The sequence below is a fragment of the Staurois parvus genome, unplaced genomic scaffold (genome assembly GCF_062004578.1).
Source record: "Staurois parvus isolate SC_StPar_1 unplaced genomic scaffold, SC_StPar_1.0 ptg000043l, whole genome shotgun sequence".
NCBI classification, from domain to species: Eukaryota; Metazoa; Chordata; class Amphibia; order Anura; family Ranidae; genus Staurois; species Staurois parvus.
Genome location: NW_028317839.1, coordinates 2,187,830 through 2,332,008, shown reverse-complemented (window position 1 = coordinate 2,332,008; position 144,179 = coordinate 2,187,830). Strand labels below are relative to the sequence as shown.

At 40.9% G+C, this 144,179-nt stretch overlaps 1 protein-coding gene across 1 annotated transcript; it reads right to left on the bottom strand.

The window, feature by feature from the left end:
* Nucleotides 1–27,887: 27,887 nt before the first annotated feature.
* Nucleotides 27,888–99,819, bottom strand: LOC149470471 (Golgi-specific brefeldin A-resistance guanine nucleotide exchange factor 1-like). The gene is made up of 4 exons (XM_089663672.1): nt 99,532–99,819; nt 83,394–83,499; nt 80,784–80,850; nt 27,888–28,565 (listed from the first exon to the last, which is right to left on the bottom strand). The coding sequence occupies exons 2-4, from the start codon at nt 83,487–83,489 to the stop codon at nt 28,483–28,485; spliced, it is 246 nt and encodes an 81-aa protein (XP_089519798.1). The 5' UTR covers nt 83,490–83,499; nt 99,532–99,819; the 3' UTR covers nt 27,888–28,482.
* Nucleotides 99,820–144,179: the final 44,360 nt, after the last annotated feature.

Below are 144,179 nucleotides of genomic sequence, written 5' to 3'. Positions count from 1 at the left end.
GCGTTCCCCATGTATTCAAATGGCCCTAGCACACCAGCGCAGTCAGTTCCAGGTTTTGTGTTAAGAGAAAAAAAAATTGTACAACGTGCTGCATTATGCTCATGATTGGATCCATAGTGAATACAACCAGAAAAGACAGGTCATCTCAACACATACTGCTCTCTCTGCTTCTGCTCTATTTCTCTCAAAATGTCTGAAATTGTTAATTTTTTTACTGTTTTTCAGTGCATTTTGGAAGGTCTCCTGATGTTATCTATAACAAACGCTTCTAAATGCAAACGCGCATAAACGCGGTATGGAAACGCAGCTAAACAGATGTTTTTAACCTACATTTTCCAGCAGTTTCCATCGTTCAGAAGTGTTTTCCAAATTTCCCGTGTACATGAGCCCTTAGCAGCAATGTTGATTTGCAGTAATGTGCAAGGGCAATGTCAGACTGCTGGAAACCCAAATCCCTGTTAGCACTCCAGATCCCGTGTGCTTGTCAAACAGGGCAGCATTTAGTGTTCATTTACACCAAAGTCAGTTAATATGCAAAGAATTTTAGTTTAGTCCCCTTTCACACAGGGGGACCTATTGGACCATCCATTGCCCTATATGGAGTGGCAGATGTAAACAGACATGTGGGAGTCTACAAAAATGGCAGTTGGCTAGTGCAGAGCCGCCTGGAAAGTGGTTAATTAAATCCTACGCGGAGTAATGTATTACTACAAAAATAAAGGTGATATAGAGCAATTGGAGAGTTTTGTTGTGTATTTGAACTGTAATGATAGAAATATAAAATTAACATATACTGTTGATAGTAAAGTAATTTCATTTCTTGATCTCTCGATATCAATACCGGAGGATAAACTGACTACCAAGACGTTTAGAAAGGAATCAGCAGCAAATACACCTTTACATGCTGCTAGCCATCACCCTGAGAGCCTTAAACAGGGTATACCAATTAGCCAAATTTCAGAGAATAAAAAGAAACTGTTCAGATGAGGACCAATATAGAATTGAGTCGATCCAACTTTATCAAAGGTTTAGAGAAAGAGGGTATTCACATAGAACATTAAGAAGAGCTAAACGAAAAGCCTCCTATAAGAATAGAAATTAACTAATCAACAAAGTGAATCCTAATAAAATTGACAAAATCACAGAACCAACCAGTGAGGTTCATAACAAAATTCGGACAACAGTGGAAAGAGGTTAAAAAGATCCTAAATGCACACTGGCATTTATTAACATTGAACCCAGGAATAGCGCAAATTGTAGGCAAAAAAACCACTGATGGTAGCTAAAAGAGCCTCTAATCTGAATGATTTATTGGTTCAGTCAGAATTTAAGAAGGTCCCCAGAGATAATTGGTTAACAAGAATCAAAGCAGTAGGTATGTATCCATGTGGCCATTGTGAAGTTTGTCCCTTTGTACATAAAGCAGATAAACTTTTTCAATACCGACAAATCTCAAGTTTTCCAAATAAGAAACTTTATTAACTGTTCTAGTAGTAAAGTGATTTATATGATAGAATGCCCATGTAAAAAGATTTACAGAGGAAAAACCAAAAGACCATTGAGAATAAGAATTGGTGAACATCTGAGAGATATCAAGAATGATAATAAAAATAGAAAAGAAAAGGAGAGAGAGAACCCTTTAGCCCAGGATGTACATAAAAGGGAGAACGGAAGGTCTGAAAGTAAAAGGGAATTTTTTTGTTGAATATCTCCTCAAGGCAAGGTGATTTTGACAAAGTACTCCTACAGAAAGAAAAATATTTGATTTATACTTTGGGTACATTATTGCCACAGGGATTAAATACAGAACTCAATTTTAAAGTATTTTTGAATTAAGAAGAAAAAAGAATTTATTAGGTTTAATATGCCCACAGGGTTATCTGATAAATATGATTATATAAAAAATATAGTCTGAATACTATCTGAAGTAGATTTTGATTAAATTGGGCCATTTCCCTAAATGTTCTTTTGCAATCATGTTTTTCTATGGGATTTGTGATTTTAATGTAGTGATGACATTTCAACACAAGAGGGCGACGTATGCGGTTAAAAAGGCGGAATTAAGGCGCTATATAAGGCAATGGATGAGATGTCCCCTCCCAGTTCTGACGAAGTCTGCTATGAAACGCGTCAACGTAATGACATCATCACGCTCGGCGTCTTCATAGGCTGCGGTATCCACGAGAGGAAAGAAGCAAGCGTTGCAGCTCCATCTTGGATAAGCATGTGGCAATACAGAAAACAACAAGGCAACCACTTTGAGGAGCTTTTTTGGCCATTCAAGTGACTCTGTTTGCTTCCACCGGTGGCAAGTAATAGTGTGTTAAGCCGAGTCATTTTAGACTGCAATTTTTTATAAACGGGAGTTATACCCAATGCAGTAATAGAGTTGTTTGGGCCCTAGATTGAGGGGAACTTTTTGACTCAATAGGTATATAATATACTGTGTGTTATACAGTCAGTGCTATGGGACAATAGCCCCACGCATCTTAACAGGATCCGCACCAACTCTTCAAAAAGAGCAATTTTTGGAACCCCTAGACGGGCACTTATAACAGGAACCATTGATGTTTGAATGTCATCTGTTGGAATTTTCCACATTAACTACTCTGGACTATTACTCCTTTACCCATACACCTATGTTTTTCACATCTACAGTGAGAATTTTTTCTGGCCTTCCTCATGGTAAATTCACATTAGTCAATTACTTGGCACTATAGCACTATTGGAATGATATTTCCTCATTATCTGATATTTATTTCACCTTTAGAGTCACTTTTCTTTGTGGATTCATTCCCATCTATGCTGGCTATCCAGGAAGGTATATACCCATTATTCACATACTATGGCACAGTCACTGAGAAGGTAAACAGAGATATATTCAATAGTCAATTAATCTGAATATGTGCATCCTATTAGGTTGATGTCAAGATGATTTTCCCTTGTCTCCTTTGTATTCATCATTATCCACTATCTACAGGATATCAAAGTTTGTTTTTTGGATTTTTGGGGTTTTTTAGACCGTTCTGCACTTGTGGCAACTAATGTCCAAGGTTTTGAAATGGGATGGCCAGCAAGTTCATATAGGCATGATGGCTGTGGCTTTTGACAATGTAGTGTATATTCACTTAGGTCACTTTAAAAAGAGTTAATGGGGGAGATTTACTAAAGCTAGTGTACACAGTGAAGTGGTGCATAGTAACCAATCAGCTTCCAGGTTTTATTGCCAAAGCTTATTTGAACAAGCTGAAATTAGAAGCTGATCAGTACTAATGCACAGCTGCACCAAATTTTATGCGCTCCAATTTTAGTAAATCTCCCGTTTTCTGCCTAGGCAAATGAGAAACTGTATGTGCATGTTGGGTGAAAGGATCCTCCACAGATCTCATTACTGATATAGGCCCTTTGAGAATATCATTTTCTATGCAGCTATCAATACACTATATGTATTTACATGATATTTTCACAAACCTATTTACCAAAAATTGTTGAACACAAATCACAGGACTTATTTCTACCATCAACAGAATAGAAATGGTTAACTCACAGCTGGAGAAAAGTTCCCCTGGAAAATTACAACACATGCTTTGTCTTGGACTAAAATTTCACACCCGTACTCTTTAGCAGCATCCACCAAAGATATGCAATACAGAAATAAAATGATCGTTCCCTCTGCTTGTTTTTTCACCTGCTGTATTCCTTCAGACAGACAGCGACATGCTCTGGGGAATTGGAATATCTATTGCACATGTTCAAATAAAAGACTACTGATACCAAGGAGCAGAACAATGACACACAATGGACTTTGTATGACTTGGTGGGAAACATTGCTCATGCTGTGGAAATTCTTCCATTTATAAGACTTTTGGTCACTGCCTATAATAGGTCGGTTATGAGTTCTTTTATATTAACTCAAAGACAAAACTATTTAAAAAAAAAAAAAATGCTGGCAGTCATTTGAGATATAGAGTGTGTAGCACTGTAAGCCCTGGACATGCCGAGCCCCATTCTAAGCATGGTGCACAGAAAACTAGTAGATTTTTTTTTTTTGGAACTGTATATTTGTACGGTAAATGGAGTTTGTGTTTGGACACAGCTCCATGGCAGTACTGCTGGCTCTAACAGTTACACTAAACTAATAGCCACCTTCAACAAACAGTTCAACTGTTTTGTACGGATCCTGGTTTAGGGTTGCAAATGTGAGGAATATGAACAGAAGCGTCAGGCATTAAGGACAAAATAGCCATTATTATAGCAATATTAATGTACATGACATGAATGGATTTTGCTGAACTTGACTACAAAATAAACATGATGAAATATGTTCTCTGCTGGTATGCTTTCCATATTCAATGTGTTTGTTAACTGACAGAACGAAGTCAAACACAGAACAACTCTTTAATAATGAGAAGGCTAAGAATCAAATCTGAAAGCACTTGGAGCTTCTTGCTACAACTCTCTCTCTAATGAATGGTAGGTCAGAAAACAAACATTTTAAACCTGCCCTAATAAGAAAAACAAAAATGGAAAACAGAAACACTGCCCAAATAACACCCAAATAACACAATCTGCAAATGGATAGACTACAGTAAAATATCTTTAAAAATAGTGCTAAAATGAAGCTGTAACCCATTCTAATCTATATGCATATTAACTTTATTATCAAAAGAAATGTTTCTTTCGTTTTCTGGGACTTCATGGATAAACTCTATCAGAAAGTGCACATATTGGCCTTGAAGATGGACAGTATAATGGCAGTTGGCAAGGCTTGAAGTGGTTGTAATTCCTTCTATGTACCCTGTGAAGTAACAAGCTTCAGATGATACACAGAGGTGAAACAAATCCTCCCATGTACAGTATCTCACAGAGGTGAAACAAATCCTCCCATGTACAGTATCTCACAGAGGTGAAACAAATCCTCCCATGTACAGTATCTCACAGAAGTGAGTACACCCCTCACATTTTTGTAAAAAGTTTATTCTATCTTTTCATGTAACACTAAAGAAATGACACTGTTATACAAGCTGTACACTCACTACTTTACATTCTAGCAGTGTAAATTTGCTGTCCCCCTCAACACACAGCCATTAATGTCTAAACCGCTGGCAACTAAAGTAAGTACACCCCTAAGTGAAAATGTCCAAATTGGGCCCAAATAGCCATTTCCCTCCCCGATGTCATGTGACTCATTAGTGTTACCAGGTCTCAGGTGTGAATGGGGAGCAGGTGTGTTAAATTTGGTGTTATCACTCTCACTCTCTCATACTGGTCACTGGAAGGTCAACATGGCACCTCATGGCAAAGAGCTCTCTGAGGATCTGAAAAAAAGAATTGTTGCTCTACATAAAGATGGCCTAGGCTATAAGAAGATTGCCAAGACCCTGAAACTGAGCTGCAGCACGGTGGCCAAGACCATACAGCAGTTTAACAGGACAGGTTCAACTCAGAACAGGCCTCGCCATGGTTGATCAAAGAAGTTGAGTGCACGTGCTCAGCGTCATATCCAGAGGCTGTCTTTGGGAAATAGACGTATGAGTGCTGCCAGCATTGCTGCAGAAGTTGAAGGGGTGGGGGGTCAGCCTGTCAGTGCTCAGACCATATGCCACACACTGCATCAAATTGGTCTGCATGGCTGTCGTCCCAGAAGGAAACCTCTTCTAAGGATGGCACACAAGAAAGCCCACAAACAGTTTGCTGAAGACAAGCAGACTAAGGACTTGGATTACTGGAACCATGTCCTGTGGTTTGATGAGACCAAGATAAACGTATTTCGTTCAGATGGTGTCAAGCGTGTGTGGCAACCAGGTGAGAAGTACAAAGACAAGTGTGTCTTGCCTACAAACAAGCATGGTGGTGGGAGTGTCATGATCTGGGGCTGCATGAGTGCTGCCAGCACTGGAGAGCTACAGTTCATTGAGGGAACCGTGAATGCCAACATGTACTGTGACATACTGAAGCAGAGCATGATCCCCCCCCTTCAGAGATTGGGCCGTAGGGCAGTATTTCAACATAACGACCACAAACAGACCTCCAAGATGAAAACTGCCTTGCTACAAAAGCTGAGGGTAAAAGTGATGGACTGGCCAAGCATGTCTCCACACCTAAGCCCTATTGAGCATCTGTGAGGCATCCTCAAACAGAAGGTGGAGAAGCGCAAGGTCTAACATCCACCAGCTCCGTGATGTTGTCATGGAGGAGTGAAAGAGGACTCCAGTGGTAACCTGTGAAACTCTAGTGAACTCCATGCCCAAGAGGGTTAAGGCAGTACTGGAAAATAATGGTGGTCACACAAAATATTGACACTTTGGGCCCAATTTGGACATTTTCACTAATGGGTGTACTCACTTTTGTTGCCAGTGGTTTAGACATTAATCGCTGTGTGTTGAGTTATTTTGAGGGGACAGCAAATTTACACTGTTATACAAGCTGTACACTCACTACTTTACATTGTAGCAAAAGTGTCATTTCTTCAGTGTTGTCACATGAAAAGATAATAAAATATTTAAAAAAATGTGAGGGGTGTACTCACTTCTGGGAGATACTGTATGTTGTCCACTTATGTTGGAGCTTTATAACCACTTTTACAACAAAACCAAGCCTCAGTTTAAAAAAAGAAAAGTTAAAGTGCAACTAAAACCATCAATTTAACAGTTTCTCAAAACAGATACATTCAAGGCTTGTTGTGAATGCAGTCACAGATGCTTGTGCTCTGAACTGAACAGTCAAGCAATCAAATGACTGGTGTCATAACAGATTACATGTGCAACACCATGGCAATTTCAGATCAAACAGAGGCTAAGATGGCAGCTTCCTTGGATGTAAAATGACAACAGGGCTTAGTTAAATTTTCAATTAGCTAATGGTCACAGAAGACTATTTTTTTTACTATTTAAAAACTGTAATAAAAATAGGCATCCCTCCCCCCCAATGATTGCTCCAGGTCAGTAATCCAATGTTTGTCAACCAGCAATATGGCATCCAGAAATAAAGGTTGCACCATCAAAAATGATGATTTACAACTCGAGATAACTGGTTTTGTTTGCAACCAATATCACAAGTAAAAGCTGTTTGATTCATGCTGTTCATGTAGAAACCACATCACGCACTGCATTTCTTTCAGTTTTTCATTTCTCAAGGATTACATCAGTTTTTGTTTTATTTTGTTATTATTATTTTTTTGTACTACACGCTGACCTACTTTTCTTATAATCTGAGCATAAGTAACTCACCAGGAATTCAAATTAGAAAAAAAGAAAGTCAAAGTTGATCTGAACTCAGAAAGTGAAGATCTCATTGTAAACCTTATGGTATGACTTTGCAATTGTAACTTTGTATGCCCAGTTGGGCAATTGAAAATAACATCAAAGTGTTAACTGCGCTTCAGGCCCCCATCCACACCTGAGAGTTTTGTAGTTTGCAGCTCAAAAACGCTCAATAAGCAAAAACTCATTTGGGGTGATTTACTAAAACTGGAGCATGTAAAATTTGGTGCAGCCCTGCACAGAAACCAATCAGCTTCCAGGTTTTATTATGAAAGCTTATCTGAATAAACAGAAATTAGAAGCCGATTGGCTGCAATGCACAGCTGCACCAGATATTGCGTGCTTTAGTTGTAGTAAATCTACTCCATTGTATTCAATATCCCTTGTTCACATCAGAGCATTCTGTCGCTTGTAGCGGAACACCTGTTGTTCCAAAAAGTACATGAGCTACTTTTCAGGCAGAGCCCCACAGACTTCGATGGGAACACTGAAAACACTTGATATAACGGTTTTGTCAGACCTATAACAACTGATGTCCCCCCTAGTGAATTCCATTGACTACAAAAGAAAAAACCTGAAGCTTGAATACACATGCAAAAACACCCGTAATACACTTCTAAAAATGCCTGTAAAAAACTCGCAAAAAACACTTAAATGGGTCAAATAAACTCCTGAAAATTGCTCTGCTCAGGTGTGAATGCAGCCTAAAACTATATAGTCAAAACTTTTGTTTTCTTTTACTTTAGGAGAATATCAACTAGAACGTAGATAGATCATCGTAGAACATCAACACCAGTGAGTAGTGTTAATGTGACTTCCGCTTTAGTAACATAGAGCAAGTTTAATTATTTCCTTTTTGTGGACACAGCTTTCACAGTTCAGGTTCTCTTTAACATGTCAGTTTTAAAATATGCAACTTTCATGAAGAGAATACTTGCTGATCCTGCCCCAAGGTTTACGAAGGTTGTTTAGGCACTTCCTGAGACAAGTGTCAATCAACTGTGCTTCTGGGTTGACACACTGACATGTGCCATGGCATGCTGAAACACTGCAGGTATTGTCCACTGTTGTCACCATCATGCCCAGTTCAGATGCGCAGTTCCAGCCCGCGGTTTTTAAAGCGTGCATTACACAAGGAAAAGCATGTCATGCATAGAGCAACCTATTCATTTTGGGCCCCATTCACGCTATGCCAGGAGCGATTTTGCACTCGTGTTTTGCCACGATTCTCACGTTTTATTGCAAGACAATCATGACAAAAATCACACCACCTTTGCGGTGCCATTCAAGATGAATGGAGGCGATTCTGCCCATGATTCCAAATCGCCCATATGTGAATGGGGCCTCAATGGGTTGCCCTATGCATTTGCCACCCAAAATTAGTTCCTGCTCCTTTTTAGGCAACAAGCTTAACACAATTTTTAACCACCTGTTTTGCTGCACAATCCTGTCGCACTACAACTGCAGCAGAATCACACTGCGTTTGGGGAGCCATTAGGAATAATGGTACCCAATTGTGCATAGCGTGTTCTTCCGCAATTCAGAATCACAGGCAGAATTGCAGCAATTCTGATTGCAAATTCAAATCGCCTTATGTGAATGGAGTCTCAAATAGCCTGTCCTGACCAATTATGAGCAGCTGATGCTGGGTTGAGTGTACGTAGACAGACGAGGCTTAACAAGGATGAAGGACATCAGCTTCACTGATATACAAAAAAGATGAAGGGAAAGGGAAGAAAAAAAAAAAAAAAAGTTAACAGCATTTATGAAAAAAAAAACAAAAAAAAAAACCACAACACATTGTTTGGTACACAATTCTAGCAAACAGCCATTCAGTTAGACAGAGTTTAAACTTGTAGTGAAATATATTTTGAGCCTTGCTAAGACCTTTCTTAAAATTTTGTTCTGAGAAAAGGATTGTTCATGCAAGATTTGTTGTTGATAACAAGGTTTGGCTGCACTATTATTTGTTTAATGTGTCTCTTTAAGATATTAATCACATCTTAAAGCACAACGACTACAATCCAGGCAGCTTTACACTGCAGCACTGCCAACTAAATACTCATATATCCTCTGCACTTTGGTTCCCTAATTCCTATTCAGTTTAGCTTGTATCGTTGCAGTCTTAACAGTGCTCAAGTAACTGGTTGGAAGGCACACTGTTGACAAGACACTTATGTTTAGTGTGAGCTTAGTTAACAAATTCTCACTTTGTCGCCAGAAATACTCCCATATCACACAGAAAGTAATGCAAAATGCAAAGACAAGAGGGGCAGACTCTTCCTGGCTACTGTTCCAAATTCTTTTTAACTGGCATAGACCTCAGATTGCGCAGCTATCATCTGGCCACCAAAAGAGATTTAATACACACATAGGCCTTTATAGTCAACTTTGCATGCTTGTGTCTATGCAAGAGGATGGAGAGTAGGACATTCCAAGCGTAGACATCTCAAGGGGAAAACAATAGAACTGGCTTGGGAAAATTCCCGTAGAGAATGGACTGCCCTCACTCTTGTTTAATCGAGTATTTAAACCACTATATATATTTATTTCAGGTACTTATATAGCGCCGTTAATTTACAGAGCACTTTACATATATATATTGTACATTCACATCAGTCCCTAACCCTCAAGGGGTGTACAATCTAAGGTCCCTAACTCACATTCATATACAAGGGCCAATTTAGACAGGATCCAATTAACCTACCAGCATGTCTTTGGAGGGTGGGAGGAAACCGGAGTAACCCACGCAGACACAGGGAGAACATGCAAACTCCAGGCAGGAGGTGCCGTGGCTGGGATTCGAACCAACGACCCTAGTACGGCCAGGCGGAAGTGCTAACCATTTAGCCACTGTGCTGCCCTTAACCGCTATTCATCTTACATCTGTAGGAATCTTTGAAGAAAAAAAAAACAAACTATTGCCCCACATTAAAAAATATGTTCTGTAACATTTTAAAGTAGTTCTAAGCCAAACGTTTTTCAGCACCTTAATGCATTACCTGCATTAAGGTAAAAAACCCTCCACTGGCTGTCCCCCACTCCCCTTTCGAATATGAACCAGAGTCCAGTATTGATCAAGCACTGTGCCCGTCTGCAGCAGCGCTGATTTCTCTCACAGGCACAGAGGGAGCAGCAAGAGCCATTGGCACCTGCTGCTGTCAATCAAATCTTATGGGGAGGGAGTGGGGGTCAGGGCCAAGCCGCACTGTGTGCGTTTATGGATGCATATAGGTGCGTCTACAATTTTCTCTTAGTCCCCTGCTGCAAAGTCCAATATATACTTATTGACTCTGCCAGTGAAGGACACCTGATGCAGCTTCCTCTGATGGTGTGGCAACAGTGCTGCACTTGAATTCAGAGCAGCATTGCCACTCTCATGCAGGCTGTACCTGTTCTCTCTATAGTGGGATAAAAAAAAATGTTGCTAGGGGCAAGGCATCAGAGGAGGAAAATTTAACTACATAAAGAGATGGCAGCACAAGAGACACACTACACTAAAGTGATTAATGTTGCTTGTTCTAATTTTTTTTTTTTCAACGAAACTTAGGCTTTAAGGTTTCATTCACACAGATTATATTAAGACTTTTTTTTTTCCTTTTACACCTCACATAAACCTCGCAGCACTTTCCCATGCCTGGGGAGTCTCATGTGCCACATACAGCCTGCCATTAAATTGAATGGCTGTAAAAAGCTGTACTCTTGTAAACCCTGGCTTCTTTGCATTAGCATTTACCTGCATACGTGTGCCCAAAAACCATCAGATGTGCAGGTAAACACTGCAATGCAAAGAAGCATCTATGTTTACAAGAGTATGGCCATGTACAGCCATTAACCTGTCAAAATTCAAACTGGCAGGCTATGCACGGCACGTGCGGTTCCCCAAGTGCTACAAGGCATCAGAAGATTTAACCACTTGCCCTCCTGAGGATTTATCCCTGCCCGGCCATTTTATGCATTACGGCACTGTGTTACTTTGACTGACAATTGCGTGGTCATGCAACGATGCAGCCAAAAGAAATTTACGTCCCTTTTTCCCCCCTAAATTGAGATTTCTTTTGGTGGCATTTGATCGCCTGTGCATTTTTTATTTTTTGCGCTATAAAAAAAACAATTTTGGAGGAAAAAAAATATATTGTTTACTTTTTTGCTATTAAACATGTCCAGTAAAACAATTTTAAAATTCTAATTTTGTCATAAATTTAGGTAAAAATGTATTCTGCTACACATCTTTGCTAAAAAAAAAAGAAAACCAATACATGTAAATTAATTGGTTTATGTGAAAGTTATAGCATTTACAAATGGCGATATAGATACTGGAATTTTTTTTTTTTAATTTTTATTAGTAATGGCAGGGATCAGCGACTCATAGCTGGACTGCGGCGGGCACTCTGACACTGGGGGGAACTGACTGAGATCCCCAGTGACACCAATACAGTGATCAGTGCTTGGAAAAAAAAAAAAATTGTACTAAGGGCACTGGGCAGGAAGGGGTTAACATGAGGTGCGATCAAAGGGTTAACTGTGTGCTGTGTGCCGTTTTACTTGTGTCTATATCCATGTGCTTCTCTGTAATCACACTGCTTTGCATTGCTTTATGTAAACAATACAGCTTGCCTCCGTCAGATGCTCGGCAATCACCGGGCGCCAGCGAGTAATCACCAACTGGGACCCGGTGATTGACAGCCGCGGCTGCAAACGGCGGCGCAGGTAGGGTGCGAGCCCCCTACCCGGAAATGCGAAATCACGTATATATACTCATGATTTTGCGCACCTGTGCCACCCTGTAGCAGTACATCTGCTATAGGATAGTCAAGAAGCCACTCACTTCCTTCAAAAATGCATAAAAATGCCTAATATATTCAGTGTGCATGAAAGTTGCCAAAAGCTATCCTACACAGAAGACAGGTACTTTCATTGTACAACATTGACAACACACTAGCAAGTTTGAAATCAGACGAATGAGCGTTTTTAGGTTTTTTTCTTCTCAGACCAAAGAGCTTAAAATGAAAACTCAAAACACAGTATTCCTCCATGAGAAATTATTTTCTAAGAAGCTGCTTACAGCATAAATATTAGTAAGTTACTCAGTTGCACGTCTGTTTCAGAGCATGCAAGAGATTTTTTATAGTGTAGTCACTGCACTGTATGTACTATCCATAGGATTCAATGGAGAGTGTGCTGCAGACATAGGTTTTTGAAAAGCGACTTGCCTGCTTCATGAGCAATATCTTGCTAGACTGAGGACAGACTGAATATGAAGGCAGGGGACAGTACATTTCAAGTGTAGCTGCATCAAAACAATAAGTGCAGCTTTAGCTGCAGTCTTCATGTGTACAGAAGGCAGACTAAGCACGGGCAAACATCAAATTTAACACTCTACCTCACCTTTCATTTGCCCTTTCCACGCAGATCTGATGCAATGCCGATGTCCTTTGGCACTTTGTTTAATGTTACTAGAGGTGCGTGCTTGCGTCAGAGTGATTGGGCAGGGAGGTCACTGCGAGAAAATCCAAAACAGACATTGCCTTCCAATCACATTTTTTCTTTAAAAATAAAAAGTTTGAATTTGTCTGTGTATTATCAGAGTAGTGCCTCCATGCAGAGTGTAGCTAAAACTATTACGTGTATCTTTTAACTACAAACATATTCTATAAATCTTCATATGGTATGTTTTATCAATAAGGTAGAACTAAAAAGGCAAAATTTTTTGGATATAGTAAGGGAGGGTTATTACCTCTTTTTTTTTTTTACATCTGTTCCCCATTTGGGAAAGTTCTCTTCACTTCCTGTCTCATAGCTGAAACATGAAGACGGAGGATATCCCTCCAAAGTGAAGGAATCCCTGATTGTCACCAGTGAAGATTTCCCCTCTATTCCTGTTCTACTAACAACCCAAAATTTGAGATTCTTTCAATTGCAGTGAGAGCAGTAATTGGGTCAAAACAGAGAGTGAATATCCCTAATGAGGGCACAGATAGCAATAAAAACTAGCAGGGGTTTTAAACCTTCTCCACTCAATCTAAAACTTAAAAAAAAAAAAAAAAAAAAAAAGGAAGTTTTGCCCTTAGTTACACTTTGTTTATAATATAGGAAAAAAAACATTACAAGGTGGCAGAAAAACAACTTTTAAATCAATATAGTCAAGTGTTGATTTAAAAATAAATAAAACCACGAACATGGTAAAAAAAAAAAAAAAGTATCTGCATATTAGCATTCAATAAGAGTTGAAGGGATATATATGAAAAAAAAAGACCTCCAAGCAGTTACACAATTCTGTTATTGAAGGCTGCAACATGAATTCATGGCTCAGGGTCTCACATAATTTGAGAAAAATCAAGGAACTCTAAAATACAGTAAATGTTCAAGTTGTGGTATAAATTAGGATTTTTCATACCCCTTTATAAAAATCAATTTCTGAACTTTTTGTTTTCCAACACACCCTTTTCATTGTATTTTCAGCCAAAACTTCCACATATTCTTTCTGCCCATTGTGTCCCAATCTGCCAGCATTAGCAGAGACACAGAGTGGTATTTATTTGATGCCTGCTCTACCAAGCTGCATTCAGACTAAATCCTCCATGTGTATTTAATAAATCACACCAGTTAGGTGGGCAGGATTAGTTTCAAGTCACCTAATGACTATATCATGAGCAGCAGCATTAAAGGGATTAATATTAATCTTGGCGTTTTTTATGAAAGGCCAGTCACTGCTCCAACAGAACAACAGCAGAAGGCAGTGAGAAAAATGCTAAACAAGAATAAGGAGATTAAAGAGAGATCCAGCATCCTCAAATAAAGCCCTCATCTTTGCCCTGCAAAAAAAGAATTCCAGAGTATTTTCTGGAATTTTGAGGAACACAAGTGATTGCTAATATTTCCTACACCAAAATAATCAGATTCTTAACAAGCACACGCCTTAAAGAATTAGCCAATGCAATGGCTCATTAAAATATAGCTAAAAGAAAGAAAAAAAAAAAAGACTTTACGATTTTTATAGCGTAGGGAATGGTTGGAACTTAGGCCAGGTTTTCATTACTGTCTCGTTACAGTAGAGTAGATTCTCCGAGTCCACTGTCACCAAGACACAGTAAGAAATCCAACATTTTACAGTGGTCTTGAGAAAAGGAAACAATCTTAATCTGCCAAGGGGGACACTTCCAGTCCAAAAGAGGGATTTTCCTCACTTTAGATTAATTCTTTCTGTAGTAACATACTAATTTGCAGTGATTCTAATTTTAATTAGCTGGTTTCAAAGCTAGATACACACCAAAAATGACCAACTGAAAAAATCATAACAAATCAAAAAGGGTCAAATCCTCAAATAAAACAAAATTGTAATAAAAGTAATATATATTGCACAATTTTGTATGCAGGAAACAGAAGCTTCTGTCCAATAAAGATATTAGGAAAGCAAAAATCGGTCACTCACCTCCCTTAGGCTGATGCTGGTCCTTTAACTATGAAGCCAGCTCTCACGCAAACTTTCCTGCTGAGGCTGAGCCTGGTTAAAGTGGAAGTAAACGTTGTTTTCATGTTTTACCTACAGATAAGCATTTAATGAGGTTTATCTGTAGGTACTGTAAATATCTCCCAAATGTACACAGTTTAGAAGATATTTACTGTGGTGTCACCGGCACCTGCGCACTCAGCCAGCGTGCTGTCCGTTAATAGAGCCATGCTGCGGCCAAAACTCCCTTCCACATGCGGGGCAGTGACATCATCAGTGGCTCGACCAGTCACATGGCTGCTGCCCACAAAGCCGAAAGGAAGACCAGGTAAAGATGGAAGCCTAAGGGAGCCGTGACAGTGCTCTGCTGGAGGGCTTTGTTTTCATGTAAGTCTTTCATAATGTGCTAGTATGCAATGCAAACTAGCACAGACCTACCAGTGAGGACATAAAGAATTACTCGCCACCAGTTGCCCCACCCAACCCCTAGCCTGCCCCGCCCTCAATTCCAACCCTAAACATGCCCTCGTAAATTATGTCATGAAATGTCACTGTTAAATGTTTTATGCAGAATGAAAAATGGAGGGAGGGGTTGAATGAAGGGTGGGTGGGTGGAAGGAAGGAAGGAAGGGTGGGTGGGTGGAAGGAAGGAAGGAAGGAAGGAAGGAAGGAAGGAAGGAAGGGTGGGTGGAAGGAAGGAAGGAAGGGTGGGTGGAAGGAAGGAAGGAAGGGTGGGTGGAAGGAAGGAAGGGTGGGTGGAAGGAAGGAAGGGTGGGTGGAAGGAAGGAAGGGTGGGTGGAAGGAAGGAAGGGTGGGTGGAAGGAAGGAAGGAAGGGTGGGTGGAAGGAAGGAAGGAAGGGTGGGTGGAAGGAAGGAAGGAAGGAAGGGTGGGTGGAAGGAAGGAAGGAAGGAAGGGTGGGTGGAAGGAAGGAAGGAAGGAAGGAAGGGTGGGTGGAAGGAAGGGTGGGTGGAAGGAAGGAAGGGTGGGTGGAAGGAAGGAAGGAAGGGTGGGTGGAAGGAAGGAAGGGTGGGTGGAAGGAAGGAAGGAAGGGTGGGTGGAAGGAAGGAAGGGTGGGTGGAAGGAAGGAAGGGTGGGTGGAAGGAAGGAAGGGTGGGTGGAAGGAAGGAAGGGTGGGTGGAAGGAAGGAAGGGTGGAAGGAAGGGTGGGTGGGTGGAAGGAAGGAAGGGTGGGAGGAAGGAAGGAAGGGTGGGAGGAAGGAAGGAAGGGTGGGAGGAAGGAAGCGGGTGCCCTCATAGGAAGCCGCTTCCTGTGGGGAGCACTTTTGCAAGCCTAATCATGAGCCCTGCTGCCTTTGTCTCTATACACAGACAGCGGGACCTGGCCCAGCCCCCCATTCCCTCATCACTTGCTTTGATTGACAGCAGCAGGAGCCAATGGCTCCCACTGCCTCCCACTGCCTCAGCAAAGCCTGTGTGACCAGGAAGTGAGGAGAGAGGAACTGCAGAGGAGCATAGTGCTAGGTTGATGGAGGGCTCAGGTAAGTAAAGGTGGGAGCGAGGGGGGATGGAATCTGATTCCTAGACATTTTTTGCCTTGCAAGGAATGCATGGAGTAAAAAAAGTTTAGGCTTTATAACCACTTTAGGTGGCAAGGAGTGCCTTAAAGTGGTAGTAAACTGCAAAAAAAAAAAAAAAAAATTCTTAAAAAAAACTTCTCCCTGCAGGATAAGAGTATAATGTGCTAGTATAGCCCACGAAATTTCAACTCGCCCACTCGCATTGGGTGAGCGAAAAGTAAGGTGGGGACGAGCAGCGCCGGGACTAGGGCACTCGCTAGACAGAAGGAGCCAGGTGTGCTGGTGGGGAACCCAAGAAGAGGAGATTCAGGACCACTCTGTGCAATTCAATTGCACAGAGCAGGTAAGTATAAACCTGTTATGTTTAAAAAAATTAAAATTAGCATTTACCATCACTTTAATATGCTAAATAGGGGCCTGTTGTGAACTGCAGCATGTCTATATGATAATTAACATCATCATTATTTGGGAAGCAGAAACTTTTCATTAAAAAAAAAAAAAAGAAAAAACAAAACAAATCAAAAGGAAGCTCACAGAACACTTATGCCCTTTAGACTGATGCTAGTTCCATCACTATACAGCTAGCACTCATGCAGCTGTGCCTGCTCAGGCAGGACCAGGTTAAAGTGACACTAAAAACTCTAGTTTAAAAAGAAAATATTCTATAAGTATTCTTAACTTTAAAAAGTACCATCTATTGGTCTCAGCCTTCTCTAAATTCCTTTGTTTTTGCTTCTGTGATCTGACTTCCTGTTACAGTCATTCTTTATGTATTTAGAACACAACCAACCTCTCTTGCTTGCTCCTGAGATGAATTAGGGACTATGGAATGTGAAGTGTGGATAGAGAAGAGCCCATGACCACAATTAACATGCCCTGCTCATTTCAAACATATGGAAATGGAAAAAAAAGAAAAAAGAAAAAAGGGAGGGTTACAAAACAGATTACAGGTCCATTAAGCAGTGGATATGTATGGAATATTTTTGGGATCACTTTATTTAGTTTAGATTATTTAGTGTCACTTTAAGGTAACCCATGCAACCTGCGATCCTAGATAAGGAGCTGTAGTGCCCTGGACTGTGCGAATTACATCACCAGGGAGCAAGTACAAATTTCATTCAGTGAGCTGTCAAAAGGTATTATGATTATTATTATGTACTTGCATAGCACCATCAAATTCACACAGCGCTTTACATATATTGTACATTCACATCAGTCCCTAACCCTCAAGAGCATACAATCTAAGGTCCCTAACTCACATTCATACATACACACACATACTAGGGAAAATTTAGACAGGAACTAATTAACCTATCAGCATGTCTTTGGAGTGTGGGAGGAAGCCAGAGTACCCAAAGGAAACCCATGCAGGTACAGGAAAAAACATGCAAAACTACAGGTAGGGAGTGTCGTGGTTGGGATTTGAACAGATGACCCTAGTGCTGATAGGCAGAACTGCTAACCACTTAGCCACTGTGCTGCCCACGTTGCGGCTAGTCCTTGTAATCTTCAAAGCTTGATATGTGAAAACTTCCATTATTATAATCCTTGGCTCTGCAGTGGTTTCTGCTGCCCATTTGTCCTAAACTTGCCTGGAATTTCTGCTAAAACCTACCTGCCCTGACCGCTGCTCCTTTATGGACTATTTTGACCCTAAACAAGGTGTCCTGAACTAGAATGCCAGGCAGAGAAGTCAATACACCACTGCGTACGGACTCTCCCACAGTACTGGAAACTCCATGCCTTAGGGCAGGGGTTTCCAAACGTTTTATACAAAGTCAGTTAACTGTCCTTCAGACTTAAGGGGGCTGGACTCTGGCCATTGGGAGTAGAAAAGGTCCTGATGTCAGTGGGAATAAATAATACCCCATCATTGGTGTCAGTGGAAGGAATAGCTCCCCATTGTTCATGGCAGTGGAAAGAATTGCATCTTATTGATCTCATTTGGCCCCATCGTTGGTGACATTAGGAGACATTGTGCCCCCCCCCTTCAATGGTGGCAGTGGGGGGGTGGTATTTCCCATTGTTGACATCAATGGATGAAAAAAAGACTGCTCAAAAGGCCAGATAAGAGCAAGCAAAGGGCTGCATGTGGCCCCCAGGCCGCAGTTTGGAGACCACTGCCTTAAGGTAACAAAACACCTAACATCAGTCAAACAGCAGGTCACCCGGTCATATCTTCTTAGGTTAATTTTTTTGTATATCTATGTACTAGCTGTGGGCTTAAAACATGAAGCCAAAAACTAAAGTGTCTAAAAATTACTTAATAGCATGACATAATTCTGTCCTTTAAAAAAAAAAAAAAAACCTGAAGAAAATAGATTAGCATGGTGATGAGCAGTGTTTGGCCTCTCAGCACAGACCTCTAATAGCTATTGCTCCTCTCTGTTGAAACAACAATTTTAATCCCTTCAATGAGCAGCAGATTCCTTTATGTGCATTACATCCGCATTAATCAGAAATGTAGCAGTGCTGAAATCATGTATATACAAAACACTAGAGGCAGCTGGGAAGGTTTAGGCTACAGTTAAGTGTATTTATTTTTAACGCTGCCTTTCTTTGCGGCATTCTTACTTAACATACAGTGGAAGCGCTCCACAGAAATGTTGGAGCACCAGACAGGATAGCTTAAATATAGTCATATGGTAAGCTTTTGCATACGGCGGCAGAAAATCTCTCTCTGGGTAAAGTGTTCTATGGATGAAAACATTCAGCATGCTGCTGTGTCCACACTCCATTCTGCACACACAAGGTCAAGCCCATCCAATCTGACTGCATCAGTGTCATGGAATGCTGAAGTACACATATTTGCCATTCAACACGAAAACGGCTTTTCAAGTTCAATCAGCTATAAATGTTGCTTTGTTTTAATTTTCCACTGAACTTCCTGGAACCTATTATCAGGCTGTCAGGGATGTATATTTAGCAATGGCAACATGGCCTCTTTGCAGCTGCACCACTGCCCATGTCACCTCCAATAAACAGAAAAACAATCCCAGGGCTCTTGAAAGCAACAGATTGCCATTTGGGTTACAGGTGAAATACTAGGCAAAACTAACGGTACAAGTAAAAAAAAAAAATGGTAGTTCACATAGTTTGCAGTCTGAAGAACAACTTTACCTGTCAAAATAAGTAACTAAAACAGCATTCCTTAAAATCAAGTTGAATATATTATCTGCCAAACTACTACATTACTGCCTTACCTAACTGCCAATCCAAATGATATGTGAACAACGTCATATACTGTATGTACAATGCCTACTTCTTCATTGATTATTAGGACCGAACATGTATTCTTGTTCTTAAAATGCCAATTGCCTGTGTCTGGCTATAACCACTTACCCACTTACCCGTGAAGGAGAACAACAAAAGAGAAGCGCACCAACCTTGCGCATTACCTCAGTAACCAAAAATTTATTGAATAAAAGAATGGTACTCACAAACAGCGAATAAAAACAAGCATGTAAGTCCTCAAAGGGACTTTAGAGGCAAGATGCCAATGCGAATCCCATCATGGAGGAAGCCACTCAGTACAGCTGACGCGTTTCGAAGGACATGCCTTCTTCCTCAGAGCTGACTGGACTGAGAGTGTGTGTTCCTTCGAAACGCGTCAGCTGTACTAAGTGGCTTCCTCCATGATGGGATTCGCATTGGCATCTTGCCTCTAAAGTCCCTTTGAGGACTTACATGCTTGTTTTTATTCGCTGTTTGTGAGTACCATTCTTTTATTCAATAAATTTTTGGTTACTGAGGTAATGCGCAAGGTTGGTGCGCTTCTCTTTTGTTGTTCTCCTTCACAGTTTTGTTTGGGCTTCCCCAGCCTTGATGTGGAGCTGCACGACCTTGTTTATTCCGGTGGTTCCTTTCTTTTTGGAGTTTGATTCCATCTACTCACCACCGGCCTGGGTCCCGGAGCGCAGGAGATATTACATTTTGTATAACCACTTACCCTCCTGAGGATTCACCCCCTTCCTGATCAGGCCATTTTTTGCGCTACGGTGCTGCGTTACTTTAACGGACAATTGCGCGGTCATGCAACGCTGCACCCAAATGAAATTTATGTCTTTTTTTTTCCCCACAAATTGAGCTTTGGTGGTATTTGATAGCCTGTGCATTTTTTATGCTATAAAAAAAAAAAAAAAGACCAAACAATTGAGAAAAAAAAATATTTTGGACTTTTTGCTATTAAACATGTCCAGTAAACACATTTTAAAAATCAAATTTCGTAATAAACTTATGCCAAAATGTATTCTGCTTTGCTAAAAAAAAAAAAAAAAACAACCAATATGTGTAAATGAATTGGTTTACGAGAAAGTTATAGTGGTATAGATACTGGGATTTTTTTTTCCCCTACTAGCAATGGCGGCGATCAGCAACTTTTAGCGGGACTGCGGTAGACATTCTAATACTGGGGGGAACTGACTTGGTGTCACTGACATTCCCAGTGACACCAATACAGTGATCAGTTAAAAAAAAAAAAAAAAAAAAAAAAAAAAGCACTGACCCTGCACTAATGACACTGGGTAGGAAGGAGTTAATATGAGGGGCAATCAAAGGGTTAACTATGTGTAGGGAGGGTTTTACTAGTTGTACTGTAAGCACACTGCTCTGGATGGCTGCACTGTGCAAAGCCATCCAGAGCAGTGTGCTCAAGCTGACAGGGAGGAAGACTGTTAGTAAACAAAACAGTCTTCCTCCCAGTCAGGGATGCTCAGTAAACACCAGGCGGGGGTAATTACTGGCTGGGACCCGGCGATTGACAGCTGCAGCCGAAAACGGCAGCGTGGGTAGGGCACGTGCCCCATACCCGGAAATGCAAAATCATACATACATACATACATACATACATACATACACACACACACGATTTTGCACACCCCTGATGTCCTGTAGCAATATATCTGCTATAGGGCGGTGGGGAAGCGGTGTTACTAAACCCAGGACCCTGCGCATTTACCATATCTTGTCTCACAGTACACAGAACATGAAAATGCAATTATTTCACTAAGTAAAAACTGCTAAATATCTTCTCTCATCAACAGTTAGAGCAGTCTTGTGACTTCAGCAGAGCACTGGTTAAAGCTTGTAGGAGGAGTTTTCTTCCTGCTCTAGGAGGATGTGAAACCTCTGTCCCTGGGTACAGTCTGTATCGGGTGGTCATTTCAACAAAAGAAGGGACAGAGGGAAAAAAGGATCAAACAGCCTTTTTACACAATGCAGAAGATTAACCCCTTAGGTTCCACAGTGAGTATAACAAGCATGCTTTATTGCATATACAGACTGATTTTACTGTTGTGGGTTTAGTAACACTTTAAATGCCTAAATTATAGGCCCAGAATAAGCATGGCCCAGTGAACCAAGGGTGTGCTTCCAATAATTGTTATGCCCATGGATTTTTTTTTTTTGCAATGCAGAGCAGTCTAGCACACTAGAAAAAAAAAAAAACACAACACACACAACTCCTTTGATATAATTTTTTTTTTTTTTTTTTTTTTTTTTTTTTTAGAGGTGATAAATGTTTGCTCGTTTCCTGAGCCTGATCATGCAATAGCAACTTTTTCCCCCGCTAGGAGCAGTAATATACACTATATTGTTAAAAGTATTGGGACGTCTGCCTTTACACGCACATGAACTTTAATGGCATCCCAGTCTTAGTCCATAGGGTTCAATATTGAGTTGGCCACCCTTTGCAGCTATAACAGCTTCAACTCTTCTGGGAAGGCCGTCCACAAAGTTTAGGATTGTGTCTATGGGAATGTTTGACCATTCTTCAGAAACGCATTTGAGAGGCCAGGCACTGATGTCGGACGAGAAGGCCTGGCTCGCAGTCTCCGCTCTAATTCATCCCAAAGGTGTTCAATCAGGTTGAGGTTAGAACTCTGTGCAGGCCAGTCAAGTTCCTCCACCCCAAACTCGCTCATCCATGTCTTTATGCACCTTGCTTTGTGCACTGGTGGGCAGTCATGTTGGAACAGGAAGGGGCCATCCCCAAACTGTTCCCACAAAGTTGGCAGCATGAAATTGTCCAAAATGTCTTGGTATGCTGATGCCTTAAGAGTTCACTTCACTGTACCTAAGGGGCAAAGCCCAACCCCCTGAAAAAGAACTCCACACCATAATACCCCCTCCACCAAACTTTACACTTAATAGACAACCTCAAAATATTGTTTTGAGTGTTTTTTTTTTTTTAAAAATCAAAAATCGGTCTTTTTTTGTTTATAACGCAAATAGCATAAACCGCAGAGCTGATGACATCAACCAAAAGAAAGCTCTATTTGTGGGGAAAAGGGCATAAATTTAATTTGTGTGCAGCGTTGTATGACTGCACAATGGTCAGTTAAAGTAACGCAGTGCTGTATCGCAAATAATGGCCTGGTCAGGAAGGGGGATAAATCTTCCAGAGATAAAGTGGTTAAACAGACTAAAAAGGGAGGAAATAAGAGCAATTTGTTGTTAAGAGATCACATACACTTTTTAAGTGGTTGTAAACCTCTGACATGAATTATGAACAAAGCATATCCCTCTATAGTGTTTTCTTGTCTCAATCCAGAGCACCAAGTATCATTTCTGTCCGCTGCCTCATTCCTTTGTCATCTACATGAGTCACTTCTGACAAGTTTTCATAGCACCAAGAGATAGAAAGGTGACAGGGGAGGGAGCTCCAGCACGCAGCCCGAGACGGACAGTCTCCTTTTTGTGTGCTGTGTGAAAGGGGGGTCCCTTCGCACCATCAGCTCTCACTGCGTTCTGCAGATTGAAACTTCAGCTCTCTGCCCACAGCTTTCTGAAAGCTCAGACAAGCGGTATAAATTCTGCACTTTGAAAGGCTGTAGGACAGGTACAACCTACTGTATGTAGGAGGATTTACTCTTTATATCACCTGAGGCCAGTCAACTCACTGGGTATATGTAAGGGTTTACAATCACTTTAGGTAATATCACATGTGAAATCATTGCCATATTAGCACATTAAAGAGCAACTTTCTCTGACAAGAACATTTTTTTTATTTTGTGTGTGTGATAGCACAATCCTCCTCCATGCTTTTCTGCCTCTGTCAGAGCCCTCAGAAATACCCAGTATTTCCAGGTATGGGGGAGTAGGTGACCTTCTCCCCTTCATCCCAGGATGCATCCAAACACATGTGGGAAGAAAACAAAATAGTTACCTATGTAAGCTGTGAAAATGATGGACTGATGGACCAATAGTTTATACAATGATTACACCCCATTTAAATCACAGGTCTTTGTTTTAGCAATTCTTGCACCAAAAGAGTGAGAACAAGGTTTTCTTACTTTATGAAGGTAGCAATGTGTTGCTAGTGGCTGCTAAAGCAAGCTGGGAGTTACAGCCTAAAAGTAAGCCAAGACTACAGGAAAAGGTTTCTGATTTGAAATCAGTGGAGGGAGATTAGAGGCAATATCTAATAATCCAAAATTCTTCATTCAGAACACAGAAAGTGAATATAAAAACATTGCTTATGCTAGGAAGTGGTCTATAAACATTTTTGTTTGCAATGTAACTTGAAGGGGACTGGTGCCAGCATAATTTATTATTTGTATATAAACATTGGGTACAGATATGCTCACCCAAGAAAATTTCCATCCAATAGCCATTAAACAAAAATGTTTAAAGAAGAGAAAAAAAAAAAAAAAAAGTGTGTGTGTATATACAGTTAGGTCCAGTAGATATGGATGGATGGAGATAGATAGATGGAGATAGATAGATAGATGGAGATAGATAGATAGATGGAGATAGATAGATAGATAGATGGAGATAGATAGATAGATAGATGGAGATAGATAGATAGATAGATAGATGGAGATAGATAGATAGATAGATAGATGGAGATAGATAGATAGATAGATAGATGGAGATAGATAGATAGATAGATAGATAGATGGAGATAGATAGATAGATAGATAGATAGATAGATAGATAGATAGATAGATAGATAGATAGATAGTGGATATAAACAGTCTACACACCCCTGTTAAAATGTCAGATTTCTGTGATGTAATAAAAAGAGACAAAGATAAATCATTTCAGAACGGTTTCCACCTTTAATGTAACCTATAAACTGTACAACTCAGTTGAACAACAAACTGAAATCTTTTAGGTGGAGGGAAGTAAAAATAAAAAACTAAAATAATAATATGGTTGCATAAGTGTGCACACCCTTAAAACTAATACTTTATTGAAGCACCTTTTGATTTGATTCCAGTACTCAGTCTTTTTGGGTAGAAGTCTCTCAGCATGGCACATCTTGGCTTGGCAATATTTGCCCACTCTTCCTTGCAAAAACATTCCAAATCTGATTGCGAGGGCATCTCCTATACACAGCCCTCTTCAGATCACCCCACAGATTTTCGATTGGATTCAGGTCTGGGCTCTGGCTGGGACATTCCAAAAACTTTACTCTTCTGGTGAAGCCATTCCTTTGTTGATTTGGATGTATGCTTTGGGTCATTGTCATGCAGAAAGATGAAGTTCCTCTTCATGTTCAGCTTTCTAGCAGAAGCCTGAAGGTTGTGTGTTAATATTGACAGGTGTTTGGAACTGTTCATAATTCCCTCTACCTTGACTAAGGCCCCAGTTCCAGCTGAAGAAAAACAGCCCCAAAACATGATGCTGCCACCACCATGCTTCACTGTGGGTATGGTGATCTTTCTGTGATGTGCAGTGTTGTTTTTGCGCAAACAAATCTTTTTGGATTATGGCCAAAACGTTCAACTTTGGTTTCATCAGACCATAACACATTTTCCCACATGCTTTGGGAGACTTCAGATGTGTTTTTGCAAAATTTAGCCAGGCTTAGATGTTTTTTCTTCGTAAGAAAAGGCTTCCATCTTGCCACTCTACCCCATAGCCCAGATATATGCAGAATACGGGAGATTGTTGTCACATGTACCACACAGACAGTACTTGCCAGATATTCCTGCAGTTCTTTTAAATGTTGCTGTAGGTCTCTTGGCAGCCTCCCAGATCAGTTTTCTTCTCATCTTTTCATCAATTTTGGAGGGACGTCCAGTTCTTGGTAATGTCACTGTTGCGCCATATTTTCTCCACTTGATGATGACTGTCTTCAGTATGTTCCATGGTATATCTAATGCCGTGGAAATTCTTTTGTACCCTTCTCCTGACTGATACCTTTTAACAATGAGATCCCTCTGATGCTTTGTTAGCTCTCTGTGGACCATGGCTTTTGCTGTAGGATGCAACTAAGAAAATGTCAGGAAAAATCTACTAGAACAGCTGAACTTTATTTGCAGTTAATCAGAGGCAATTTAAAATGATGGCAGGTGTGTACTGACTCCTAGTTAACATGATTTTGAATGTGATTGCTTAATTATGAACACAGCTACATCCCCAGTTATAAGAGGGTGTGCAAACTTATGCAACCGCATTATTTTAGTTTTTTATGTATACACCCCCCTCCCCCTTAAAAGATTTCAGTTTGTTTTTTAATTGAGTTGTACAGTTTATAGGTCACATTAAAGATGGAAAAAGTTCTGAAATTATTTATCTTGGTCTCATTTTTTTTACATCACAGAAACCTGACATTTTAACGGGTGTGTAGACTTCTTTCTTTCTGCCTTTAGTTTTGCCTTCATGCTCAATTGGGTTGAGATCAGGTGAATGCCATTGCAGAACATTCCACTTCTTTTCCTTCAAAAGCTCCTGGGTTGATTTTGCAGTGTGTTTTGGATCATTGTCCATCTGTACTGTGAAGCGTCTTCCAATCAACTTTGCTGCATTTAGCTGGATTTTGAGCTATATCTCTAAAAACTGCAGAATTCATCTGGCTGCTTTTGTCACATCATCAATAAACCCCAATGACCCAGTGCCACTGGAAGCCATCACACTGCCTCCACCATGTTTTACAGATGACGTGTGCTTTGGATCATGAGCTGTTCCAAGCCTTCTCCACACTTTTTTCTTCCTGTCATTCTGGTACAGATTAATCTTAGTTTCATCCATCCAAAGTATGCTTTTCCAGAACTGGTCTGGCTTTTTTAGATGTATTTTGGCAAAGGCTTTTCTATTCTTCAGGCTTATGAATAGTTTGTACCTTGTGGTGAACCCTCTGTATTTGCTCTAATGAAGTCTTCTCTTGATTGTAGACTTTGACAATGATACGCCCACCTCCTGGAGAGTGTCCTTCACTTGTCTGGATGTTGTGAATGGGTTTTTCTTTAACATAGAGAGGATCCTGCAATCATCCACCACTGTTTTCCATGGATGTCCGTGCCTTTTTATGTTGCTGAGCTCCCCAGTGTGTTCTTCTTTCCTAAGAATGTTTCAAACTGTTAATTTGGCAACTCCTAATGTTTCTTCTATCTCTGATGGATTTATTTCATTTTTGAAGCCTTACAAAGGCCTGTTTCACTTGTATGGACAGCTCTTTTGAACGCAGAATGTAGGTTCACAGCAATAAAATTCCAAAAGCAAATACCACACTTAGAATCAACTCCAGACCCTTTACCTGCTTAATTGATGAAGAAATAATGGAGTAGCCCACAACTGGCCATAAAACAGTTTTTGATTCAATTGTCCAATTATTTTTGGTCCCTTGAAAAAGGGGGGATGGCTACTCTCAACAGTCCTCCAAACTGGATGTACACACTCTCAAATTAAACCTGCTCATATCCATTATATAACTATAGCTTGAATATGTTTATTTTCTGCAATACACTGCCATCCTCAACAGCTTAATTCCTCTAACACCTAAATTAATCCTGGTTGCTTTGGGGATATGAAGCTACACAATCAGTGAAGTACAATCAGGAACCATACTGCTAACTAGTGCGTTACATAATGTAAATTTGATCTTTTTTAAATCCTAGTGTAACAGAACATATTTATTGAGAATATACAAGACATCCTCTAGAACAGTGTTTCCCGACCTTCAGTCAAGGCACCCTTTAAAATTATGGGCAATTTCAAGGCACCCTCTAAAATTATGGACAGTTTTGAGGCACCCCATTCTAAAATGTAAAAACTATTCTAATAGATTTACACAACGCAGCAACATCCACACATGTAGGACTCCCAACGGTAGAGGTGGTTTATTCTTCCAAATCAAATCTTGCACACTGTTCCTGACTAGTATTACAGTGTTTCTCTCAGTTTTTCTCCATGTGAGCTAATGTGACCCAGCACTGAGAGAGGGACAGGGGAGAGTCAAACTAGGATGCTGTGCAGGCAACTGACATCTTCCATATCAACTGATGTCATTGGCTGTCAGGACGCTGGTGGCTAGAAGGTCATAGTGGCACACAATGAAAACCTGTAGCTTTGTGTAACAAAAAGTCAGGCTTCTTCCACCAGCTGGCTTCTACAGTTTTGGACAACTTTTAGATATTTTGCCAAGGCACCCCTGAGGAAGCCTCAAGGCACCCTGCTTGAGAAAGGCTGCTCTAGAAGACACAATTGAATCATGTAAAACATCTGGACGCAGACAAAGCATTAGAGGCTAAACTTCTAGATGTGCTAACTTTACCAATATTTAAAACAAAGTGATTCTTTTCTTCAATTTATAAATGAAAATCCAATAAAAAAAAAAGTAGTTTAAACAGTGTGAAGCCACACGCTGGAAGCGAAGGCAATGCTCAGCATTTTACTGATGGAAACGCTTCAATTTATTAAGCATCGTGTTTAATGTTCTTCTGAAAGTAGGTACTTTACAAGTGGATTGCTTGTGAAAAGTGAAACACATCCTTGATTACAGACAACTTTTAACGGCTTAAACTGGACAATAGTTAACAGAAGATCCTTGGATAGAGTTTAAAATTCATAAACATTTAAACTTCTCCGTTCAGAAAGTCAGATTGCACATTTAGTCAGAATTCTTTGAAGCACAAAAGGTAATTCATATACCACCCACTTTCTTCCAGCAATATGAGCATTGCCAGTGATAACTGGATAATGTATAAGATGGGCAGTGGACAACACATTGCTTGGTTTTTCACAGAGGCAGCCCTCTGCAACATTTCTCTAATCAGTCTTTTTTTTCTCTTTTGGAAAAGGAAAGTAAACACAAGGGGGGGGGGGGGAATTGAACCCCAGGTAATGAAAACCTTTACCTTTGCACACCTCAAGGGTTCACTACTCATTTTTCCTAGCGGATAAAGAGCAATTGCATTGTGCCACACTTTCCCTGGCAGGCAGCGCTGTCTGACATCCTGGGTTGTGGGTGGATACTCAGCATCCTTGCAAAAAATTCAGGACTGCGCTAGATTGGATGATGTCGGAGAGCTGTGACTGGTCTGCCAGAGAGGCAGCTGCAGGGGACTGGTCTTACAGCACAGAAGAAGTCTGCAGGAACGAGAAAAATGGCAAGTATATCTATATCTGTTTTCTTATTGAAACAAAGGAAAAAGAAAAAAAAAAAAAAAAAAGGGAAAAGAAAGAATATCCACAGAATAAATATTAAACGATCAGCAGTAGCGACGCTTTGTTTGCAGCATATATGTATAAATATACGCCAGTAATAGACAATAAGGAGGAATTAAAAAAAAAATGCAAATAGGTCATAGAATAATCACTATACTAATAGAGATGCATAGGGATTCCCCTTTAACATGACTTCAGGACTCTGTGTTCAATAATCAGGAAAAGCTGCCTCCTAACTGTACTTGAGGAAACATTTCCTGCTGAGAAGATTGGTCATCCCAGCTAGCCATCTATGCACTGGGTTTCCAGTCTCCTAAATGCTGCCCCACTAGCTCTGCCTAGGTTATGCAGGGTGTCCTACTATATCTCCATGAACTTGAGAAGAATGCTTGAAATCTGTCATCAAGAAAAGGCAAGGGCCGCTGATGAACTCCTGAAAATGCTAGTTGCAGGGCTGGTTTACTGGTCAACTGGCTTTGATTTGGATAATGACTCAAAGAAGCATGTAGATAACAGCATTACAGCTAGACAACAAGCATAGGATCAGAAGCAGCCCTTTTTATTTTTTAGAATATGGAGTTGGCCTTTTTCCATGAAAGAAAAATACATAATCACACTTAATAAAGTAGCTCAATCACTGAATACATAGAGCAAAAAGGATAGGGATTGCAGTCTTTCACAAGCAGGAAAGCATAGGTTTCCCACAAATAGATAACCTTTTAGTTAACAAAGTTTCCATACTCCCCACTAGTCTTCTGCAGAGGAACATTTTGATCTAATTTAATACAATCCATGACGTTACAAAGTAATATTCAAGAGTTGCTGTACTAGAACAATAGAAAAAGTGGAATCAGAATGGAGATGATCGTGGTTGTGTGTTCTAACATATAGTGCTCTGGTAGTCCCCAAATTTGAACAAATCATTATAATAAAGAAATTAAAGAACTACTTCCCGCCCCAAAATATTATATTTTGAAGCCAGAAAACTGGGCTGACAGTCATGCCTCTCTTTGAATTAACACTATCTAATACAATTACATTAAAAGAGATCCTAAACTTTAAAGCTTGGGATATTTTCTTTTATTTTATAACCTAACCCTGCTTTAAACTTCCACAACTTTATCCCTGACCGGTCTGGTGTGCTTCACAGAACAGCTGTATATATACTGAGACTAAATTACACACAGGTGGATTTTAGTTACGGGTATCAAAGTAAAGGGGGCTGAATACACTACACTTTTCAGATATTTGTAAAAAAATTTGAAAACCATTTTCCTTCCACTTCACAATTATGTGCTACTTTTGTGTTGGTCTATCACATAAAATCCCAATGAAATACATTTACGTTTTTTGGTTGTAACATAACAAAATGTGGAACATTTCAAAGGGTATGAATACTTTTTCAAGGCACTGTAATTAGCATAGTCATAAGTAAAAAAAGAAAAAATGTACAATAATAAAAATTACCCTATTCTTATGGAATCCCCCACTGCTTTTAGGTTCTAAAATGCAGATGAAGTAAAAGGAATCAGTTATGTTCAACACAAACTTTTATGGGCTCCTTTATACCGCTCCCCATGACGAACACGACTCAATTAAATGAATAGGGTACTGCTGCAATTGCCCCACAAGCAAGTGCAATGCAGGTGGTTGAAGCACAACAATGTAACATTTACAGGGTTAAAACAGGCAGTCTGCGCACAGCAGAGACCAATAACCACATGTGTAAACATAGCCTAAGGCCAACAATGCATGTTTCCCCCCTGGTCAGGTAAGGGTACAGCTACAATAATTCGAAAACCGCAAACAAAAATATTAGCTACATCACCAGGGAATCAGCAGTGAGAAACGAAAAATAAGCATCAAGAAGCACTTAAACGAATCACTGACCTAACTGCTGGTCAATTACTTTAAACTCCCAGCTCCCTTAAAACACAGCTTAAAAGCAGCCTGCAGAAACAAAGAAATGTAGAAGTGTGTACAGTACATAGGGTGTAGGTTAGAAGGAAAAAGAAAAAGGGGAAAGGGAAAGGAAAAAAGGAAGGAAAGGATAGTGGGGTGGAAGGGAGGGAAAAAAAGAGGGAAGAATAGGATGGAGTTAAGGAAGTAAAGGGAAAGCTGAAATAAAAAAATAAAAAAAATAAATAAGAAAAAAGAGGGGGGGGGGGGAGGGAAGGAGGGGACGTGATCCCCTATTCTTTACAGTAGGTCTCATTTCATTCAAAGTCACACGCAAAGTTTATTCCCTTGGGAATGTGGGCATCCAACTTATTGTAAATACCGCTCACAAACTAGGCAGACACAAGCAGTCACCTGCCTTAACATGACTCTCTACTCCCTCAATAATTTGGCCCCTTAAAAAGAGAATCTTCAAACCATATAGTTACAAAAAAGGGTCTTCCTATATTGGTATTTTTTTATATGTCTAAATAATAGAGAGGGGATCCCTCACACAGTCACATGCGGTCTGGTTTTTCTATCAACAAAGAGTTTTTACGTGTATTACATCTCATTTGGCAGTTCACCCATAGCTTTATCATAAACGACTTACAACTAAAGTAAGAGTTGATTCCCTAATTATGGAACAGTGGGATGAACCACAACTGAACATACCTCACTGTACTGAGCCTTGTACTCGCATGTTTCTTTGACTGAAATAAACTGGGGGATAAGATGTTACTCCTTGTTGGTGCCCATTTTGCCACAAAATGTGCCTCTTGAGAAAGAACCTCCTTTAGGCCCAAATCTTGTAAAATAGGTAAATATCCTTGCATCTCTGTGATGGGGATTATGATCTCGAAATATACGGTGCTCCCATTGGTACGAATTTCAATCCTATGTATACTAACCTATATCTGGGTTGGTGGGAGGAGCGCATTTGAGCGCACACTAGATTGGATGGTACTTATTGAGAGGGGTGTATATACTGGGATCTTGATGCTTTTTTTGTATATGCACACAGGGACCATGGAGAACCCAGTTACTGTGGAGTAGGTAGAAAAGTTCCAGGTATATAAAATCTTATGTGTCATGACTTAAGGACTTCTTCCCCTAACACCCTCATGTCTATGATTAAGCTGGTAAGGATGAAATGTATCGGAGTGGGTCGGTCTCTACGCGGGAATCTGCCGCAATTGTCATATGCTAAATATAGCTGGTCATTAAGAGTAATGCCATCAGTGTTGGCTCTATACCGAACCTAGATGAGCTCCCAGTCCAGCACTTGGCTTACCCACAGTGGATGGTATGTGACTGGAGCAGTGAGGATCTCTTGACCCTGCTCTATTGTATAACTGTATACACCAACAATTAAAAAAAAAAAAATGTAGAGTTACATGGCATACAAGTGCACACTGTAGTGTTACTACAATGCAAATGGAGTCTGTTGTGTACAAATATTATTTATACAGTATTTATATAGCGCCAAAAGGTTTGCTCAGCGCTGTACATTATAGTGGGGGACAGTACATGAGACAATACAGTAACAAAACAATACACAAGGGGGTCAAGGGCCCTGCTCTTTCAAGCTTACAAATCAGGAAATAAAAAAGGAAATGTAGAGTAAGACCAAGACAATGTGTTTATCTTGTGTACTAATATAAAATGTGCATGAATGCCTTAACATACATATTGTAAAGCTTCTCCCTGACAGCACAAGTGGACAGCAACAGGAACCTCTTTTCAAGTCATTCGTAGCTTAATGTCAGCTAAATTTAGTGGCAGATTCCATTGGTCCACTGAAAGTACATTCTTGGTCCCTGCCAGAAGTGCATTGCAAGCATTGTTGTCAATCTCCAAAATGTGGCTGACCCAATCAAAATGTCACCACTTACCTGTTGCCCTGTGCTCTCAGCACATGGCCTGTCAAAAGGGCCCGTGACGGATAAGGTGCAGAAATGAGACTCGACACAGACCTCATGCCCGGACAGGATTTGAGACCTGCATGTGAGACGCACATCAGGATCAGCCAAAGAAAACCTGGCTGTTGTGATTCCACTAACGTTGAGAGCACCATCTAAAAAAATTGCATCAGCAAAGTGAACTTCACTGTATAGCAACAGTTGCGAGAAACCTAAACAAAGGGAGGACAGTTTGGGCCTAAACTGATGAGAGCGGCGACCTTAGACATAACTACACAGTGAAGAGGTCCGGCTCTCTCTCCAATCAAACTACTTTATCTTTGGGAAATTGCGAGTAATAAAAACACAGTGGATACAGACGTCTATATTTAGTCACAAATATAAGCATTCTGCTCCATTTAAACAGCGCCTCAGAACTTTTTAGCACTAATGTAGTATGTGGAAAGCAATATTTCTTTTAGACATCTTTGCAAAAAAAAAAAAAAAACCCACACACTATTCTTGGGTCTCTCTTCTGTCTAACCAAGAAGTATTCTATACAAAGAATAATGGTAAATAAATGGTAAAGCTCCATTAAAAAAAAAAAATAAAATAGAATGACTTGATGGCTCAACTTCATGTTAAAAGGACATTCAAAATTTACATTATCTCGAACAAAAAAAAATACATATGAAAATAAATCTATTTTTTTAATTATATCTTAAGTATATGGTTTATCATCATGCCTCACATATAGTTTTATTATTAGGCAAATCACTTTAGAGAATATTTTCCAAAGTTTCTAACCAGGAGATACTGCTGACAGCAGCGCTTACTGTTTCAGGCTGACAACATCAAACTACTGCCTTGCAATTAGTCAGAATGTTGTCAGCTTGATATATACACTCCTTCGGTTGGCTGTTGAGCTTCCTGTCTGGTTTGCAGCTGTTAAAAGGAGTTTGCTCGGCAAGCTGACAATGCTGCTGTTAAAAAGTCAATGGCTTCGTATTCTCAGACTGAAAAAGTGCGGTTACTGGCAGGATCTCAAACTAAGAAATTTCACAAAATATTAAAAAAACAAAACAAAAAACAGAACTACACTGCATCGGAGCGCCGCAAACCACAATGCTATTTAATTCATTTTTAATATTCAAAAGCACCCACCATCCATGTCTGCATGCTTTATTTTGTTGAGAAATCATTTTGAAAAACACACCCCTAGCATTTCTGGCTGTGGCCATCTTGAGTAAGGGCTGATGGTTCAAGTAGCATTTTCTTCTTGGAATCCATCTGCCCTTAGCTCAGACAGAAGGGTGTGCTTAGCAGAGAAAGCTTCTCCCCTCTTCCGAAGACTCTTGGAATGTACAACATAATTTGTCAAGAAAAAAAAGTTTAAACTAAGTAAATATAATATACCTTCCTATCTATTAACTGCTTGCCCTGCAGAGGATTTACCCCCCCCTTCCTGACCAGGCCATTTTTTGCAATACAGCACTGTATTACTTTAACTGACAATTGCGTGGTCATGCAACGCTGTACATAAATAAAAATGTATGTCTTTTTTTCCCACAAGTAGAGCTTTCTTCCTGTGGTACTTGATCCCCTCTGCAGTTTTTATCTTTTGCGGTATAAACAAAAAAAAGACCAACAATTTTGAAATAAAACACAATATTTGACTTTTTGCTATTAAATATGTCCAATAAAATTTTTTTAAAAAAAATCTAATTTCGTCATAAAATTTAGGCCAAAATGTATTCTGCTACATGTTGTTGCTAAAAAAAAAAAAAAAATCCCAATATGTGTAAATTAATTGGTTTACGTGAAAGTCATAGTGTCTATATGCCTGTGGGCATTGACACTGGGTAGGAACTACCTGCCACTGACATCCTACCCAGGATTGCAAATCACGTATATATGCACATGATTTTGCACAGCCCTGCCACCTTGTAGCAGTATTTCTGCTACAGTGCAGCAGACAAGCGATTAACTAATAGTAGTGGTATAAGGATTAAAAATTGTCAGTATTGATTGAGACAGTAAAGTTCTGCATTAATAAAAATGTTTTGCCTAAGAGAACCAAACAAAGAAACTGGAAAAAAGATCAAATTGAAAGACAGGATATTTGTACTCACCATAAAATCCATTACTTAGAGCTTATTGAGAAACACAGGATCAGTGGAATACAGGGAGGTTGGGCTATACTGCTGAATTAGGAGGCATTGGACTCTAGCAACAAAGAAGTCGTTAGCTAAGTATAGTACCTCCCACTCCCATGAGGCTCTAGCTTGTCAGAAAAGGACCTGTGTCCCTTCATAAACTCCAAAAAAGGAATTTAGGGAGAGTACAAAAATTATGTTTTCTTATTTGGTCTTCAAAGGACTCCAGATCAGAAGAATTCATAACACACATCCCAAAAGTAGTCCTACTGAAGAGAGTGCAACACTGACACAATGTCAACAATCCAAAGGGGGAAAAAAAAAAAAAAAACACCACACACACACACACCTACACACACCTTAAAGAGCTGCCTGGGGGCCCTTACAGCCAAAGCTTATACCTGCAGATGACTGAACGGAAGACCAGGTGTCAGCCTTGCAAGTGTTTGATGTCCAAAAGCCCAAGAATCACTCACAGATCTTGGAGAGTGCATTTTGACTGGAAAAGGTAGAATGTTATCCAAAGGCTGATAGACCGACATATATATTACTTGCCTGAGCCACCAAGAAATGGTGGAACACAAATCAGTCGCCCCTTACCTTCCAGAATGGCAAAGAGTGAATCAGTCAGAAAAGATGTAGCTGAGAGACAGACACAAACAGCTCAAATTACGTACAAGCAATGGAGGGCTATCTACTTCGGAGAAATCAGAGTAGGAGAGAGATGGATCATTATCATGGTAGATGTTAGAAACACATTAAACAAAAAAGAGACACTGGGCCTAAAAACAATATTGTCCTGTAAAGAATCAGAAAGGATTCTTTACAAAAGGTAAAGGCTGCTAACTCCGATAATTATGCAGCGGAGATGATGGCAATGAGGAAAGCCAATTTCTGTGACAAATAAAAAGGAATTTCTCTGCTGGATTCCAAAGTCAGTCTTTGAAGAGCTGAGAGAACCAAGCTGAGATTTGTCGAAATCAGTGAGGGCTGTACAGGTGGAAGTATGTAAGCTACTCCTTATGCAAAGGCCTTGACAAGGGAATGTGAAGCTATTAGTCCAAATTGCAAGAGCTGAAATTTGTCACTTGATGGCACTCAAAGGCAACTGTCAATCCAGTCCAGAGAAGAAAAGGGAAAAAGGGAGAAAGGGAGAAAGGGAGAAAGGGAGAAAAGGGAGAAAGGGAGAAAAGGGAGAAAAGGGAGAAAAGGGAGAAAGGGAGAAAGGGAGAAAGGGAGAAAGGGAGAAAAGGGAGAAAGGGAGAAAGGGAGAAAAGGGAGAAAGGGAGAAAGGGAGAAAGGGAGAAGGAAGGAAGGACAACACCTGTCCCTGAAATATTTCCAGGGATGAAAATTTTCTTGCCTCACATCAGGCAAAATATGCTTTCAATGTGCATTGGTAGACCTGATGTGATAATGACTTAGGGCCTAGCTTTCAGGAGCGTAGAAATGACCAAGTCAGAAAGACTCCTATTCCTCAGGACCTGGACATCAACAACCATAACTTCAAAAGACAGCCACCATGAAGCAAGGTGGTAAATTGGTCACTGTGATAGAAGATATGGATGACCTGGAGAGCACAATAAGGTCTGCCAGTTTGGAGCAATGAAAATGATCAGATTTCTTTTTATCTGGATCCCGTGCAGATGAAGCAAAAAAATCTACAAAAGAAGAGGAAAGGTGTAGGTTGTACTGATCCCATGGAGCTACTACTTCTGCTAATGGATCCCTGCATCTGTAGACAAACTGTCCAGTTTAATTTGTAACCTGGGAGGCTAGTAGGTTTACATCCATGTACCTCACCTGACATACCGGCTCTGGAACACCTCTAGGTGAAGAGACCATTTTCCTGAGTTTAAGTGTTGCCGGCTAAGGATATCTGTTCACAATTGGTCCACACCTTGTATGTGGGCAGCAGACAAGCTTTTTGCTCAAGACCAAATCTTTTCTCTCTTGCCACAGCAAAACTTCTGTTTTTTTTCTCTGATGGTTGATGTACAGTATGTCACTGCTGTGGCGTTTGACTAAATCTGGGGCGGAGCTGAGGAATCTAGTGTTGAGGAGACCGATAAATTGCTATCAGCTCCAGAAAGTAAATGAGGAGGTGAGCTTTTGTTCACAACTAGATTTCCTGTACTGTGAGGGTGTTCAGCATTGGTAGATCCAGTGGCTGTACTGTCTTGCCTCATGCAGCTACAATGTTGAGTTTCAGCAGTGTGGAGCAGAATTGGGGCAATGGGACTGCCTCAAAAGGCAACCATCAGACCTGCAAGCGCGCATGGACAGCTCCTTCCTCACACCCACTAGTATCATACTCCCCAAGGTAATCTGCAGGAATCAGGATCACATCAGAGGCTGTGTCATTGCACTCAACCTTTGCTCAATCATGCGAAACACTGCCAACTTCTCCAGGCCAAAGCTCATTTAAAATGATCTGTTACAAAGTGGAAAACTATTCTGTGGTCAGCTAAATTGAAATTTTACTTTTTTTTGGCAACCATGGGAGCTGCATCCTCCGGGCTAAAGAGGATAGGCTGTTATCAGCACTCCGTTCAAAAGACTGCATCTCCGATGGTATGGGGGGGGGGGTGCATTATTGTGTATGAAATGGGCAGCCTGCACATTTGGAAATGCATCATATCAATGCTGAAAGATATATCCAGGTTTTAGAGCAGCATATGCTCCCATCCAGAAGACGTCTTTCAGGGAAGGCTTCGCATATTTCAGTAGGACAATGCTAAACCACATACTGAATCTATGACAACAGCATGGCTTTGTAGTAGAAGAGTCCGGGTGCTCAATTGGCCTGCCTGCAGTCCAGACCTTTCTCCAACTGAAAATATTTGGCATATCTTGAAATAAAAAATACAGCAAAGACAACCCAGGACTGTTGAGCAGTTAGGATCCTATATAAAAAGGCAAGAATGGGACAACACTCCTCAACCAAAGCTCACTTGTCTCCTCAGTTCCCAGACATTTACAGAGTGTTAAGAAGAGGAGATGCAATACCGTGGTAAACATAGCCCTGTCCCAACTTTTTGAGATGTGTTGCTGCCATCAATTTCAAAATGGCCATATATTTTTCTTAAAATGGTACATTTTTTCAGTTTAAATATTTGATATGTTTTCTATTATGACTAAAATATGGGTTTATGAGATTTACAAAAACCATTACATTCTGTTTTTATGTAGACTTTACACAGCGTTCCAACTTTTTTTTGGACTTGGGGTTGTATAATGGTTACACAGAAAACTCCAATTTTGATGCTGGGGCACAAGAAAAAAAAAAAAAAAAAAAAAAAAAACACACAACAACAGCAGGGGCTTCTTTATCAGAGAAATGTCAGAATCAGAGGTATTTATAATGCCTTGCACTTCTGTTCCATATGAAAGATTCACATATAGCTCATATGTGAGCGAAAGGGAAATACACTCCAACTTTCATAATTCACGATAAAGTGGGATTTAAATTCATCTGAGCACCATAAACTGAAAAAACACTATTTAATTCATTTTTAATATTCAAAGCAAACGTACCCATCCATCCTTCCATGTCTCCATGCTTTATTTTGTTGAGAAACCACGTTGAAAACCACCACCTAGTATTTCTAGCTGCGGCCATCTTGAATAAGGGCAGATGATTAGTGTAGCTACTTCCTAGAATCCATCTGCCCTTAGCTCAGGCATGCAAACAAGAGGGCATGCTTATCTGAGAAGACCCCTCCCTCCAGATGAAATGTAAAAAGCAAAAAAAAAAAACAAACAAAAAAAAGGAGAGAAGCATGCCCATGAAGACACCTGGGATCTATGACATGTTGGCCTAGACCAGGAATAAGGAAGCAACTGCAGAAATGAAAAGAACCAAAAAAATTAACAAAAGTGAATAATACCTCAGCTTTTTCAGACCTTCTCCCGAGGCCATGAAAAGCAGAGTGGAGCTCTCAGCCAAGGATATGACCCACCCACCAACACCTTCAGCCAGATGAGATACTTGACTGACCGTTCCAATCCACTTTGCATGGACTGGCAGGAGGGCCTGAAAAGACTGAGGTGATGTTACAGGGCACTTGACCCACTCAAGCCGTGTCAGATGTGTGTAGACATGGCTTACTTACACTGAAGGAGGGGAGCATCCACAGTGTGGTGGCAATAGTGCAGAGGCTCTATGAGCCTGCAGATCGTTGCCACCACACTACTGGTAACTGCAGGCTGCACAAGTAACTTCTTCATACTGTAGATACAAATTTTATAGCTAAACAACGGGTGCAGAGTATTTAATTGGAAAGTTTTTTTTTTAGTTTACAGTCTTATGAAGATATGCTAAATGCGGTTAGGATTGTTAGACTAAAAAGTGATGAGTAACTGTAAAACAGAAGCACAGCTAGTCATACCCTAAACTTTCCTAAGGTTTCTTTTATTGCAAGCCAGATTCCAAGCACAGAGCACCCCTTGATTTGTAAAGTACACTGCAATTCCAATACACGCATGGCCTTTAATACTAAACTAAATGTAAATTAGATATACAGAATGCACCTATTAAGAAAGATCACGTACTCTCCAAACACAATTAAAATTATGCCTAAACATGCAGTACCGGATTTTAAACTATTTCAAATCCTGCCTCTGTAATATATCTAGTACTAGAGTAACCATGGATTAAAGTTAAAAACTCTTGATAGTAATTAGATCAGACAGTGTACACACAAAAAAGAAACACAGGGATGACATGGGCTGTAGCCATAGTAAACCAAGAGATTTAACGCATGACTGTTTAAAAAACAAACTCAATAAGTACTGAGTGACACTAAGCAGTAATCCTTTATAAAGTGCAATGCACCAACTATGAAAACTGCAATTCTCTTTGCTCCTCAGTGTCTGAATGGGTACATAGCAAAATACACAGACTGGATCTTCAAGTTTACATGCATGTTTTTTATGATAAGTAATGCTTTGTCTAGTATGCATGTAAGGTAGGAACAAATAAAAACGATCTTGGAAAGAAAAAACTAATTAGGATATGTTTATAGTCAAAGTACACAGACAATCTGCAGACTTTTGGCCAATATCAAAATCAGCCCCCTGAAAATACATCATAAGAAAGATACCAAACGTGTCTTCTAAAAACCTCCAAAAATATCAAGAATATAAAAAAACAAGATTGGCTTTAAGTTAGGGGTTGTTTAAGAGGGAACAGTCAAGGAGAAATACACTGCTCAAAAAAATTAAAGCAGCACTTTTTAGTCAGAGTATAGCATCAAGTCAATTAAACTCCTGGGATATTGACCTGGTCAGTAATGTAGCAGAGGGGGCTGTTATTCAGTTTCAGCTGATTTGGTGTTATTGAAATTAACAACAGGTGCATTAGATGTGCAACAATGAGACGACCCACAAAACAGGAATGGTTTTACAAGTGGAGGTCACTGACATTTCTTTCCCTACTCATCTTTTCTGACTGTTTTTCACTAGTTTTGCATTTGGCTAGGGTCAGTGTGACTACTGGTACTATGAGGCAATACCTGTTGCACAGGCAGTCCAACTCCTCCAGGGTGGCACATCAATACATGCCTTTACTAGAAGGTTTGCTGCGTCTCCCAGCACAGTGTCAAGAGCATGGAGGAGATTCCAGGAGACCTCCAGCAGGCCACTGATGTGAATGTCTCTGATCAAACAATCAGAAACAGACTTCATAAGGGTGGCCTGAGGACTTGACATCTTCTAGTGGGCCCTGTGCTCACTGCCCAGAATTGGCAGGTCCACCTCTGGTGCCCTGTGCTTTTCACAGATGAGAGCAGTTTCACCCTGAGCACATGTGACAAACAGGAAAGGGTCTGGAGAAGTCGTGGAGAACATTATGCTGCCTGTAACATCATTCAGCATTATCGTTTTGGTGGTAGGTCAGTGATGGTCTGGGGAGGCATATCCATGGAGGGACGCACAGACCTCTACAGGCTATACAATGGCAGCATGACTGCCATTAGGTATTGGAATGAAATCCTTGGACCCATTGTCAGACCCTATGCTGGTGCAATGGGTCCTAGGTTCCTCCTGTTGCACGACAATGCCCAGCTTCATCTGGTGTGAGTATGCAGGCAGTTCCAGGAGGATGAAAGAATTGATACCTTTGCATGGCCCTCTCGCTCGCCTGACCTAAATCCACTAGAACACCTCTGGGATATCATGTTTCAGTCAACCGCCAGGTTGCACCTCAGACAGTCCAGGAGCTCAGTAATGCCCTGGTCCAGACCTGGGAGGAAATACCCCAGAACACCATCCGTCTTCTTATTAGGAGCGTGCCCCGACGTTGTCAGGTATGCATACAAGCACGTGGGGGCCCATACATGCTACTGAGTACCATTTTGTGTTGCTTCAATGAATTTCAGCAAAATAAACTAGTCTGCTTCATCATTATTTCACGTTGATTTTCGGGGTGTCTTTGAATCCAGTCCTCTGTAGGTTGCTAATTTTCTTAATTTCCATCAAACAATGGGGCATCCTTACATTCCTACACATTACCCAGTCCATATCCGTATAGATATCCAGCATGATATTTGAGATCATGATATTGAGATCTGATGTGTTTTCAAAGTGTTCCTTTAATTATTTGGAGCAGTGTAGATATTCTTATGTGAATTTCCTAGACTAAAGCTCACCATAACGCTGATCAAAATTTGGTTGGTATAGCAGAGACCGGCCGAATTTTGATCAGTGTGTGCCAGTCCCCTCTTGATAGAAGCCAAACAGACAGGTTGGGAAACCCCCTCTCTTTCTCAGTCAGTAGTTACAGTGTATTCTGACAATCAGACTTCAGTTCCCCAGCAAGGGAGATTCCTAATTCATTACTGATATTTGTGGCCTTCAGAAGTCTAAAGTGGCCATACACTAGGAGATTTTTGTACGAGAAGTCATACAAAAACTTAGAACATTCAACGTCTTGATGAATGTCATTCAAAAAAGTATTTCAAAATTTAGTGTTTTTAACTTGATTTTAAAACTAATGGACTTTACTCAACAAAAACCATATGCACCGTTAGAAATTTGGTAATTTGAGAAAAATTTTCGATCCTGTCCCTTTGAATTTTCTCATCCCTAAAACAAAGTAAAAACACTCAGAAAATCAAACAAACATTCTTAAAATGAAAATGTTCTGACAAAATTCTACTAATGTGTGGCCAGATTAAAGTATAACTAAATACAAAACTTTTCTTTAGTTTTGGATAGAGTGGAGAGGGACTAGAACACCTGTTAATTTTTTCTTGCTATCTGTGCCCCCATTGGGGAAATTCATCATCTCCATTTGTCCTGTTAAGCATTAGCATTGAAAGTAATATAAAATCCCAAACTTCCTGCTGTCCCCAGAAAAAGTAGTACAGGGGAAATCTTCCAATGGGGACATTGGTTCTGGGGGACCCCACAGGATTCGCTTAATTTGCAGGGATTTCCTGTCACTTCCTGTTATGGCTATGGGACAGGAAGTGAAGTTAAATCTCCCCAATGGGGCACAGGGATTGTAACCCTCCTTTACGCTATCTAAAATTAAAAGTTTTGCCTATAGTTCTACTTTAACTCAGTGTAAACACTTCTGAAATATGTGAGGCAGGATGACTTCTGGGTAAAGGCATGGATTAATTTATCGTTAACCTGTAAATCATAGGCAAGGACATCTACAGCAAGCCACATTGTCCTCAACAAGGTCGACTTAACTGTATGACTATCAATGTATTGACAAGAAGGTAAAAAAAAAAAGGCAACTAAAATATGATCTTTCCATTATAATCAATAGCACATTCATTTAACATATTTGTATATAGTCAGCATACCTGTGTACTATAACAAAGCTGCCAATTACATCATTAGGAAAAAGATGCAAATCACAGAGTGACTGCTTAGGCTCTGCAAACAAATGAGTATTTTCTTTGTCTGGTGACCAATACTGCTCCTACAGGGGGTGGTGAACTATTGTTTGGTTTATTGTAGTGATGCAGTGGCTGTAGTTTAAAAGTTTGTTTTGTAAATGTCTTACACAATGTTTCTGTCATCACTTCAGAGACCCTGAGCTGATTAATTACACTCGTCTGGGACCCTCCAGCCACTCAGCACATTGAAATCTGCTGAAGCAGAACAACAGTTGTACCCTCTCCTCTGGAAACCAGGCCTAAGCCTGAGCTGTCAGTCCTTTTTAAAGTGCTGTTAACTGGCCAGATTTATAACTTTTGACCACCAACTAGCAAACAGTGCAGTACAAAGTCTTCAGATTATCTGAAATTAAACACTTTACAGTTTTTAAAGAGCATGATAAAATGCAAATCATCTTTGTCTTAAAAATGTGAAGCTCTGTGGCAATATTTGACAACCCAGCTGATCTTGTAAATAAACATACTGACAAAAAGCACTCGGCAATCTTTACAACTACATAAAACAAAAAGCAGTCAGCAGATATTACACAAGTAGTGCAAGCCTTAACTTTATACTGGTCTGCACAGGAGATATAAAAAGTTCTCTTCTTTATATTATAATTTGCAGTACACCTCATGCAATCCATGATATTAAAGTGGAGCTCCAGTCTTGTCATTTAAAAAAGAAAAAAAAAATCTTACCATTGTCACTAACTATGCTCTAAAATCAGCAAACTGTATATTTTATTTTTTTTTTTAAATAAAATCCAGCATGAACTTACAGCACCCCCTGGATCATGTAAGCAGCCAGAGTGTGGGAATCTGAAGCCCGCTAGGAGTTTCTTCCAGAATTAGGTACAGCTGGCTACCTAGCATGCACCTCCCGATCTTGCGCATGTGTAGTGAGAACTAATCATGGCACACTAGGTGTATTGCAGGTTGTCATAGCAATGGCGACGGAGAGAGTTACCACCCCGTTGTTATGGCAACCTGTCAGTCAATCAACTCCTGGAATTGAGGACACTGGTATCCCAGGATCCAAGGGGAGAAAGGAAAGGACATACCTTGCCGCGGCAAGGTAGGACTTACATGCTATGCAGCTTTGCCTGGGTAATCTTCCTGTAAATGTCGGATCCAAATCACATCGATATAGATAAGGATCAGCCTTGGAGGAAACTTCCATTAAAGTCTATGGGCACATGTCAGATAGAAGTCGCCTTCAGTAGTGCTAATTAAGACAGCTCTCATTGACAAACATGGGATTTCACATGCCATGTTACTTGGGGTCTCACAAGTCTTATTCCTAGTCATGGCAGTGTGAACTGAGTCTTATTGTAGCCGATCAGTATGAAACAGCATGTGTACATATAAAAAGGAGAAAACAAAGACTAAAAAGGAGAGATTAAAAGAAAGGTTTGTAGACACTACATGGTTCTATCATCTCTGACCCGCATCTCCTTTCCAAGATGCAGATGCTGATTCTGGATTATGACTGAACAAAGATGGCACTGGCTTTCTGGGGAGGAGGCACTATCCAGAAGGATTACTGTGATATCTTTGAGATGTAATAAACAGAGATAAAGATTACAAAAGTTTAAATTTACATGTAAACTATAACACTACATCCACTTCAAAATAAAACTTCACTTTCTCAGTCAACATTGCCCAATTGTAATCCTTAATGCTGCTAGATTACTAAAGAAATGGGAAAGTATATCATATTTGTTTAAAATGTTTTGAGTTTTTTTTTTTTTTTTCTACATTTCTTCAGATACTTTCTGGTTTCCAGGCCTAGGCAAATGATGTCATTTTATTGAGCAGTGTATATCTATACTGATATGGACTGGGATGGAAATTAAAAATGACTGACCTACAGAGGACTGAATTCAAAAACACCCCAAAATTAAAGTGGAAAAATGATGCAGCAAGCTAGTCCATTTGGCTGAAATTGCAGCAACTCAAAATGGTACTCAGTTTGTATGGCCCTCACGTGCTTGTACGCATGCCTGACAACGTCGGGGCATGCTCCTAATGAGATGACAGATGGTGTCCTGGGTTATTTCCTCCCAGATCTGGACCAGGGCATCACTGAGCTCCTGGACAGTCTGAGGTGAAACCTGGCAGCATCAGATTGACTGAAACATGATATCCCAGAGGTGTTCTATTGCATTTAGGCCAGGCGAGCGTGGGGGCCATTGCCAAAAGGTTTGCTGCATCTCCCACCAGTGTCTCAAGAGCATGTAGGAGATTCCAGGATACAGGCTGTTACTCTAGGAGAGCTTGACAGAGCCATAGAAGGTCTTTAACCCATCAGCAGTATCTGCTCCTTTGTGCAAGGAGGAACAGGATGAGCACTGCCAGAGCCCTGCAAAACGGCCTCCAGCAGGCCATTGGTGTGAATATCTCGGACCAAACAATTAGAAACAGACTTCATGAGGGTGGCCTGAGGGTCTCACGGCATCGTCGCTCTGTGCTTTTCACAGATGAGAGCAGGTTCAACATGAGCCCATGTGACAGCCGTGAAAGGGCCTGGAAAAGCCTTTGAGAATATTATGCTGCCTGTAACATCGTTCAGCATGATTATTTTGGTGGTGGGTTAGTGATGGTCTGTGGAGGCATATCCATGGGGGGACGCACAGACCTCTACAGGCTAGACAATGGCAGCCTGATTGCCATTAGGGATCAGGATGAAATCCTTGGACTCAATGTCAGACCCTACACTGGTGCACGACAAAGCCCAGCCTCATGTGGCGGGAGTATGCAGGCAGTTCCTGGAGGATGAAGGAATGGATACCACTGAATGGCCCCCAGGCTCACCTGACCTAAATCCAATATAACACCACTGCAATATCATGTTTCGGTCCATCCAACACTGCCAGGTTGCACCTAAGACTGTTCAGGAGCTCAGTGATGCCCTAGTCCTGATCTGGGAGGAAATGCCACAGAACACCATCCATCGTTTCATTGGGAGCATGCCCTTACATTGTCAGGCATGTTTACAAGTATATGGAAGCCATACAAACTACCGAGTACCATTTTGAGTTGCTGCAATGAAATTTCAGCAAAATGGACTAACTTGCTGCATAATTTTTTTCACTTCAACTTTTGGGGTGTCTTTGAATTCAGTCCTCAAAATGATGGGGCATCCTTATGTTCCTAACACATTACCCAGTCCATATCAGTATAGATATCCAGCATGATATTTTTTCCCATTGAGATCTGATGCGTTTTCAAAGTGTTCCTTTAATTTTTTTGAGCAGTGCGTGTGTGTATATATATATATATATATATATATATATATATATATATATATATACATACATATACATATACACACACACACACATACATACACACACACACACACACATACATACACACAGTATCCAGAAAGTATTCACAGCGCTTACTTTTTGTCACATTTTGTTATGTTACAGCCTTATTCCAAAATGGATTAAATTCATTTTTTTCCTCAACCACGAAACCAGGTACCTGGCGAATACCATCCCTACAGTGAAGCATGGTGGCGGCAGGATCATACTGTGGGGATGTTTTTCAGTGGCAGGAACTGGGAGACTAATCAGGATCGAAGGAAAGATGAATGCAGCAATGTACAGAGAAATCCTTGATGAAAACCTGGCCCAGAGCGCTCTGGACCTTAGACTGGGGTGACGGTTCATCTTTCAACAGGACAACAACCCTAAGCCCGCAGCCCACATAACAAAGGAGTGATATAAATATATTTATAGTGTATATACACTAGTAAGTGAGTCGGTGTAAGCGCCAGCGCACCTAGCACAAACTTATCAGTATTTATTACCCACTGAATGCCTCATTCATAATTAGCTCACAAGTGTTCACTATTTATAGCATAACAAAGGAGTGACTACGGGCCAACTCTGACTTGAGCATCTCTGGAGAGATCTGAAAATGGCTGTGCACTAATGCTCCCCATCCAGCCTGATGTAGCTTGGAGAGGTACTGCAAAGAAGAATGGGAGAAATTGCCCAAAAATAGGTGTGCCAAGCTTGTAGCATCATACTCAAAATGACTTGAGGCTGTAATTGGTGCTAAAGGTGCTTCAACAAAGTATTGAGCAAAGGCTGTGAATACTTGTGTACATGTGTTTTTTTTTGTTTTTTATTTTTAATAACTTCCAAAGATTTCAAAATGAACTTCTTTCATGTTGACATTATGGGGTATTGTTTGTAGAATGTTGAGGAAAAAAATGAATTTAATCTATTTTGGAATAAGGCCGTAACACAACAAAATGTGGCAAAAGTTAAGCGCGGTGAATACTTTCTGGATGCACGGTGTGTGTGATAGATATACACACACACACACACACACACACACACACACGAGATAAGACATGGTATATAAATCAAGCATCTCCACAGGTTTCTATGAAAAAGTTAAAGTAATAGCAGGATGTCCTCAGATACACCAAATAAACCAAAACCATTTGTTTTCCAGATACTTAGAGGGACGTGTGTGTAACATACTCATAACATCCGTCCAACTTAACCCCCCTTCCATAGCTCCTGTGACCAACAGCAATAAAGGGATTAGAGGAAGGACTGCTAAATCAGCACCCTGTCGAATACTTAAACAGGAATGCAACAAGATATCCAGACTATAGACCTTGGGGCTTCTCAATTGCTTCAATATCATCAGGGAGACATTATATTAATATAATAGTTAATATTGTAAGTAAAAGTTTGCAAACCCTTATGAGTTTTGAGTTGCAGACATTACCAAAACGTGATCTCATCTTCATCCAACACATTCAATAAAATTGTAGTCAAATAATTTCACATCGCTGTATCATGAAAACACAAATGTAAACAATCCGGCTTATAGGTGGAAAAATATGCAAACCTCTAGGATAAGGACACCTTCAGAGAGGGTAATGGAGCCAAGTTATGTATTCCAGTAAAGTCATGTATGGGTCCAAATTGCCCCACCATATAGAAAGATACTGGTATTATTAGTGATAGTAATAGTGGAAGTAATGGTAGCGCCAGTAGTATTTATTTTATTTTTTTTTTTAGAGCAGCGCCGTGTGCCATTATTCACCACAATGCTGTTGAGCTGCAATATGGCCTAACCACAAGAGTGGGACTCACACTTTTGCTCTGCAGTGACGACTGTCTTGCTGCAACAGGGAGTGACACACAGAACAGGCCATTTGGTGCCATTCATTTTGAATAAAACCCCACTGAAGTAAGCCAACACACCTGCGTTGTATTGTGACACAGTCTGTACCATGTGACTGCTTTGACCAATCACAGCCAACAACACAATTATACATAATGAATGGCATGAAAGGAAGCCCTCTATTGTATACAATTGTCATGTGATCAGCTGTGATTGGTCACAGAGGTCACATTACACTGGCAATGGGCCGATGCAGTGATCTGTTGTCATCCTGTGGACACAAAACACAAATGATGTATTACATGCAGTTCATACTCAGTTACTATGGGATTCATTTTCTGTATTCTGAAAAAAAGAAAAAAAAAAAAAAAAGAGCTTTTTCTCCCCATTATATCTGAGCAGCCCATGTGGCTATAAAGTCACAGATGTGGGCATCCTTGTCCCAATCCCCCCACCCCCCTTCCAACTCTACACTGAAGCATTGACAATATAAACTCCCTCCTGAGTGGTCAGGCATGATGATCCCAGTACAGGGCTTATACCTGTTTAATAGTGACAATTTGTACTCAGGTCCTGTCAATATTAATGCTGTCTTCTGGGTGCACTTAGGTTTTAAACCAAGTACAAACATGTATATCGGTACATAAAAGCATAATAAAAATGACTGCAACAGAAAGTAAGCTTTTCTGAGCTTGTCTACAAATAGAACAGTGTCATATGGATTTAGAGCACTGTATCGCCCATCCAAGATGATTCTTATCCAAGCTGAAAAGGAAGGTGATGAGTAACATTTTAGCCCAAGTGTTCACTGTAGTGATACACTATGTTTCCACCAATACTTCTGGGTGCAAGCTAACAGAACTACTAAATATAAGTTTACTGGTTCCACTTTGGGAATATCAGTTTGCTGACAGACAACCAGGATTCTGAGAAGATGAACCATCTCTATTAGTATTTGGGATGAATGAAACTTAAACCCCATTTAGCTGTCCATGGGTATTGGCTTCATTGGTATGAGACTGTGCTGCCTGTAATCTATCTCGGATTTCCATGGGATTATTCGGTACACCATGAACTTATCACGCAAGCTCTTGTACATGAATACACACAATGAGTTAGAGGTTCAAATCACAAATTCACAATTACAATCAAGGCAAAATACCGGGAAACAACCTTCAAAATAAAAAGGGATATGTAGATATTTAGTGATAAAGTAAACCAGTATGTTTACTAAAGTAACTCATGCAACGTAGTTATCAGAATAAGATGACTATGTAGCTCTTCTACCTGGTTCTATTCCCCCAGCACCACCAGGTACTTGCCTCACACTTCTGTGTAAAATGAAAAAAAGACTACACATGCCATCTCTCCCATTTGTCATGGAAATTTTGTATTTACAGGTTGAACTTTAAATGTGTCATATATCAGTGTTATTCATATGTCTCTCGTGTGGCTTAATTAAAGCTCTGAAGGCTGCAATTGGGCCATGCGCATGTACAATGTATGTATTACAGTACTCAGCTCGGTAATGGATGAGATGGCAGATCTGCGCTTATAGACCGGCGTGCATACCACCATGGCATTCGATGCGAATGTCGGCGGCGGTAGGCCACGGGCCTGTATCCACATATCAGCAGCATAGTACCACATGGACTTCATAACGCAAGGTGCCAAGCGGTGTGAACTCCGCGTGTAGGCTCATGTATATCTTACAACCCATTACCAACCTGAACTGTATCTGCATGGATGTGTTTTAATAAAGATCGTATCAGGCCCATCCAGGTACAGACTGATGTTTCTAGGGAATGCTTGTACAAAGAATTTACATACCAATGGGAGCTACTAGGACAGGAAGTATGCTCTCCATAGAGGGCTCATGGGGGGAAGGGGAGGAAGTATGCTCTCCACAGAGGGCTCATGGGTGGAAGGGGAGGAAGTCTGCTGACCTCAGAGGGCTCATGGGGGAGGACCAGTGATAGATAATAGGAAAGGCTATGCTCCAATCGGAATGTACATCCTGTGTATAGGCACTCCCCATTGCATTGTTCTGTGGGAGGGGATTAACCTTATTCATGTGGGGGGCGTGTGTGTGTTTGTAATAAAACCGGGGGCTGAGTCTGAAGCCAGCCTCTATGTGAATTCCAACATCATCCTGAGAGTGTCGTGTGATCATTCTGGGGTATAGGGAGCTCCATTCCCCACATTTCAACAGAACTAACCCAGTTGGATGGGCAGGAATCGTGTAGTTTAGCTGCAGTCGTGGTAAGCGAGATTCGCACAGCTTTATGGGGGATTTCTGCGCATCCAACTGCGAGTACTCACGGTAAGGAGAAATTCGTTAAAGCAAATTTCCAAGACATATTCCACTCTACTCTGAGCGATTTATTGGCAGACACAGGTTTGTCCATCTTAAGGTTGGTACACAGAGGCCAAATAATGGCCATTCAACAAAAACCAGCCAACATTTGGCCCGTGTGTACAGCAGCCTGTCTGACAAAAGGTGGTCTAATGACTGGCTTTTATCGGATGGGTATGCTGGAAAACCAGTATCCGATCAGCGCATTCAGCCAATGGCTGTGAGCACTTATCAGTGTGTTCTGGCGGGAAGGTGTTCCCTCTGTCAGAGCACAGTAGCTCAGGGGATGAGACTGCAGCACTCTCATCACTTAGTACAGAAACCTCTCAGCCTTCTGGGTTGAACAAAAATGACTGACTATGCAGCTTATTTTTTAAGTATTTGCCTACACTCTAGTTTAAGTTGGTGCTACGACCACTATCCAAGGTGGCTCCTTTGTCTTGCAGCATCCTATGGGTCTATAAGCAGGAACCAGAGTGGCGTCTCCCTACATTGTGTGCCTTAAAAGAAATACACAGCCCTGTAACCTAGAATGGCAAAAGATTTCCCCTGCTCCCTCACCCCAACCTAATTGGCTCCAGAATGCACTGTACACAGTTACTGCTTTCCTGTGAAGACTGGAAGTTCAGGGAAGCAGCAGTGAAAGAGCAGGAGCCAACTGCTTTGAATATTGTAAACAGCAACTGCTGGTGCAATAATTTTACCAACGGTTTACAGATTAATGTTTTTTTGTTGTGCTCAACAAGTTGAGCTAAAAACACTTTGATTGTTTAATAGTACTTTAAGGATTAAGTTAGCAGAGCAGCTGCTAATTATATTTTTTTTACACTGCAAAGTTTTAGCATTGTTGCAGTGGCTGCTCCTTTACCATGAACTTTAATGCTGGGTTCACATAGCTGAGCTGCAGTAACACAATGCATATGGCAAGGCAGAGCTATAACCCATTTGTGCACCGTGGTGTACTAGAAAAAAAAGGGGAAAGGTGCAGATGCCCAGTTAGGTCTATTGTGGTGAAGTAGCACAAAAAAACAAAAAAAAAACAAAAAAAAAAAAAACTACTGCTCGGCGATATCCTCATTATTGTGAACTAACACTTGTGGAGCTGTCCTCATACCCATAGGGCAGTCCATAAACAGCAATCTGTAAATGGATTCGGGGGGGGGGGGGGCAGAAAAAGGTGTCTTACCTTAACCCCAAGATTAACATTTCCAGGAGGCATGGGTGATGTCAACAGCTGGGCACTAGAAATACTGCAATGGGTTGGACTGAGCTCTCATGGGATTTGACGTTCCCAGCTCTGCAGGAAGGCACAGTGACATTACCCAAGCCTCCTGAAAGCACCCAAGGCCAGGGCCAAGTTTTTTTCCACTGGAGCTCCGTTTGTGTACAAAGGGCTTTTAAAGCTATTTGTGTTGGGGTAGGGGACTTGCAAAAAAGTTGACCTTCCCTTTAAAGCACATTTTCTATTGCAAATAGAACCAGTCAAAACCGAATTGAAGGAGCTACCATTACTCGGTTTTGAAGGTGCATACTGTGAAGTGGCCGTAGCATTAACAGTTATCTTCTTAAACATGATAAAGCTGAAATAAAAGATGCAGTTGCACAACGACAGCCACCAAGTCCCTTTGCAGGTCACTTTATTCCATCAGGTACGGAAACGGTTTCTGTCCAGTGATAAAGATCTTTTCAATTAAACATCCTTTGCTTCAGACTTTTAAAAATACTGTATGAAACGTCAGCTGAACAGCAAACACTTTCTTGTTCTCCTGAGTCCCATGGGCTCCATTCATACCAAGGAATACAAATGAAGGGATTTAGAAGATCCCTTTGCTCTTACAGACATACTGCGCATTCTACTATATATATACACACACACACACACAGATGCAACTATGTATAGAAGCATGCAAAATGGTCAGGTAAAAACAAAGAAAAAAAAATAAAAATAAAACAGCCTAAAAATCCTGAAAGACTTGCCTCACACATCTCAACAAAATATTTGAAAATTGCATTCAGTTGATCCCACCATATCTATTGCAGAGCTCTGGTGTGTACACAGTCAAATAAATCCCTCTGAATAATACAGCTGGGACTAGATTTTAGTCTAAAACGGATTACAATTCTCCAGCTCTAGAGGCCTTTTCCACTTTTTTTCCCTCTTACTTCCAGATAACTAAATTGCCTCAAGGAGAAATGGTTTAACCATTTAAGGAGCACCAAGACCACTTTATAGCAATCTTAGACACAGACACCTTCCGCCACGGTAGAAGTCAAGTTGGCTGTGAATGATGTACCACTTACAGTAGGCACTTTACTGCTGCTTTTTCTCCTAGGCCCCCCCTTTATCATCCATTCCACAGCATTGTGCAGGTAGGTGTGAGCTGGCCGCCATTATAGTGGTGATGTAAACTATCAGCAGGCAGTGCCTCCTGTTTCTAGACCCACAATCCTGATGATGCCATCAGTGTAAACTGTTAATCAAAATCAGGCATGGGTGGGGTATGCCCCTGATAAATGTCAAACTCCTGAATGGCTAGAAAAACAGGAGGATGCCAAAACACTATGTACAGATGTGTCCTGTTGTTTAATCAAGAATTGTATGCTAAAAAAAACACTTTTTTTTTTAAGTTCATTAACGGTTGCTTTACCATAATTTATTGTGCGTAGCAATCCATTTTAGCTACTCTTTAGGTTTTAAGTATAGATCCACTTACACAACTGCTACTAACTGTGACAATTTGTTTAACCTATTTACAGGTCATCTCTTATCTTATTTACATTTTATCCATATACAATCTCTTTTTCTAGTAAATAAGGAAATGTAGTGCCTTACATATACATTGTAGCTTCACATCAGTCCCTGCCTTCAAGGAGCTTACTATCGAAGGTCCCTAACTCACATTCATACATACACATACTAGCGCCAATTTAGACAGGAGCCAATTAACCTACCAACATGTCTTTGGAGTGTGGGAGTAAACCGGAGCACCCAAAGGAAACCCATGCAGGCACAGGGAGAACATGCAAACTCCAGGAAGGTAGTGCCGCAGCTGGGATTCAAACTGATGACCCTAGTGCTGCCAGGGAGAAGTGTTAACCACTTAGTCACTGTGCTGTCCAACATTACATCAGTTAAAGAAAAAAAAGGTCACATTTTATACGTATTTTTTTTTTTTAATAAAAACATACATAAAGTATACAGTATGTGTGTAAAATAACGTTTAGGACCAAACACACATTTTCCTTGTGACACTCTGGGAATCCCTCACTTTTGAGGGAGTCACTCTAACTTCCCATTTTGGCTATGGGACATGAAGTGAGGGGAAATCTCTATGGGACACAGATGACAAAAAAAAAAAAAAAAAACTGACAGGGGTTTTAACCCTCCCTTACTCAAACTAAATAATAAAAGTTTTGTTTTCAGTTAAACTTTAACACAAAAAACAAAAAAAAACAAACATATCAGGACACCAAAAAAAAAAAACCACAGCACATCTCTGCAATGCATACACATTACATTGTTTTGCCTCACTAAAGTGCTGCAAGTATAAAAAGTACCTTATCCTGCCTGAAATCCAGTAACTCCCAATTTCCTGTAGTGTGCCCAAAACACTGCACCTCTGCTGCATGGAATATCCAAGCCCTGCCCTTCTCTCCTCTAAAGAAGTCTCCCTCTCTGAACGTCAATACAACATTATCTTGCTTAAATTCTCAGAACTTCCTTCCCTATACCTAGAATTTGCAATAATGTAAACAAAGTGTGTGAGTGATGTCCAGCAGGGCTGAAAAGCTTCTTGGAATTACAGAGCAATAGATGCAGCACTGTCAAGAGACAACGCACGGGGAAATGTGCATGTACTGAAAAGATGTACTTTTTTTTCCTCCCTGAGCTGAACACAGAAAAAAAAATTAAATGTATCTATAAGTATATAAGAGCATATACTGCAGCATAAATTGAGACACTGGCAGCTAAAAGAATGAAAAGGCCTTAAAACCTGCAAACCAGCAAACACTAGTTTAGGGAACATGATATACAAATGTAAAGTTTTTAATCTCTATTAATAAAATATAGACCCTTTATTATACAGTACTATAACTATTCCAGATCTCAATTTTGTATGTTAAAAAAATTATGGAAAATGTTGCTAAGATTAAAATCTACAAATCTGATGTGGGTTCCTTGAAATATATCTAAAGCCAACATTTGTTTCTCATTTTGGACAGGATAGGAAAGGATTAAATTATTTTTGCATCTGTGTCTCAGAGAAATTTGTCTTTACTTCTGGTCCCGTAAACTCAACAGGAAATAAGAGGATATCTTTCCAATTAAAGCGATATCTCCTCTTAGACTGTTGTCATGGGAACAAGTGTCCCCATTTGAAGATTTCCCATCCAATCCTTTTCTGGGGACAACTCAATTCTAGGATTTGCCCTCGCTGGTAATCAGGACAATCACACAGTGACTCTCCCGAATGGTGAAAGAGACCGCAATAAAAATCTGACAGTGGATCTAACACCTCAACACTATCCAAATCTGATTTAAAAAAAAAACAAAAAAAAAAAAAAAAAAAAAAACTTTAAAATGCAGATAAACCCCATTTTAAAAAAAATAGTAATACTTTAAAAATGCAGATAAACCTCATTTGAAAGAACAGCCCATGCTTGCTTCCTTTGAACAATTCACAATCCTAACCATCACTGGGCTCCTGCTATATTTGCCCATCTCAATGATGGAACTCCAGCTGCAAAAGGCTTCTCCACATTTGTCGCTGTCAGTCATCTTCGCAAGACAGAAGAATTTCAACAAAGAGCAGCTTCTACAGAACACGTCTTCTGCAGCATGAGGCACACAGACATTGACATTAGAGGGTGGTTCTATAGCAAACCGGGTCACATCTATTTAGCTAGTGAATTGTTAATCATAGTTACCCACACACTATAAACGTATTGTACTTTAAAAACTACAGAGAAATGTATCATACTGCATAAACATCGGATATACAGACACCACACAATATGGGACATTTAAAGAAAACCCCAAATTATGCATTTTATTTCGCATGGGGAATGATTTTTGAGGGCTTTGTTGAAAAATACACTCTTTTGCAGCTCCAATATAAATTTTGAGCAATGTAAAGTTCCATCACTGATCCCCCTTATGCGGGTCTATCTGGAGCACCTTTCTGTATGTTAGGATCCTGCCGGTTACAATCCGTGTAAGTACCCCTGGCATGAAAGGCTTTGAGGTAGGAGTATGCCAGGGGCCTCCTGACGCGTACTGGGAGTTATAATTTTCTAACACAAAATCTAAAAGTGCATGAAGTATTGTTCAGGGCTGAATCAGAGAAAATCAAAGAAATCGATTTCCCCATCCACACTAACAGCATGGATGGAAGATTCTCCACTGAAGACTATGTTGCCCACATGTGAGTGAACACAGTGGTGTTGCTGAATGGTGACTACAACTGATAGGATGAAGTCACTTTTCAGCTGGTAATTTTCTACCTGCTCAGTCAATTTTTAAACCTAATTTTGGTTGAGTCAGATGAAATTTGAACCATCTATAGGGGTCCATTCCCAAGTAATGTTGTATTTGTGGAAAAATCATTGCCTGTATATAATACAGCTCTTCCCTATAAACAAAACTATGTTAGTTTGTCTTTCAGGCTAGTCATACATGGCTCGAATTTCAGCCAACTTGAGTTGTGGGTATTCCTGTCTGACAACTGAAAAATCAAAAAAGGGCCAAATGGAAACAGTCACTGTATCCAAACACAGGCATGTTCAGTTACTCAGACAGCTGCTGGTGCTGTGGCTGCCTGAATACACTGTTTAGCAGGGATGGAAGAATCAGCCGATTCCGTTTGTACAGCCCCCTGTATGGCTACTATTAGTAATGGTGGATTATAAATCTGATTAAAGGTGGAAAAACTATTATGCAACAACCTCTGTAAAGAGCTGTGTAAGTGTAATGTAATTAAAATAACTACATACAGTTTTATATATATATATATATATATATATATATATATATATATATTACATCTCAACCCAAGAACAAGAATGTAATGTAATAAACTGTGGTGGTAGCATTCATTTTCTCTGTTCAGACTTTACTGTAAGTGTACCCAAATACCTGTTAATCCTATCATTATTCCTATCAGAAAAATCTAGTATCCTTCCTATGCACTGAACTAAAAGTTCTAAAAACAATGTTAACAATCTTCACAAATATCCTCTGTGAACTACAATACTCTTCCATCTAGGTTATGGCGAGAAGGAAATGGTTAGGTAGCCACAACACACTTCCTGTTCTAGGCTGACAACACTCAGCAGGGTTGTCACTCTAGGACAATAAGTGTGTTACTATCAGAATCATCAGGTGAGATTAAAAAGACAAAATGTGAAAAGGGGAAACTAATGCAGCCACTATATCAAAAAGGGCAATATATCAAATGTTTGCTGATTTGCAGCTTGTGCAGTACTGTACATATAATAAAGTGTTGCAATGTGGGACACATTCATTCTGTGTTATGCTCATATAATGCATGTCTACTGGTGGGTGGTGGGATGTGTTGTTGCAAAGCATCACACAATTTACACTTGTTCCTTTTTTAAACCTTTTAGCAGTCAACAAAAATGTCACATGTGCACCTGGGAAGGCCCAAGAAACTGGGATCACCTTGTACATGGGCATTGGACCTGAGCTTAATGTTTTCACTCTGACAAGGCCTGAAATTTAAAATGTACAATACCTGTGCCAAGACAGCAAAAGATGGGCATTCCAGATCTAGTAGTCACAAGAATTTGGGCCTGTTTGCGGGCCATCTCTTTTCACAACCTCCTGGATACACTGAGTGCTTTGCAGCTTCTCCTCTACCATTTACTTTCAATTTGTAAGCACAATTTTGTCTAGACTTTGCCAAGGTTCTAAGGCTCCCATGGTACATTACTACTAGGTAGTAGTAGAAGGTCTGTATGAACACCTTTTAGGCCTCATGCACAATGGGCGTCAAAAATGCCCCTTTTAAAAAGGCATTTTACTTTTTTTTTCTGCCTCCTAATGCCCTTCTATGTTATCCTATGTGTCCCTGCACACATAGGCATTTACAGGCAGGATTGTTTAGAGCACGTGTCAAACACAAAGCACGGGGGTTGGATTCAACCCGCGGGCCTCACATTTAACACGTGCTCTAAACCCATTTTGTGTGGTCCTTGCACCTCTCCTGCAGCTGTGGCACTCCCTTCATCTCTGCCCCCACATGGTTTCAGCAGCAGAGAGGAAGACAAGACTTTTCCTACAGATCCAGTGGCTCCGGCAGCTAACTTATGCCCTCCTCTGCCCCTCCTCCAGACCCTACACTTTCTGCTTCCCAGCTACCCCCCACAGCTTCTTCCCGGCAGCACAAGATAAGGGAGGTGCACTGTAATGTAATGGAGGACTCTTGACTTCTGATTGGGGGGGTAGCTCTTCGCATCTTATGTAAGAGGGGGGTGGGATGCTCTGGACATCTAGTCTTACCATACAACCAGCCCTTTGAGGGGAAGCATAATCCTGATGAAAAAGAATTTACCACACCTTTATTTAGAGGTAAAAGGGAAAAAAAAAAACAAAACACAGTCAGCATGTTCAGGAGAGGAGTGGTTTGTCGGAAAAAAAAAAAATCCAATGGGTCTAAACTTGCTTAAATGAAACTATTATTCTGGCCAATAAAATGAATGAACTCCCAAACACTTGGCACCCATAAATAGGTTTGTGAAACGTGCCAAAGGCATCCAGGGGAGGAAAAAAAAAGCAACTTGCGTGCATGAGGCCTTAGTGTTTGTTTAGGGGATATATTAGTTTGTACTCTTTGGTGCTGTGCCACATTTACTTTACTGTATAAACCTACAATGAATGAATAAATGAGCTACAAGTAGGGAAAATTACAAAAGGTTAAAATTCTGTTAACTAGTCTTTCATTCATTCTATCCCACAAATATTGCTAAATTCCAAGAACCAGGCTGAGAAGGGCAACTAACAGAAAATGTGTTGCTTGTACACAAAGAGCTCATCCACGGTCTAATCACTGTGAGCTTGACACAGTGCTCTGCTTTTGAGACCCCTAAGCTAATATTGATCACAGAGAATGCTGTATCAATAAAAGCTAATGAAAGACTACAAGGTAAATATCACGTTTATGAACCAGCTGAATTCTACAGTTCAGCCTTACGCAAGAAGCAAATCTGTAATTGATACAACCAGCAAATGGTATAATGTTGCAGAGCTCATTTTGCTGCAATCAAAATCTTAAACTAGAAACCTGCGGTTCAGGTAAAAAAAATAAATAAAACCAAACAGCCCAAGGCAGAAGGCATAGGTGTATAAAAAGAGAAACATACAATAAATACATACAATAAATAAATCAGAAAACTCCTAAGCATTAGGGCCCAATCACACTAACCTGCAGCCCAAATGCTACTACCCACAGTAGTTGCAGAGCCATGCGGCATGGGGTGGTGATACAGGTTTTATTGTATCACACGGCTCTCTTTTGTACAAAGTGATGCTTCATTCATGTCACTGCATAGCAGCGTGGTGCGTCATGAGGAAAAAAGATATAGCTAAATGCGCACAGTGCGAATGGGTTGCTGCCTTTTAAAAAACAGACAGACACTTAGCACTCCAGGGATCCAGCGCCGTCCTCCCCTGAACGGATTTCTTTATCGATCTTCGGGTCCCGGTGCTGGCATGTGAACTCTGGCCAGCCGGATGCGACTCCTTGCAGCTTTACAGCCAGCTGCCCACTGCGCATGCTTGAGCTGCGCTTTGCGAAAGGTCCTGCAGCCTTCTGGGATGTGTCCCACAAAACTTCAGGTGGGGGGGGGGGGGGGAGAAGAACTTCTGATAAGAACACCTAGGCCACCCACACCCAACGTGAGCAGATAAATTGCATTGCTGCCAGAGAAATGGCAGATCTGGAACCAATAAAAACACTGGTCCTGAATCTGAAGGCCATTCAGATAAAAAATTCCATCAAGTCTGGAGATACTGTTAGCTGAGCAGCCAAGTGCAGATTATGAATTCCAGGATTACCATCACAGCAGGTAGGCTATGTACTCAAAGCAATATAAATGTTTTTGCCTTTGGGAATAGGTTACATGTTCCATCTGTTTTTAGGGTGGAACATGTAACATGCTCCCACTGCTGCAGTCGCCACCACCTGCTGTCCTCGCTCTCTGTGACAGCAGTACGGAAAGAAGTTTCCAGTACTAGCGGTCACTTTTTGAAAACAGTGCGGCCATGTGGGGCTCCACCCACACAGTCACATCATTCACAGAGTTCTGTGAACGGATGAACTACAAGTTCCGACAAACTTTGTGGCTGTCGGCATGTAGTTCTCAATGAACTACTGCGGCACTGTGGTAGTTTGTGTCTGGTCACAGACTGTATCTGCTTTGGAAAACCAGAATGATTGGCCGCACAAACAGAAATGTGGTGGATTAAATCCTTTATTGGAATCCTTTACATGCAATATAAGAACATGACAGCTCCAAGACAGGGCAGAGGAGCAGTAGATGAGTTTCACACAAATACGTGATTAGTCATTACTGATTTTCAGTATTTTTTGGTGAAAATCAGTAATGCCTAAGCGCGTGTTCGTGTGAAACGCATTTACAGCTCCTCTGCCCTGTCTTGGAGCTGTTATGTTCTTATCATATTGCATGTAAAGGATTCCAATAAAAGGATTTCATCCACCAAATTGCCGTTTGTGCGGTCAACCATTCTGTTTTCCCATTGCATCTGTGATCACGGATCGGGCCAGCACCTGCATGTCTGTGGAGGGGTCATGCAGATTCAGGACTCACCTGGGAGCAGATCTTTTGCTCCTTCAGACTGTATCTGCTTGCACACAGATACATTTACAGGTTTCCCGCATTCCTGTCCAGGCTTTAAAAAAAAAAAAAAAAAAAAAAACACACCACGGGCATATATTTTATTAATGGCTGGGGCTTGATAGCGCTACACTTGTTCTCTGAGAAGGAATTGCTCTTTGCTGGGATTTAAAGTGCCATACACGTTTATGTAAATGCAATTTAAAGGTTTACTTAATAAATACGGTGTTACGCTATGAAAGTTTCCCTTCGATGCTTTTATGGTGGTGGAAGAGTACTGTAGAGGTTCTGAAGAAGTTTTGTCGCAAACGATTGATAGAGGTGTTTCCACAATGGAGTCTGTGTGGTCTTGACACCTCTACACGCTAATGACAGACAGCCAACTTTCTTGCAGGAAGGCACTGCAACATCTTATGCAATATTTGACCTACCATTCCAGGTGGTCAATTATCTGTGGTGAGTGGGGCTCTGGAGGGGGGAGCGCTAATTGGAGCACTACGTACAGCGAATTGCTACGGATGAGAAGATTTATTACTGTATCACTTAATATTCACACCGGATGCAGATGGGGGTTTCTTGGGATTTTTTTTGAACTTTCAATTGTTTTGGAACTTTTATATGTTTGCACATTATTGGGACTTATACATATTAGTTTTATACAATTTCGCTGTATACACAGTTTATGGCATTGTATATTTATTTCAGGTACTTCTATAGCGCCGTCAATTTACGCAGCGCTTTACACATATATTGTACATTCACATCAGTCCCTAACCCTCAAGGGGTGTACAATCTAAGGTCCCTAACTCACATTCATACATACACAAACTAGGGCCAATTTAGAGAGGATTCAATTAACCTACCAGTATGTCTTTGGAGTGTGAGAGGAAGCCGGAGTACCCAAGGAAACCTGCGCAGGCACAGGGAGAACATGCAAACTCCAGACACGTGGCACCGTGGTTGGGATTTGAACCAACAACCCTAGTACTGCCAGGCGGAAGTGCTAACCACTTAGCCACTGTATATGTGCTATTTTTAGCACTATTGTCGTTTAAGCATCTTGTATTTACTTATTGATTTATTTAGGATTTAGTTACTGGGGAGGAGGGATATAATTGCCAGCCCACGGGGCATTATAGCACATGTACATTTGTGGGGACTCTGTAGTAGGGAGTTCATTCATTTATTATTTAAAGTAGTTTTTGGGACAGGCAGCGCAGCAATTTTTATGTTTGCACTCACATATTTGTGATTTTGCTAATCTAATTGATTAGTCCTCTGCGCGGGTTATACTCACACATATATTTTATTAAGTAAACTTATTCTTTAAAAAAGGAAAAATATTTTTTTTTCTCCAAGAGGTCTTTATTTAAAAAAAAAAAAAAAAAAAAAAAAAAAAAAAAAAGGGGGTACAATCTACTGATCAGAACTCATAGAAAACTGGGGCAAGTCCTTTTTCTAAGCATTTTAAATGAACAGAAAGCAGGAAACAGATGGCTTATATCAACAACCTTTCTGAGGCCTGTTTCTATAAGCAAAAAAGTTTCAGATAAGTGGAAGGATGATTTATAGAAAGTTCTAAAATAATGGAGAAATTATCAAGCAGTCCTTACAAAGCTATATAATGGGAGCCCCACCATTCCAAAAGGTAGGAGCAGGATGCTCTAATTCTAACACACTCTACACATACAAGAGGTTGATTAATTACTTGCAATATAATGGGTAAGTGTTAATCATGTATAGCTTTTTGTCAAAGCAAACCAAGTTCAATATGAAGTGTGATTAACACAACATGCAGAGTAAAGGATGACAAAAACAAAACACTGGAAGAGGATGGACATATAAGTTAACATCTGGCAGTGGGTACTGTCAAAATCGCAATCTATTACACTGAACATAGTTTACATTATATTTCTTCCCTGTTCCCACACACAGAACGTAAGAGGAAGTCATGGAGTGTTGTATAAAAGGATGGGTGTTTAAATTGAACAGCAATGAAGAATACACAGTGACTAACGGGTCCAAAGCACTTTTACGTGGCTGGCATCTCAAATGTGAGAACGGGGAAGTACAAATGGGGCATGAATGCCAAGTATCAAGCCCAGAACCACAGACAATGCTATAAGACTGTACTACACTAAAGTAAATATATGGTAACTTTACACATTAGAGGGTCAGTGTACTCCAAAATTCACACTTCAACAGACTCATGTTGAAATCTCCACTCTTGGGTTCCGCTGTCTACCTGTCACAGTCATAATAAAATTAGTTAAATTCTTTGTACTGGATTTTTTTACATTAATTTTATGGCAAATGTGGAAGTAGCAGGATTGCAGCAAGACAGTGTATGAAACAATTGCAAAAGATAAGAGGGGGCAAAAAAAAAAAAAAAAAAAAAAAAACACACACCAAAAAAGTGAAGATTGAGGTGATCCAATCTTACCAGCAAAAGCAATAATAGCAGACTAGCCTTTTAAATAGGATCTACAACCAAATACATAAATAAAATAATATCCACTTGTTCAATAAAAAAAAAAAAAAAAAAAAAATCATTCAATGCATAGTTACATACCACATTCATTACCTTGTCTTCTGCACATGAACAACTCAGACTGGAAAAAGTCAGCATTCCAATCAGGTTTCTACTGTGCACATTGGTTGTCAGACCTAAGCTAGCCATACACCTTTAGAGTCATTCAACAAAAATCAATTGAAAAAATGGACTTTTGAAGAGCCAGGTAGTACCAACAGGACAACCCACAGCAGATTAAGCAGAAATCAGCCAAACGTTGAGTAGTGTATTGCCAGGTTAACACTGATCATGCGAAAAGGCAGTAGGCAACCAGTGAAAGAGGAGATTAAGGCTGGCCATACACTATACAATTTTCTTAAAATTTCCTTTAGGATTTTCCTTCAACTATGTAGTGCAAGGGCCTGCCTAATTGAATACAATTGAAAGCATTGTTTAGGTTGGACCACATATTATATGGTTTTTGGTAAATCGAAAGCAAATTTCTCAAGAAAATTGTATAATGTATCGCCAGCCTAAGGCTTGGTTCACACTTGTGCGGGTGGCTCCCTCTGCGGAACCACACCTGTTCCCGCAGCCACAAGCGCCCTGCACACAGTGTGAATGGGCCCTAAAAAGAATGAGCCACAACTGTGCCTATGTAGCAAACTGAATATTAACCTAAATTATTAATGTGGAGATCCAGTTTCTTTGCATCTCACATTACAAATATTACTTCCTTTTATTAAAGCAAGAACTCAAATGCACAGTAAATACCCGGTGATCCTGCCACTCTTCATAAGGAACTCCTTCCATTTAATTTCTAAGCACAGAACCAGATTCATGAGAGAGTGATCAGTTTAGGCGCCGGTTTCTTCCTTGCAGCCTAGAGGAGGATGTGCAGACACATGGTGTAGTCCCACAATCTGGACCATAGACTGTTCCTAACACACCCCTGTTAAGCCATGCACAGCGTGGGCAACAGCTCCTCATCCACATGGAGTGAGGGCTTCTGGGATCTGGGACATCAGAGAAAGCTACTGATAGTCATTAGCAATCTCTGCCCCAGCATCGAGCCCTCTGGGGAGGGAGGGTGAAATAGTCACATTAACTAGACTAAATGACTACAATAAGGTAAAACCAATAGAGATCTAACATGCTTTTTTTATTTTCCATATTTTTTCAGTATCTTGTGACCTTCTCCTTTGGGAGGCTTTGAAGCAATTATTATGGTAATGTTGACTTGTACATGTTTCAGCTACATTTTGAGGGGTGGACATGCTGGACTTGACCAATATGAACAAAAAATGTATACTTGATTGCAATTTTGTCCACAGGTGAACAAAGTGAGCATTTGATTGTAATTTGTCCGCATATTAAAAAAATCTTCAGAGTAGATACATTAAGAAAAATATTTGCAGTCATGTCATGTATTATAATACACATGTAATTGCACCAATATTTATTAAGTTAACAAATATCTAAATGGTCTCCTTGTCATCCACAGTAGGGTATAGAAACACCGTGCTTTCATACAGGCACTCAGCTAATGGATGATTACATGTTTCTTAAACCCTAAATACATTTAAAAACTCAGCTACTCCTTATACCCGTTCATATGATCCATCTCAAATAGCAGAAGATCTGTTTCTGCTCCCAGAAGCTACAGTCAGAAAAACAGCTGTCTTATACAGTGCTGAAAGGCAGCTATGTCGTTTACCATAACACAGTTTGCCACGATACAGGAATTCTGAAAGCCAAGACGTCACCCTTCACCGGCAGAATGATTTGAAAGGACTGGGAGAATGACCTGTGCAATTTATAGAGGAAGCCAAGAAGATCATGTCAGACTAGTCAGGACAAGATGCTATAGATTACACCACTCCACTCCTTTAACATTTGCATCCTCTAGATTTTATTATAGTTTTTACAGTACTACAATTTCTAATAGCCATAAAAACAATGTTAAAGAACACTCCCCTAAAAATGCAACAATTTAGCAACATTCAAGAGAACTCATGAAAGATCAGCTGTTTCCAATTCTCTTTTTGAAGAGCAAGCACAATCTGTACATCATCTGACCCCACAATCTGAGCAATTCAGAGTTAACACCGAGATAAGGATCCCAAATCCAATAGGAAAAAAAATATAATATATATATATATTTTTTATTTATTTTTTTATTTATTTATATTATCACAAACACACACACATTAAATGGTTATCACGTCCATCTGGCAGTACTAGGGTCGCTGGTTCAAACCTGTCTGGCACCACCTGCCTGAAATTTGCATGTTCTCCATGTGCCTGCGTGCATTTCCTCCCACACTCCAAAGACATGCTGGTAGGTTAATTGGATCCTGTCTAAATTGGCTCTAAATATGTATGAATGTGAGTTAGGGACCTTAGATTGGACGCTCCTTGAGGGTTAGGGACTGATGTGAATGTACAATATATATGTAAAGCGCTGCGTAAATTGATGGCGCTATACAAGTACCTGAAATGAATAAATATACAATGTCATAAACTTTGCATACAGTGAAATTGTATAAAACTAAATAGATTATACATATATATCCCAATATTGTGCAAACATATAAAAAAGTTACAAAAAACAATTGAACGTTCCAAATTATTATATATATTATATATACATATACAGTGGGGGTCGAAAGTTTGGGCACCCCGGCTAAAAATTTGTGTTAATGTGCATAAAGAAGCCAAGGAAAGATGGAAAAATCTCCAAAAAGGCATCAAATTACAGGTTAGACATTCTTATAATATGTCAACAAAAGTTAGATTTTATTTCCATCATTTACACTTTCAAAATAACAGAAAACAAAAAAATGGCGTCTGCAAAAGTTTGGGCACCCTGCAGAATTTATAACATGCACTGCCCCCTTTGCCAAGCTGAGACCTGCCAGTGTCATGGATTGTTCTCAATCATCGCCTGGGAAGACCAGATGATGTCAATCTCAAAGGTTTTAAATGCCCAGACTCATCTGACCTTGCCCCAACAATCAGCACCATGGGTGTCTAGAAAACTGAAACTGAAAATAGTTGACGCTCACAAAGCTGGAGAAGGCTATAAGAAGATAGCAAAGCGTTTTCAGATGTCAATATCCTCTCTTCGGAATGTAATTAAGAAATGACAGTCATCAGGAACAGTAGAAGTTAAAGCAAGATCTGGAAGACCAAGAAAAATATCAGACAGAACAGCTCGCAGGATTGTGAGAAAAACAATTCAAAACCCCCGTTTGACTGCACGATCCCTCCAGAAAGATCTGGCAGACACTGGAGTTGTGGTACACTATTCCACTATAAAGAGATACTTGTACAAATATGGTCTTCATGGAAGAGTCATCAGAAGAAAACCTCTTCTACGTCCTCACCACAAAAATCATTGTTTGAACTTTGCAAATGAACATATAGACAAGCCTGATGCACTTTGGAAACAAGTTCTGTGGACCGATGAGGTTAAAATTGAACTTTTTGGCCGGAATGAGCAAAGGTACATTTGGAGAAGGGGCACCGAATTTAATGAAAAGAATCTTTCCAACTGTTAAGCATGGGGTTGGATCAATCATGCTTTGGGGTTGTGTTGCAGCCAGTGGCACAGGGAACATCTCACGAGTAGAAGGAAAAATGGATTCAATAAAATTTCAGCAAATTTTGGATGGTAACTTGATGACATCTGTGAAAAAGCTGAAGTTAAAGAGAGGATGGCTTCTACAAATGGATAATGATCCTAAACACACCTCGAAATCCACGGGGGATTACATCAAGAGGCGTAAACTGAAGGTTTTGCCATGGCCTTCACAATCTCCTGACCTCAACATAATTGAAAATCTATAGATAGACCTTAAAAGAGCAGCGCGTGACAGCCCAGAAATCTCAAAGAACTGGAAGACTTTTGTAAGGAAGAATGGGCAAAGATACGTCAAACAAGAATTCAAAAAGACTCTTGGCTGGCTACAAAAAGCGTTTACAAGCTGTGATACTTGCCAAAGGGGGCAGTACAAGATATTAACTCTGCAGGGTGCCCAAACTTTTGCAGACGCCATTTTTTTGTTTTCTGTTATTTTGAAAGTGTAAATGATGGAAATAAAATCTAACTTTTGTTGACATATTATAAGAATGTCTAATCTGTAATTTGATGCCTTTTGGAGATTTTTCCATCTTTCCTTGGCTTCTTTATGCACATTAATACAAATTTTTAGTTGGGGTGCCCAAACTTTCGATCCCCACTGTATATACACACACACATGCGCACGGTTAAAAACAAACAACAGTACGCACTGGTTAAAGCTTTGTGAACTTTGGGGCTTATGTACAATCAAGGTTTTCCTGCATGAGAATGCAAGTCAAACATAGGGAAGCAGATTCCCATTTACCTCAATGGTGCAGTGTGGGCGACAGCTCTGAGACCGCGTTTGACCTCCTTTGCATTGCACTGTGCAGTGTTAAGCCCTGTGCACACGATGAGAATAACGGACAAATGATCATCCTTTTTTTTTGGGGGGGGGGGGGGGGGGTTTCTGCATGCTAGCCTCATATTGAAAATGAAGAGGTTACTCAAGTTACAAAAATTCTTGTATGACAGAAAACAAATTTGGAAGTGATGCAATGTATTGTATTTTTGAACAAAAACTGTATTGATTAAACAAAAATCGTACAATCTGGTATTGTATGAGAAACATTTTCATGCTTGTCCCTTCGAATAATTTCAGACGAAAACTGTGTACTAACGATCAGATTACCGTTCAATCACTTGGAAATCAGTATTTTTCGTACAATTTACTGACCGTGTGTACTAGGCTTTACTCTGGATGCAGCAGGCCTTTAGAGATTTGTTTATGTGGAAGGCAAAACACACTAAAAGCAGCATTTTGTTGTGGTTTGCGTTCAGACAGGTATTTTAGCACCCCTGTGTTTGAATGCACACAATAGTATTAGTATAGCAACACTACATGAAAATATTTTAGCCAAATTACAGGAAATCTGGATAGGTAGGAAGGGGCCAATTTTAGAACTGAACTGTTTAGAATACTGCCTCAAGCAGAATTAGGCTCAAAACAAAAAACGTAATATATTGCAGCTTTCTAATCATTAGATGTGGTGGTTGCATTTGTTTTTTTTTTCCACTTGCTGATCTGGCCAGTAACATACCACCTGGACTAAAGTGCCCCACTCTGGATGAAGGAGCAACAAAAGACACCTTTCGACAGCAGCATTGTCGAGTCTGGGTGGAGGGGATGTTAGATTTATTAGCAGATTTAAATACACCAACAAATTGAAGTCAAACTCAAGCTATTACTTAAGCAGTTAAAGCAAATATTTTTTTTCTTCTTTTTGGGATAAAGGTTTTACATGAATAAAAGCCAATCGTAAGCACCCCTGTCAGTTTGTAATGGTTTGTAGGTTTGTCTCATCCCAGTAACTGCTATATCTGCAGAACAGCTTGTGCTTTTGCAAAAACGACAGACTTACTAGCTGGATCACCAGGTGAACATAAAGGGGAAAAAACAAAGAAATACTGCAGTCACCACATCTAAGAATTGTTATCTGCAATATAATAAATGTTTATTTTTGGGTTTACTACCACTTCAAAATGCAGGCCCTAAAAGAAAGCAGTACCAAGATAAGAAAAAAAAAAACAAAAAAAAAAAAAAAAACACACACACACACACACACACACACACACACAACACACCACACTGTAGCGACTAATTGGATTCCATCCAACACAATGCAATGACAGATAAAGATCAAAGGTTTACAAGTCTTATATGGCAATAGGCTTTCATTTCAGTTTTTCCCCACATACAGGTCTATGAATCAGGTCAAATGCACCTATAATTGAATTAGGAGTTCAGATACATTTAAAACTAATGTTAAAAGCATGCAGCATTTGCCTATGGACATCCTCGATGCAGGCCCCAAAGTTGTCTGGGTTCTGAGAATTTCTTGAGAGATTTATTCCCTTTCACAGTTTTGCACATTAGGTTCGGACTTATGGTGGCCATATATGTAGGGATTTAAGATTAATATATGTACAAAACAGATTGTTCCACACTTTGCTTACATTTATGTCTGATGGATTATGTTTTGTATTGGTAATTAAAATCAACCACAGTCAAATTGAAAAAAAAAAAAAATGAATTGATCTGTGTTAGGACAGATTGTCTGGCTTACACTCTGAATTGTATAAAGATTACAAGCCAGTGTGCAATCAGTTTATCTGAATAATATATTTCCAATACACATTGGCTGGTCTTTAGAAATCTATGGTGGCCACACACATGATATGATCTTTCAGTTGATTTTGTTTGACCATATCATGTGTGTGGCCACCATAGATTTCTAAAGATCTGAGGGCAGCAAATATGTATTAGGTAGATGTTATGCAGATAAACTGATGGTTTAAACACCCTGGCTAATGTAAAACCTATACGGAAAAGCAATAGAGGCTCCTACGTTACACCAGTTAGCGGATGCCTGCACACAGTCTACAATGGCTGTACAACACCATGGGATGCCCAAAACCTGGTACGGCACTATTCATTTTAAGAAAAGAAGCTGTGTCTATGCCCTCATCAACACTGTATGATCATAAGAAGTGTAAAAAAAAAAAAAAAAAAGTCAATAGGAAAAGCTTCTATTGACTAAAGAAACAGCATATTTTCTAGTCCAGATCTGCAATGACATGCTGAGAAAGAAATAAGGCATAATTCCCTCCCTGAATTTACATTGTGGTTATCTAAGGTGTTTTGATGCAACTCTAACCAAAGCTTCTCTTCGGCAACCCATAGAGGAGTCTTTTTTTTTTTTTTTCTCCATTCAACCAGCGGGTTAAATGAATCAAGTTGATCAAATCTGCTAGGTAGATCAAATTTCTGTACAACCTACCTGCCCATATTTGGATCGAAATTCAGCTGGTCTCTGTTGAAACGGCTGCATTTCAATCAACGTATGGCTGGCTTTATAATGGAGAGTGGATTCTGCTATCCCCTGGGCACAGATTTATTTATCACACATTGCACCTGTATTGTACTTGCAAGTCACAGAATGGAGCCAGTCAGAATAGTGTCACATTCTGATGAGGACTAGAGGAACCATAGAAAGGATGGATGTTTGAATACAATCCAGTCTATCTTGCCAGACCATTTGTCCCAACTTCAGAGCCGACAGGGATATTGTGCTCACAGACACATATCTATTTAAGCTATGGAGGAGGAAGGGGAATGTATGACAGGTTACAACAGCAATAAAAGTTTCTTGACCTCCCTAAGCTCTTTCCCACTTGAGAACTTTCAGAACTGTCTGACACTGCTCCATGGACAAGTTTTGCAGGCAGGTCAGTAGACGATCCTATTTCACAAGCTGAACAAAAAAAAACAAAAACAAAAAACACAACTAAGAGATCAAGCAATGTTAGCAGAGCAATCTCTTCCACTGTGCCTTTGTGTTGACACGCCCCGCTCCCCCTCCTCCGTCAAAACACACTATTCACCCCTGTTTTTGCAGCATGTTCCTTTGACAAAACGCAGGTCCTTAAACCAGCTTCTGTTTGAAAGACAGCTGTACACACGGTCCAAATGTTGCCCTGTTCCTGCTGAACTGGTGTACCAAGCTTAAGGCTCCTTTCACATGGGAGTCATTCATTCAGTCAAAATTTTGCTACGAAAAAACGGATTCTGTTTACATCCATCTTTTCATCCACTTCCATTTTTGAAATGGAACAAAAATGCAGACTTGTGCCGTTTAGAAAAAAAATGGATCTCAAAAGGAAGCGGACAAAAAAAAAACAAACTGATGTAAACAAACGACACACTCTTACGTCTTATTGCCCATAGGAATGCATTGCTGTCTATTTTACATCCACCAAACGATGGGTGAAAAACAAGACATGACAACCGTATGAAAGGGGCCTAAAAGATCTTACTGGTTCCCGATTGTGACGGACTGCTTTCTGGATTCTAAAAAGTCTACATTTTCACATACAGTACATCAGGATATGATTCTATGGGGTATATTTGTCATTTTATACCTTGCACACCTCACACCTAATAAGAGATCTGCACTGCATTTTATGTATGCGCAGTACATTACAATTATGACTTCCGTTACGTGTCACAAACCTTCCCATTTATATAAGATCAGGTAGTTTCATATAAACATGTTATAACATGTATAAACATGTTATATACTCACATGACCAGTCCTTTTTTTCCCTTTCCTCCGTGTCCCAAGATGTGAGAGCAGATTTACGGGAGCAGGTGGGCATAGAAAGGTCAGAGTATTCCTTGTGGAAGCCGCACCTGCTCTACTATACTCTGGAAGCAGGAGCCGAGCTGGCAGCGTTGCTGTGTAAATTGTTTTGTTTTACTTCACTCTGTGCAAACACTGTGACACATGGCACCAGTGCACATTAACAGCATCACGCATACCTTTTGCAGTTCTGTTATTTTTTTGGAAAAAGAAAAGACTGTATTGATAAAGTGGGTTTTCAAGAAAACAAGTCTCACTCTATCCTTTACAGTGTGTGTGTGTGTAATTTTACTTCTCTTAGGGCCCATATACACCATCATCGTGTGTTACGTTTAGGAGGACCATTCTTTTTTTACAGTGCAGCACACCATAATGAATGGTGGGTTGCAGCAGTGCTGGCGTGTTTCTCGGTACTGTGTTGGGGTTTTGGGGTGCCATTTAAAATGGATGGAATTGCAACGCACTGCAGGATGCGCTTTACAGCAATGCAAAAATGAATATAGACTCTAGATTTTTTTTTTTTTAAGTTTTGGATAGCATGTGCACAGTTGGTCTCATTTTATTGCTGCTGTGAAGATTCCCAGTCAATATTGATCCTGGTGACCATTGTCTCTGGTGTTAAAGGTGATGGGGAATCCAAACTGTTTAGGTTGTCAAAGGATCAGGTGATGTGCAGGAACCTTCCAATTGTGAATCCTGTACTGGTGAAAACCTATCTAGATGAGAGATCATTTCGTCCACCTTACGGTGTCTCTGAGAAAGGAAGGGGAAAAAAAATCCCAAGTGGGACACAGATATTGATGAAATATACATTTCATCGAACACTAAGCCAGACAAAGCCAAGAAGAAATTTTCCATAGGGCAATCACAATAATTCTAGTCGGAGTTTTCAATTTTTGTTTCAGATTCTTTAAATTAGGTTTTTGTCCTTTTTCATATGTTTTTGTTCCTTTTTTCTCCTTATTCCCTTTTAAATCTATTATGAATGCAGCTTACAATATTCTGATTAGCTCTGTTCAGTACCAGCCATTCCCAATCCAAGCATATTGCATATTTGATCAGGTGGAGCCAGAACAGCCACAGTCATTCTGTGCCCTTTAGAATTGTCAATATTATCCTTCTTTCTCTTTCTGCTCCTTTGGGCTTTTAGGGTTGATTTATAATTTTGGGATTCTCTTCAGTGTCTGTAATACATTTTGTTCATTATTTAACCAAAACTGCATAATGAGTAAAGAGAAGTAATGTAAATGTTAGGTGTTGTTTCAGTCAATGGCTTGCCAGTTTATTAACCCTTTCTTTTCCTCCCTATAATGCCATTTTGATTTTTTTCATTTGGCTTAGAAGAAAAAAAAATTTTTTTTTTTTTTTTTTTTAATTATGGTAACTTAAAAACAGAAAAAACTTGAACCTATGCTTTCATATTATCCTCGGAAGTGGAAAATGGTTTTGCAGGACTTGTCTTGTATGGTTGAGTGTATTGTTAAAGTCCACCTGTTTGATGTCCCAGTGACAATACAAAAACCGTGATCACCAATAAAAAACACTGCTTGCTACATTCTATGAATGGTAGGTAAAATGCAAGTGCAATGTGGAGTCAAAATTTTCGCCCAGTGGATAGCAGTATCCACTCTCCATTATAACAGAAGCTTTGGCTAGAGTAGCCAGTGCCTACACCTGTCGCGGAGAAAAGATGAGCCTGTGACATGCACAATTATTCTCCATATGCTATAAACAGGAAAATCTATTATTATTATACATGATTTATATAGCGCCAACAGTTTGCTCAGAGCTTTACAATATAAGTCTATAGACCCATACATTATTAATAACCTACAGCGAGAATAGAATAGAATCACCCCCTTTAAAATAATCACATTTTGCTGCTTTGCATCCTGAAATGAAGACACAGTGTTTGTTTTATCCAGCTGTAGTTACTAAGTGCAACTTAAAACATCCAAGTGAAAGATCTAAACACCAAAAAAAATCAAAAACAGAATCACTGAGTTGGAAAAAGGATCCCCCCTTTCTGTCAGTAATTTGTTGAACCACCTTTTGCTTTAATTCCAGTCTTTAGTCTGTTGGGATATGTCTGTACTAACTTTGCACAACTAGACGTTGCAATATCTGCACTCTTCTTTGCAGAACTGCTCAAGTTCAGTTAAATTTGATGGTGAGTTTGTGGACCGCTGTCAAGTCATTGCACAGATTTTCAATGGGGTTTAAGTCTGGGCTCTGACTAGGCCATGTAAGGACATTCACCTTTTTCTCCATCAACCACTGAAGTGGTAATTTTTGCTGTGTGCTTTGGGTCATTGTCATGTTGGAAGGTAACTCTTATCATTGATAACTTTCTGGCAGAGGGCCACAGATTTTCCTCAAGAATTTGACAGTATTTTGCCCCATCCATTTTTCCTTCTATCCTGACAAGTGCTCCAGTCCCTGCTGCAGAGAAACACCCCCATAATAGGATATTACCACCTCCATGCTTTACTGTAGGAATGGTGTTAGGTGGATGGTGAGTTGCATTTGATTTCTGTCAGAAATTCAATTTGGTCAAATAATTAAATCTTAGTCTCATCAAACCATAACACCTTTTGCCATGTGGCCTCAGGTGCTTTTTGGCAAAGCTCAATCATGACTGCATGTGGCCTTTGAGGAGTGGCTTTTTTTTTTTTTGCAACCCCCCCCCATACAACTTTATCCCAGGGATCATTTGACAGTGCCTTGCAACCCAATAGGGCGATCCTTTTTCCAACTCAGTGATTCTGTTTTTGATGTTAGTGCAACTTATACCATCCAAGTAAAAGATAACACCAAGTATATACAACTGGATAAAACAAAAACTGTCTTAATTTCAGGCTGCAAAGCAACAAAATGTGATTATTTCAAAAAAGTGGGCGATTCTTTTCTATACCCACTGCAGATGTTTAGGAGCAAAGATGTGCTCCAAATATTTATAGCAATACCACCTCCCAAAGGCTTATTCAGACCTATACATAAAAAAAGAAAAAAAACAACATGCTCAACTTTTTTTTTGTCAAGATTGCAGTTATGTTTAACCACTTGCCGACCAAATCACTTACCTGTACAGCGTCAAGGTGGCCTCTCTGCGCTGGATCACGTACCTGGTACGTAATTGGCTCTTACGGGTAGGGTGTGCACCCGCTGACCCGGCTGTGCTGTGATTCATTACAGCACAAGTCGATCAGCCAATGATTGACCGCTGAGACCCATTGATCGGCTCAGTGATTCACAAACAAAGCTCTGTGATGGTAAACAACAAAGAGCTCTGTATAGTGGCAGGCAATCTTGCAGTTTTTTCATTCCCTACTAAGCAGGGTAAAAAACAAGATCGATTAGTAACGCTAGCACATATTACACACATCAAACACTTGTTAGGCACACAGTCCCTTGATCACGCCTAGATGTTGAACCCATTCCAGTCAGTGTCATTAGTACAGGGACAGTGTATAGTATTAGCACTTATCACTGTATTACTGTCACTGGTGATGTCAGGGTCAGTTAGCCAGTTCCCACAAAGTGTCAGATTGCCCGCTGCACTATCACAGTCCAGCTATAAGTTGCTGATTGCCGCCATTACTAGTATAAAATGAATACAAATTCCAGTAAATGTCCCATAGTTTGTAGACGCTATAACTTTCCTGCAAAGCAATATGCACTTTTTTTTTTTTAAACCAAAGATATGTAGCAGAATACATTTTGGCCTAAATTTATGAAGAAATTTGATATTTTTCATTTTTTAATTGGATAGGTTTTATAGTAGAAAGTAAAAAAAAACAATATTTTTTAATTTTTCAGTCTTCTTAGTATAATAAAAACTAAAAACCCCAGTGATTGTCAAATGCCATCAAAAGATAGCTATATTTGTGTTAAAAAAAGGGAAATACAAAATTTCACTTGGGTACAGTGTTGAATGACCACGCAATTGCCAGTTAAATAGCATAGTGCTGAAAAGCAAAAAAACAGCCTGGTCAGGAAGGGGGTAACACCTTCCGTAGGGCAAACGTTTAAAGCCTGCCTGAAAGCACTTTATAAGTGCAGCCTCTTAGATATCAATCCACTTATTCTGACAAGCATTTTTCATCATATGCTCAGTTTTACCGGCCCTAAATTTATTTGTTACAGTTCTTTTCTTATTAGCCAACTAGCTTATTCTTCACAATTTGACAGATACAAAATACATTGTGTACAGACAGTGGCAAAGTACACTGCTCAAAAAAATTAAAGGAACACTTTCAAAACCTTGTGGACAGCCTTTCCAGACGAGTTGAAGCTGTTATAGCTGCAAAGGGTGGGCCAACTCAATATTCAACCCTACGAACTAAGACTGGCCATACATTATACAATTTTCTTGATTTTTGGTTTAGATTTACCAAAAACCATATAATATGAGGTCAAACTAACAACACTTTAAATTGTATCCAATTAAGCAGGCTCTTGCACTACATAGTTGAAAGTAAATCTAAAGGAAATTGGACAGAAAATTGTATAGTGTATGGCCAGCCTTAGGGCCAGTTCACACCACAAAAATGCACTCTGGATGCATTCCGGATACGTTTTTGCTTACAGTTCACACCACACGCAGTTCCGGTGCAGTTTGCCATGTTCCAGTACGGTTCTGTGCAGAAAAAAAATGCAGTGCGTTCTACTTTTTTTTTTCTGCACCAGAAACTGACTGGAACTGACTGCACTAGTGTGAACCAGGGTCATTGGAATACATGGAAAACACTGTGCATGCATTTTTGATGCAGAAAAAAAAAAACGCAACACCATTAAAGTTCATGTGCGTGTAAACACAGGCAACCCAATACTTTTGGCAATATAGTGTATGTATATATGTATGTATGTCAAAAAAATTAAAGGAGCACTTTGAAAACACATCAGATCTCAATGGGGAAAAATATCACGCTGGATATCTATACTGATATGGACTGGGTAAGGTGTTCGGAACGTAAGGATGCCCCATTGTTTGATGGAAATTAAAATGATCAACCTATAGAGGACTGAATTCAAACACACCCCCAAAAATCAAAGTGAAAAAATGATGCAGCAGGCTAGTCCATTTGGCTGAAATTTCATTGCAGCAACTCAAAATGATACTTAGTAACCTTTATGGCCCCCATGTACTTATATGCATGCGTGACAACGTAAGGGCAGGCTCCTAATGGTGTCCTGGGGAATTTCCTCCCAGGTCTGGACCAGGGCATCACTGAGCTCTTGGACAGTCTGAGGTTCAACCTGGTGGCGTTAGATGGACCGAAACATGATATTCCAGAGGTGTTCTATTGGATTTAGGTCAGGGGAGCGCGGGGACCATTCAATGGTATCAATTCCTTCATCCTCTAGGAACTGCCTGCATACTCTTGCCACATGAGGCCGGGCACTGTCGTGTACCACGAGGAACCCAGGACCCACTGCATCAGCATGGGGTCTGACAATGGGTCCAAGGATTTCATCCCAATACCTAATGGCAGTCAGGCTGCCATTGTCTAGCCTGTAGAGGTCTGTGCGTCCCTCCATGGATATGCCTCCCCAGACCATCACTAACCCACCACCAAAATGATCATGCTGAACGATGTTACAGGCAGCATAATGCTCTCCATGGCTTCTCCAGACCCTTTCACATGTGCCCAGGGTGAACCTGCTCATCTGTGAAAAGATGCCAACTCTGGTGCTCAATGGCAAATGCTTGGTGCTGGGCAGTGAACACAGGGTCCTCTAGAGGACTTTGGGCCCTCAGGCCACCCTCAAAGTCTGTTTCTGATTGTTTGATCAGAGGCATTCACACCAGTGGCCTGCTGGAGGTGATTTTGTAGGGCTCTGGCAGTAGTCATTATGTTCCTCCTTGCACAAAGGAGCAGATACATTCCTGCTGATGGGTTAAGGACCTTCTACAGTCCTGTCCAACGCTCTTAGAGTAACTGTCTCCTGCAATCTCTTCCATACTCTTGAGACTGTGCTGGTGGACACAGCAAACCTTCTGGCAATGGCACCTATTGATGTGCCATCCTGGAGTTGTTGAACTGCCTGTGCAACTTCTGCAAGGTCCAGGTATCGCCTCATGCTACCAGTAGCAACACTAACCCTAGCCAAATGAAAAACTAGTGAAAAAAAAACAGTAAAAAAAAAAAAAAAAAAAGAGAAGCAGGGAAAAAAAAATGTCAGTGGCTTCCACCTTTAAAACCATTCCTGTTTTGGGGGTCATCTCATTGTTGCCCATTATTACCTATTATTAATTTCATTAAAACCAAAAGCAGCTGAAGCGGATTAAAAACCCCTCTACTACTTTACTGAACAGATCAATATCCCAGGAGTTTAATTGACTTGATGCTAAACGCGGATTAAAAAAAATGTTCCTTTATTTTTTTTTAGCAGTGTAATTAAATACAATTATTACACTGTATAGACTATATATAAAACAGAAAGCATGACGATTGTAATGGTATTAGCTAAACATTTAGCTAGGTGGAGTCAGAGGTAAGATCATTTAGGATTTAACACATGCTGTCAAAATACCCAAAACAGTGACTGCATCTGAATGGATGCAGCTGCTGGTCAGCCAAAAGTTTTCAGTTCAGCTTCCTCAACTACTGGTACGCATGGTAGCAGTCCATTAATAAAAAAGTGTGTCATTTTTATAACTGTATGCATATTTTTCAAGAGGTTTGAGATAATTTACAGACAGCATAAAAATGTGACTAGTAATTACAGAAGAGAAAATAGAGAAATGCACAGTTGGTTTTGTACTGTTATAGGAGTTACCTCTGTGTAATCCAATATACAAATGTAGAGGGGTAGAGAGTAAAAACAAGAAAAAGCAGAGAGGATTAAGTAAAAATACTGTACAGTGGAGAGAAGGTCTTTTAATGTGGCTTTGAGGGCAAAAAAACACAAATCTTTTAAATCACCTGCTTGGGAGATACTGTAAAGCTGCACGTAGTGTTACAGAACAGTACCATTTTCACCGACAGTCTCAGCAACAGCATATGCTGGCAGTGCATATTTGGCTGTAGAAAGGTTTTTTTCTTTTAGCTTGAATGCTCTTTTTGCCTTCCTTCAGCCAATTAGCTTGGTTCACATAAAGCAGTGCCTCAATTTGTATCAAGTAGCAGTAAGCATAGACTAGAAACACTGCGGCGACGTATGTCAAAAAGGGCACGCCCTTTGAACGTACGTCACCACAGCGTTTCTGATCCATGCTTGCAGCCAGTGTATAGTGGTTGGAGCCAGTCGGCTGATAATGTGAATGCGCTGTTTTACCAGTGTCAGATGGGATGCTTTTTATGTAATTGGTATATACGCTTTTTATAGAGATGGTTTTTCACTATGAGAGCTTCATGATGTCAAAGAGAGGTATTGGTTCCGGTAAGGATAGAATGTAACCGTGCAGTGATATATACCCTCCCGAGGATACATAGAGGAATTCTGCCTACATAGGAGTCTTGCTGGTTGTATATACTAGTAAGTCCATATGGTGAGTTGTTAGAACACTTGGTGATGGTGGTGGACACATGCTGGTGGTGTATTGGATCAAAGAATTAGATGCAAGTTTTGGATAGAGAAGTTTATTCACGGCACAAGGCACTTTATTGAAGATTCTTCTCTATAGATGGACTTTATGGTGTCTGTTGCACTTATGTATTTTTGATTTTTCTTAGTGAAAAAAATTTAATGCGCACGTCACTTTATTTTGCATGTAAAAAAAAAAAAAAAATGTATATTATTTTATGCACCATATTGTATGAATCTCTTGACAGAAGTTTCACACAACCCTTTTCACTATTATAGTGAGTATTGATATTAATGCTTTAATATATATTTTTATGAAAGTATTTATTGATGGAATTTTGCATATAAATTGATTGTTCACAAATTATTTACAGTCAAAGCAAGTGTAAGAGTGTTACTCCTGACTCAAATAGTTGCTGCACAGATTGTTTAAAAAGTTTGTGACGCAGTTCACCAATATTCAATATGCTTTTACATCAAGTGGAAATAAGCCTGCTTTGACCACCAGAAAAATAGAAATTTGCTAATTTTGCACAGAGGCTGTGCTTGTGCTCGCTGATGCACAACTGCCCCACAGCTAGCCAGTTTCTAGCAAAGTGATGCAGCAGTGTAAAACAATTTTAATCAGAGATCACAGAATGTACCAGAGACAAAAAGGTACAGAAAGGGGCTTTACTACAAGAACTAAAGACACCACAGACGATGCAGCAGTGTAAAACTGACCAACAGCAGCACAATAAGCAAGGCAAGGCCTAAATGTATTGCAGACAGAGCACAGGCTTACTAAAAGAATTCGGATACTGCAGAGAATACAAAAATGTACAACTTGTCAGTAGGAGGACAGTTTTAATCAGGGATAACAGGCCTAACATGTTTTTCATCTATTGGGACAGGGAGTGCAATGAAGGCAGAGGTAAATTAGCTGCAATCTGTTCACTCTGCGCTTCTCTCCCCCAAATGAAGCAGCAAACATAAGATAACACCAAGAATAGCTTGTTAGTAATAAGCAAGTGCTGTGTTTTCAGGAACCAAAAATGTAAAAAAAATGCTCCATTACTATAATCAATGTAAAATAACAATCAAGAAAGACCTAGAAGAAATAAGGACCCCAAAATAGCACCCCTGATGCAATAGGTGAGTTTTCAATTGAAAGCCTTCCAGAAAAAGAAAAAAAAAAAAAAAAAAAAAAAGTGGTGGTGGGGGGGGGGGGGGGAAGACTGTTATGAAGGAGACAACAGCTAAAAACGAGTTGCGTTTTTGCCAAATAGTAATAAAGGTGGACAATTTAGTTAATGAGAATTTGTTTGCACTTTGACCACACTCTTCTTTTTTGTTTTGGTACATTTGATGGAAGTATTCTCGGGAGAATTTGGGTAGAATTGTTGGCATTGCCCAAACAGAAAAAAAAAAAAAAACCACACGGGTGGGGGACTGTAGGACCTTATCTATTTTCCTCTTTGTAGGATTTTTGAAAAAAATAGGTGTATGGAATAGGATTTGATGGTTAGTAAACATAAATTTAGGATGCTAGACTGGAGAGGTTTAAACAATGAACATTAACTTGGGCATACAAATCATTTACAATATTTAGTCTTCCACTTGCTGATATAGGTAGTTCTTGCCATACTACAGTTTGTTTTGTCAGTTCTTTTGTGTTTTCCAGTTCTCTGCAATATATTCCTTTGGGTCTGGTGAAATCTGGATGTCCAGGTATTTTAATGCGAATAAGCAGGGTATATGGAATAAGGAGCCTGGTACCCGATATTGTGACAAGTTTACTTAAATGCATGTAAAAATAGTTTAATGCATTTCTGCAGTTTCCAAAGAGGAGCCAGGTCAAAAGGGGACATCCAAGAAATATTTTCAGGACATCACTATTCAAAAGTGTACAAAATAATGACCTAGAAGAGTGCGTCTCAATTTTAATAATGCGTTCTTTTATGAAGGCCAATATTTATTACCGATGTGGAACATCATATTGAAAATACAGCTTGGCATTGTTGCATTCACACCCTTAGTTCCTCAACTGCGTATACATTTTTTTGCGTACAATCCATGGCACTTTTTGCACACAATCCATACCACTTGGCAGGGATGAAATCATTAACAGTACTCCTATATTAAACATAAAATGTTTTTGAACAAGTTTTTTTTATGTTTTGTGTTTGACAGGTAAAAATTATTTTATTTTAACAAGCAATAGTTCCCTCTGAACCAGTCAAAAGGACACCCTGAGGCACATGTCCCACTACCTAGGTAGTGCCATACATCTATACACATTGCCACATGGGCCTGTGAAGCATGCAGTAATAGGACTAAACCCTTTGACTGCCAAGGACATGTCCTACACATCAAGGCAATCACAGGGTTATAAGTGGCCATGCTCTAATGTGAGGTGATCTGGGTGGCAGATGAACGGCCCAATCACTTCTACAGCTGCCAGAAGTCTCTGTCCACCAACTCACCGCCATGGTTCCCAGACTCACCTGCCACTTCCAGGAACCCAAGAATAACTAAAACTGTGACCACTTCCACTGAGGTAAATACTCACGCTTAATATTATTCAAGACTTCTTTAAGCTGACTGAAGCTGTGCAGCAAAGGATCCTGTTCCTCATCCTAAGTAAATTAAAAGACAAATATGAAACCAAATTTTCCAAGTTCCAGTCAGTTTATTTAAAAAGGCAAAAACACATAAAAACACATCATGAACAAAAGCATAATGAAACAAACCTTGAAGGGGTTTTCAGTTTTACTCTAAGATGTAGATCCCCACCACAAACCCCTTCTTGTCTAATTTTCCTCCCCCCAAAATCCATTTGAGTGGGACCAAAAGTAGTAGCCACATCTTACATTGGCAGTGGTGTCTCAATCACAACTGTATCTGAATTGATGGATAGTACCTGCTGATGAAGAACAATCAGGACAAAAACCTGCTGCTTTGTTAATAACAATCCCTATAAAATCACAACATGTGGTCTAAAACTGCTAAATCTACTGTTGCTAAAGCTGAACTCCAGGCAGATATAAACACAAACCCGGCATTGAAGTGAGGGGGTGATGCATTACACTAGGCCAATCAGATCTGCTAATGTGGACTTTGCTGATAGGAGGACAGAACAAGGTGACTTATCTTTCTGCTGCTGCTCTTTCACTGTCCAACTAAAAGGTTGAGAATAGTAAGGTGACCAAGCTCTATTGCTTAACTGCAGTAGAAAAAGACCAAGTCAGGCCTGGCTTTCCATATCTCAGGACTGGATAGACAAACATACAAATCTTTTTTAGGTAAACCTATTCTCATAAGTACTGTATTTTTTTAGCTATGTATTTGGCCATTTGGCTGTCTAGCTTTAAATTTTAGTTCTTGCATCTGCAAGACAACTGAACCACTGTGCTCACGCTCCTATTCTCTTCACACCCTCAGTCCCCTGTATGTTTTTTTTATATGCACTCCTTTCACTCACCTCTACTATGAAATCTCTAAATAATTTATATAGCATGGAAAGAAAAGGGACTAGTCACTAGTGCATACACAGCCTTCTCGTTCACTCACACACCCAAATAAGAGATGCAAGAGAACACTGGCTACTCTGGTGTGTCAAATCACATGCAAGGCAGCCCTGCTTTACTCCAGCAGTGGCCAGCTGTCATATGCACAGAGGTTAGTGAGCACAGAATTTAAACAAAACACACTGATTTACTTTAGGAAGTTCCATTTTGCAAAAAATTGTGTGATGGTCTACAAAAGCTATCAGTGGCAATTATTTTACTAGCCGCTTCCCTATAGCAGATATACAGCTACAGGGTGGCAGGGGTGTGCAAAATCACACATATACATATATATATATATATATATATACACACACATACACACACACACACACACACACACACACGTGACTTTGCATCTCTGGGTAGGGGGTGCGTGCACGCCCAATACGCGCTGCCATTTGCAGTCGCGGCTGTCAATCACCAGTTCCCGGCTGGAAATTACTTGCCGGTGCCCACCGAGCATCTCCGACGAGGAGGAAGACGGTTTTGTTTACAAACAGTCTTCCTCCCTGTTGGCTCAGGCACACTGCTCTGGATGGCTGTGCACATCACAGCCATCCAGAGCAGCATGCTTACAGTGAAGCACCCCCCCCCCCCCCCCCAAGTAAAACACTCCCTACACATAGCTAACCCTTTGATCACCCCTCATATTAACCCCTTTCTGCATAGTGCCATTAGTACAGTGTCAGTGCTTTTACTGATCACTGTATTGGTTTCACTGGGGATGTCAGTGACACCAAGTCAGCTCCCTCCCAGTGTCAGAATGTCCACCGCAGTCCCGCTAAAAGCCGCTGATCACTGCCATTACTAGCAGAAAAAAAAAAATTCCAGTATCTATACCGCCATTTGTAAACGCTATAACTTTCACGTAAACCAATTAATTACACGTATTGGTATCTTTTTTGTTAGCAAAGACATGTCGTAGAATACATTTTGGTGTAAATTTATGACAATTTTATTAAAATTTTTTTAATGGGACATGTTTAATAGCAAAAAGTCCAAAATATTGTTTATTTTTTTTTTTTCTATAGCGCAAAAAATAAAAACCACACAGGCAATCATATACCACCGAAAGAAAGCTCATTTAGTGGGGAAAAAAAAAGAAAAAAAAAAAAAAAGGACATACATTTCATTTGGGAGCAGCTTTGCATGGCCACACAATTGTCAGTTAAAGTAACACAGCGCCGTAATGCAAAAAATGGCCTGGTCAGGAAAGGGGGGTAAATCCTCAGGAGGGTAAGCAGCTAGTCTAAAAAAGGGAAACCTGAACATAAACAATACTGCAGCCCAACAAAGTTTTCCTGAGATGGAGATATACTCAAACGTTTGAGTGCAGTAAGGCTCTTCAAGACCTAACTAACCAGCTAAAACTAATTGTCCCTTTAGGATACTATAGGCCAATTAACAAGTTGGTGATCTTCCTACATATGTCCATACAGTGAGTTGTGAAAAATCCCCCTTTAACCAACCACTAAAATTTGTCCCATCCAAACGAGCTTAAGGGAGATGCAAGACATCTCTTTAAAAAAAAGGAGCCGGCTCAGTTTTTTTTTAAGTCCGTTTAAATCAAATATACATTTAATGTAATGATTACTATATGTAGGTCTTACCAAAGGAGTGTGCATGCTCCATCGTGCATTTCGTTTTATGGCGCCAACAATAGTGCTGATTTCACCCTGAATAATGTAGATGTTTCTGTCCACCATTTTGGCAGCCCTTAAAAAAAAACCAAAAAAAAAAAAAAACAGATTTTTGTGATCTCTCATCCAGTCACTAATATTTAGTCACAAGAAAGAAAACAAAACAAATAGAAAATCATAGCTGTCCACAAACTTTTCCAATTAATCATAATATCTATCTCAACAATGATGTGGAAAAACAGCCTACCTGACTAGATTCAAATTGAGTGTATTGTTTTCGTAGATCTACTACATAGTTTTGTTAGAAGATACAGATTGAAAGGTGTATGGCTGGATCAAGAAATAATACAGCAGGTGTGGTGTGTTCTATATCACAGGTGAAATGTCTACCATCTGTGCTCTTAAAGGGGTGAGTTCCCTTAAACCTGAATGGGCAGCACAGTGGCTAAATGGTTAGTACTTACGCCTGGTAGTACTAGGGTCGTCGGTTCAAATCCCAACCATGGCACCACCTGCCTGGAGTATGCATGTTCTCCCTGTGCGGGTTTCCTCACTGGAACACTGGGCTGGGGAGGGGAGAGCTTTAGCCTGCTGTCAGCTAAAAACAGGTCACAGGAGTGCACAACGAACTGAACTCCTGTGATCCACAAGAGAAGTATAGCCAAAAAAGCTTTGGCTATACTTCTTTAAAGAAAACCTGTTTTTCCTTTTTTGGGCAAAGCAGGGGTATTCTATAATAAACACAGAATTTAACAATTAGAATGTGTATATTAAAAATAAACATCTCACAAAGTTTGTGTCATCGTGGTCTATGTTCAGGTGGCCGTAAATAAAAGCATTCCATTACCACAAAGCAAAACTCCAACAGACAGGTAAGTACAGTGCCCTGAAGAAGTATTCATACCCCTTGACATTTTCCACATTTTGTCATGTTACAACCAAAAAACCTTAAAGTTATTGGGATTTTATGTGATAGACCAACACAAAGTGGTATATAATTGTGAAGTGGAAGGAAAATGATAAATGGTTTTCAAAACTTTTTTACAAATAAATATCTGAAAAGTGTAATGTGCATTTATTTTCAGCCCCATTTACTCGGATACCCCTAACTAAAATCTAGTAGAACCAATTGCCTTCAGAAGTCACCTAATTAGTAAATAGAGTCCACCTGTGTGTAAACTTAATCTCAGTATAAATACAGCTGTTTTGTGAAGCCCTCAGAGGTTTGTTAGAGAACATTAGTGAACAAATAACATCATTAAAGCCAAGGAACACACCAGACAGGTCAGGGATAAAGTTGTAGAGAAGTTTAAAGCAGGGTTAGGTTATAAAAAAATATCCCAAGCTTTGAAAATCTCACAGAGCACTGTTCAATCCATCATCCGAAAATGGAAAGAGTATGCCACAACTGCAAACCTACCAAGACTTGGCTGTCCACCTAAACTGACAGGCCAGGCAAGGAGAGCATTAAATCAGAGAAGCAGCCAAGAGGCCCATGGTAACTCTGAAGGAGCTGCAGAGATCCACAGCTCATGTGGGAGAATCTGTCCACAGGACAACTATTAGTTGTGCACTCCACAAATCTGACCTTTATGGAGGAATGGCAAGAAGAAAAGTCATAAGTCCCATTTATAGTTTGCGAGAAGCCATGTGGGGGACACAGCAAACATGTGGAAGAAGGTGCTCTGGTCAGATGAGACCAAAATTGAGCTTTCTGTCCTAAAAGAAAAATGCTATGTGTGGCAGAAAACTAAACACTGCACATCACCCTGAACACACCATCCCCACTGTGAAACATGGTGGTGGCAGCATCATGTTGTGGGGATGCTTTTCTTCAGCAGGGACAGGGAAGCTGGGCAGAGTTGATGGGGAGATGGATGGAGCCAAATACAGGGCAATCTTAAAAGAAAACCTGTAAGAGTCTGCAAAAGACTTGAGAGAGGGGCGGAGGTTCTCCTTTAAGCAGGACAATGACCCTAAACATACAGTCAGAGCTACAATAGAATGGTTTAGATCAAAGCATATACAGTTGTGTTCAATATAATAGCAGTCAGACATCACTAACCTGATCAATCACTGTTTTTGGTAGAAATTATATTTCTACATGGCAAATAATTTACTAGCAGGTGTAGTAGAGTAATAGAAATCCAACAGACCCAACAGTCACGATATGCATGCCGCTGATTCTGTGTAATTGAATCACTAATTGAAAGGGGCATGTTCAAAATAATAGCAGTGTGGAGTTCTATTAGTGAGGTCATTCATTCTTTGAAAAACAGGTGGCAATTATTGCCCTTATTTAAGGAAGGAAGGCAGCAAATGTTGTACATGCTGGTTACAGTGCATTTCTCTCTGAAATTCTGAGGAAAATGGGTCATTCCAGACATTGTTTAGAAGAACAGAGTACCTTGATTAAAAAGTTGATTGGAGAGGGGAAAAAATATAAAGAAATGCAGAAAATTATAGGCTGCTCAGCTAAAATGATCGCAAATGCTTTAAAATGGCAACCAAAGCCTGAAAGACGTGGAAGAAAGCGATAAACTACCATTCGAATGGATAGAAAAATAGCCAAAATGGCAAGGACTCTGCCAACAATCAGCTCCAGGAAGATCAAAGAAGGTCTAAAGTTACCTGAGTATTGTTACAATTAGAAGACGCCTATGTGAAGCCAAGCTATCTGCAAGAAGCCCCCGCAAAGTCCCACTGTTGAAAAAAACACATGTGCTGAAGAGGTTACAATTTGCCAAAGAGCACATTGACTGGCCTAAAGAGAAATGGCGCAACATCTTGTGGACTGATGAAAGTAAGATTGTTCTTTTTGGGTCTAGTGGCCGGAGACAGTTAGTCAGACGACCCCCAAACACTGAATTCAAGCCACAGTACACTGTGAAGACAGTGAAGCATGGTTGCGCAAGCATCATGATATGGGGATGTTTCTCATACTACGGTGTTGGGCCTTATGCTGAAGAGGAAATGCCCTTGAAATGGGTGTTCCAACAAGACAATGACCCCAAACACACCAGTAAACGTGCAACATCTTGGTTCCAGACCAACAAAATTGACGTTATGGAGTGGCCAGCCCAATCCCCGGATCTTAATCCAATAGAAAACTTGTGGGGTGACATCAAAAATGCAGTTTCTGAGGCAAAACCAAGAAATAGAGAAGAACTGTGGAATGTAGTCCAATCATCCTGGGCTGGAATACCTGTTCACAGGTGCCAGAAGTTGGTTGACTCCATGCAACACAGATGTACAGCAGTTCTCAGAAACAGTGCTTATACAACTAAATATTAATTGATTCAAAGGAAAGCAAAATCTTCAAACATTTTTCAGTTTATATAGCGAATGTTTGAGTTTGTAAAGAAGAATACAAACACTGCTATTTTTTTGAACAGTCGAATATTCACTTTTCTTCAATTTTTTTTATTTAGAGGAACAAACACACATTTGATATATTTTTCTTCATGTTTTGATTTGGAATAGAATGTGTAGTGTTCCCAATGCATTTGTGTTTATGGAAATAAAAGCTATTAGAAGGATTTTGAGCTTTATTCACTTTTTTTCAACACACTGCTATTATTTTGAACACAACTGTACATGTGTTAGAATGGCCCAGGCAAAGTCCAGACCTAAATCCAATTGAGAATCTGTGGCAAGACTTGAAAATTGCTGTTCACGGATGCTCTCCATCCAATCTGACAGAGCTTGAGCTATTCTGCAAAGAAGAATGGGCAAACGTTTCACTCTCTAGATGTGTAAAGCTGGTAGACATCCCCAAAAAGACTTGCAGCTGTAATTGAAGCGAAAGGTGGTTCTACAAAAGTATTGGACTCAGGAGGGCTGAATTCAAATGCACGCCACACTTTTCAGATATTTATAAAAAATATTGAAAACCATTTATAAATTTTCCTTCCACTTCACAATTATGTGCCACTTTGTGTTGGTTTATCACAAATGGTCAATAAAATACATTTATGTTTTTGGTTGTAACATGACAAAATGGGGAAATTTCAAGGGGTATGAATACTTTTTCAAGGCAGTATATACAGTTAGATACATCATGTTTACGGTTTTATTTACTAAAAGGATTTCCAATTCAGTGTAGGCGAGTCTGTAACCACCCTATGATTTACAAACATTTTCCAAAGTCTCACTGGACATTGAGACATTATGACCGCTATGCAGTAAGCTCACCTAGGAAGGCTGACCCAAGGAACAGTATCGATAAACTAGAAAGCAGCAGTCTTACTGGCTGACAAAGTGTGTATCACAATATTTCTGGCCAAATGTGCAAATTCAGAAAAAAAAAACAAAAACCAGTAAAAACACATGTATTTTAAAAGAAGTTCACTGAATATTCAGTTCTCGGTCTTCACCGAGCAGAGAGCCGGTGACTTTCAGTCACCAAGGCTGGCCATACACTATACAAATTTCTGTCAATCTGCAGTTGATTCGTTTTCAGATGACAGAAAACTGGGAGGTGATCTGTTTTTGCCGCAAAGGAAAGCACCACAGCTTGTGAAGGGGCAGCCAGCTTAAAGCAGAACCTCACCTAAAACGTGAATCCTCCTTTTCACCAGCAGTCACAGACTTTTGGAGTCAAACAGGACAGAATGTGTTCAAATTCACAAGCCTGCATCATAGGCCTCGTTCTCACTTGACTTATTTCTAACTTTTGCCAAACTCCCCTATAGCGTTTGACAGGCGTTAGGAAGCGTTTTTAAAGCTCCTCAAACGCCCTATGGGCGTTTTTGAAGCTATTGATAATCGTTTGACAAGCGTTAAAACCGCACCACAAATGCCTATAATGAAGTTAAATGGTATTAACGCTCCGCAACCGCCTTGCAAACACGCCTGCGGGGCATTTGAGGAGTGGCACCATAGAATTGAATGGGAGGCTTCAACTAATCCTGACTCTACATGAGGCGTCAGTTTTGCCATAACGCTAACTACATGCCACTGTCATGTGCAGAATTTTCGTTTGAGAAGCATTAAAAACATCTGATGCCTGCTGACAAAGCTAGTGTGAACGTAGCCTTATGGAAGCACACACTCCTGAACATAGCCTACCTTTCAACTCTGGCCAGAGACTTCACTTGCAGTAAAGATGGAAAGTTCAAGTTAAACTTCTAGAATCTTATATGTATGTATCAGATAATGCCTGTTTCCATCAGAAACTTTTCACATAGGTATTTTGCTTTATCACAGAGTCCCTTTATTAAAATATGCTTCTCCAGAGTCTCTTCAATATGCTGAGAAAAAGCAGATCTGTGCTTATTTGCCAAACCATTGTTTTGATTAGTGTCATCTTAAAGAACAATACTTGTGTACAACTTTTTTTTTTTTTTAACTTTATTAAAACATTTCCAGAAATATACCTACAGAGTAGGTTACAGCAGAAATTGGTGTATGCCAAAATAATATTAAAGCCATGGAGTAATATATCACAATCATTTCAGAGATAAACATCACAGAATAGTAACCAAGTGTGCATTACACTGACTCCAATACAATCAGTGTTAACCAAGTGAGCAACAAGTGTACAACTGTCCTTTAATTCCCCCTGCTCACCTGCACAATTACTTACCTTCCTCCTGAAACCAGCAACCTTCTCCATTCAGTCCAGATCAGCCTTGTTCATTCCAGCGAACACTACCCAGCCATTCATTCATATGGGCAAAAAGTATTCAAGGTGGTCTGCAGTGGTACAGAAGATTACAGCTCTACCCATAGAAGTGAATAAGTCTGTGACATGCATTTGAACGAAGGACATTTTGCTGGAAAGGCCGTGTGTGGACCTGCCCAGCAAAAATTGCTCAATTGAGAAAGAAGGTACAGTTGTCCCTTAAAAAGTATATTTTAAGTGGGAAAAGTCATGGCAAAGATTTTTCATCTCTAGCAGTCTTTACTTTATCAAAGTGCTTTACCATTTACATAACTGCTCTGCACTAAGCATCTTGGTACTTCAAGTATTAAACTTCTATCCCTATCAAACAATTCCTATGGATTGTAGCTGAGACAATGCAGTAAATGGCAGCAAAACTGCCACTTCTAATTCCACCACGGCAGAAAAGTGCTTTGTCACTTCTCCCAACTCCCATAGAGGCTAGGTACGCCTTACAGTATCACCCTACTGATTGTGGTACATAAGAAATCACCTACCAGTGTCATGTGACTATTTTACATTCTCTTGAACATCTGCAATGATCCCTCTTGCTAGGCTGCAACTTTTAAAATAAGAAGTAATTCAGCAGAATCACATGATTTTAGAAAAGTGATTTATGAAAGTCATACAAGATTTTTAATTGCCTTTATCAAGGGTTTCCCTACTGGATTTTCTCTTTACAAGCTTTTCTGTGCTTTGAATTTTGCTTGAAAGATGTGGTCCAAACTTTGCAATTGTAATGAGCAATGTCTTTCATTGCAGGTAATTGAAGAAAATAACTATTTCCGCCATGTGTGCTTGTCATCAGGGCTAATTAGCCCAAAAGGAGGTGAAAGTAGCAACAAAGATGCTGAGAGCTCTCATCATACAACTCATGAGCACAGCCATGAAATTTCCCAAGTGAAAAATACACAATGGAGACACCAGATTGACTGTCAGCGTGTCACTCAATGGGAACAAGAAATATATGTTGCTCATCATCATGTAAATATCAGCACATGGATTCAGATTTTGGTGAAGACAGATGTTGATACTCTTAGGCAATACCACTGGAATACTGGCTTTGTTGACTTGCCATAAATAAGAACTGCACACGGTCAGACAAAACTATGTTTTTAAACTTCACCGCCATAAACAAGGTTGAAGACCATACGGAAACAAATTCTCCAAGTTCTGACACGGTCTGATGATTAGTCTTCTGAAAAATGCTGAACACATTTTTGTCAACCTTCCCAGCAAAACTGGGAGAACATTTCCCTGTGAATAAGATTGCAGAGCTCTTCATAGGTCGCCTGCTTTGGCAACTCGTTCACTGTCTAAATGAACTTAGCAGCAGAAGTTTTGTAGTTTCAAAAAGCTCATTCTATGGCAGGGGTAGGCAACCTTAAAGAGGTGGAGATCTACCTGAACAACGTGAGAGGTTAAAGGAAAAAATAATAAATGCACTTTTCGCAGGTAACATAAAAAAAAAAAAAAATGTGCATTTGTTATTTTTAGCTGCAGGAGCCTGTAAAGCATTGCACCAGCGATCAGCAGATTGCTGGTGCCATGCAGGTCTCCTCCAGAACGCTCAGAATCTACTAGTCTATACAAAATGTATGAGCAAGCAGATATACTGACAGGAAGAATCAATGAACTACCACAGCGCTCCACAGCAATGTGGTAGTTGAGAACGTTTTTTAAAAAGTGACAGCTTGTACAGGGACCTTCTCCTCGTACCGCCATCACGGGGTTCGGGGGGGCAGTGGCAACAGGTTAAAATGTTCCACCCTAAAGACAGGTGGAACTTGTAACATATTCCCAAAGATGAACTTATTTTTTAAAGATCACCGGGCACAGTGTCGCCTCACACCTGATTTAAACCTCTAATTGCCGTACTACCGTGCCGTACATTGGACAGCCATCATGGGTTTAAATTAGGTGGTGAGGAGGTAACATATCGCCTCCTCACTACCTGTGAAACACACTCTGATCGCTTTTCAGAGGAGCAGAAGTGCCAGCTGCACCCTTAGGGCTCGTTGACATGTAAAGTTGGGGTTGGTAAGACCCTGTGGTTAAGTCACGGTTTTCCCCATCTTTACCCGCTTAAGCTGCTGAGGCAGCAGCCAGAGGTGTACACATGCCACAGCAGGAATTAAACCCCCTGTTGCTTTTGGTGGGTGCTACCGCCTGCCAATCGTGACTCATTCATGTAAATTGGCCCACTCTGCAAGCGCCTTGCAACTGCATGCTTCTGTGGAGTCCAAGGAGTTAAAGCCGGTGGTGAGTAAGCAGCACAGCGCTGCCTGCTTTAACCCTTGTGTGCTGTGGCAAGGTTTCAGAGCACTTGTAGAGGAGCCTCATTCACTTAAATAGGTCATGCTTTCCAGGCACTACAACCACCAATCATGAGAGGGCAAATAACACGTGCTGCTGCAACATGTGTACACCCCTGGCCACTGCAGCTAAAAGGGGATGCGGTAGGGGTGAGGGTGGTAAAAACATCTCAACTATGGGGTTTCACCACCCCCAAACTGCAAATGAACCCTTACTGTCCTGAGCCCCCTATAAGGCTGCTTTTACACTGATGTACTGCGGTTTACCTGCACCACAGTACATCTGTGGCTTTCCTGGGTTAGCTACCCTTTGCCATAGATTTATAATTTATTGTGCAGGTGTGGTGCACTTTCTGGAAGCGCAAGTATATAGGAGTTTTGGTGAATTTTCAGAAAGTGCGCCGAACCCACAGGATATAATAGAAGTCTATGGCCAAGCACAGCCACAGAAAAGCTGCAGGTACACTGCACTGCACCCTCAGTGTAGGTAAACCGCAGCACATAAGACTGAAAGCAGCCCTATATTACGCCCGATGTGTTGCTATCACACTTACTTGAGTATCTCTTCTTTTCTGCTGCTGGCACCACTCTGGAGACTGCTAGCCGGGATAAGAGGTGGAGTGCAGTTGGTATCACTGCGCATGGGACAGGAGCCAGCACTACAGAGGAGGCATCGGCTCTTAATCCCTACTACAGCTCCAACTTTACAAGTAGTCCCTTTGCATTGCACTTTGTTTGATCCCACTGGGTTGGTGGGTCAGCAAGCCCAGACTGCAATCTACTAGTCACCTGGCCGCAATCGGATACTGAAAGATCGTAATCTACTAGTTGCTGACCCCTGTTCTATGGGATAGACTAGTCAATGAGAACCACAAAAGCTGCCCAGTCTTTATACAGAGTAACTTGGAGAAGGGTGTGCACTGGAAATGTTTTCCCTTAAATGATTTTTATTGAAGCATAGTACATAACACCTCGGTTTACAAATGAAAATCCCTTGAAAAGAATTCCTCGGTTTAATTTTTTTTGCAATACTAAGTGTATGTCGGTGCCAATTTTTAAATGCAATTGTCGGCTTTTTTTTTTTCTTCACTGTAGCTCACAGAATTAGCTGTCACTTTCTAACGGAAACTTTGTTTCTTTTTAGAAACTAAATGGAAACATTGTTTCTCTTAACTTGGGAAATAAACTAAAAGAAAAAAAAAACAAAAACTCTTTTAGCTGGGGGGGGGGGGAAAGTAAAGTAACAGCTGAATTTCTGAGCTATAGTGAAGAAAGGGGAAAAAAAAAAAAAAAAAAAAAAAAAAAAAAAAAAAGGCGTGGGACCCTCTCCCCCCCCCCCCCCCAAATCCATACCAGACCCTTATCCGAGAATGCAGCCCGGCAAGTCAGGAAATGGGGGGGGGGGGGGGGGGGGACACGAGCTGAACCATACCAGGCCACGTGCCCCCAACATGGGAGGTGTTTTGGGACAGGGCCCCCCCTTCCCCAAAGCACCTTGTCCCCATGTTGACAGGGAGGAGAACTGTTTTGTTTACAAACAGTTCTCCTCCCAGTCGGAGATGCTCGGCAATCACCAGGCGCCGGTGAGTAATCAACAGCCAGGACCCAGTGACTAACAGCCACGAACGGCGGCACGGGTAGGGTGCGCAAGCCTCGCACACACCCCCTACCCGGAAATGCAAACTCACGTATATATACACACACGTTATTTTGTGCACCCGTGCCGCCCTGTAGCAGTATTTCTGCTATAGGGCAGCCGGGAAGAGGTTAAAGATGAAAAAGGGGTGCCTCACTAATGGACCTCATCTGCTACTCCAGCTCTTCCTCCTTCAACCAGATAAGCAGCAAAAGTTTCCGCTTAAATTTCTACTGTGGTTAAAGTGTTAGTAAACCCAGGACCCTGCATTCACTATATCTGGTCTACCACAGTACACAGAACATAGAAGTGCAATTATTTTAGTAAATATAAACTGCTAAATACCTTTTCTCTCAAATTAGAGCAGTCTTGTGACTTCTGTGTTCAGCCAAGCACTAGCTAAAGCTTGTAGGAGGATGCAAAACCCCTGTCCTCTGTCTAGACAGTGCTGATCACATGCACTCTCCCAAGAACAAAAAAGCTCTCTAACAATACACACCAAACTGAGCATGTGAAAATGCCTACGGTTGAGTCTGTCCTATCAGGAGATAAGAGGTGGTCGCTTGAAAAAGGGGAGGAACAGAGAAGGAAGGATCAAACAGCCTTTTTACACAATGCAGAGGATTAACCCCTTAGGTCCCACAGTGAGTATAACAAGCATGCTTTACTGCATATACAGACTGATTTTACTGTTGTGGGTTTAGTTACACTTTAAGCCATCACCTTTGCTTGCATTGTGTTCTTACCATGGAGAATTGAAGTTATACTTTCAAGAATGCATGTCAAACACTGCTTCCTTATGCAACCCTGCACATTTTTTTCTGGAATCCACAAAAGGTGGGTATTGAGATTATACTACTATTGGAGAAGCACAAGCCTGGGCCCACTGCCTTACTGAAGAAACTAGTGCCCTATATGTTTGGTGCAATGGCTCTTCACTATTGTGATCCACACTGGGCTGCAACTGCTGAATCCATTCTGCCTGCTCTTCAACGGGGTCAGAAGCAAGTAGAGCAGTAGTTCTCAACCTTATTGAGGCAAGGGCCAGTAAATTTATACACACTAAAATATTGCAATACAAAATACATATTCAAAATTCTGGAAAGCTCCTGGTGTTATTCTGGGGGAAGGGGGTGATAGCTCTTTGGGGGGGCTCCACTTTTGGGGGATGGAGGCTCTTCGACAAGCTAGAGAGCATTGAGCGAGGTTAGCAAGCAGTGTCAGGTCTGCTGGCCACTATGGGAGGTGATGTAAATGCAAGAACAAAAATGGAATATATTGCAACATATCAGTCCTTTGATGTGGTGGCTGCAATTCATTTTGTTTTTTCAGACTAAGAACATTATATAAAAAGTATACAAAAATACTTGCATGAGGCATGGTCTCCTTAACATTTGCGGACCACTACTGCTTGCTTATGTTGGTGCCAAGTTCTAATACAGTCCCAGCAGAAATGCATGATCAGCATACCTGGAAGGGACACTGGGCACCATCTTGGAACACCTAAGCCTGGCCTAAGCTGCCCAACAGGCAGGAAAGCCATACGTCATCACTGCTAGAGTGCTAGGCACATTGACTAGTCCATCCTTCTCCTATTTCTCAAATCAAGTAAAGTACACAGAAGTTTCCCCCCCAAACCCTAGCTACTTACCTCTGAGGTATGAAGAAATCCTCAAAATCTTAGGAGAATCCAACTAACCGTAGGGGGTCCACTGACCACAATCAATGACCCATGGAAGCAAACATAATAAGCATGACTGTGTACTTTATACTCATCTAGGTGGATGCAGCATCAGTCTGATGCTGTATCTGTCCTCGAAGGGTGAGAACTAAGCAATCACATGACCGCTGAACACGGAGTTCTCACCGCCGCTTTGAGCAGAGAGCAGTGACTGTTAGTCACCTATGTCTGTTCTGCCCCTCCCCAGCGCTCACTGGACTGCTGGGCTATGGAGAGAGAGGGAGCGGCTGGCTCAGGCTCTTAGCAGATCGTGGAGAGGCTGAGCCAGGTGCCATTTCAGACCCTGGGGTGGATCCTGACTTTAAAGTCAGGATCTTTCCCCTGCCTGGAGAGGCTGAGTGACGTCAGCCCACCCTCAGCTGAAAATGGGTCACAGGAGTGCAGAACGAACTGCACGCCTGTGATCCACTGGAGAAGTACAGCCAAACGAGCTTTGGCTGCACTTCCCCTTTAAGTGTGGACAGCAGATCCTGGTATATTTTTATTCATTCAGCCTACAGGACATATGAAAGAAACCCAAGAGTGTTTGGCTTATATCCTGGCAGGAACCACATTGCACTTCATTCCAGTAATTTATTTACACTTCTTCATAAAATCCTCCTTGACATGTTGATGTTAGCCATAAAAGATAACAGGTTTAGTATGGCACAAATGCAATTTTCTCGCTTATATAAAAAGATCCAGTGATGGCTACATATTCTCATGGCGAGTTTCCTTAGAGTGACAACAGTGGACCATGCCTGTGTATTGTGTGCTGAAAACAGCCAATTGAAGTCTCTACTAGAATTCTATGTGGAAGACTGAGAACACAGGAGGCACAACACGGGTCCCTGGCAGAAACCCAGAGCACACCTGTGGGGGATCTGGCATATACAAAGACATGTCATGGGTCTCTGCCAGGTGTATGGTACCTGAAAGTGTTGCAGCGTGTTCACACATGCGCTGGATCTCACTTAAAGATTGGAGAACAAAGCAAAAAGGGGAACAGAAAACCTTGCCTTCAAGAAAGACAATGCTGCACTCTGCAGAGCAGTATATTTTATTTTAATACAGGATGAAGAGTCAGCCTGGGTTCACACTTCTGCGGTGCGACATATCACACAGGAACCGCACCACATTCCTGTGCAAATCACATGCGAATTCTGTGCGTTGCGATTTGAGCCATACATATTGTATGGCTCAAATTGCACTGTATCCACACCAAAAAAGTGCAGGACCCTTTTTTTTGTCCGCATTAGAATTGGATCACATGGGTATTCACACCCATGCGATCCGATTCTGCACATCGCGCCACGTTTTGCAAACTGATTTCGGGGTGTTAACTGAACATACACACCCGCAGTGGTTTGCATGATCGGGGTGCGATTGTGATGCGGTGTGGAATTCGCACAGAAACCGCTGCAAATTCCGCACCGCATCAGCGTGAACCCAGGCTCAGGGATGTTAAAGTGGTTGTGAACATACTGAGGTTTATTTACTAAGGCTGGTTCACTCAGATTCGGGTGCACCTGTGCATGGTAGCCAATCAGCTTGTTCAATTAAGTGTCAGCAGAAAAAGCTGGAAGCTGATTGATTTCTATGCAGAAGTGCACAGGGTTCTGAGGGAACCAGCTTTAGTTAATAAACCCGACCATGTTATAGACACTTTATAATATAGTTAGCACAATGCAGGCACCATACCCGCAATTTCTTAGTTTCAGAAATGATCTTACTTTTTTCTTTTTTTAACACAAGGCTAAAAAGTTCTGCCATGTGATCATACATCTCTTCTTCCTGATGGGGGGAAATTACAGGAATCTTTGCAGACACACAGGATGCCTGTGTTTCATAGGCTGTTCAGCCTGAGGCAGGGTGTATCCTGAACTTGAGCAGAGTGTGTGCCAGAGGCAGGCCGTGATTGACCGGGGGGGGGGGGGGGGGGGGGGGGGGGGGGGGGGGGATGGGGGGGTGTCAGCTGAACAGACTACCCAATACAGGCATGCTGTGTGTCTGCACGGTGTCCTAAATGGCCAGCAAAAGGATAAAAACTGACCACACTAATGCATATCAGCTTCTGTGCTTTGTGTGGTCAGTTTAGATGAAGGAAGAAAGGGTACTGGCAGGATCAACCAGGTACTCCAGATGGAAGAAGCACATGAAAACGATTGAGACCATGATTTATAATATACACATATGTGAACACACACATAGAAACAAATATCTATGGTAACATCACTTTAAGGCTGCATTCACACCTTAGCAATATGGAAACGTGCAGAAACACTAATTTCTGCCTGTGTTTCCAGACACATGCATCAAGCTTGCAGTGCCATTATTTCTAAATGAAAACCCCCAAAATGTGGGTAACAGTAAAAAAAAAAAAGGAAAAAAAAAAAAAAAATGTACTTGAGCTTCTTTGGCATGTGCAACAGGCAGCCCATTCAAGTCAATGGACTATTGTGTCAAAATACACAACGCACGGTCGCAGCCTTAGTTTTATTTTGAGCACATAGGGTGAAGTTCCTCTTTAAGTGGTTCTAAAACTAAAGCCTTTTTTACCTTAAAGCGATGCTAATGCAGGCCATAAATGGATCGAATTCTGAACAAATTTTCTTTAGAAAATCAGAAATTTTGTGCATTTTGTAATCCGGTGGTGCCACCATTGATTTTAAAATTCAACCAACCAAGCCTTCCATTTCCCTTCGTGTTGCTACAGTAGAGAATTGTCGTGGCCAAGAATTTTCTTTTCTTTCCAGGTCACAGCTTTATATTTCTTGCACAATTCTCCAAACATCACTGATTCGAAATTCATTAATTTTAAAAAAAAATTTCCAACATACCAGATCACTCAAATTCAATGGTCATACAAAAATCGGGCACTTCGGTGACCCACTAATGGTGCAAAATTCGAATGAAAATTCTTAAAGATTTTTTCGAAGGAAAATTACTTCAGAATTCGACCCGTGTATGGATGGCTTAAAGCTAAAAAAAAAAAAAACAAAAAAAAAAAAACAAAAAACAAAAAACAAAAAAAACAAAAAAACAACAAACATTTTTTAACACTCCCCCCCCCCCTTTTCCTGTGTGGAGGGGAAGAGAGGGGAGAATAGACCCAGCGCTGTGCATGGCTACTTCTCTTCTCCCCTTTTCAAACAACAAGCAGGAGCCATTGGCAGCCTTAGTTTTATTGAGCACAGGGTGAAGTTCCTATTTAAAGTGGTTCTAAAATTAAAACCTACTAAAGCTAAAAAATTATTTCTTACCTCAATGCATTCCTTGCATTAAGGTAAAAAAAAAAAAAAGGTTTTCTGTTTGAGCCATTGGCTCGTGCTGTTGTCAAATGAAATGAGAGGGACTGTGTAAGTCTATGGAGCATGGCAGACACACAGCTTAGGAGAGAGCAGACATTGTGGGGTATATTTACTAAAGCTGGAGAGTCCAAAATCAGACTCCCTTCTGCATAGAAACCAATCAGCTTCCAGGTTTCATTGCCAAAGCTTCATTGAACAAGCTGAGGTTAGAAGCTGATTGGTTTCTATGCAGAAGGGAGTCTGATTTTGGACTCTCCAGCTTTAGTAAATAAACCCCTGTGTGACTCCACTGCAAGTGGCTTGCTATGGGAACATCTAAGGAAGAGGAAGAGCCAGGATCGCCAGTGGGGGACCTGAGAAGAGGAGGATTGGGGCCCATTGCACAGAGCAGGTGAGTATAACATGTTTGTTATTTTAATCAAATGTTTCACTTTAGTAACACTTTAATGTATTCTTTGCATTGAGGTAAAAAAAAAGGTTTTACCACTTGCCCCCCCCCCCAAACACCTGACTCCTGGATCGATCCAGCGCTGTGCCCAGCAGCAATTCTACTCTCTTCCTGCATTCACAAGACACACAGACAACTGCTGTAAATCAAAGCCTGTCAGGAAGGGGCAGTGCCAAGCTATGCTTTGTGTGTCAACAGATGCACACAGGCCAGCTTGGGAATGAGTGACTTCCTAAAGTGGAGCACTGAGAAGAGCAGGTAAGTATAACACAATTATTTTATTAAAAAAACAAAAAAACACAAGTCTTTACAATTAATTTAATATGTTAGAGCAATTCAAAGGGCAAAAATATGTTTGTTTTTTTTAAATAAATAACGGAATTGCACAGAGCAGCCCCAACCCTCCTCTTCCCGGGTCTCCGGTACTCATGGCTTCTTCCCCGAGTGACTCCATAGCAAGCTGCTTGTCATAGGGGGGCACTCATGCAGGCTTGATCCTGAAGCAGCGCTCTGTGCGTCTATAAGACGCACAAAGCATGACTTTGCCCTGCCCCCTCCACATAGGCTGTGAGTGACAGCAGGAAGAGCCAATGGCTCCGGCTGCTGCCTCTGTATTATGTGAGGAGAGAGCCGCTGTTCTCTGGCACAGTGCTGGATCGAGATCGGCTCAGGTAAGTATTTAGGGGGCGGTGGGGAAGTTAGAATGCATTAGGGTGACAACCCTTGTACCTTTAGAGCCACTTTAAAGCATACATGAGACGTTATAGACCGGGTCTCCATATACTGATGTGGCCTGGATTAGGTAATAGGAATGAGGACTGCACTGAATGGACCAATCAGATTCCTGTCAGGGCTACACCTCCAAACCTTGGGGGGCTGTCCATGGATACAGCTGGCACCTACATGTTATAGAGAGACCCCTGTGTGCCTTCCACTGAGCATCACCGTCTCCCCCAACACCCGAGCATCCCAGGCGCCGTATAAATCAGTGCCCAGCTCCTGTTCTCTATTACCTGTCAGTGGGACTGACCCTCAATCCAAGATGGCGGCCCAGGCAGCGGCGGTGACGTTGGCTTCACATTCAGCTCCTACAGCCGGCACACAGGAAGACGTCGGCACTGAGTCCCCGGATTACTGACTGTCATCGGCTGCTGCTCACATACAGATCAATCACTGCGGACCAGAGGCGCCACTACCTCACAGCAGGCCCCTGCTACAAGCCGGCTGGAGTCTACCCTGTAAACTTCACTGACGTGGTAACGCAGCCTACCGCGACACCTGGAAACCACAGCCCTGCTCCAATCACAGGCGAATCACGAATGACAAGCAGGCGTCCTATCCAATAACCCAGAGGAAACTGATAGGAGGCGGGACCAATAGACAGCGGTTTCGCTAAATTTGGAAGGGCGGGTGTAGCAGACGTGTGGGTGGAGTTATCATAGTGCAGAGCCAACTAGGCTTTAGAGAAGGATGATTGGCATAGCAGGCATGTCAGAGGTTACGGCGGGTGTGACGTAGGCGGTAGAGAGCTGTCTGGAAGCTGGAGGTTTGGTTGAGCAGCTGGAAGAGATAGCTGGTTGTTCGTGTCGTGGCCGGCCTCATATAGAACCAGCCGCTCTAAGAACTGTATGCAGCAGCAGTCTGTCGCCCTTAGCCCTGTGGCAGTGTTCCCAGCAGTAGAGCACACGCCCGGTTCCCGGGGCTATGTTACAGCTGTCAGTAGATGGTTTGCATCAGGGGCGGACTGACAACTCATGGGGCCCCCGGGCAATAGGGGATCATGGGCCCCCTGTGTCCTCGCGCACACTCAAACCACACCCAAAAAAGCCTATGAAAGGTACCAGGGGCATGTCATTGGGCCCTCTACTGACCCCGGGCCCTTGGGCAGTGCCCGAATGCTCAAATGGTCAGTCCGCCCCTGGTTTGCATCAACCTTGACTGTCTGCAGTTCCATTGTATACATTTCCAGTGTTGCCTCAAAGAGGAAGAGAGAACAAGAGCATGAAAGTGGAACTCAACCCTCCTATCCTTTTCAGCCAAGGAAGCTGCCATCTTATGCAGGCCATAGACGGGGAGAAAACCGGCCGAAAATGCGTCCAAAAAAATAATCGGCCGATTTTTGGATCGTTAGTGGCTGAATTGGTCGGCCGGTTTTCTTGATTTTGACACATTTAAGCATTCATGTTGAGAAAAAAAACGGCCGATTTTGCCCATCGGCCGATTTTCACGGCACTGGTGGGCAAATCGGACAATCTTTTTCCCGATTAAAAAAATGCGCATGAGCCGTGACCAAAGAAAAAAAGAACATCTGTATCTATTTGTATCCATACAAATAGATACAATGTTTGCAACCGCAATACTTGGAGATGTCAAATCTATTAGCGGTGTCCCTGCAGAGAGCTCCGCTATGATATTTGACATTTAAAAGTATAAGGGTTGAAACATTGTATCTATTTGTATCCGAACAGAAACATCTGTATCCGAAATGGATACAAATAGATACAATGTTGCAACTTTTCTTTATTCATATTCTATTTCTTCTTTTAAATGTCAAATATAGCTGAGCTCTCTGCTAGGACACCGCTATTATATTAATTGCCAGCCGTAGACGGGACAAAAATCAGCCGACTTATTTTTACCAATGGTGGTAACGTTGGCTGATTGAACAACCGATTTTTCGTTTTTCTAAAAAAAAAAAACATCTAGTTTTCTCCCCGTTTATGGCATTAGTCTCTGTTTCATCTGTATCTGCCATGAGGATGCTCCTGTGATCAGTTATGACTCCAGACATTTGCTGGCTTGACAGTTTGTTTGAGAACACCAGCAACTGTGACAGTTGCTGAGAATGGAACTGTGTTTTTGAAAATGTTTAATTGATGGGTTTTCTCCCATGGTGGTTCGCAAGGCAGAAGGTTTTTTTTTTTTCAACCGGAATACATTCTGTGCGTGAAGGCTTGGTTCACATCTATGCCTTTTCAGTTTGGCAGAAACACACTACAGTCCATTTAACATGGTTTCCAGCGGGTCACATTCACATCTGTGTGTTTCCCACCAGTGTGCTTGTTGGAAAAGTTCAGGGACTTTTTTCCTGTATCAGGTTATGTTTTTGGTTCCATAGACTTCAATGAAAACGCATAAAAAACGCAGTGCTTGCATCTTTGATACAGTTCTGCTGTGTTTTTGTTGGTTTCTCCTGCCAGACACCTCCCAAAAACTCATAAAAACCGCTCCAGGAAAACCCATCAACCACAACCTGCATAGGTATGAGCCAGGCCTAAAGTAACAAAAACCTTCTGCATCAGCTCACCCCACCTTATACTTACCTGATTCTGATCTTGATCCAGTGCTGTGCACAAGAGCAGTGGCTCTCTCCCTTCTCATTGGCTCAGAGACAGCCAATCACTGACATTGCTGTCAATCACAGCGAGGGGCAGTGCTGGGCCATGCTTTGTGTGTCAATTAAAACAGTGTTGGCTTTGGAGTGAGCATGCAAGAGTGCCCCCATAGCAAGTGGCTTGCTATGGGGTCACTGGGCGGGGGACCCCAGAAGAGGAAGATCGGAGCTGCTCTGAGCAAAATCATTGCACAGAGCAGGTTAATATACCATGTTTATGCTTGTTTTGTTATGTACGTTTATTATTTAAATTTTTCAAAAAATTAAACCTTTCTAGCTTCTCCAGTATCCTCACCTACCCCCCCCCCCCCTTTTTTTTTTTTTATCCTCTTCCCCTTTTTTCTTTGTTTCCCCTTTTCCCATTGTCACCTGTTGAGACTACATTTAGTGTCTCCCCTCTTATCTTTTTAACTACCGTGTCAGGTCCGTACCAGCACTGAGAATCCTGTGTCTTACTACGCTTTACGCTCTTTGTTCACTCCTGGTTTTATGGATTTACCCCTATACACACTCCTTTCTTTTTCAGGTGATGCTGACTATTGTTGTAAACTATTGGGAGTCTTACATTTGTGGGCAGTGTAACTTTGATTTCTTTATTTATGCAGAGCTCCCTTAGCCAGAACAGAAAGTAAGAGAAAATCCCTCCAAAGTGAAGGAATCCTGGAGGGGGTCACCAGAACTAGAAGACTTCCCCTAGTGTTAACGTTGTGATGTCAACCCAAAGTTTGGAATTTTTTTTACTTTCACTTTAAACCCTGGTTCACACTAATGCAGTGCCGAAAACGCAGCGAATCCTGTGCGTTTCCCGTACACCATTGCAATCAAACGGCGTCAATGCGATCTGGTACGGGAGTCCATGTTAAATTAAAGAGACCCCGAATCATCGCAAAACGCAGTGCAGTTTCCAGAATTCTCATTGCATGGGTGTGGACACCCATGCGATGGGAATCAGGTGTGGAAAAAAAAGGGTCCTGCGCCTTTTTGGTGCAGATGTGATGTGATTTGAGCCATACAAAATGTATGGCTCAAATCGCAACACACAGACACCGCTTGTGATTTGCACAGGAATGCGGTGTGGATTCTGTGCGAATCACATGCGATGTGCTGTGCCACATTAGTGTGAACCAGGGCTCAATGATAACAGGCGGATTCTGCACCCCAGAGCGTCTCCACAGTCTCCGTGACTTGTATTGTGCTATAACAAACATGGAAACTGAAGCTCCACCCCACTGCTAAGAGGTCCAGATACAACTTATTTCTGATAAAAAGTCAGGGGAAAAATCTTCCTGGTGTCAGTTATCAGTTTAAGTTGTATCTGGCCCCCTCAGCAGTTGGGTGGTGTTTCATTTTCCAGGTTTGTTACAACAATAATAACCCGACAGATGTTCTAATCCTCTTCCATTCTATACAAAACTAAAAATGAAAAAAAGTTTTGCACTGAGTTATACATTAAAGCTGAGATCCCTTAAACACAAAAGGTACTCACATATCTAATTCCATCACATATCCCAAAATATGGCTCTGGTGGAGCCTTTCTCAACCTTTTTTCCCCAGTGGAACCCTGAACTAATTTTGAGGTCTCGGAGGAACTCCTGCTAAAACAAATTCAATGACAGGCCGTGAGAATACATGCTCCTTACATGGGGCTCTTTCCATCGGATGTCAGAATGCAGCCCCTATAAACATCCAAAAAGAACATTGGTGCTATGCAGCTGACACTGTCATGTGACAATGGCTCTGGAACTATGCAGACACCATCACATGGGAGGTAAATCAGTCAAAGCTCAAGGAACAGTTGCTTTTGGATTACATCCTGGCTGTATAGTTGCAAAAGCTGTGTGATAGTATAACTGCACTCTGTTATTATAGTGGAGAGAGGGAGAGTGATGCAATCATCACACATTTTTCCTATGAGAAGTAAAGACAATACAGAGGCTAGACTGGATTGTGGAGAGGTTTATTAAACCATTAGGGTCCTTCCACACAAAGCGGACCCATTTAGCGGATCCGCTTGCTCAGCAGGGGATCTGTCTGCTGATCCCTGCTGAACAAGTGGATGACACCTCTGTGTCCACTCTGCTGCAGAGCAGACACAGAGCTGTTTGCTTTCCTCAGTGGGCAGTCTGATTGAAAAACGGACTGAATGTCCATATTCATTCAACCTGTTCCGACGCCCGGAAGGGGAATTGGATCCCCATCCGTCCCTTTTTGGCGGATCAGATCACATGTCCTATTATACCTGCCGTTCCATAGAGGACAATGGAGGTCCTGATCGGGTCTGCCTGAAAAACGGGCAGGTGGACCCGATCAGAACGTCCATTTGAAAAAGTCCATACAACATTCACCAGGCACTTTATACACCTGTTCAGTTGCTTGGTAATACAAACTGCTATTCAGCAAATCACATGGCAGAAACTCAATGCATTTAGGCATGTAGATGTGGTGAAGGCAACTTGCTGAAGTTCAAACTGAGAATATGGAAGAAAGGGGATTTAAGTGACTTTGAACGTGGCAAGGTTGTTGGTGCCAGACGGGCTGGTCTGAGTATTTAAAAAAACTGCTGATCTACTGGGATTTTCACACACAACCATCTCTAGGGTTTACAGGGAATGATCCGAAAAAGAGAAATTATCCAGTGACTGGCAGTTGTGTGGACAAAAATGCTTTGTTGATTTCAGAAGAGAATGGGCAGACTGGTTGCTGCGACATTCAGGTGGTAGGGTCAGAATTTGGTTTAAATAACATGAAAGCATAGATCCATCCTACCTTGTATCATCGGTTCAGGATGGTGGTGGTAGTATAATGTTGTGGGGGATATGTTTTTCGCACTACTAAGGTGTACCTAATAAAGTGGCTGTCAACACATTGGCAGAGTTGCATGGAGACAGAGCCCCTTTAAAGGGCAAGTCGCATATTGACCTAACATAACAGGTCAAAATCTGAGATTAGAAGGTGGCATAAGCACTTTAGGTGGTCTGGTGGATGTTTTTTTCCATTTATATGGACTTTATTCAAGGTGGAAGAAGAAATTAGGGAACTTTATATACTTTTATTATTTAATTGCAAATTTTTTTTTTCACTATTTCTGTGTTATCAGAATGTTTTGCACAACAGTAGATGGCTAACAAAGTTTTTTTAGTCGCATGTACTGAATTTTATCTATGTGGATGTGTTGCATTTATATTATGTTTTTATGTAGTCACTAGGTTTCATATCTGATTGCATGGAGCTTTAGTTAGTTATATACCTTTTGGTGTGGGTACACATGACAATTGCTGCTGCAATCATTTTTGAATAATTCTGATTTTTGTTCTGTTTGCTTCACTGTCTTTCTGTGGTAGCACGGGAGTTTTGCATTCAGTGTCTAAACACACGAACACTGGCTCTAACTATATGGCTTTGTTCACACACATGCAAAATCTTGCTCCTTTCCGCAACACACAAAAATGTGCAGCCCCTTTGCAAATGTCAGGCAGTGCCATTAATTCTTAAATCTTGCTCACACAGGCACGTGCATTCACACACACTAAAACGTATGGTACAATGTGACTTGGTGCTGCATGGTTTTTAAAATGGTGCAGACATCTTTTTTGTATGTTTTTTGCATATAGGGCAGCCCACTGAAATAAATGTGCTGCAGTAAATGCAACGTGCAGAAACGCACAAAAAAGCACCACTGGGTCTCACCTCCTGGTGTGAAGAGAGCCTAAAACCTTTTTACTGAAAACACACTAACACTGGCACTAACATTATCACTTACATTACGCTATTTTATCTTGATTCTTTTTAACAGTCCTTTTTTTAGTTTCCAATGCTTTTTGTATTGAGTAGTTTTAGAAAAACAAGTAGTACGAATAAACAGTGTACCATTATACATATAAATATAAGACACCGATAACAACAAAGTGTGCCACAAACAATTGACATTTAAGGCAAAACGCATATTAAAACCAAAGTATCTCGCCTAACCAGCATATTAGGGACAATGCATAACAGAGGAAAGGAAAAGAGAAAACAAAGAAAAAAGTGGAAGAGAGGGTCAAGATGAGGGACATTAAGGCACCGAGATGTATTGAATCCACAGGTTTCATGTGTTATCAAATTTTTTTGAATTATTGTGCGGGATACAGGTGAGTTTGTCATTAACCATAATCCAGTTTAGTTTTTTTTTTTTTAACATAAGTGGAATGGCAATACAATGGGATTTCTTGGGAACATTATCTGGAAATTATGAAAGAGCACCATCTCCAGGGATCTGCGAATATTTACTCCCGTCACTGAATTTACAATAATAAACATGCAAATCCAAAATCTAGTTGCAATCGGACATTGCCACCAGATGTGATACATAGACCCCACCTGGCCACAACGTCGGAAACACATCACAGAAGCAGATGGATGCATCCTCGCAATCTGAGTAGGGACCAAATACCATCTCAACAAAGTTTTATAGTTTGTTTCAATTAGGGTAGTATTTATAGAAATTTTTGATAGTGCCAGGGCAATATATTGCCAATCTGATAATTCATAATTGACAGCTAAATCACATTCCCAATGCTCCATATAGGGAAGTTTTACAATTCGGATCAGTGAGGAGAGCATATACTGTGGAGACGCGGCCTCTTGGGGAAATCCCTATTCCGGCAAGAAAGTTCAAAGGTGGTGAGCAAAGGTGACTCATCCAATAAAGTAAGCTTCAAGCAGAGAAATAAGACAATCTGGTTATATCTGAAAATTTCAGAGGTAGGCATATGAAGTTTGTCTTTAAAATATCGTAAAGAATGTGTGCAAGCACTGTTACGATAGTCTCCTATCCACAACAAGCCTTTATTGATCTACCATTGAAAAGTGTTAATCCAGGCACAAATTCAGGGTTGCAAAAAAATGGAGCTACAGGTGTATGTGAAGATGCCAAAGACTTACGATGGCATACCCTGTCCCAAACTGCCAAAGAAAATGACAGAGTGGGGCACAATATAGGAGGGTGCAATCGATTAGGAAGCCAAAGTAACACCCCAACAGGTAGAGGGTGACAGGAGAGAGCTTCGATAGAAACCCAGAGGGGAATATTTCCCCCAGCAGTGGTGTAAGCCAATTGGGCGATTTGTGCAGCCTGGAAGTACGCAGGTTGTTCCATAAGCTCTTTATGGGCTTCAGTGAGGGAAGGAATAGGCAAAGACTCTAGAAAGGATCGAATGGAGGAAGGTTCCACTGGTCAAGGCGGGCAGTATAGGAAGGCATAAAAATCATGAAATTCCCTAAGAATCTTCTGAGGATCTTGCGTGATAGTACCCCACTTTATCCGGAGTTTGGGCAGTGCTGAATGAGTGAATTTGGGGGTAAGCTTATGCGCTAGAAGGGAACCTAGTCTGTCTTGCCGCGTAAAAAATGATTCAATGCCCTTTGACCAGAAGGTATCATCCCTCCCTATCCCTTAAAACTTTAGTTTCAGTAAATGATAGCCGTTTGGAAAAACAAAGCGCCACCCCTCTCTTTTTTTCAGAGGCATTGTCGAATAAACAAATTGGAAAATCCCTATGAATATATTTGGGAGTAAAAGAAGGGACAAAATGTGTTTCCTGTAAAGCCACGATGTTGGCTCCCAGAGACTTTTATAATGAAAAAATATTTTGCTTAGAAAGGGAGCCTAAACCTTGAAGATTATAGAAAATCAAGCAGTTCATGGCAGTGCATTGGTTGTTTTAAGGTAGACATGGAAAGCAAGTGGCATAGCTATTAGCAGACAAACTCACCCATCTGTGTGGAACATCGACTATCCAGAAACAGTTCAAGATTCCTGGGTTGACTCTCAAACAAGAAAAATAGAGAAAGTTGGAAAAGTGAGAAACCAAAGATGCCAAGGCCGAAGAATGGCCTGCATCCAACTACAGGCTAAACAGTAGTATGCAACATAAGATAACAAAATGCCAATATCCTAGACACTAGATCAAGGACCGAAAGAGTCTCCACAAAGTCAAACAATGGGGAGAGTCTTTTATATAGGGAGAGTGCATAGACTCTTCCCAGCACCCTGGGGTCCACATGAAACATAGATAAGACTTTTAAAGCCACCAAGTTATTTTGCCAAAGAGTAACAATCAAAACCGTAAGGCAGTACACACATACAGAGGCCAATGCCCCAAAATGGGACCACTGAGAGGCCTCCGTTTAGAAATTTTTAAGCAGCAGCAAACAGAGTTTTCAAGACACCCGATGTGATGCTGCAGTTGTGGGGGTCCATTAACTTTAGGCTGGTTCCGGGAGGAGGGGCTAAGGGAGATAAAGCCCAAGTTCAGCAAGAGACTTTCCCCCTCGAGAAATGTAGAGAGAGTATGATTTGCCATTATAAAGAAACTGTAGACGAAACAGTCCCATCAGTAGTGGATATCCCTCTGGATTAAGGGCGAGAGTAGTGGTTTAAAGGCCCTCCTCTTTTGGATGGTAGCTTGAGAGATGTCCACGAAGACTTGAATCCGGTATCCATGGACCTCCAAATCTGGATGTTCCCTAGCGTAACGCATCACCGACACTTTAACCCTGAAAAAATGAGGCTTCACTATTATGGCCCGAGGAGGGCCGTCCGGCCGCAAAGGGACCAAAGCCCTGTGGATACGATCAATTTCCAGATTAATTTCATCAATAGTTGGTACTGCAGCATTGATTACGGAACGGGCAACAGATGCTATATCTTTTACCGTTTCAGGCAGCCCTCTAATTCAAAAATTGCACCACCTAGCACGATTCACAAGATCATATATTTTATCGTATGCCTCATCCAAGCGGTCTTGTAAGTTGGCAATCATGCTAGAATTTTGGGTCACTCTGAACTGTATCATCAACTTTAGATTCAATCTTCTCGAGGCGATCTCCCAATTCCTGAAAGTCCTGTTTCAGGTCAGAGGCTAACTTAGTGGTAGCTTTATCCAATTTACCGCTGTAGTAAATCAGCAAAACGTGCAATGAGTTTTGAATCCCCGGAATAGTGCAGGGGTGCAGGACGAAAGGCAGGAAAATGCACTGTGCCATCGTGTGTGGAATCTTGGCTACCGGTTTGACTAATAAAGATATCTGCCATTTCACTGTCTAGCAGGGAGGAAACTTGGGAATCATGGCCTGGAGGTAGGCTTGCAGCCTTTGAGGGAGACCCAGGAGGACTAGGGAGGGAGCCAGGAGGTGTAGGGAGGTCACTCACATGATCCATGGCTCTGGAGGAATGTTCATCCCAACGTCCAGGAGTAGAAGAGGGAGGCACTGTCCCCTGTGACCCCCTCAGAAGCTGAGGGGGCCTTGGTGCTGGGTGCAATCTTGCCTCCCTTCCCGCCCCTTTAACTGTGCGGAGCGGTCAGCAGGACATCCGCTCTGGCCGCCCGCGCATGCGTTTTCTAACAGTCCTTTTTTTAAAAAGATACAATGTTTATTTTGCTCTTCATAGAGGACAAACCGTACAGGAGGGATTTTTAAGACCCCTTTCACACAGATGGAGTCTGCTCTGACCAGCAGGGAATCTGTTAGGTGAGTCACCTGTCAATTTACACTTGTCTACCTTCGATCCGCTCCCCCTAAAACGAAAAAGGACAGAGTCCAATGGAATCTGGAGTTAGGCGGATGTAAACTAACTAGAGATGTGCACAATGGAAAAATGTGTTTTGTTTCGGATTCGTTTGTAAAGTAATACTCGTTATGTTAGAATGATTCATTTTCAGAATTTGTTTTGTATATACAGATTTGAATATTTTCGATTTTAAAAACGATTTGAGTTGCTATTCTATTTTTTTTCTGCTTCTCTTACAATTTATTCTATTCTATGTTATTCTATGCTGTTTTATTTTAATCTTTTTTTTATTTTTCTGTTCTATTTTATTCAGGTTTATTCTGTTCTATTTTTTCTATTCTGATTAAGTCTATTCTATTCTTTTATTTTCTATTCTTTATTTTAATCCAGTCTATTCTATATAGTTGTATTCTATTATCTTTTATAGTCTATTCCAGGGGTGGCCAACCTGCGGCTCTCCAGCTGCTGCAGGACTACAAGTTCCATCATGCCTCTGCAAGTCAGTAACTTCCCATCTTTGCAATGCCTCATGGGAAATGTAGTTCCACAACAGCTGGAGAGCCACAGGTTAGCCACCCCTGGTTTATTCTAATCTATTTTGTTCTATTTTATTCTAGTCTATTCCCTTCTATTATTATAAATATATTGCCGCGCTCAAATGTCACAACTTAGAATCTATCACAGCCATATAATAACATAAATGAATCCAAATGTAGAAATGAATAGTCCCAGTGTTATGAACCATATAGTAGATCACCACATGTCTTCAATATAATTAGTGCTCCACCACTGGAAATGGTGGTGGAGCACTAATTATTTTTATTGCCTCATGCCTGCCCTTGTGCAAAAGGCCTTAAAAGAGAAGTATGACCAAAGCCCTTTTGTGTATTGAGCACACGTTACATAGGTATGTAATTTCCTTTTTGGTAAAGCGTTGTCCCCAAGACAGAGAAGTAAGGGGAAATCTCTCTAAAGGAAGGGAAAATTGACAGGGATTATAACCCTACGAAAACAAAGATAACCATTTTGACTTTGTATTAATGACTGTTTATATTTATGTAATTTCAGCCACAATAACCTCCTATAATCTCCTGTAGAATTAGACCTCTGAGTTTAAAGCGATTCTCCAGTCACTTCAGTTACTTTGGTCGATTCTTCACCAGTCTTTGGGTCCCCGGTGCCGACACACTGAGTGTGGGAAGCCGGCTATGAAGTCTTGCAGTTTCACACGCTGAATTGTGTGAATGGTCCCGCAACCTCCTGGGACTTTTGACGTGTGGAAGAGTAAAACTAGGTACACTCTACCCCAAAAAAACAAATTGTGTTCCAAAAGTGGAAGAGGATGGTGGGAACAGGAAGAAGAGTGTAACTTCCAGTTTTCAGTGAAGGTTGGCTTTAAGCCTACCCAGACTTCTACTTATGTGGGCTGATTGTAAATCTGCAAGTAAAAGGACTGTAACCACTGCCCGCCTGTAGTACATCATGACATCCTGGACTTTGAGTGGAGATACCAGGATGCAGCTACAGGCATCATCTCGGAACCTTACTTTGAAAGGTGATTCTCTGTAATGTAAAAGCATTGGGGAGCCCAAGACTGAAGTCGGCTCTACCGTCTACATACCATATTGCCAAATGAGGACCGGAATGTCCAGGAGCGATGCGTATTTTGGTACTTTCAGTTTTTTGCTTGGGGAAGCTTCTGATCACACTAATCTTGGTGTGATCAGAAGCTTTTAAGGGCAGAGAAGAGATCTAGTGTCTAATAAACCCCACATCTCTCAATAAAGAGTACCTGTCACTGGTTTTTGCTATCACAAGGGATGTTTACATTGCAGGGGTGCCAATATTTTTTATTTTTTGGCCATGACTGTGTATACTATGTGTGCGTGCGTGTGTGTGTGTGTGTGTGTGTGTATATATATATATATATATATATATATATATATATATATATATATATATATATATATATATATATATGTGTGTGTGTGTGTATGTACAGTGAAGGAAATAAGTATTTGCTCCCTTGCTGATTTTGAATTTTTGCCCACTCAGTCTAAAAATCGAATGGTAGGTGTATTGTAACACTGAGAAACAGAATAGCAACAAAAAATTCAAAAGAAATGCATGTCTAACAAATTGTGCACTGATTTGCATGTTCATGAGGGAAATAAGTATTTGATCGATCCCCTATCATTCAGCAGGATTTCTGGCTACCAGGTGTCTTTCATACAGGTAACAAGCTGAGATTAGAAGCAGTGTCTTAAAGGGAGTGCTGCTAATCTCATTTTGTTACCTGTATAAAAGACACCTGTCCACAGGAGCAATCAAACAATCAGATTCCAAACTCTCCACCATGGCAAAGACCAAAGAGCTGTCCAAGGATGTCAGGGACAAGACTGTAGACCTACACAAGGCTGGACTGAGCTACCAAACTATCGCCAAGCAGCTTGGTGAGAAGGTGACAACAGTTGGTGCAATCATTCGCAAATGGAAGAAACACAAAACAACTGTCATTCTCCCTAGGTCTGGTGCACCATGCAAGATCTCACCTCGTGGAGTGTCAATGATCGTGAGAACAGTGAGGAATCATCCCAGAACTACATGTGAGGATCTTGTCAATGATCTCCAGGCAGGTGGGACCACAGTCACCAAGAAAACAATTGGTAACACACTACGCCGACAAGGATTGAAATCCTGCAGTGCCCGCAAGGTCCCTCTGCTCAAGAAAGCACATGTCCGGGCCCGTCTGAAGTTTGCCACTGAACAACTGAATGATGCAGAGGAGGACTGGTTGAAAGTGTTGTGGTCACATGAGACCAAAATCAAGCTCTTTGGAATCATCTCAACTCGCCGTGTTTTAAGGAGGAGAAATGCTGCCTATGACCCCAAGAACACAATCCCAACTGTCAAACATGATGGTGAAAACATTCTGCTTTGGGGGTTTTTTCTGCTACGGGGACAGGACAACTGCACCGCATCAAAGGAACGATGGATGGGTCAGTGTACTGTCAAATCTTGGGTGAGAACCTTCTTCCCTCAGCCAGGGCATTTAAAATGGGTCGTGGATGGGTGTTCCAGCATGACAATGACCCAAATCACATGGCCAAGGCAACAAAGGAGTGTCTCAAGAAGAAGCACATTAAGGTCCTGGAGTGGCCTAGGTAGTCAGACCTTAATTCTATTGAAAATCTGTGGAGGGAGCTGAAAGTTCGAGTTGCCAAACATCAGCCACCAAACCTTAATGACTTGGAGAGGATCTGCCAAGAGGAGTGGGCCAAAATCCCTCCTGAGATGTGTGCAAACCTGGTGGACAACTACAGGAAACTTCTGACCTCTGTGATTGCCAACAAGTGATTTGCCACCAAGTACTAAGTCATGTTTTGTGAAGGGATCAAATACTTATTTCCCTCATGAACATGCAAATCAGTGCATAATTTGTTAGACATGCATTTCTTTTAATTTTTTGTTGCTATTCTGTCTCTCAGTGTTACAGGACACTTACCATCTGATTTTTAGACTGATCATTTCTTTGTGAGAGGACAAACATTCAAAATCAGCTGGGGATCAAATACTTATTTCCTTCACTGTATGTTTGTGTGTATGTGTGTGTATGTATGTAAATTTTATATATATATATATATATATATATTTATATACAGTTGTGTTCAAAATAATAGCAGCGTGTTGAAAAAAGTGAATAAAGCTCAAAATCCTTCTGATAGCTTTTATTTCCATACACACAAATGCATTGGGAACACTACACATTCTATTCCAAATCAAAACATGAAGAAAAATATATCAAATTTGTGTTGTTCCTCTAATAAAATTGAAGAAAAGTGAATATTAGACTGTTCAAAAAAATAGCAGTGTTTGTATTCTTCTTTACAAACATTTCCTCTTCAGCATAAGACAGCATGACCTCTTCAAGTATTCTGATGTATTCAAACTGATCCATGATCCCTGGTATGCGATAAATAGGCCCAACACCGTAGTATGAGAAACATCCCCATATCATGATGCTTGCGCAACCATGCTTCACTGTCTTCACAGTGTACTGTGGCTTGAATTCAGTGTTTGGGGGTCGTCTGACAAACTGTCTCTGGCCACTAGACCCAAAAAGAACAATCTTACTTTCATCAGTCCACAAAATGTTGCGCCGTTTCTCTTTAAGCCAGTCAATGTGCTCTTTGGCAAACTGTAACCTCTTCAGCACGTCTTTTTTTCAACAGTGTTACTTTGCGGGGGCTTCTTGCAGATAGCTTGGCTTCACATAGGCGTCTTCTAATTGTAACAGTACTCACAGGTACTGGAACACGCGACAAGTCCCAGAAGACTATGGGACCATTCAGAAAGCGCAGCACTACTCGTGCATGCTCAGTGGGCACCCAGCTGTGAAGCCACAAGCTGTCACAGCCGGGTGGCCACACTGAAGATGCCGACGCCAGGAACACCGGATGGCTGCTATAACAGGCTGCGGGGAGGACACCGATCAGGGACAGGTGAATGTCTGATTTCCAAAAGTCAGCAGCTACAGTTTTTGTAGGTGCTGCCTTTTTATATTTTTTACAATTTGAGAGTTCAAGCCATCTTTTTACAGCTTTATCTTCTTTCCAATGCACTTTTTCTGTCCACCTAACTTTGTTTTGTCTTGTGGGTATTCTGCTTCTGGGGACAGACACTTTTCTACCTGTATGAGCACCTGGTAAACATATTTTATAGGTGTACCTTATTCTAGGTAGCCAATGACATATGGAATATGTCACGTCAATTAAAGGACTAAAACACAGGTTCCTCACCTCCCAACAATGATACTCGCATCCCCTCCTGTAAACATGAGTACAGGGTACAATGACAGCTTGTTTGCAGCGAATTCTGGGCTTTCTAGTAAGACATCTTAGGAGTAGCTACTAATTTCTGAATTGTCTCCAGCTGAGTATGTGTTGTGTGCCTGGGCTTGAACTTGGGTCCTTCTGTCTTTGGACTGCAGCTCTGTTCATTCCACCACTGGGGAACCTGTCTTACAGTATACACCTTGAACAGTACCTCTGCTTCTAGTACCCTCTAGCCCCCACTTGTCTTCTAGCTGCAATCAATCCACAATCAGAGCAGCTTAAATTGAAGGACTTCCTATGGACTGTTTTTTTGGATCTGTGAGTGTGCTATACTGCTGAGCTACTGAACTTCTGGACTTTGACATCTGCCTGATTCCTGGAATTTTCTCTTTGCCTGACATTCTACATTACTCTGCCAATCTGTGTATAACCCTGCTTGTCTCCGATCAAGCTATTCTGACTTTGTATTTTGCTGTCAAGATTTGTTGCTGACCTGGCCTGTCTCAACCCCAAGCCAAAGTTCTACTTTGGACTATATCTTACAACAGGTACCTTACATAGCAAACAGGCCACAATGACAGTGGACCCAGCTGAGGTGGTTAAGGCTATTTTGCATCAAGGACACTTGCTTGATAATCATGAAGTGCATATTACTTCTCTGGACACTAAACTGGACACACTGACTACTATGATAAAATCCTTGGTGCTGGCGTCTTTTGAATCAGTTCAGACTCCTGCTCCTGTTCCAGCCCAAGCCGCCTCTTCGGTGCCTTCCAAACTCCTTCTGCCTGAAAAGTTTGGTGGCAATACTGGAGACTCCAGAGGCTTTCTGAACAGCTGCTGCCTGCACTTCTGCACTAACATTCAGCACAGCTCCTGCCAAACTGACTCTTTTTATTAAAGGGGAAGGAACTAGTATGGGTCTCGCCTTACCTGGAACTCAATGATGCTTTGCTGCAGAATGCAGATAAGTTCTTGTCATAACTTCAGACTGTTACTGTTAAACCTGGCAGGGTTTCAGCTGCTGAATGTTCACACTTGGACATACAGCAAGGTATCAGAACTGTCGCACAATATGCTATTGGGTTTCGCACACTGGCTGCTGAGATAAAAGTGGCATGCTTCATGCAGATTTTTGGTCTCTCAAATCGCATTAAAGATGAACTGGTGTATAAAGATCTTCCAAATGACATTGAAAAATTCATAGAGCTGTGTGTCCATCTGGATATCCACTACCATGAAAGGAAAGGTGTCAGGAGAAATTACGAACTCACAAGCTACCTTGGCCAGTGTATTGGTTGGTTCCTACCTTCCAAACATGGCCCAATGTTAAACCCAAAATTTATGTTAAGTCCATGACACCCGCAGAGCACATGGACCTCAGCCGACTCCACCTGACTGAAGCAGAGAAACAAAGCTGACTCATTGGGTCTATGTCTGTATTGTGGACTGAAAGGACACGTTATCCACTTGCCCTACCTGTCCAGTAAAAAAGGGATGGTCTAAGCTATGTTAGAGGGACTCTGCTAGACCTTACGAATCCTTCTTCCAAAACTAAGCTCACGGTACCCATAACCTTCCATTTGGCCTCAAACGCTGTATCCTGTGAGGCTTTCATGGATTCTAGGGCAGCGGGTATATTTCTGGATCAGACTTTTGAATAGACAGCGATTAGGAAAAGGCATAGTGGACCACCATAGTCACCCTACAGGTTAGGGCCCTCCATAAGGAAGAAACTATCCTATCTCTTATGAACTCTCCTTTCCTGCCTGTAATCCTTGGATATCCGTGGTTGCAATTACAAAACCCTTCGTTAGATTGGCTTAGTGGGGAATTAATCTCATGGGACGCACACTGCCAACAGAAATGTGTACTTTGTCCCAAAAGACTCACAGTTTACTGGCTTCTTTGTTCATACCTCCCACCTTGCCACAGGAATACCATGACTTTACAACTGTATTTTACAAATAGAGTCCTGAGATACTGCCCCCACATGGTTCTTTTGACAATTATCTTGATCCAGGGGGCATCTCTTCTGAGAGGAAAGACATATCCTTTGTCACAGCCAGAACAAAAATCTGTGGAAAAATAAATTCAGGACAACTTAGAGAGAGGCTTTATCCATACCTCTTTCTCTTCAGTTGGGGCTGGATTCTTGTTTGTTGAAAATAAAGATGGTGGACTCAATCCATGTATAGCATGGGTAGGCAACCTTTCAGAGATTGAGGTCTACCTGGACAACATGGAGTAACGAAAAGATCCCCTGGGTGGGGTTGAGGGTTCTAGGCAGCGCCGTTAGAAAAAAAGAAAATCACCCCACCACAGTAGTGTTCTCTGTCTCCATTACATCACCCACACTGTAGTGTCCTGTACCTCCCAATGCCATGTCCTCTGCCCCCTTTTCATCACCCCCCACTGTAGTGTCCTCTGCCCCCTCCCTCTGAAGTAGTGTCCTGTTCCCCCCCCCCCCCCCCCCAAAGCAGTGTCCTATGCCCCTTTACACCACACCCCCACTGTCATATCCTCTGCCCCCTTCCCCCCCAATAGTGTTCTCTACCCCCTTCACATCACCCCCCCCACTGTGTAGTGTCCTCTGCCCCCCCCCCCCCCCCCCGCCCACAAAGTGTCCTCTGCCTCCCCATCCCCCAAAGCAGTGTCCTTTTTTCATTAAAATCTCCCCCACTGTAGTTGAATCTGTTCCCCCCACAGTGTCTCCTAAGCTCAGTGTCTCTTTTGTCCCAACTCCCACAGAGTCTCCTAAGCTCCTCCCAAGTCCCCTGTATCTCCCCTCCTACAGTGTCACCTAAGTTTCCCCCCTCTCACAATGTTTCTTAAGTCTCCCACAGAGTCTCTTGTGTCCCCCCCTCCCACAGAATCTCCTGTGTCCTCCCTCCTACAGAGTCTCCTGTGTCCCCCCCTCTCACAGTGTCTCCTAAGCCTCCCCCCTCTCACAGAGTCTCTTGTGTCCCCCCTCCCTCAGAGTGTCTTGTCTCCCCCCTCCCACAGAGTCTCCTGTGTCCCCCCTTCTGCAGTCTCTCCTGTGCCCCCCCACCACAGTGTCTCCCGTGCCCCCCCCTCTCACGGTGTCTCCTATGTCCCCCTTCTTACAGAGTCTCTTAAACCCTCCCTCTCACAGAGTCTCCTGTGTCCCCCCTTCCACACTGTCTCCTAAGCCCCCCCCACAGTGTCTCCTGTGTCATCTTTATAACACACACAGGTAGCACTTCCTACCTGTCAGCGCGTGTAGAGCAGAGCGGAGATCAGAAGACAACAGAGTGCTGGGTGGAAGGTGGGAACAGGAGCAGACAAACTAGTTATTGGTTTCTAGGACAGCCTAGCAACCAGTCACTGAGCAGCTTCCACCCCTGACCTCGCCCTCCTTCCAGCACTATGCTGCCTCCTGCTCTCCGCTCTGCCTGTAACATGAGAATGGCGGAGGCTGGGGGGAGACAGAACCGCAGTCATGATCGGCCTGTCGTTTCCCCATGATCCATGGGTTGCTGACAGCCGAGGTATAGACTATATCAAGATTTAAGACAAATCACTGTTAAGGACTCTGACCCTTTGCCCCTATCCTAGAATTGTTGACCTCCTGCAAGGAGCTATGATCTTCACCAAGCTGGACCTGTGAGGGGCCCCTAACCTGATCCATATAACAGAGGGTGACTGTCAAGGTCCTACCTTTCCTCAGAGCTTGTGCTGCTCCATGTGCTGGCATCCATCTTAGGTTTCTGCAAAGCATTGTGGGTTCCTTTATGCTCTCAAGCCTCTGCGGCTCCTCCTCCGGGAGGTGGTGGCTTAGCACATTTAAGCCTGCTGTCTGCAGCTGCTCTTTGCATTTGTGTCCTGTCTCTTGCACAGCAACAAGCTCCTGTTTAGCTACTCATTGCTTTCCTGGATACCGACTCTGCTTTGGCTAAGACTCCTCCTGGCTCCTGATCCCGGCTCTGGTGACGATTCTTCCTGGCTCCTGATCCCGGCTCTGGTGACGATTCTTCCTGGCTCCTGATCCCAGCTCTGGTGACGATTCTTCCTGGCTCCTGATCCCAGCTCTGGTGACGATTCTTCCTGGCTCTTGATCCCAGCTCTGGTGATGATTCTTCCTGGCTCTTGATTCCGGCTTTGGCTACGATTTCCGCTGTTGGACTTGCATAGACTCTTGTCTTATATTTATATTAATAAACCTACCTTTAATTGCACCTCCTTGTGTGTCAGAGCCGGGATCAGGAGCCAGGAAGAATCGTCACCAGAGCCGGGATCAGGAGCCAGGAGGAGCTCCCTGACAGTAACGAGTGGAAAACGGCATTCAAAAACTCGCAATGAACATTTGAATATCTAGTAATGCTTTTCAGGCTCTGAAATGCCCCCGCTGTCTTCCAGCGGTACATGGATGATGTGTTCCATGACTTCAGAAACAAGTTTTTGTAGTAATCTATTTGGAAGACATCTGTGAAACAGGTACTATAGGGACTGCGTTAGAACCACCTTTATGCAAAGTTTGAAAAATTTAGTTTTCAACAGACCTGTATACCATTTCTGGGTTATATCATAAGCCATTACGGTTTTCAAATGGTCCCGCAAAAGCTTGCAGCTGTCCTGCAATGGCCACAACTGAACACCTTGAGAGGGCTTCAGAGCTTTCTGGGCTTTGCCAACTATTATAGACATTTTAACAAATGCTTAGTCACCATTGCCATACCCTTTACTGCCATGACTAAAAAAGGGGCCAATTGTAAAGTGCAGCCTTTCGAAACCGTGTCAGCCTTCCAGCAGCTAAAAGATATGTCCAGCAAGGCTCCAATCCTGCAGCATTTAAACCCAGAACTCCAGTACCTTGTTAACAACACCCCAAATGCAGTCCATTTTACTGCACTGCATCATATGGTACAAAACAACCATGTGATCTGCTTGCAGCGCAGTTCCAAAATTGGTGCATGCATGACTTTGGTGCAATGTGGTGCACCAAAATTGTGCCACACTGAACCACATGCAAATTGAACACAAATGCAGTACAGTTTCATGTGTGTGATTCATATGTGGTTCATAGTGTGAACTGAGGCTAAGAGTAGTATCAATATCCTTTACAACTCACATCATATAACAGGGCTTCTGTCTGGCAATACAGAGTGATAAAGTAAACAGCATGTTATGTGGACTGATGTACGATGTGAGAATAGTCTATCACGACAAAAACAAAGATCCATACTCTCCAATCCTGTTTGACATCAGGATAAACTCAGTATACCAATGCTACACATTTTTGTCATTGGGGGGGTTATTTGGTATGGTGGAAAAAATAAGGTAAAAGGGATAGGTTAGGAAGAACTATTACGGTATATTTTTAGAAAAGGTGGGGGGATTAAAGGAAAGAGCGGAAGGGAAAATCAAGGGGACAAATGGCCAGGACTGATTTTAACCTCCCGCAAACCAATCACAAGTATGTTTGTCTCATTCATAATCATGACAAATAGGAATTTCTTTAAATTTTGTCGTATAGGATAGAAAAACAATGACTCATGTTCCAATGTTCCATCTTGTGAACCGAATGTTTTTCCTATATTACATAGTCAGGTAATCACTCATGGTAGATGTGGAATGCCTTTCTCTCACTTTTTCTTTGTTAAAAAAAAAAAAGGCAGTCAGATATCTGAAAGTGGATTTCTTTTGACGGTAAGTGTTTTCTTTAACTCAGCGTTATTTACGTAGATGGCACGTAAATTTAGAACAGTAACTAGGTAATAGACCTCAGAGTTAAATGAATGGGTGAATACTGAATACCTGTCTGTTTGACACATAGCCTGCACCTGTGTTTTCCACACAAACACTTTCCTGGGCTATGATACAAGCAGTTCATCACCTTGTCGGCAAAACTCTGAAAGTCAAACACAAGGATATGAAAGTCACAGTTCTGTCCACAGAGCATTTGTCACTATCAAGAGATGCAAATATGAGGGCACTGTGAAACACATTTTTTACTTCCAAGAAGACCAAACAGATATCATGAACATTGAGTATGGTAACTCAGATTAGGAGGACAAGCTGAGTTGTATGGGTGATAGCAGCTTCACAATCCAGATCCACTATATAGAGATTGTCAAAGGAATCTTCCGCCAGATATCACTGCAACTTTGGTGGCAAAGAAGGCGGCCTTTCACCTGTTGGTTCTCTCATTTCTTTTTATTTTTTTTTTTACAAAGAATCCACCAGTGGTCACATTGCTTAATATAATGAGTGGTTGTACCTGATCATATGCATTTTTAATGTTCACAAAAATGCTTTATTGTACAAATATACATTTAATACTGAGTATGCCCAAGACACAGAATTTAAAGTGGAGCTCCAGTCAAATCTGCAAAAAATAAGTCAGTAGCTACAAAAACTTTAGCTGCTGACTTTTAAAAAACAGCCACTTGCCATCCTATGATCCAGCAGTGTGTTCATACCAGCCAGGTTCACCGCCATCCTCTTTCTCCGGTCCTGAGATCTTAAGGGTGGGCACCTGGCTGTGACAGCTCGCGGCTTCACAGCTGGGTGCCCATAGTCATCTGGGACCTGTCATGTGTCCCAGAAGACTGCGGGGAGGAGGGGGGGGGCGACTTCTGTTTCCAATCACCTAGGCAGTTGGAGTGGAAGTCAGAGCAGGTAGCTGTTAAAATCACGTACCCTCTCCATAAAGGTGCCAATTCCACACTGGGAGCAAGGGACCAGTCCTTAAAGTGGGTTGAGCTCCACTTTAAGAAACATTTTGGGTTTTCTAAAGATGGCCCTCAGCAGTTACTGTTTTCCTTTCAGGCTATGATTCTCTAATTTAAAAGTCTGTATTGTAGTTGTTTATATTATTATTATTCAGGATCTATATAGTACCAACAGTTTGCATAACACTTTAGAAAATGAATTCAGACAGTCAGGGCCGGACTGACAACTCATAGGGCCCCTGGGCAATAGGGGATCATGGGACCCCTCTGCCCTTGCCCAAACTCAAAAAAGCCTATGAAAAAGGTACCAGGAGCATCTCATGGGGCCCCCTACTGACCCCGGGCCCTCAGGCAGTGCCCGAGCTTCCAAATGGTCAGTCCGCCCCTGCAGACAGTACAGTTACAATACAATTCAATACAAGAGGAATCGGAGGGCCCTGCTCATTAGAGTATAAAATCTAAAGTGATACAAAAAGTAATAACTGTGGGGGATGAGCTGATGGAGAAAATAAAAGTTGAGTTGTTACGTGGAGGCAGGATAGGCTTCTATAAATAATTTTGCTTTTAGGGATCGCTTAATGGTGGACAGAGTAGGAGATAGTTGGACAGACTGATTATATGAAGCTGTACTGAGCAGGAAGGGCAGAGGAGGTGACTCAGCTGTGTGAAATCTGAACTGTTGAACTATGTTAACATAAATGTTTTCCCCCCTTTTCTGATGCTAAGGGACACATATATAATCTTTATGGTAATTTGTGTTCCAATGGTACTACTGCGTGTGCTTTTGTATCAGATGATTACTTATGTATGTGGAGTTATTAACCTATGTTTTTAATTGTTCATATATATTCATAGATTTATGTAGTACATTATATTACAATTTTTCCTCCTGTCTGTGACACGTCTGTGACACGTGTGAATATGATCCATATTATCTTTAAGATATCCCTGCCAGTGCTAGGCTATTTTGCACCCTAGGCAAGATCAGCTACATGCACCCCCCCAAAAAAAACTGACTGGGGAGCTGGGAGGAAGTGATGTTCTACAAGACACAAGAAAAATAAAAATGCAGCGCACTTCCTGCACCGAGACGAAAATTGGGCTTGGTTTCAAATACATGGTAGATGATGTAGCAAGCGTACACATTTAGATGGATGCGGTTCAACCATTTTGCTCCAATCCTCCATTTTGTTAATAATTTTCCCTCCCCCTCCCTCTCTGAGAGTCACATTTGGCCAGTGTGTGTGTGTGTGTGTGTGTGTTAAAAGTGTCACAGGCCAGAGCCCAGCAGGGAGCCACGAAGTGCCTTGCTGTCCAAAGAACCTGTGCAATTTAACACCTCGTAAAAAGATAATGCAGCCTTCCTAGGAGTTCAAAAGACATTGAACCAGATAACCTTTTTAAAAATCCATTTTTCCCCTATGTCTCCTATCTTGGATTGTGAGAGACTTACATAAAAACCAGGCATATCGTCAGATTGGCCAAGAGGAGACGAACATTTTGATAGGTGACTTTCAGTGGTTGGAATACATAGGAAAGCAGAAAAGTAGATCTCGTGAACCATGCAGTGTAGAATTTCATAATTCATATCTAATCAATCCTCAGCAGTGTCTGCATAATAATCTACCCGCGGGTGGAGTGTCACTTATGCATATGGAAAGTTATGAGCCAAAATATGAACTAAACGAGATTTTGGCTCTAGTTTAGGTCTACGCCCAGATGATCCCTCCCTAAACGGGGTATTGGTCTTTGACTTTAGAGTCACCCCCTGTTTGGGAACTACAAATTGGGTTGTCAGGCCTAAGAAGAGTAAGTTGAGGAATTCTCCCGTTGACTATCGAAACAGAGGGAGATCAAAGCACCCTTCTGCTCTGAAACTTGATCTGCTTAAATCCAAGGTTTAATGGCAAGTACTTTAACCTCCTTCTGTTACCTCTTTGCTGTGCTGTTGTTCTTGGTATATTTATATATATATTGGTTACATCTTTTTTCTGTAAATATTTTTATTGCACCCTTTTTGACCTTTTAGTAATAAATTTTTCCTTCTGAAAGTGTTGAACTGTTTCTATAGCTCTTAATTGCAATTTACGAATTCCTGCCTCTAAAAAGAGCACTACTGTGTTTGTTTAACCCTCTGTATAACTGGCCTGCGGTGACCGTGGTATACAGTCGATTATCTCAACCATTATAGTGTTATAGCTGATATTGCCGAGTTTCCTCTTTCTCTGTACAAAAAGGAGGTGGTGGCAGTGTGAAGGGTTAATTGCGTAATTAACCTGACCCAGTAACAATCGCTCAGGCTGCCGGCACATAGATTGTGGTCCAATTAGCTGGAAAATCGTTGTGCAGGGTGCAGCTGGGTGTGGCATTGTTACGCAAGTGACATAGCAGTTTTAGATTGGCTAGTCCTGCGGTCACGAGTTTGGTGAGAAGGGCTGGGGTCTGACACCACGTTTGTCACATATTGGTGACAGCGATCGTGGGATCGTCACATATTGGTGGCAGTGATCTTGCGTCCGTCACAGATGACTGTGTCAGGTCAGCAAATTAATTAACTGAGTCCTCTGGCTCTGGCTGGGTCAGTTTGCCCGCTCAGGCTGGCTCTGCTGGCCTCCACTGACTACTCCGGGTGACAGCTGGCTGGCTCTGACCTCCTAACCACTTAGAAACAGACTGGCTCTGGCCTCCACCACACTCCATCCTCCTCTCTCCTCAGGCTGGACTCTCTCCACTCGGCTCTGTGTCTCAGTGGCAGTCTGTCCCTGCTCCTCTTTGTTTCGGTCGGGTTCACAGCAGCTACTCTTCAAACTCCAGACTGTGTGGTCCTTGTGGTGGATACGCTGTTCAGACAACAAAACTGCACCCTCCTCTACCTCTGCAAGTGCCCCTGCAACTGATCAGGTCAAGGTGGGCTGGAATCATTCGAGTAGCCATGCCCCATCACTCAGCACTGACTAATCAGCAAATGGACACCTGACTTCCTGGAGGCAGAGGAAGTAGGGGGAGGGACCTGTTTTACTAAGTGTGTCTCTGTTTTGATTTACCAAGGTGCTGCAACCATTTTCATTTTAACCATCATGTCAGAGTTGTCTGTGTAGGAGACGGACATAAGCCTGAAGTGGAAGGCCAGAGGTAAATTGTGTGTACAAGCAAGGAGGCTGAATATCATTTGCATGATGGTGTATACCCCTGCGTGGGAAGCTTTATGGAATTTTTTCTTTAAATAAAAGTGGGCTAAAAAGGCCTTAAAAAAGAAAGCGAGTTGCTGTGTGCGTTTAAAAAGCTCTACCATTTGAAGCAAGTTCCCACTATATATATATATATATATTGTGATCAGCATAAATTAATAAAATGAGTGCACACCTTTTGAAAAGTAAGATTTTAATCAATATCTCAGTGGACACAAGAACAATTTCCAACATTTTGACAAAACTGTGTTTTATAGAACAATTATTTCGCTTACTACGTGAAATTAATGTTAATAATACAACTTAGATAACAAAATCTTCAGTTTTGCTCAACTGAAGATTGATTGAATTGATGCAAAAATGAATACAACTACATCTAGTATTTTGTATGATCTCTTTGATTTGTAAGGACAGCACCAAGTCTTCTAGGCATGGAATGAACAAGTTGGCGACATATTGCAACATCTTTTTCCATTCTTTAAGAACGACCACTTTTAGAGCCTGGATGCTGGATGGAGAGTGATAATCAACTTGTGTCTTCAGAATTCCCCATAGTTCAATTGGGTTTCAGATCAGGAGACATACTTGGCCACTGAATCACTTCCACCCTGTTCTTCTTCAGAAATGCAAAAGTGGCCTTAGATGTGTGTTTTGGATTGTTGTCATGTTGGAAAAGTGCACAATGACCAAGGGATGGTAGCATCTTCTCTTTCAATATGTAGAGCAGTACATGTGTGAATTCATGACACCATCAATGAAATGCAGCTCCCCGACACCAGCATCACTCATGCATCCCCACAGTAGTACATTGCCACAACCATGTTTCACTCTAGGCACCATGCATTTTTTTTGCTCTGCTCACCTTTTTGACTCCATACAGTTTTGAAGCCATCTGTTGCAAAAACATTTATCTTGGTCTCATCACTCCAGAGTACAGAGTCCCGGTAGTCTTCTTCTTTTTCAGCATGGGCAAATTCTAGGTGGGCTTTTTTGTGCATGTACTTTGGGAGAGGCTTCCTTTGTGGATGACAACCATGCATGCCAATCCTCTGCAGTGTACACCATATTGTGTCACAGGAAACAATCACCCCAGTTTGACTTTCTACTTCTTTAGCTAACTGCAGTGAACTTGCATGGTGATTTAATTCAACCCTTCTCATCAGAAGACACTCCTGTCCAGGTGTTAATTTCCGTGGATGGCCTGGTCGTTTCTGTGAGATGGTTGCAGTTCCAGCTTTGTTAAATTTTTGTATCACTTTTGCTACAGTATTCTGACTGATAAGTAAAGCTTTGCTGATCTTCATGTAGCCTTCACCATTCTTGTGTAAACAAATGATTTTCTTTCTCAGTTCTTGTGACATTTCTCTTCGTTGTGGTGCCATTGGTGACAGCATGAAATGGGAAGGGGTTTTCTTTAAGTAACACCCTTTTATAATCAGCTGTCTGCTGGACACCTGTTTAATGAATAATTAGACTCACCTGTAGTTGAATTCTTGTTAATTAGGATTTTGTTGTCTAAAATTTAGCTTTGCATCTAAGACTTTCATTGGTGTGTATTCATTTTTGCAACATGGCCTTGAATGAATTTGTTGGGAAAAATACTTTTTTGTGTGTGCAAATTAACAAATCTTGTGTGCAATCAATGGTCTGCATTATTGGGAGCATTTTGTAGTATAGCGTCCCATAGAAAAAGTTGACTCTGAAATGAAAGTAAAGGTCTTCTGACAAATATGTTGGGGTGTACTAATTTATGCTGAGCACTGTGTATATGTGTGTATGTATATATATGAATGTATGTATGTATGTGTATATATATATATATATATATATATATATATTTCCACCTGGCAGTACTAGGGTCGTTGGTTCGAATCCCAGCCACGCCACTACCTGCCTGGAGTTTGCATGTTCTCCCTGTGCCTGCGTGGGTTTGCTCCGGGTACTCCGGTTTCCTCCCACTCTCCAAAGACATGCTGGTAGGTTAATTGGATCCTGTATAAATCGGCCCTAATATGTTTATGTATAAATGTAAGTTAGGGACCTTAAATTGTACACCCCTTGAGGGTTAGGGACTGATGTGAATGTACAATATATACGTGTAAAGCGCTGCGTAAATTGACGGCGCTATATAATTACCTGAAATAAATAAATAAATAAATATATATTATAGAGAGAGAGACTCATCACTTGAATACCTCTATTGTTTATTTTTATACAGTTATATTTAAAAACTTCTTTTTAATAAAATATTATATAAAAAAATACAGATGTGCGTTTTTATGTGCAGTATATATTTTTATACATGCACTTTGATTAATTAAAAAAATGTGCAGGCAAAAAAAGGTGTTTTTGCAAGAAATTTATTTGTTTAAGAGAGATGTTTTTACCCTACTTTTTTGTATGTATTGATCTGAAAAATCTATATCTATTCTATTTTTCTCTTTATGTATATAGTGTCAGGGGTGACAAACATTGCAAATTAATTGCATGGGATTATCACCTTTATAAACCTGTAAGTCAATAAAAAAGTGTCAGCGCTCAGTGATAGAGATTAGTGCTAGCAAAAAGTGTTCATACACAAAAGAAATACCAAAATAATACATAAATACAATTGTTTGTAGCGCTTATAAAACACAAATTAAATAGTAACTAAGAACACCCGTGACAAGTGTATTAATAAAAAAAAAAGGAATAAACAGTCCAACAATATTAAATATTTATGGACAGTCTTCTCCTCTGTAACTTTTCTTCAAATAGTGACTTGAATAGTGCTTGACCTCCACCTTAAATAAAAATGCACACTCTCCAGACACAATTGCTGTCTAAATAAATAGAACAGCAAACAACTAACTTTGTTAGATAATGAAGCTGTTCTCCAAGAAAAGGTGCTCCAAATCTCTCTCCACCACTCTCTTAGCCCGTTGAGACCACAAAAGACCATCAACAATAAAAAAGGCCGTATAGTAATTTTATAAAAAAATGTATATCCACAACCAGTAACTTTATGAACATATGTTAAAACATCCGACCAAAAGGAATTCACTTACATGTTTAGCTGCCAAACTCACATGAGAGTGGCGGCGGGATCTCTGGTGTAACAAATATAATCTCTCCCTACAGCTGTTTTGCACAAACGCGCATTATCAGGAGCACTCTTGGGGTTGAGCAACCTCAACTTAAATATTCCATCTGTAATCAAGCTAAAATTGCATTCCAGTGTCACTTCCAGAACTGACGCCATCTTAGTGACGTCATTTCCGGAGACGTGGAATGCACCGTATTGACTTCCGGTATCGGCGCCATTTTAATGGTCTGGCGCCATGATAAAGAAGACTGGAAAAACTCCATAGGAGCACAGACAAATGTATACATGAAGAAAAATAATGTATACACATATTTAATTATATATCAAATATAAAAAAAAAATCACTTAATTACCAGATGGACTACCTAGTACAATCTACGGGCATAATAAATAAAGCAAAGAAGAGTGTCAAAAAACACATTTTATGCAAAAACTAATGAATGATAAATGATGCTGAATAAAAAATAAAATTAAAAATTATATATATAGTATAAGAAAAACTGGTGTCTATAAAAGAATTGACATCCCAGTCAATGTTCAGCCCCATGGGGGAAAAAGATTGTATTTCATAAATCCACTTCATTTCTAACTTGGAGACCACTCTCGTTCGATAACAACCTCTCCAGTGTGGATTAAGTTTATCTATTGCCTTAAATTTCAAACCCTTCGGGTCTCTATTATGACATGTATGAAAATGGTGTGAAAGCCTATGATTTTTCAAAACCATTTTTAATATTCTAAACATGTTTTACCCCCCTTCCTGACCAGGCCTCTTTTTGCTATTCGGAGCTGCACTATTTCCACTGGTAATTGCATGGTCATGCAATGTTATACCCAAACGAAATTTATGTCCTTTTTTTTCCCCACACAAATAGAGCTTTCTTTTGGTGGTATTTGATCATCTGTGCACTTTTTTTTTTCGAGCTATTAACAAAAAAAGACCGAAAATTTTTATGAAAAACAATACTTTTTACTTTTAGGCTATACGGAATACATTTTGGCAGCTGCAGGCATCATCCTGGTATAACCACTCAATAGTCCAGTGATGTACCAGTAATTCGGAAACCGTAATGAGTTTTTATGCGAATGGTCTTGCAAGGTTTGATTTTGGGTTGCCGGCGATAAACTGTTGTGCGTCCTCCTCCCCGTCGGTGATTGTCGGTAATCACCAGGCACCGGCGGGTAATCACCGGCTGGGGCCCGGTGATTGACAGCTGCAGCCACCAATGGCAGAGCAGGTGAGGCGCATGCACGGATCACACACGCCCCCTACCCGGAAATGTGAAATCACGTATATATACGTAATTTTACGCACCTGTGCCGCAGTGTAACAGTATTTCTGCTATAGGGTGGTCGGGAACCGGTTAATCTATCTCTTAACCTTCTAGTAGTTCTTCCCACATATTGTTTGTGGCAAACACATTCTAACAAATATACTACATACCTAGTTTCATAAAAAATAAATCTGTCGATCTGATATTTCTTATTAGCGATGGTCGAGGAAAAATTTATCATTTTCTTCTTCCTAATACCATCCACTTTGCAGATAACACATTTACTGGAAGAACAAAACCCTATTAATTCCTTAAAAAACGGGACCTTTTGCAGAGGATTAATAATATTGGGGGCTATACAATCTCTCAAATTCGGTGCCCTCCTAAAAACAATTTCTGGTTTATCTGGTAATATTTTACTTAAGAGGGGATCTGCCTTTACTGTACTCTACCTATTTTGCATAATCTTTATAATTTGAGAATATTGTGTTGAAAAATTGTTACTCAAAGGACAGAATAATTTTCATGCATGTTGGTATAAATAGCATCTAATTCTCACCTAGACATAAAAAGATTAGCCAAAGTAGGGGCGAACTTAGCGTCCATGGCGACACCTTTGTTTTTTAAAAAGAAATATCCATTTATAAACATGGCTTTTTAACCACTTCAATATAGGGCACTTTTACCCCCTTCCTGCCCTGGCCAGTTTTCGGCTCTCTCACAGTTTGAATGAAAATTGCGCGGTCATGCAACATTGTACCCAAACTACATTTTTATCATTCTTTTTGCACAAATAGAGCTTTCTTTTGGTGGTATTTAACCATGACTGGGTTTTTTTCTAAATAAACAAAAAAAGACCAAAAATTTAATTTTCTTTGTTTCTGTAATAAGGTTTTGCAAATAAATAATTGTTCTTCATAAATTTAGGCCAAAATAGCTGAGGTGGTGGTGGCTGGCAGGGTTCCCATATATTGCTGTAGGCTATGGTTGGTGCTGTGCAGCCTGGATGTGGGCCAGAGTATGGGCACGGATTGCACAGTACATGCTCAGATTGCGGATGTGATTCATTTCCACCCTGTGTCGGATCAGGGCGGATGTGATGCAAGGCACAGGATGACATATATCCGTCAGGCGACGCCATTTTGAGCACCCTACCGGATACCGTTTGGCGCCATACTAGCTATTTAAGTGTTTGGTGTTTGGAGCTATTACACGGCTGGCTGACTATTATGCAGAGGCAATTGGAGGTGAAAGACACATGGTTTGATTTGAAAATAGTTATACTGTATGTATGGATGTGAGCACCTAAAGAAGTGGACTGACAACATAACCACAGAGACTGGGTATCTTACATGCATCTTCTCCCACTTTCTGATGTTGGGAGAGGGGGTGCTGGCATTTAATGAGTCCCTAAGAGATGGGAAAATCCATACTGAGGTATATCTGATTGATTGTTTGTATATTATATCTACATAACAATACATGCTGCTTTGTGGAAAATATATACAATATATATACTATATATATATATATATATATATATATATAAAATGTATTTATTAATTTTTTTTTTTAATTAAACACTGTGATCAGAGTAAAATAATTTTACCATAGTAACATTGTACTACTCTGGGGAAGTGATCAGTATTTTTTTTTTAACACATTATGATTGCCTATAGCAGTAAATTTTACTGCTTTAAGCAAGCATTTAACTGAATGAAATCAATTCATTCAGTGTTTTTGTTGTGGTTAGCTGTGACTGGCCACAGCTAATCACATGACACAAGTTGTGATTGGCCCAGTCTGTACATGTGACCATTGTGACCAATCACAGCTAACATCACAGGTGTATGCAATGGATGGCATGAAAGGAAGCCATCCATTGTTTACAATTGTCATGTGACCTGCTGTGATTGAGCACAGTGGTCACTTAGTACTGGCCACGGGCCATTGTAAAGATTGGTCATCGACTGTGTCTTATGGATACAGCTGGTAACATATCTCGCCGTAGCACAAGGCAGCAATCCAGGAGGACATCATATGAGGTCCACCCAGATTGACGAAAGTCCTGCTCGGCCGTCATTCTCCTATACACTGGGCTGGAACTGGTTAAAGGAAAAACAATGTGCATTTATTATTTTTTCCCTACTGGAGAGCATTGCACCCATGATCAGTGGATCAGGGCTGCAGTGCCAGACTCCTGCAGACAAGCCCTGCAGCTTTCAGTCCATACCTTCATATGGGCTGGCTGTGTACATTCTGCAGGGCTTGTGAATGAACTATGAGGCCGCTCATCAGTAACCCTGCAGTCCATTCAGAACTATAATCCATTAGCTGCAAAGGCTGATGGTACTTGTAGTTCAAGTCATTCACAGGGAAACGTGAATGAATGATACTGCATTGTAGGCGGAGCCCTGCATGGCCCTGTTATTTTCAAATCGTGACAGCAGGCACCAGTAGAAGATCACCTGGGAGAGGCTGCATCTGCTGGAACATGGGTGATGGAATATGGGTGTACCGTGTTCCAAAAGGTCAACTTATCCTCCAAAGTGAAGTACCAAGTCATCAGGCAAGAGGTTAGACCAAGACGTGGCCTGGCAGTCATAAAACAAGCAGAAGGTCAACAAGGTAGGATCAAGGCTAAAGAGGAAAAGGTGGATTAGCAACCAATAGGAAAAGGCCAGGAAGCAATAACAATTGAATTTAAAGCAGAGAGATAGAGAATGCCTGGAAAGGCACAGGTCATAAGGATGTATTGATTGGAATATATTTTGTGACAGTTGACTTAATTTATTAAAAAAAAAAATTAAATGTGTCGATAGTGAGATACATATTTAAAAGTACGTTATTCTTTTTCAGATTGAAGGTAACATGCTGGATTCTTGAAATAGATGAAAAATCTAGACTGCAAATTTGGTCTAGTTATTGCACATCAGTCAAATTCTGCACTTGTAATTTGCTAAACATGCAAAGTCAATGTCCGCACCTCTATATTAAATGCTTTAATTGACTGATTCTCATTATAAAGAAAAATTGCTTCTGCCTTGCTTTGTTGAAATAGATCTCGCAAGTAAAGTTCACAAGTCTTACTTAGATTGCATTTCTAAAGTTTATGTAAAATTATATGCAATATTAAGCATTCAGGTAGTCCCTGTAATGAAAGCTAATTTCAGATTAAGCTGGAATTTAATTTACACTACTTTCAAAATCAGGTTAGCTTTTTGTGCAGTCCTTTTTTGCATAATTTTTAAAGATTACTAAACTGTGCACTAGCTACTTATACAGTAACCAGAATAGAAAAATTAAATTGAAAATAAAGGTGAACTCACCTTTCTCCTATAAAGAAATCTTCAATACACAATTTGCCATTTGATTGCCTTAATATTGTTAATATTTTTTGTACTTTCCTTTAAGTAGCTAGATACGGTATGTTAACAATTTTTTCAAAGATCTTTTTATTTTATTATTTATTTTTAAAGATTATTTATTATTATTTCCAAGTCAAACACCTAAATGCACAGTTGTACACATATGCTAGCTGTTTCACCTTCCAAAGAATTTGTATTTTGGTCCTAAAATTAAGACAATCCTGCCAGAAAGCACAGCCAGGCTGGTGGTCAGTGTATGGCCAGCTTAAGGCCTCATTCACACTGGCACTCCTGGGGTTAACCTTTCTAAACGGGAGCAACAGATTGAATATGATGTCCCGCAAGCTGCACACCAAGCAACCCCGTACATCAAAGAGATGTCAGCAGCCTCATTTTACCTCCATCTTGGCCACACCCCTCAACGTATTTTACCCTGTTCATGGGGCTTACTCATTATCTAAACGGGAGAGGTTTTCTGGGAAGTATAAACAACTTTTATGCCTCCCAGATAACTTTTTTCTACGTTTAGGTGTTATTCAGAGATTCACATTTATCGGAATTTCCGAATCACAATAGTAACAGATTTCAACAAATCCAAAATAAATTATAATTAAACAAATATCTGAATGTAAATGAATTTGAATTAGAAAATTAATTTGAAATTAATTTGAATTTGAAATGGAAACATATTGCAATAAATACAGTAAGGTATAAAAGTGAAATAAGATGAAGATTACTACTAAGGCTGCTTAATAGAATAGAAAAGAATAGAATAGCAAATACAAGAATAGAATAAAACAGAAAAGACTAGAATAGAGTAGTAAAGAATAGAGTAGAAAAGAATAGAATAAAAAATTAAATAATAGAATAAAAAATAGAAAATACAAATATAATAGAATACGGTGGAATAAAATAAAAATGAATAGAATTTAAAAAAATTTAATAAAATAGAACAAATATATCCATCTTATGAAATTTGAATTTTGAACTTGGAATCAATTTGAAAATTACGAATATACAAAACAAACACATTAGATTAGAAAGGAATAGAATAAAACAGTGTAGAATAGAAAAGAAAAAGCATATAATTGAATAGAAAAGAAAAAAATTGAAATAAAAATAGAATAGAAAAGAATAGAATGGAATAAATCAGAAAATAGAAGAATAACATAGAATAGAATAAAATAGAGAAAATAGAACAAATATAGCTGTCTTTTCTTTAAGACAGCTATATTATTTAATTTCGAATTTGAATTTCAAGTATCAAATTGAAAATAACAAATGTACAAAACAAAATAGAATAGAAACGAATAGAATAAAACAGAATAGAATAGCAAATAAAAGAATGGAATAGAATAAAACAGAATAGAAAATAGAATATAATAAAACAGAATAAATTAGAACAGAAAATAAAAGAATACAATACAATAAAATAGAACGAATATAGCCATTTTCTGAAAATTGAATTTCAAAATTCGAATTTAGAATTTCAGATCGATTTGAAAATAACAAATATATGATGAAAATCCAAATATACAGTATGAAACAAATTCCAAAAACAAATCATTCTAACACACACACATATGTATAAAACAAATATGGCAAAACAAAATGATTAAGTTAACGGACGAATTAGAAACAAAAAACATTTTTCTGTCATGCACATCTCTACTAACAGCAGAGACAGATAAATGTCTGGCTTTTGGCTATTGTATTTGAACTAAATTCCTGAGCAGCTGCTGCATCTGATTGGATGCAGCCACTGTTCGGCCAACAATTTTCTGCCTGGCTTCTCTGATTTTTCATTCGTGGAATGTCAGGTGGGACAGGGCCAACCAATGAGCAAATTTCAGCCAAAACTGAATCAGTGTATGATTAGCTTAAAAATAAGCAAAGTTGTCTGGGTTTCATTCACTGAGGGTTTGGTGAATCATAATTGAAATTCTACAGGTGATACATCAGTGTAAAGCTGGCTAGCATAAGAAAAATCGCCCCAAATATACTAGAGATAAAGGTACAGGCGGGCATTTTACTACAAGAATTAGGAAACTTCAGAGGACACAGCTGTGTAAAATTGGGCAGCAACAGGACAGGTTTAACCAGGGATAATAGGCCTAACCCAGGGGTCTGCAACCTTTAAGACATAAGGAGCCACTTGGACCCGTTTCTGAAGGGAAAAAAAGACTGGGAGCCGCAAAACCATTGCAACATTTAAAACAAATCCGACACTGCATATATTGCAAAAAGCGCTCTGGTCATGAAGGGGGTTTAAGGGCCCAGTAAGCAAAGGGTTAATCAGGGCCACAGTGTATCGTCATAATCACAATCATAGCCTTAGGTCAGTGGTGGGCAACCTTTTTTTTCAACTGAGCCAAAGCTCGCCAAAACCACGATTGAAATTTATTTTGAGAGCCACATTTTTAAAACTGAAAATATATCCCCCATATAGTAATTCATCCCCTATAGTAATTCATCCCCCATATAGTAATTCATCCCCCATAGTAATTCATCCCCCATATAGTAATTCATCCCCCATAGTAATTCATCCCCCATATAGTAATTCATCCCCCATAGTAATTCATCCCCCATATAGTAATTCATCCCCCATAGTAATTTATCCCCCATATAGTAATTCATCCCCCATATAGTAATTCATCCCCCCTATAGTAATTCATTCCCCATATTGAGTCAATTCACTTATCTTTGCTCCGCGCGTTCCTCTCGCCGTGTTCCCGCGCCGTTCCGGTCTTCAGGGCGGACTGTGAGAGGAGAGGAGTTTGTCACGCTGCCCCGCCTACATCCTGACAGCCAATGTTTGCCACGCTCCGCGGGCCGGATTAAAAGGTCCACCGGGCCATAGTTTGCCCATTGCTGGGCTAGCTGCAGAGTCCTGACTTTTGGGGCGGCCGCCCGAGAGGAGGGAGGGGAGCGGGCGCCCGGCACACAGAAGAGCCGCATTAAAATGTGTAAAGAGCTGCGGCTTGCCGACCACTGAGCTACGGCAACCCTATTGCCTGTCACCTGGTGGGCAGCAAAGGTGAAAAAGAGCCGCTTGTGGCTCTGGAACCGCGGGTTGCCGACACCCGGCCTAACCAATGTTAGCTGTTAACTCATTTTTATTTTATCTACAGGGATGGGAAGGGGGGGCATATTGAATGTGAATGATATAATGTCAGGTGGTTTAGGTACACATTGGGGTTGATTTACTAAAACTGGAGAGTGCAAAATTTGGTGCAGCTCTGCATAAAAAGAAATCCGCTTTCGGGCATGTTGGAAATTTTTTTAAAAACGAATTAATTTCTAATCAATGAAGTGAGAATCCTGCAAGAGATGTAATCGAAAAATAAATTACCTGTGAGCTGTGACCTGGAAAGAAAAGAAAATTCTTGACCACAAAAATGATTTTCAGTAGCAACATGAAGTGAAATTAAAGGCTTGGTTGGTTGAATTTCGAAATCAATGGTGGCACCATCGAATTACAAAATACATGAAAAGTCCAATTTTTTAAGGAATATTTGTTCCGAATTTGATCCATGTACAGCCTGCATTAGCTTTATATTACTTTCAAATGACGCAGCAGCATGCTGTAAACAAAAAACAGCTCATAGAAAAGATGATCAGTAACAAGTGAATGTTGCAGTTTTAGCATCCAAAACTTAAAAAACTTTGCAGCAAAAAAACAAAAATCAAAAATAGTTTAACCTTAAAGGAGAAGTAAAGCTAAGTACGCCCCTTGAGGGTTAGGGACTGATGTGAATGTACAATATATATGTAACGGTGCGCGGCGTCAGACTTCAGCCCTTCTCACCAACTTGTGACCGAAGGACCAGCCGATCCCAGACCGCACTGTCACTTGCGTAACAATGCAACTCTCAGCTGCGCCCTGCACAAAGATTTTCCAGCTCGCGGGGCCACAATCTATGTGCCAGCAGCCTGAGAGTGATTGTTACTGGGTCAAGTTAATTGCACAATTAACCCTTCACACTGCCACCACCACCTTTTTACAGAGAAGGAGGAAACTCACAAATCTTAGCAGTAACATTATGATATTAGTATAAGCGTCTGTAACACACACTGTCACCACAGACAGATGTATTCAGAGGATTAATACATACAGTAGCACTCTTCAGAGACAGGGATTCTTAGTTTGCATTAAGAGCTTTAGAAACAGTTCAACACTTTTCAGAAAATAGGATTTATTACTAAAAAGGTCAAAATGGTGCAATTAAAATATTTACAGAAAAAGATGTAACAAATATATATATATATATATATAGAGAGAGAGAGTAATAAAACAACAGAGAAATAAAAGAAAGAAGTCCTTGGTTTGAGCAGAGTGCAATCGTCCGAACAAAAGGTTGCCTTTTGCCAAAGATGGTTTCTGATGTTAAAAGGGAGAGATCTCACTCCAAAGACATGCTGGTAGGTTAATTGGATCTGGTCTAAATTGGCCCTAGTATGTGTATGTATGAATGTGAGTTAGGAACCTTAGATTGTACACCCCTTGAGGGTTAGGGACTGATGTGAATGTACAATATATATGTAAATTGCTGCGTAAATTGACAGCGCTATATAAGTACCTGTAATAATATTGTGGTCATACTTCTCCTATGGATCAAAGTAGTGCAGTTCGTTCTGCACTCATGTGACCCATTTTCAGCCAACGATGGGCTGAAGCTGATCTCGGCCGACATCAGAGAATCGGTACAAGCTCTGGAAATATCCCGACCACATGGTTGAGATTCACCCAGAAGCCTGGGCTGGCACCTGGCTCAGCCTCTCAGTGATCTGTTGAGACAGCTCTTCCTGCCCTCTCCACAGCCCAGCAATTGCAGAGTAGAGCAGAGAGGATGGACAGTCATCGCTCTCTGCTCAGAGCGGAGGGGGAGAACTGAGCTATCACGGTCTTTGATCGTTCAGTTTTCTGCAGGAGACAGATGAAGCATTGTATTGGTGCTGCATCCACCAAGATGAGTAATTGTTTTTACCTGAGGAAGTCACATGATGTGATGTAACATGTAGAGTGGGCCAATGGCGTCAAGCCGCCATCTTGGAAACTATATACTACGCTATGGAAAGCGTTTCTGTTTACATATGCGGAGGAATTGTGGGATAAAGAGGAGACGAGACCGTTTGCAGCAGAGTGAGGAGGAAAGTGGAGTCCTCTATGCAGTATACCTATCCGGGTTAAAAGGGAAAGGCGGTATTAGACCTATGCAATTTGGGTCATAAAAGGAGATGAGAGTATATATGTATGTCTTTGGTGGAGGTTCACCTATAGGAATATATGTGGATATAAGCAGTAAAGAGCACCTGTTTTGTGAACAAATTATAAAAGCACGGATCAAGCACACATTATGGACTTTTAAGTTGTATTCAATGTATTCACCGTTGTTGCATAATCACATGGTTTGGATGCTTTATTTCACACATGAGGTTATAGAGATATATGCGCGTCACTATTTTATGACATATCTTTTGTGTGTGGTAACATATGTAAGTGTCAGCAGCACTGGTATACACAGGAATCTGAGAAGTTATTTGTTGCGCTGAAGTTTTATTTGTACACATATAAACAGTTTACCAAAATTAAAGGCCCTATCAAAACACACTTATTATGGAGCAAAGTACAAAATAATACAAGCATGAATGTCCCTGCAGCATTCATTCACAACACTATATTACAATTCAAAACAAATTCACTACATTACAATATCATCAAAAAGTTAATTTATTTCAGTAATTCAATTCAAAAAGTGAAACTCATATATTATATACATTAATTACCCACACAGTGATATATTTCAAGAATTTGTTTCTTTTAAGTTTAACGATTATGGCTTACAGCTAATGAAACCACAAAATTCAGTATCTCAGAAAACTATAATATTGTGAAAAAGTTCAATATTGTAGACTCATGGGGGTTTATTTACTAAAGCTGGAGAGTCCAAAATCAGACTCCCTTCTGCATAGAAACCAATCAGCTTCCAGGTTTCATTGCCAAAGCTTCATTGAACAAGCTGAGGTTAGAAGCTGATTGGTTTCTATGCAGAAGGGAGTCTGATTTTGGACTCTCCAGCTTTAGTAAATAAACCCCATGGTGTCACACTCTAATCAGCTAATTAACTCAAAACACCTGTAAAGGTTTCCTGAACCTTTAAATCAGGGGTCCTCAAACTTTGTAAACGGGGCCAGTTCACGGACCTTAACACTGCTGGGGGGCCGGACTATAGTTTGAAAAAAATATGAACAAATTCCAATGCACACCACATATATCTTATTTGTAATGCAAAAAAACTGGAAAAAAACAATACAATATTTAAAATGCACTGTACACTAACGCACTGGACACCGCAATGCACTGTACAGTAACGCACTGGACACCACAATGCACTGCACACTAATGCACTGGACACCCCAATGCACTATACACTATAACGCACTGGACACCAAAATGCACTGTACTCTGTAACACAATGGGCACCACAATGCACTATACACTATAACGCACTGGACACCACAATGCACTGTACTCTGTAACACAATGGACACCCCAATGCACTGTACACTAACGCACTGGACACCGCAATGCACTGTACACTAACGCACTGGACACCCCAATACACTGTATACTAATGCACTGGACACCCCAATGCACTGTACACTAACGCACTGGACACCCCAATGCACTATACACTATAACGCACTGGACACCAAAATGCACTGTACTCTGTAACACAATGGACACCACAATGCACTGTACACAAACGCACTGGACACCACAATGCACTGTACTCTGTAACTCACAGGACACCGCAATGCACTGTACTCTGTAATGCACTGGACACCCCAATGCACTGTACTCTAACGCACTGGACACCAAAATGCACTGTACTCTGTAACTCGTGGGACACCGCAACGCACTGTACACTAACGCACTGGACACTGCAATGCACTGTACTCTGTAACGACCTGGACACCGCAATGCATTGTACACTAACGCACTGGACACCACAATGCACTTTATACTGTAACGCACTGCACACCGCAATGCACTGTGCTCTGTAATGACCTGGACACCGCAATGCATTGTACACTAACTCACTGGACACCGCAATGCATTGTACACTAACTCACTGGACACCGCAATGCATTGTACACTAACTCACTGGACACCGCAATGCATTGTACACTAACTCACTGGACACCACAATGCACTATATACTGTAACACACTGCACACCGCAATGCATTGTACACTAACTCACTGGACACCACAATGCACTATATACTGTAACGCACTGCACACCGCAATGCATTGTACACTAACTCACTGGACACCACAATGCACTATATACTGTAACGCACTGGACACTGCAATGCACTGTGCTCTGTAATGACCTGGACACCACAATGCATTGTACACTAACGCACTGGACACCACAATGCATTGTACACTGTAAAGCACTGAACACCACAATGCACTGTGCCTGGTGTACTGTCCTCCTCTCCTGTTGCTCCTCTGGCTGCAGCAGGTAAAATCAGGGACTTCCAGGCTGCCGCTCGCTGGGTCCTCCGCAGTGAGCAGCCTAGCTGTTTGCCGGTCCATTTTTTTTCATGATTTTTTTTTTTTTCGGCTGGCCCAGCGAGCAGGATAAATGGCTTTGTCCAGTATCTGGCCCACTGGCTGTAGTTTGAGGACCCCTGCTTTAAATGGTCTCTCAGTCTGGTTCAGTAGGTTACACAATCATGGGGAATACTGCTGGCTTGACAGCTGTCCAGAATACAGTCATTGACACCCTATCCCTATCAACTTGCAATAAAAAAAATAACCCCAAAATAAATGAAAACACCAAAATGATACTCTTGAAACACAAACCCACTTTTTTAAGGGCAAGACTTTCTGCACAAAAAATATAAATATATAAACAGTTTACCTAAATTAAAGGCCATATCAAAACACACTTATTATGGAGCAAAGTTAAAATAATACAATCATGAATGTCCCTGTGGCATTCATTCACAACACGTAGAACAGTTAGAGAAGTGAGAAGAGTGTGAACATATAGCTGGACCTTCAACAAAAAGTAACAAGTCTTCAGTAATGGAATTGTTTGAAGATTTTACTGGCAAAAACATTTAAACCCTCACAAATAGAGAACTGTGTACAATTGAATGATAAAAGTATATTATATATTGTCTCAAGCTAGATTTTGAAAAAGTTAAATAATGTATGTTTGTGTGTGTGTGTGTGTGTATATATATCTCCTAGATTGTAAGCTCCAAGGAGCAGGGCCCTCCTATCCCTCTTGTATTGAACTGTATTGTTACTGTATTGTCTCCCGTTATATTGTAAAGCGCTGAGCAAACTGTTGGAGCTATATAAATCCTGTATAATAATAATAATATATATATATACTGTATATACACACAGGTGCATCTCAATAAATTACAATATCATCAAAAAGTTAATTTATTTAATTAATTCAATTCAAAAAGTGAAACTCATATATTATATACATTGATTACACACAGAGTGATATATTTCAAACATTTCTTTCTTTTAATTTTGATTATTTTGGCTTACAACTAGTGAAAGCACAAAATTAATTTTCTCAGAAAATTAGAATATTGTGAAAAAGTTCAATATTGTAGACTCATGGTGTAACACTCTAATCAGCTTATTCGGGGCTTAAAATTTCGAGTCTAGACCTACTAACCAGGCACAAACCTTACTCTCCACCAGTGGCCCCACCCAAGCTTGCCAAGGTCCACCTCCAACCCCACCCCTGGCCCGCCCCCAACCCCCAGCCATGCCCCCAACCACGCCCCCCTTAAAGCTTATGAAATTACATTTTTCTTTAGAATAAAGAGTCCAAAATATAAAACTATATACATTAATGTATATCCCAGCTCCCCTGTACTCCATTATAGTGATGTGACATGTATACAGTACTTACTCCTTGAGTCCCTCACGGCGGTGGAGAGGGTGTCTCCTCTCAGCGGAGGAGAGTGGACCTCTCCTGCACCTGTCCCCTCAGCGGCGGTGCCGAAGAAGCCGGAAACCGGAACTCGGCTTTACAATGAGGCTTGGAGTGCAGCTGCTCCATCATCTGTGCTCGCCGCTAGAGAATTTCTCCTTGCATTTGGTGAGCGGGTGAGAGGCTTTTTCAAGCCCTGAGCTAATTAACTCAAAACACCTGTAAAAGTTTCCTGAGCCTTTAAGGTTAGGTTCACATATGTGCAGGTGGTGCCGCTCCGGATCCGCACAAAAATCCGTGCAGCCGCACCGCCCACACAGAAGAATGGGACCCGCCATTAATGGCACTCCGCCCGCACTGGAAATCGCAACCATACTGGGAACCGAGGTTCCTGTGCGGGCTGCGTTTTCAGAAGATGTGCAGGGACTTCTTCCCTGCGTGTCCCAGGGGCACGGGCGTTCATTCAAATAAATGGGCTCTCGTGCCCGCTCAAAATGCAGCCCGCACGGCCGCATATATGTGAACCAGGGGTCTCAGTCTGGTTCAGTAGGTTACACAATCATGGGGAAGACTGCTGGCTTGACAGTTGTCCAGAATACAGTCACTGACACCCTCCATAAGGAGGGTAAGTCACAAAAGGTCATTGCTAAAGAAGCTGGCTGTTCAGCGTGCTGTATTCAAGCATATTAATAGAAATTGAGTGGAAGAAAAAAGTGTGGTAAAAAAAGGTGCACAAGCAACAGAAACAACTGAAGTCTTGAGAGGATTGTGAAGCAAAGGCTATTCAAGAATTTGGGGGAGATTCACAAGGAGTGGATTAAGGCTGGTGTCAGCGCTTCAGGAGCCACCACACACAGACGTATCCAGGACATGGGCTACAACTGTCCCATTCCTTGCGTCAAGCCACTCCTGAAGCAGAGACAACGTCAAAAGCATCTTACCTGGGCTAAGGAGAAAAAGGACTGGACTGTTGCTCAGTGGTCCAAAGTCCTCTTTTAGGATGAAAGTAAATTTTGCATTTCATTTGGAAATCAAGGTCCCAGTGTCTGGAGGAAGAGTGGAGAGGCACAGAATCCAAGTTGTATGAGGTCCAGTGTGAAGTTTCTACAGTCAGTGATGATTTAGGAAGCCATGTCATATGCTGGTGTTGGTCCACTGTGTTTTATCAAGTCCAAAGTCAGTGCAGCCCTCTACCTGGAAATTCTAGAGTATTTCATGCTTTCCTCTGTTGACCAGTTTTATCGAGATGCTGATTTAATTTTCCAGCAGGACTTGGCACCTGCCCACGCTGCCAAAAGTACCAATACCTGGTTTAATGGTCATGGTATCACTGTGCTTGATTGGCACGTAAACTCACCTGACCTAAACCCCATAGAGAATCTGTGGGGTATTGTCAAGAGGAAGAAGAGAGACACCAGACCCAACAATGTGGATGGGCTGAAGCAAAGCAACCTGGCTTCCATAACACCTCAGCAGTGCCACAGGCTGATCGCCTCCATGCAATGCCATATTGATGCAGTGATTCATGCAAAAGGAACCCCAACCAAGTATTGAGTGCATGTTATACTGTACATGGACATACTTTTCAGTAAGCCAACATTTCTGTATTAAAAATCCTTTTTTTTATTGGTCTTATGTAATATTCAAATTTTCTGAGTTACTGAATTTTGGGTTTTCACTAGCTGTAAACCAGACTTATCACCCAAAAGGGGAAGTTCTGCTTTTCCGCTTTAAGGCTTTATCCCCCACTCCCCATTAAGGATTGGCACCTTTGGGGAGCGGGGGGTACCTGTTTTTGATAGGCACCTGCTCTCACTTCTGCTGCGATCGCCTAGATGATTGGAAGCAGAAGTTGTCCTCCCCCCTTCCCTCCCCGTAGTCTTTTGGGACATGTGACAGGTCCCAGAAGACTACAGGGCCATTCACAAATCACAGTGCTACTCACGCATGCGCAGTGGGCACCCGGCTGTGAAGCCACAAGCTGTCACAGCCAGGTGCCCACAATGAAGATGCTGGCACCGAGGAGACAGGATGGTCGGTGAGGACACCGTGGGATCAAAGGACAGGTGAGTGTCCATTTTTTAAAAGTCAGCGGCTACAGTTTTTGTAGCCGCTGACTTTTATTTGTTTTAATTCCCACTGGACCACTGCTTTAAAAAAGAAATGCTTGAAATATATCACTCTGTGTGTATTGATACTATTTGATATGAGTTTCACTTTCTGCATTGGATTACTTAAATAAATTATTTTTTTGATTATATTCTAATCTATTGAGATGCGTGTGTGTGTATATATATATATATATATATATATATATATATATATATATATATATTATCCAAGACTGTTTTCACTTACACTAATTACACTTTGATGACAACAGTTTTAAAGATCTTGGCCAGGTCAAGGTCGGTGCAGTATGTGCACAGAAATGTAAATTTGAATTTGGTGTATGACTTTGTTATATTTGAGGCAAAAAACTGTTGCGCAAATAGTGTCAATTTACTTTCTAGTTGAGATTTTACACCTGCATATCCAAAGTCATACGTTAGCATGATAAATTGGTGACAGACACTCTGCACATGTTTCATGAACAAGAATTTTGAAGCAAATACAATGGTAAATTCACCCCTACAACTGCTCTGATCCTTCCTCCTTTTTTATTTGGGGACTGGCTTATCTAAATTCCCTTATAAGCCAGCTGACCATAGTTCAAAGGTCATTCAGTTAATTTTGGTTTAAAAAATATTCACCTAGACTAATCTGCAAAGAACATCTCCAGGGCCGTGAATTTTGAAACCACAGGATTTGACTCCAACCTTTGGTAGTGACAAACCCCAACTTCCTAGTTTCCATGCATGTGGTAGCACACCACAATGTCTAAATCTAGCCTAAGTAGCTCTATTGTGTAACCATTCTTTTAACATGACATTGCATACTTTCTCTTTCAGTCTTTTTATTATTGTCACACTCATTGTGTTGGTACAATAAAATAGGTAAAATACATTTTGATAAGCCACTCTCCTCGAAAAACATTCTTTAAAGAGTTTTAAGAGATCCACTTTTACTTATATAGCACAGTTTGCATGTCCATTTTGAAGTATTTTGAAAAAAATATGTATCATATGGGAAAGAAGTAAACCTAAATGAAGTGTTGAGGGGATTTGGGGCATCTTTGAGATGCTTTTCACAATGTCAGGGCTGGGCAGGGAAAATGCCATTCTATGTTGTCTTTTTGGATTACCCTTTAACCTTCCTCACTAACAATAGAGAAACAGGAGGAGACTTGA

What these genes read in the sequence shown, in the direction of transcription:
- LOC149470471 (XM_089663672.1), bottom strand. Translation starts at nt 83,489, where the DNA reads ATGGTGGACAGAAACATCTACATTATTCAGGGTGAAATCAGCACTATT. An exon ending in GGAGCATGCACACTCCTTTG is followed by an intron (nt 80,851 to 83,393) that starts GTAAGACCTACA and finishes TAATTTACTTAG; the next exon opens with GATGAGGAACAGGATCCTTT. An exon ending in AGTCTTGAATAATATTAAGC is followed by an intron (nt 28,566 to 80,783) that starts GTGAGTATTTAC and finishes TCGTTCCTGCAG; the next exon opens with ACTTCTTCTGTGCTGTAAGA.